The 142693-nt window shown below is 42.6% G+C and overlaps 8 protein-coding genes across 13 annotated transcripts in view; 1 reads left to right on the forward strand and 7 right to left on the reverse strand.

Moving 5' to 3' along the window:
- Positions 1 to 19816: 19816 nt before the first annotated feature.
- On the reverse strand, positions 19817 to 20849 carry LOC142368400 (C-C motif chemokine 4 homolog). The gene is made up of 3 exons (XM_075450533.1): positions 20700 to 20849; positions 20516 to 20627; positions 19817 to 20255 (listed from the first exon to the last, which is right to left on the reverse strand). Exons 1-3 carry the CDS (start codon positions 20767 to 20769, stop codon positions 20159 to 20161), a joined length of 279 nt encoding a protein of 92 aa, XP_075306648.1. The 5' UTR covers positions 20770 to 20849; the 3' UTR covers positions 19817 to 20158.
- Positions 20850 to 22452: 1603 nt separating this feature from the next.
- tbc1d14 (TBC1 domain family, member 14) lies at positions 22453 to 60845 on the reverse strand. Of its 3 annotated transcripts, XM_075450530.1 has the most exons (15): positions 60752 to 60845; positions 60276 to 60436; positions 56298 to 57069; positions 48376 to 48499; positions 36981 to 37105; positions 35334 to 35416; positions 35135 to 35252; positions 34175 to 34281; positions 31925 to 32005; positions 31711 to 31802; positions 31383 to 31454; positions 28790 to 28918; positions 27914 to 28023; positions 26775 to 27033; positions 22453 to 25799 (listed from the first exon to the last, which is right to left on the reverse strand). In XM_075450530.1, the coding sequence occupies exons 2-15, from the start codon at positions 60322 to 60324 to the stop codon at positions 25731 to 25733; spliced, it is 2190 nt and encodes a 729-aa protein (XP_075306645.1). In that variant the 5' UTR covers positions 60325 to 60436; positions 60752 to 60845; the 3' UTR covers positions 22453 to 25730. The 3 variants fall into 3 exon arrangements, with proteins under 3 accessions (XP_075306645.1, XP_075306646.1, XP_075306647.1); XM_075450531.1 differs by having other exon boundaries at positions 31711 to 31799; positions 60276 to 60844; XM_075450532.1 differs by lacking the exons at positions 56298 to 57069; positions 60276 to 60436; positions 60752 to 60845 and adding an exon at positions 52269 to 52597 and having other exon boundaries at positions 31711 to 31799.
- Positions 60846 to 61466: 621 nt separating this feature from the next.
- kiaa0232 (KIAA0232 ortholog) lies at positions 61467 to 75787 on the reverse strand. 2 transcript variants are annotated; one of them, XM_075450528.1, is made up of 8 exons: positions 75521 to 75787; positions 73171 to 73753; positions 72757 to 72897; positions 71015 to 71084; positions 70836 to 70920; positions 67334 to 70724; positions 67080 to 67188; positions 61467 to 64645 (listed from the first exon to the last, which is right to left on the reverse strand). In XM_075450528.1, the coding sequence occupies exons 2-8, from the start codon at positions 73405 to 73407 to the stop codon at positions 64629 to 64631; spliced, it is 4050 nt and encodes a 1349-aa protein (XP_075306643.1). In that variant the 5' UTR covers positions 73408 to 73753; positions 75521 to 75787; the 3' UTR covers positions 61467 to 64628. The 2 variants fall into 2 exon arrangements, with proteins under 2 accessions (XP_075306643.1, XP_075306644.1); XM_075450529.1 differs by lacking the exons at positions 72757 to 72897; positions 73171 to 73753; positions 75521 to 75787 and adding an exon at positions 71878 to 71992.
- A 16070-nt stretch (positions 75788 to 91857) lies between these two features.
- On the reverse strand, positions 91858 to 92729 carry LOC142368817 (protein S100-P-like). The gene is made up of 2 exons (XM_075451006.1): positions 92482 to 92729; positions 91858 to 92104 (listed from the first exon to the last, which is right to left on the reverse strand). The coding sequence occupies exons 1-2, from the start codon at positions 92617 to 92619 to the stop codon at positions 91964 to 91966; spliced, it is 279 nt and encodes a 92-aa protein (XP_075307121.1). The 5' UTR covers positions 92620 to 92729; the 3' UTR covers positions 91858 to 91963.
- Positions 92730 to 96372: 3643 nt separating this feature from the next.
- Positions 96373 to 101216, reverse strand: LOC142368799 (uncharacterized). Of its 2 annotated transcripts, none has more exons than XM_075450979.1 (5): positions 101121 to 101216; positions 100305 to 100637; positions 99966 to 100076; positions 96829 to 96929; positions 96373 to 96574 (listed from the first exon to the last, which is right to left on the reverse strand). In XM_075450979.1, the coding sequence occupies exons 1-5, from the start codon at positions 101194 to 101196 to the stop codon at positions 96509 to 96511; spliced, it is 687 nt and encodes a 228-aa protein (XP_075307094.1). In that variant the 5' UTR covers positions 101197 to 101216; the 3' UTR covers positions 96373 to 96508. The 2 variants fall into 2 exon arrangements, with proteins under 2 accessions (XP_075307094.1, XP_075307093.1); XM_075450978.1 differs by having other exon boundaries at positions 100302 to 100637.
- Positions 101217 to 105256: 4040 nt separating this feature from the next.
- LOC142368934 (uncharacterized) lies at positions 105257 to 108958 on the reverse strand. 2 transcript variants are annotated; one of them, XR_012767460.1, is made up of 5 exons: positions 108733 to 108958; positions 107018 to 107371; positions 106506 to 106622; positions 105604 to 106417; positions 105257 to 105492 (listed from the first exon to the last, which is right to left on the reverse strand). XR_012767460.1 is itself a non-coding variant. In XM_075451146.1 (4 exons), the coding sequence occupies exons 1-4, from the start codon at positions 108788 to 108790 to the stop codon at positions 106308 to 106310; spliced, it is 639 nt and encodes a 212-aa protein (XP_075307261.1). In that variant the 5' UTR covers positions 108791 to 108958; the 3' UTR covers positions 105257 to 106307. The 2 variants fall into 2 exon arrangements, 1 of the variants encoding a protein (XP_075307261.1); XM_075451146.1 differs by having other exon boundaries at positions 105257 to 106417.
- A 15800-nt stretch (positions 108959 to 124758) lies between these two features.
- Positions 124759 to 141572, forward strand: LOC142369291 (equilibrative nucleoside transporter 2-like). The gene is made up of 13 exons (XM_075451629.1): positions 124759 to 125059; positions 131108 to 131164; positions 131381 to 131462; positions 133399 to 133544; positions 133659 to 133798; positions 133904 to 134038; positions 134278 to 134375; positions 134651 to 134720; positions 135175 to 135365; positions 135504 to 135606; positions 135720 to 135805; positions 136803 to 137002; positions 137822 to 141572. Exons 2-13 carry the CDS (start codon positions 131133 to 131135, stop codon positions 137931 to 137933), a joined length of 1395 nt encoding a protein of 464 aa, XP_075307744.1. The 5' UTR covers positions 124759 to 125059; positions 131108 to 131132; the 3' UTR covers positions 137934 to 141572.
- The window catches only part of LOC142369292 (serine/threonine-protein phosphatase PP1-beta catalytic subunit), a 14735-nt gene continuing 13296 nt past the window's right edge, over positions 141255 to 142693 (reverse strand). Inside the window, exons 7-8 of the mRNA XM_075451630.1 lie at positions 142604 to 142693; positions 141255 to 141794 (exon numbers count right to left, since the gene is read on the reverse strand). The exon at positions 142604 to 142693 is cut by the window's right edge and continues 45 nt beyond it. Coding sequence (XP_075307745.1) covers positions 141690 to 141794; positions 142604 to 142693 — 195 coding nt within the window. The 3' untranslated portion in view covers positions 141255 to 141689. The remainder of the gene's footprint in view (positions 141795 to 142603) is intronic.

Raw genomic sequence — 142693 nt, forward strand, 5'->3', positions numbered from 1 at the left:
TGGATGAGAAACATCCATCTGCGTGAGAACCAGGTTACTGTTTTCCGGGATCACATCGAGATATCAGTAGGAAAAGAAACGAGCAAACTCTCTACAACATAAGCCGAATCCTGGCGCAGCAGCTAAAGCTAACCCCATCGGGCACTTTGCTTTAGCTTTAGTGATGTGCCTGGGCGAACGAACGAGACGGCTCTTCGAAGTGAACGATCAGAGCCAGCTCCTGATTGTGCCGGGGCCATTTCCAGCCTTAAAGGCTCGTGTATACTTCGCAGCAGTGTGTCGCAGTGAGCTTGTCGCAGACACGACGCAGTTATTTTTGATTTATGCCTTGAAGCGCTGTCTGCGCTATGTTAATCCCACGCCACAACGCAAGAGGGACAATCACGAACAAGCTAGGATTGTGGGTGTTATGGTTACGGAGGTCATTCAACAACAATGGCGACTGGACGAATGCGCACTTTGATTGAGATGCAGCTGATCGATCTAGAAATAGAAGAAATATTGCTACTACTGGAGCTGGCAGAGAGGCGAAAGAATCGTCACGGTTAGCACGGTTAGCGTCAGCCGGTTAGCAAACCGGAAATACGCATAGTGTAGAGCGGATGTAGAGTTGACCAATCAGAGGCCTCCTTTCTCTCCTCCCTGCGGCGATGTCTGCGGTGAGTTAAGGCTCTAGCATGGTTGCCGCGTCTGCTCGCGCGAGCGGTGTTGATGACGTCACGAGTTCGTGCCCGCCATAGGACCCTATATAGTGGCGCAAGTCGTTGCGCGCCAGTAGTTGCAATTTTCTCCGTCACAGAGGTGGCGCTGCTACGTGAAGGTTACCTCTACTCTACAACCAGGAAAGTGGAGAAGAAAACAATGCCGCTGTCAAGAGCAAGAATACTGTAATTAATGATACTGCTGCAGTTTTCGGATCATTTTAATTTTTTAATTCAGTTAAAAGAGGTGAAGGTTTGAAGCCCCCGGCATCAACAGAGTCTCTGCCCTCTTCTTTGCCTTCACGTATCTGTCCCGTAGCTTCTTCCACACATTCTTACAGAACTCTCCCTCTTTCCCCACAGTTCTGCCAATCTCTGTGCAGCAGTTTGGGGAGTTTACGTGGTCCCTGTGCTGTTTCACTGCAGTTTCGTACAGCTGCCTGTACAAACGCACCTCCTCACTGAGCCTGGTCTCACATCGGTCCATCCGGTTCGTTGTGCTCGGCGCCGCCAAGTTACAAAAATCGACTGGTGCACGACAACGCGCTGCGCCGTCTTTTCAAGGGAAGCGCCATGCCTGATACGTCATTTTGACGTCACGGTGCGACACCGCCGTGACAGACGCGGCAACCATGCTACCGCCTTTACAATTTTGAGGAGGTGCACCAGAGTGTCTGCGTAGTGTCTGCGTAGGGGGCGGGGGCATGTCTGCGTTAACTGCGACACACACGCAGACGACCTGGTTTCCGACCATAAATCAGGCTTAACTGCGACACACACGCAGACGACCTGGTTTCCGACCATAAATCAGGCTTTAAAGCCTCTCTCTTTCTCTCATTGTTGTGCAGTTTGTCCAGCGCTGTATTATTATACTATCGCTTGATGTGGGTTTCCTATAATATAATAATAAATACGCACAGACGCAAGGATGTGGTAACAATTGTTTACTCAATCACTAGGCAACAACATCAGACAGGAATAATCGATCATGGAACTCAATTATCGCAACAGTCAAACATATTCGAGCAGCGAGTGCTGGCTAGAATACAAACTGTGGCAGCGAGCGTAGAGGTCCAGTCCAGGTAGACAGTTGGTAAGGGCAAGGGTATTATACCAACTATACTTATTATATATCACCTACTACCCCTCTGTTTTTCCTTTGTGTGTACATAAGTAATGTAGTCTTGTACTTCAGTTGTAATTATTATGTCTGTCTTGACAGATTGATGCCACAGTCATTGATTGTATGGATGACAACACTCTGGCTGGCTACATTCCAACTTATGGAGATCGGATTGCAGCAAGACGCTTCTGTTTGCAACATAATGGTGCAAGTGCAAAAGAATCAACAAAACATTCAATGCTTGAAAAACTGAAAAAAAAGATGGGCATTGGTGGGAATGATGATGACACTAATAACCAGGAGACTTCTACTGCAAAACGGAAAAGAAGTTATGCGAAAAACAACAAATGGGCAGAAAAAACGACAAGAAAAATTGAGTTGGGGTGGATCCACGAAGGTAAACAAGTCCGAAAACGCAGAGGGGGGGGGGGCAAGGACCCTTGATATCCCCAAAGAATCAAAAAAAGAAAACATATTACAGTATGCCAAAGATATTTTCTTCCCAAAAGGACAAAATAAATTTGGAAAATTTGAAACATTTAGTCATGACATATTAGACTATCAGGAAGAAGCTATTTTTGTTGAAGCTATTACTGTTGGAGAACTGTACAGCATACTAAAAATGGGAGTGTTGAGATTTTACCTGTGCACTAAGGCCCCAAAAGATGAGGATGATGAAGACTGTGATGGGGGACAATCAAATGTGAACATGGATGTACAACTGAATGGCATGCATGAAGAAGATGAGCAACTTATTCTAACTGTTGATACAGAGGCATTCCTAGACACGTCTGAGGTGATGCTTGGCCCCTATCTTGGAGAACCCATGGCTGGCCAAATGGATGACACATTGATATATCAGCCTGTACTGCAGGTCGATGAGGATCTTAACATCACATCAGTCCTCTTTCCCAGAACAAGCTCAGCACTCATCACTCAAGACACAGCATCTACAGGTGACAATACATCCAGCACATCTCTCCCAACAAGCACCGCAAACTTTACTCCAGAGTCAGCATCTGTAGGTGATGTAGCAAGTAGTTCCGCAGCTTCATATGATGTTGTGCATATCACCATAAAACTTCATAGAGTCAATCTTCTGGAGGAGATGATAGACCAATTCAAAGATTCAGCACTTCTCAAACACCAACTGAAATACACCTATATAGATGAAAAAGGACCTGATGTAGATGGTGTCTCAAGGGATGTGTACGCTGCATTTTGGACAGAGCTACTGGACCACACAGCTGAAGGGGAGGACCTGAGGGTTCCATCTCTGTGTCCTAAGTGGCAAGAAGAAGAGTGGAAATCAATTGGCCAAATTCTTTTAAAGGGATTTCAAGACCATGGCTATTTTCCCTACCGCCTTTCCCCTGCGTTCACAGTGGCACTTATTTTTGGTGAGAGTGAAGTCTCAGATGATGTGCTTTTTGAAAGTCTTCTTCTGTATGTAAGTCAGTCAGACAGGAATCTGATCACCACTTCCTTAAAAGAAGATATTTCAGAGGAGGACAGGAATGAGCTGATTGACCTTTTGGACCGTTTGGATGTAATAGCACTTCCAACCCAACAGAATTTAAAAGGCATCCTCCTAAAAGTGGCACACAAGCAATTGATCCAAAAGCCAAGATATGCATCAGAAAAGATGTCCTTAATAGCTGGTTCCTGCCTAAAAGAAGCTTTTGTGAGCCCACAAGATGTCTTGCACATGTATGAAGACAAAAAGCCAACAACTAAAAAGCTTTTGAAGTTACTAGATGCCTCTCCTTCAACTCAAGCAGAGAACCAGAGCTTTCGTTATCTGCAACAGTACATAAGAGGACTGGATGATGCAGGTCTCAGAAGGATGTTAAGATTTGTCACAGGGTCAGATGTTATCTGTGTTAATAAGATTGAGATCATGTTCACGGCAGTAGATGGACTGGCACGACGACCTGTAGCGCATACCTGTGGTCCAGTTTTGGAACTGCCATGGACATATGTTTCCTATCCCGAACTACGCACTGAATTTGACAGTATACTGATTGCTAAAAGCTCCTATAAATTCAGCATAGCATAGGTTTATTATGGTGTGCTCATCTCATCCAAAGACAAAAACTGAGATGGTAGTAGAAGGTTGATATTTTTGAACATCTGAACAAAAATGGGGTTAAATCAACATTTATCTGTCTTTTTTTGTTTTGGGGCATACTGTTGGATGTTTTTCCTGTTAGAGCAATATTAGCACTGCAACATATAATGTGTTTCTCTGTTGGATGTGCACATAATGTTTATAGACAGAGGTGTATTTTGTCAAGTTTGAACAAAACAAGCCTGTTACTTTTAACATGTTGATGAGTTCCCAGAGACAGCAATGTGATACTGCAATGGTTGATCTACATGTTACTACAAAATAAATTGAGACTGGCACTCATATCCCTCATTTTTTCATTGATTATAGATTTTACCTTCATGTTGGGAAACAACAGTTTATTTTGTGTCAGGTTTAAATCTGTTTTATTTGGTAAAAGCACAAATTAAAAGGTATCAGGAAGAAAGCACAAGAAAGAGCCCTGGAGTTATGGTGTGCCCCCTCCCCTGAAGCACAAATCACATGGTACTGAGAAACAACAACACTGAATTCGACATTCTGACATAACTTGGTAAATGTCTTATTCTTACATAACTTATGGAAACAAATTTGAATTATTTGTTGCTATATTCAGATGAGCAGGACGCAGCATTGCATAAACACTCCACTGTGTGGGACTGTAATGTTGATCTCAAGAGACCTGATCCTATTTTGATAGTTTTAACTGTTCAGATGTACAGTGAAGATCAAGAAATTAAAACAAAAACATCATGGTTGTGATCTTGCTATTCCTCATAAATGTTCAAACCTAACCAAAATCAACAGTTGACTATATAGTCCTGCCTTAATACTCCAGAGATTGTGGGGTAATTTCTAAGTCTTTTAGGATGCATGCTCTCAGGAAAAGATAGAGCTCTATAGCTTCATCTGCTGTGGTGGGTGAGTGTAAGAAGTTCTCTGCCATTATAAGGCAACACATGCTGAATACTGTTTCATCACACGGGTAAGGTCCTCTCTGTTGGCATTCTTGTTTACAAGCCTCCACTGCTTCCCGAGAGACCCCTTTCAGGTGATCTTGTCCTCCAAATAGATGAGGGATGGTGTATATGAGAATCGGACGTCCACTTGGAGCTACTGCATTTCTGCTCATGCGGATGACATGGGTATTCCACAGATGTGCAACTCGCTGCAGTTCTTCCTGTATAGTAAGAAAAAATATCAAGGCTAACGTTGTTACTTACAGGCATGGGATTTTTAACAGCTGCACTCTAAGGCCTACTGGCTGCAATATTGTGTAACCGTGGTGAAAACAAACAATAGCCCAAATGAGCTGGTATTGGCTCTTTATTAAAGCCAAACTTCAGGACTGAAGGTATTTATAGCTATCCTACCATGGATACTGCTGTCTATATATTTTATATAAATGTTTGCATATTCATGACATTTTACATTATAACCTGGTTACATATGTATAACTATTCTACTTGACCACAAGCACCCTATCTGACACAGTCACTTTTATTCAACACTTTATTTAGTCACTTGACACTTTCAAATTGTGTTGTTGTTTATGTTTTTTTTTGTGCCACCGAAATTTCTTTGTAGTAATACATTGACAAATAAACTTCCATAAATCATGCGCGGGCTCTCTGTCTCGCTCTCGCTCTCTCTCTCCCTCTCACACACACACGAGATGAAACATGCATCTGTAGCCTTACCTGGATGATGGCCAGGCAGCCAAACAATATAAGCTGCTTGTCCAAGAAGTCTCCAGAGAAAAAGTATTTGTCTTTCAGTTCCTGGAATCGATTCATCCAGTATTGGGCATGATGTCTTCTCAAAAAGGCCCACCAGCTTTCGATCCGCTGATTGTGATTACTTGACCCAGAGATATAACAATTACTGACGAGGCGATGATCCGTACTCCATCGTAAGAATCTCTGCATTTCTGCCATTGTGACATTTTCTGTTCCAAAATCTGCGCGTATTCTCGAAGGTGTCCCCATCCTCCTCTCAACTTCTCTGATGAAATAACCAGCGATGATCTTGGGATTGTTGTTTGTTGAATAGCTATGAAGCCATATCATGAGTCTTGAAAAGCCATCAATTGCTCCATTTATACATACACCAAATGGTTTTAGTTTGTCATAAGAGTCAACATGCCACATAAAATTAGGCCCAGGGTTAAAGTACGTGCGCCGCATCAAGCTATTTCTCCGTCTTTGTTCAACACCACGGGGGTCGAGAAACTTCAACAAATGCCTCACCGTACTTTGGGTGACAACATATCCAGCTTGGATGCAGTTGAGATGGTGGAGCTTATATCCATGGAGCCTCCCGTGCCCATCCAGCTGATCAATGAGGAACGACGCTACCTCAAGAGGATCAGATTCATTCTTTCTTCGATACAAACCCATGCGTTTCAAAATCCTTCTTAGAGTACGCATACTAATAACAATATTATCCACTGTGTTCAATAACTGTGAAATCTCTCCATGTCTCAAACCAAGATTAAAGTATAATTCAATTGAATCGTGTAAATGAGCCATAGCCTACTCTTGCCTCTCTGTTTCTGTCTTATCTTGAAATAACGTAAAACCATACTTTCTTTTGACATGAGATATTTTCACGTTATAACGTGAACATATCTTATCTTGAAATAACGTGATAATATCACGTTATAACGTGAACTTTTGTATCTTGAAATAACGTGATAGTTTCACGTTATAACGTGATAAATATATTGTTAAAACGTGAAAAAGATATTGTTATAACAATAAACTTTTCACGTAATAACGTGATACTGAGCCTCCTTTTTTTTTCCGTAGAGTGGCAGCAATACGCTTCCGTAGAACTCAGCAGTCAGTCACTGTTAAAAAGCCTTATGGCTGTGGGAACAAAGGACCTCCTGAACCTCTCAGTCCCGCAGAGAGATGAGCCTCTCACTGCAGCTGCTCCTCTGTCCTGCCAGGATGCTGTGGAGAGGATGTTTATTGTTCTCCAAAACAGAATACAATTTCCTCCTCATCCGTTACTCCATCACAGCACTTTGAGGGTCCAGCCTTCTGCCTACAACAGAACCAGCCTTTTTAACCAGTTTGTCCAGGCGCCTACAGTTTGTGTCTGTCGTGCCACTCCCCCAGCAAACAACAGCATAGAACAGTGCACTCTCAATGACAGTGTGATAAAACATGCACATCAAATCACTACAGACATTGAAGGACCTGAGCCGTCTCAGGAAGAAGAGACGGCTCTGGCCCCTCCTGTACACTGCTTCTATGTTGGCAGACCACTCCAGTTTATTATCCAGCACCACCCCAGGTATTTGCAGGTCTGAACAGTCTCTATCCCTCCTCCATCAATGCAGACTGACTGGTATGGAGTTTTAGATCTCCTGAAGTCCACCACCAGCTCTTTGGTCTTGGTGGTATTCTGGAGCAAACAGTTCTTTTTGGTCCAGTCAGTAAAGGCCTCCACAAGGTCCCTGTACTCCTTCTCCTGTCGACCATGCACACATGCCACAACAGCCGTATCATCAGAATACTTCTGTATGTGGCAGGACTCTGAGTTGTACCTGAAGTCCGATGTGTAGAGGGTGAAAAGAAAAGGAGCCAAAACAGTACCCTGTGGAGCCCCAGTACTGCATTCCAGTGTTCCAGAAACACATTTCCCCATCCTCACATACTGTGGTCTGGCAGACAAATAGTCCAAAATCCATGATGTCAGGGAGGGGGCCACACCCATACCTAGAAGCTTGTCTTTCAGTATGAAAAGCGGTATGGTGTTGGTCACAGAACATGATTCTCACATATGAACCAGGCACATCCAGATAAGCATATGCCCGATGTAGCATTTACAGAATCGCGTCTTCCACTCCTATGTGTTTCTGGTAGGCAAACTGGAGGGGATCAAGAGCCTCAGCAACCTGCAATATCATGCGACGAACAAGGAGTCTCTCCAAGGTCTTCATGATATGAGATGTCAAAGCCACCGGTCTGTAGTCATTCAGCTCCACCGGATGCCCCAATTTGGAGTTCCTCAGTCTGTATCCAGTGATGGTCCTCAAGCCCCTTCACACCTCCTTGGTGTTATTGTTCTCCAGCTGTCTCTCCACCTTTTTCTTGTACTCCACCTTAGCTCGACGTAATGTCTTTTTCAGCTCCTGTTGTACACTCCTCCGTCTTTCTCCATCCCCATTCTGGAACGCCCTCTTTTTCTGGTTCAGGAGGTCTTTGATGTCACTGGTGATCCATGGTTTGTTATCTGGATAGCACCTTACAGTCCTCACTGGAATCCCAGTGTCCCTACAGAAGTTAATGTAGTCTGTGATGGTGCTGACCCTCCTGTCCATGTCAATGTCCGTTTCTTCTTCCTCCAGCAGTACAGCCCAGTCTGCGACATCAAAGCAGTCTCTCAGTGCATCACTCGCCTCTGGTGACCACTTCCTGAAAGATCTGGTAGTAACAGGAAGTCTTTGTACACAAGGTCTGTATGTGGGTTGTAGATAGACCATGCTGTGATCAGATCTACCCAGTGGTGGAAGAGACACTGTCCTGTAAGCCTCCTTCACGTTAGCTTAGAACAGATCTAATGTCCTTTCTCCACGCGTTGGACAGTCCACATACTGTACAAAGCCAGTCAGGCAGGAGGAAAGAGAGACGTGGTTGAAATCCCCTGTGATTGCAATGAATGCCTCAGGATGCTGGGTCTGTATCCTAGCAACGGCGTCATGGATGACGTCACACGCCGTTGTAGGTGCCGCCCTCGGTGGAATGTAAACAACGATGATGACTGTATTTGGGAACTCTCTGGGCGCATAGAGTACACGGAAACCAACTGACAGCAGTTCAATGTCTGGACAACAAACCCTCTCCTTAACGGTCACATTGTGGGGGTTTACCCATCTCTGATTAAAGAATAGTATAACACCTTTTATATGCAAATAGTAGCCACGACTATGGGATGTGTACAGGTTTAAGGATTAAGATCAGGAGTTCACGTTACCCCTTTTTTTTCCCCTAAATAACAAATCTTCCTTCTCTCCGGGTACTCCGGCTTCCTCCCACTGTCCAAAAACATACACGTTAGGTTAATTGGTGTCTCTAAATTTTCCCAAGGAGCGTGTGTGTGGTTGTTTGTCTCGTTTGTCTCTGTGTGGCCCTGTGATGGACTGGCGACCCGTCCAGGGTGTACCCCGCCTCTCGTCCAGTGACAGCTGGGAAAGGCTCCCGCCCCCCCCCCGCAGCCCGACAGTTGGATTAAGCAGGTGTAGTCACGCCATGGGACTCATGTTTTAAGTTTTATGTTTTAGGTCACGTCTTGGTTTTCAGTCAATGTTCAGTTTTTAGTTTTGCCATGTTTTAGTTTCCCTGCACTCTGTTCGTTAGTTCATTCACTGCACCTGTTCATTCCCCTCCAGCTGCACCCAGTCACTAATCACTCAGTCCCTATTTAGTTTCCAGTCTCCCCTCTCAGTTGGGTATGCAACCGGCATTCCGACATCCCGTCACTCAGACATGACGCCACTGCGACATCCCGCCATTCCGACACTTTGATACCTCCATTCCGACCAGGGGTGGAAAGTAACGAATTACATTTACTCACGTTACTGTAATTGAGTACTTTTTATGAGTAATTTGTAATTTTCTGAGTAGTTTTTGAAATGTGTAATTTTTACTTTTACTCCAGTACATTTTGACCCAAGTACTTTTACTTCGCTACATTTGAAACCCCTCACGTTAATGAGTAAAACAAATATTTATGGTGAAAAATTAAATGCGGGCGGAAATTTAAACAGCTGGGTTTCACTTGACGTCACTTCTGTATTTTCTAAGCGCGCGAACCTAAGTGGTGGGCAACTGGAGCTGGGTCCCATTGAAAACACTGTGTTTTGTCTGCCACTTTTTTTGCCCAAAATGCCTCAGTTTTGTGCCGTTTTTGGATGTTGCAATCGGTCTAACCGAGAGAAGGGAAAGGGTTACTATCGAGTACCTAAGGTAATCGCCCATAGAGGTGAGAAATGGAAAAAACTCACAGAACAACGCCGTAAAAAGTGGATAGCTAACTAGACGTTTGGAGCTGAATCTGCAAATGCTCGTGTCTGCGGTGACCACTTCGTCAAAGGTATGCGCGAAATCTAACTGTTTTGTAGTAGTGCAGTAAAGTATTATGTTGTTAAATGCCAATCAACAGTAATGTAATACGGGCTACGTTTAGGCTTTGTTTTGAAGGCTGCCCCAGCGCGTTGTTAGCTACTGAGTCAGTGGACTGGGCTCCGACGTCAGTATTTGGATATTTGGATCTCGGCATTTTATCAAAACATAAACATTTTTTATTGTTATTCCACAATGAAGTCCCGCAGGTCAGAGGGTTCTGGGGAATTGGAGGGGTACCTTGCCTGTGTGTCGGAGAACATGGACCTGCTGAACTCCTTCCCAAACATTAAGAAGCTGTCTCTGAAACTCAACACAGGCCTTCCAGCCTCAGCTGCCTGTGAGAGGCTTTTTAGTTCAGCCGGGTTGCTCTTCACAGCAAAGAGAGCAAGACTTACAGCAAAAAAACTTCGAAAATCAGCTGCTGCTGAAATTGAACAAGAGCTTTTCCGGTCTAAAGTTGTAGATTATTGGCAGATTTGTGGGATCCTGTGGGCACTGTATTTTGTATAGTGGGATCCTGTGAGCATTTAGTTTTATTTTGAGATGTGGGATCCTGTGGCATTTTATTGTGAATAGTGGGATCCTGTTAGCCTAGCAAGCCAGACCCGTACAGCAAAAAGCTGTACAGGGTCTGGAGCAAATTCCATTTCCATTTCCATTCCATTTGCTCCAGACGGAACTTCCATTCCGGAGCAAATTCCATTTGCGGCCGCTAGGGGCGTCTAGATTTCTAGGCTAGGATCCTGTGGCATTTTAGTTTGATTTGTGGTATCCTGTGGGCACTTAATTTTGTGTGCATTTTGTTTTTTTTAATACTTTGATTGTAGTTTAAATTTCTTTATTCTTATCATAGTGTTGTCCATTGGACAATAGGACTGAAAATTGTTTGCACTTTATTCAATTCAGTTCAATTCAAAAATACTTTATTTATCCCAGAGGGAAATTAAATGTTGATGTAACTCAATTAAATCAAGGAGTTATTATAGATGCTGATGGCTGTGGGCAGGAAAGATTTCCTGTAGCGGTCCGTTTTGCATCCAAACTGAAGAAGCCTTTGACTGAAGAGACTCTGTTTTCCGATAACAGTCTCATGGAGAGGATGTTCAGGGTTGTCCATAATTATGGTACAAGTTGTGACTGTCCTTGTGAGGAAGTATGTTCCTGAGCCCAGTTGATCTTTTGCAAGTGTGGATGTGCACTTTAATACACCTCGAAATAGATTAAAACAACTTGTACTGAATTTGATTCATGACTCATCCTTTTTTGCATTAAGAAAGTAATTAAGTAACTTTTACTCAAATTACATTTTAAATGAAGTAATTTTGTACTTTTACTCAAGTTAATTTTGAGATGGGTAATTTTACTTTTACTCTGAGTAGAATTTAGGCAAAGTAAAGATACTTTTACTTAATTACAATTTTTCAGTACTCTTTCCACCTCTGATTCCGACACTTTGATACCGCCATTCCGACACTTGTTGGTAGCTGTCAGGGTCGGACTGGGGAAAAAAATCGCGCCCCCCCCCCCCCCCCCCCCCCAGTATTAATTAGTATCTCCAATCTAATTAAATTAATTAATTAAATAAAAATAAAACACGGCTATGGGTTTTCATCCGCCGCCTTAAAGACGAACAGCGGCTGGTGGAGTCCCAGTGCCACAGGGCGGCCGGTGGGGACCCACCTCCACCACAGCGGCGCAAGTGGAGGCAGCTGGAGGAGCGCCAGCGGCTGCGCAGACAGTACAGGCGGGGAGGCAGGACGCTGGAGCAGTACTGGAGCGCTGCCCAGCGCTGCATCGTAAATTTTGAATAGTAGGCCTTGTTTTAAAATCGTTGGGTTTTGTTTTTTGTTGCTAATTTTAGTTGTATTTACCTCATTTTGAATGAAAAGTTAATAAAATGCTGTTGTTGATGTGGATCTTGTTGTTGTGTTGTTTGTTTGCATAGTGATTATGAGGATTGCACTTTAAGGTGCCCACTGGTTTCTTTAACCGTGGCTCTTTTTACGAGCAGGGAGGAAGTTCTGTGTGAGATCTCCTTCCTTTGTGGAGATGTCGACGGGCAATATTTTTAACAACAGCAGGTTGCGTGTCTTCCGACAGTTGTCACAGCCTTGAATGCGCGATGAAGATTGTAACTCTGCGCACCCCAATTGAAAACTAAAACCAACATTTAAATTTGGTATTCCTTTTGCAGCCACGTGCATTTATCTAACCTGCTGTCCCCTCCACAAGCACAAGGCATGCATGAATTAATTGAAGTCATCTCCGATTCTGTGTGGGCCGCGATCTTGTTAATGACTGAAATACGTCATGAAGCTTTTCGTTGAATTCCATTTGATTTGTATAGGCCTAATATCGAAAAACTTGCACAAGATTTGATCTTTTTTTGCATCTTAACTCCCACGGTAACATAGGCTACACATTGCATTTGCTGGTTTTCTGGTGCTGTGCTGTGCTGTCTTTGCGATGCGCATCTCCGCTTCACTTTGACAGCATTCGCAGTGGTTTAAGGTAAAACAAATTGAGGCAATTGTCACAAAAACAAATAGCATCCGTTTTACACTGCCAAATGAAATATTGGCTACACAACGAGCCCCTCGTCAGCCCTCATCATCAGTAAATTTCTGAGTGGGTGCGATCAGTCTTGCTTGACTTGCGTGTTGGAATGTCTCTCTCTCGGGCATTTGTAGCTGGTGCAGCCCTATTATTGCATGGCGAGCTGTCCACGCGTGTGGTGCTGAAATCGCGTGTCGGAATGGTGGTATGTTGAAAAGAAAAAATCATACCGCCATTCCGACAAAAGAAAAAAATGAAATTCGGAATGACGGGACGTTTCATTTCTTAAAAAAATGTCACCATTCCGACAATTGAACGTCAATGTCGGAATGTCGGTATGTCGGAATGGCAGCATGTAACCCTCAGTTGGCCGGATCTTTGCCCTACATGCCTTTATTCCCTGATACCTGTTTGTTCCATGTTTGCCTAAGCTAAGTATTTATTTATTTATTTATTTATTACCATGCCAAGTCCTTTTGTTTGTTCCACAGTCACGTTTTCTGAATCCGGCTTAGCCGCGCCTTTTGTTTGTACTTTGTTTTTTTGTTAAATAAACCAAGTTTTCCTTTTTGAAGTCCGCATCCGTGTCCTCCCTTCCCCACACCAACCTGACATGTAGAAAATGGATGGATGGATGGATGGACTAATCTTCCACTCAACAACTTGTCAGTGTAGAACTATTTTCTTGATGAATGAACCCCTTTCTTTGAAGATTAAGCTCATAGACAAATACCCTATTTTTCCCCGAGTGTACATTATTTCATCAATAATACCAAGTCGTCTGAGCCCACATGCAGCAAGGTGGTACAAACCATGATACTGCCACCACCGTGCTTCACTGATTAAACAAGACTCTTATGCTGACAGTGTGGTGTTTTCCTTTCTCAAAACATAATGTTTCTAATTTAAACCAAAAAGTTCTTTCTTTGGTCTGTCTGCAAAACACTTTTCCAACAGACTTCTGGCTCGTAATGTGACCTTTGGCAAAAACAGATGAGCAGCAATGTTTCTTTTGGAGAGCACCCGCAGCAGTGTCATGCACGCCATTGTTTTCCAACAACATGCACATATTTGTTTATTTTCCTGAAAAAAAAAATATTGTGTAACACCTGTAATATCCCTCCTTTCGTTTCATCCAGTTCTCTTTGTGTCCTTTTATACCGTATGTGGTTCCCATTTAAGCAAAATTCAAGCACCATTTACATGGAGGAAAACAACATCCATTTTCGTTAATATCACTAATTTGCTCAGGCTTATCCTGATGCTGAGAGGCCAAAGACCACAATCAACCAGACACGACAATTACGCAGTTTTTAAGAAATACACACAAAGCAGCTCCTGGTGGAATATGTACATCTTTTTATTATAATAAAATATTTATATGTGCCAGTCGTGGCGGCAACCCCCGAACCCGCTGGTGGACCCCAGTGGTGAGGGAAGCCGTCAAGCTGAAGAAGGAGTCCTATCGGGCCTTTTTGGCCAGTGGGACTCTGGAAGCAGCTGATGGGTACCGACAGGCCAAGCGGAACGCGCCCTCGGCGGTTGCTGAGGCAAAAACTCGGGCTTGGGAGGAGTTCGGGGAGGCCATGGAGAACGACTTCCGGACGGCCTCGAAGAGATTCTGGTCCACCATCCGGCGGCTCAGGGGGGGGGGGAAGTGGTGCACCGTCAACACCGTGTATGGTGAGGGCGGGGCTCTACTGACCTCAACTGGGGACGTCGTGAGTCGGTGGGGGGAGTACTTCGAAGGCCTCCTCAATCCTACCGACACGCCTTCCGATGAGGAAGCAGAGTTGGGGAGCTCAGACGTGGGGCCTCCCATTTCTGGGGCTGAGGTTGCCGAGGTGGTTAAAAAACTCCTCGGTGGCAAGGCCCCGGGGGTGGATGAGGTCCGTCCTGAGTTCCTCAAGGCTCTGGATGTTGTAGGGCTGTCTTGGTTGACACGCCTCTGCAGCATCGCGTGGACATCGGGGGCAGTGCCTCTGGACTGGCAGATTGGGGTGGTGGTCCCCCTTTTTAAAAAGGGGAGCCGGAGGGTGTGTTCCAACTATAGGGGGATCACACTCCTCAGCCTCCCTGGTAAGGTCTATTCGGGGGTACTGGAGAGGAGGATCCGCCGGATAGTCGAATCTCGGATTCAGGAGGTGCAGTGTGGTTTTCGTCCTGGCCGTGGAACAGTGGACCAGCTCTATACCCTCGGCAGGATCCTGGAGGGTGCATGGGAGTTCGCCCAACCGGTCTACATGTGTTTTGTGGACTTGGAGAAGGCGTTCGACCGTGTCCCTCGGGGACTCTTGTGGGGGGTGCTCCGGGAGTATGGAGTGCCGGACTCCTTGATATGGGCTGTTCGGTCTCTGTATGACCGGTGTCAGAGTTTGGTCCGCATTGCCGGCAGTAAGTCGGACATGTTTCCTGTGAGGGTTGGACTCCGTCAGGGTTCTGCTCATAATTTTTATGGACAGAATTTCTAGGCGCAACCAGGGCGTTGAGGGGGTCCGTTTTGGCGACCTCAGAATCGGGTCTCTGCTTTTTGTGGACGATGCGGTTCTGTTGGCGTCGTCGGGCCGTGACCTTCAGCTCTCACTGGAGCGGTTCGCAGCCGAGTGTGAAGCGGCTGGGATGAGAATCAGCACCTCCAAATCTGAGACCATGGTCCTCAGCCGGAAAAGGGTGGAATGCTCTCTCCGGGTCGGGAATGAGATCCTTCCCCAAGTGGAGGAGTTCAAGTATCTCGGGGTCTTGTTCACGAGTGAGGGACGAATGGAGCAGGAGATTGACAGGCGGATCGGTGCGGCGTCTGCAGTGATGCGGGCTCTGCACCGGCCCGTCGTGGTGAAGAAGGAGCTGAGCCAGAAGGCGAAGCTCTCGATTTACCGGTCAATCTATGTTCCTACCCTCACCTATGGTCACGAGCTGTGGGTAGGGACCGAAAGAACGAGATCGCAAATACAAGCGGCCGAAATGAGTTTCCTGCGCAGGGTGTCTGGGCTCTCCCTTAGAGATAGGGTGAGAAGCTCGGTCATCCGGGAGGGGCTCGGAGTAGAACCGCTGCTCCTCCGCATCGAGAGGAGTCAGATGAGGTGGCTCGGGCATCTGGTTAGGATGCCTCCTGGACGCCTCCCCGGTGAGGTGTTCCGGGCCCGTCCCACTGGGAGGAGGCCCCGGGGGAGACCCAGGACACGTTGGAGAGACTATGTTTCTCGGCTGGCCTGGGAACGCCTCGGGGTCCCCCCAGAAGAGCTGGAGGAAGTGGCCGGGGACAGGGACGTCTGGGTTTCTCTGCTTAGGCTGCTGCCCCCGCGACCCGATCCCCGGACAAGCGGCAGATAATGGATGGATGGATGGCATTTATATACATTTCAAGTGACATACAGTTGCATGATGACCCTCTGCTGTATCCACGTATAGACGTCTCCGAGTCTATCAGTCCTCTACAGTACACGGGTCTCTTAAGAAAATATAATAGTCAGACAATGCAAAATAAAAACAAGACATCCAGCAAATCAACCTGACATCTAAGCGAGTTTATGTTATATTTCACTTCCGAATTTAGTTTCAACTTTACTTTTGAATTGCTGTGGATTAAGGACAAAGCAGGTAGTGTTGATAGAGCCAGCAGCTGACGATTAATACCCAGGCTTCACCTTTGGACGTAACAAACAGATTTCTTTATGAAAATGCCATTTTACCACAGACACACAAAGACACAGAACACAAAGAACATTAATGTAAGCATTCTCAAATGGCGCTGCCCTAGAGGCAATAGAGAAAGTGCATTTTTCTCTGCATGAGGTTATCAGTGTCTCACATCATCGTGGTGGAATTTTGGTCCTCTCTTCTTTGCAATGTTGCTTCAGTTCATTAAGATTTGCACCATCTGTTTATGCACAGCTGCAGGATTTGTTGTTGTCATACGTAAAGTCGTAATTTTTGGCATTTTAAGAGTTTACATGATCTATCAGAACGCTTGAAGTTGAAAACGGTGACCTCCGTAGTCGCAAAATGCAAGAAATGCTTATTTTTTAACCGAAAAATAAAAAGTTATTCAACTTCCTGTCCCGCCCCATCAAAACACATGAGAACTCGTGCACGTCTACGTGCATGCCAGATGCGCGTACACGACTCCTCATTCATCAACTCACCTGTCATTTGCGATCATGGAAGACACAGTAAGTAGCCTGTAATGAAGTTCAATAGTCTAGAGATAAATAAGCGTGGGGACGAGCCTACCTTGTATCGCGCGTGCACAATCGGTGATTGACAGGCAGCAGAGCCCAGCTCGTAACCTGATTGGTTACCTTTTACCGGTCCGGTCTGCAATTTTGTAAACAAACCTGCTGGCTTTGGAGGGACCTAGCGAACTCATTTTTTTTTGTATTGGGGTATTTAATGTACTACTTTCAGAATCCCCGGACAGTTCCAGGCATTATGCTTGAAAAAGAGTTGCAGACTGCAGCTTTAAGGTCCCACCACAGCATTTCAATCAGGTTGAGGTCTGGACTTTGACTGGACCATTGCAACACCTTGATTTTTTTCCTTTTTCAGTCGTTCTGTTGTAGATTTGCTGCTGTGATTGGGATCATTGTCCTGTTACAGCTTTAGCTGACAGACAGATGGCCTCACATTTCACTTTAGAATACTTTGGCATACAGAGGAGTTCATTGTAGACTCAATGACTGCAAGGTGCCCAGGTCCTGTGTCTGCAGAACAAGCCCAAAGCATCAGCCCTCCTCCACTGTGTTAAGCCCTCAGCTTTGACTTTAAGCGTATTCTGATATCAAAATGTCCAAAAAAGATTTTTGATTGTTTTAGTGAAAGAGTGTGCAAGAATTGGTGCAGAATATGATAAATGAAGGGTTGTTGTGGAAACTGAATGCTGGATAAAATACTCATTTTGTAATGACTAGTTTGACTCAATGGTGGCAGTGTTGTGTTACCATTGCAGAGCTCAGACTCAGATGCAAAAAACGTCAGAGATGATTCAGGTGTTCGGCAGCTGGCTGCAGTGATGAAGGCTTTATTGATGACCAAACCACAGGTGCTGCCAAGGCAGAAACAAACTCACACAAAAAAAACTATAAACTAAACTTAAACAGATCAAAGGAAGAACAAGCTGACTGCTTTACAAAACAACAAGGAAGTCGTCAGAGGGACGAGTACAAAACCAACAGCTACAAACAACACAGTGATCTGACACTGAACAAAGGGCCATGTGGAGGATTTGTACCCAGGGTGGGGATAACAAACAAGGATCAGGTGTGGCAATCAGTGACTGAGGACCAGGTGTGAACAAGATGGAACTTCAACAGAACACACATGGGGGGTGTCTACTACAAAGTAAAACAGGAAGTGCAGGAGGAATACTGATGACCAAAAGGGAATCAAGACACCAAAAGACATGAGCAAATACTCCGAACATGACAGTTAGGCAATTACTTTTTCAGTTCTTTATAATTTCAATATGAAGGATCGCCCCAACCATTTTAACGGGAAAAAAAAAAACATTTTAATGTTTTAAATAAAACATGAAATTTCTAACAAAGATAGAAAGACCATGATCAACGTGGTCCTGATGTGAAATGACAGAAAAAACCTAAATTTGCATTTCCATGTAACATTTTGATCGGCCTTTTAATGTCATATGTCTAAAATCGTAATTTGTTCTTGAATTTTTTTTCCAACTGAATAAAACTTTCAGAGGGTGGTCAGGATTAAAATTTTACTGAGTTGCTACGACTGGGCTCAACAATGACTCCAGAGAGACAGACAGAGGTGGCAGGCAGTGTGATGTTGCTCATTGGATGATGAACAAGCCAGTGGTTAGAGAGAACAGACGCAGAGTTTGATCTCGGTGGCTCTCTCTGCATAGATAAAGGCTATGAATGAACGTTTATTTCTAATCGGCAATATATCTGGACTTTAGAGGAAGGCTGAAGCATCCAGGAAGTAGAAACACAAAACTAATTAACATCAAGAGGAGTCAGCCTCTGCAATCTTTCTGTGAGGCCACAACACTAACCCCTGCACTGCTGTGACACCCACCTCTTTCAATTAATTGAATTCAATTTAGTTTACCAGAGGAGTCAGTTAGTGACTCTCCATATGGTTTTCCAAAGTGGCGTAAGAATGTATTGAAAACAAGGTACAGTATTGTACAAACTCTCCTGAACCACCTCTCATTTCTTTATATTTTTATATTTTGCTTCCTTGGTGCTAGACTTTCTTATAATCTGTAAAAGTGGTCTGGAGCAATTCTTCAGGATATCTGACAGTCTTTCAAAGTTTTTCTTTGAACACTGGCTGCTTTTTCACTCATTTTCAGTCCAGCCCTTGTACCTTATCGTTTTTAGATTGTTGTTTGTTAAGTCTCAAGGGATGGGCTTGTGTTGTGTCTACATATACCAGACAAGCGTCAGGCCTAAAAGCCTATCTACAGCAGATTACAAGTATCTGAAAGTGATGACCTTGAGAAAGAGGAAAATATCCAGCAAAGAAAGAGGAAAATATCCAGCAAAGACCTGACACAGGACCTGAGAGATGCATCTGGACCTTCAGTTGATCCATCTACTGTTCACTGAAGCCTCGTCAGAAATGGTCTCCATGGAAGGGTGGCTGTCAGGAAGCCATTTATAAGGAAGGTAAACAGGGAGAAAAGGCTGAGCTGTGCCAAATGACACAAGAAGTGGACTGAAAATCAGTGGCAGCAGGTCTGATGGAGGGATGAATCCTCCCCAGAACCCGGACCTCAACATTACTGAAGCAGTGTGGGATCATCCTGACAGAACGGAACAAAAGCAGCCAACATCCAAAGAAGAGCTTTGGGATGTCCTTCAAGAAGCCTGGAGAACTATTCCTGAAGACTCCTTAAAGAAAGGACAGAAAGCTTGTCTGAAAGGGTTCAGATTATGATGCAGAATAAAGGTGCTCAGACCAAATATTGATTTTCAAGCTAGTTAGAATTGCATAAATCTAGTTTTGCCTTTTATACTGTATTTACATGTATGTTTGCACATGTTTTAATAATTTGCTTCAGTTAATTTCCATTTTCATGGCAATATATAAAGAAATTACTTTTGCAGGGTCATTGATTTAATTTCAACTTCAATTAGGATCTTTTATTTTAAGAAATATGTTTGGAATTTGTTCAAATCATGTTTTTAAAGGAAAAGTTTTAGAAAACTTGTAAGAAATCCTGACAGAAAAACAGAGCCCCAATAAAAACTTTTTTATTCAAGGTTTCAAGAATATTCAGCAAACTGTCTTTGATGTTAGCAGGAATTAAGAAGGAAAAAGTAAAAAAAATAATGTAAAAAAATAGAAATATTGACTGTAATCTTATGAATTTTACAGTGCAGGATAATACGGATCATACTATGGATCATACAAAGCATCTAAAAAACACGGCACAAACTAATGACTCCACGCCAAAGCAAAATCTTTGATTACTTATTACAGCGTAGCACACTGATAAGAACATCGCGATCCTGGTTTCAAAGTTGTGAGCGAGGTCTGATGAGGCAGAAGAGGCTGTCAGCATGAACAGGGTGTCCGCTTAAAAGGATTTCTCGTCCAGACTTTTCATGACTCCCTCGACCCAGGACAGACTCGGATCCACGCAGATGTGGCGACCTTTGTCTCCTGTGACAAAACTGAGACAAAGAAGTGGAACTGTTGATGTCATTTTCAGAGTAAAATGCTTCATTTTCCAGTAAAAGCATAGCTACAAACACTAAGATGAGAGGAAACTTGACGGCCAATAAAGAGTGAGAAAAAACATTTAGGTGATTTAGATGGGTTTTATTAAATGTTTAATTTACTGACTGATTATTATTGTAGTTCTCGTTAGACTTTTCAAATTCTTTGTAGATAACATATTCAGACTGAGGTAAACTCAGTTTGGAGCACTTACATGGCTGCAGCCCTGGGGCATCGGTAATCAGTCATGTAATACGATTTGATTAAATCCTTTCTTATCCTTCTTGGATAGTATTTGAAGCAGCAGTCATCAGGACCAGTTGAACCTGAAGAGAAGATAATTTAGCAATGTGTCGGCAGGGTGTCTTTCTAAGTGACATAGTTGAAGGTGACCTTACTGTTGCAGACAGCTGTAGAAAACAGCGCAGCTCCCAGGATGCAGAGCAGAAGGATGTAAGTGGTCTTCATGGTGATTCAATATTCCTCTGGTGACGACGACGGAGGGTAACACCACAGCTGCTCCTCAAAGCAAGTGAATTGGCAGGTGATACGGTCTGACCTATATCGAAATCAAAAAAAAAAAAGACCTGTCCGTGGTGTAAAAGAAGGAGGGCGTTGTGGTTACAAAGTTGCCTGAATCTATGAATATGCCTGTGACAAACTTTCCACTCGGTTAGATTGAACAGGAAATGCACATGTGGTTAGCCCAGAGGTGTTGCAGCAAAAAGTTCTCCTGCCCTCAGATAAAAGTTTTAAAGCTCACATCACAAAGGCTGATGTTCACATCTGACTTTTTCTCTGAGTTGTGGATGGCGCGATGAGCTGTGTTCACAGACAATGATTTCTGGAAGTTTTCCTGAGCCCATGGCGCGATTTCCACTACAGAATCATGTTTTTAATGCAGTGCTGCCTTGGGACCCCAGTATCAAAAATATTTGATTTTCAGACGTGTCCCCTGCCCACAGAGATGTCTCCAGATTTTCTAAATCTCTTGAAGATATCATGAAGTGTAGAAGATGTCAATGTTTTTGTAATTTTGTGTTGGAGATCATTATTCTGAATGCAAATGAAAATTTTGCAGATGGCTGAACCTCTTTCCAGCTTTACTTCTGAGAGACTCTGCTTCACTAAGGTGCTGTTTGTTTCTCCAACTAGCTTTCTAAGTCTTTCGTTGCCCCTGTCCCAACTTTTCTGAGACATGTTGCCGCCATTAAGTTCAAGATAAGCTAATATTTTTCCGGACAGAGTAAAGCGTCTCACTTTCAACATTTGATAGGTTTTCCATGTTCTACTGGGAATAAAAAAATTCCGTTTTTGTTTACATTTTACACAGTGCCCAGCTTTTTGGGATCTGTCGTTGTCCTACTTTCATTCAGTCTCATGTTCACTGGAACATCAAATCTTTATTTACTTTTTGATGTCACACTGCAATTGTATTCAGCTCTTCACCAGCATCACAATGTCAACCCGAGTTAATGTCGATTTCATCTCCATCTTCCATTGATGTAGCTGGCTATCCCACAGATCTCTGTTTAGCGGGCCTCTCTGGTAACTGTTGGAGTTGCAACATGGGGCTCATTCCTCTGAACAGAGTAGCCACAACTATGGGATGTGTGCGGGTCTAAGGATGAAGATCAGGAGTTCACGTTACCCCCCCTTAAATAACTAATCTTCTACTAAACAACTCGTCAGTGTAGAACTATTGTCTTGTTTTAGATTAATTTCAGACAAATACCATTTTTCCCAACCGAGTGTACATTATTTCATCATTACCAAGTCGTCTGAGCCCACATGCAGCAAGGTGGGACAAACCATGATGCTGCCACCACCGTGCTTCACTGATTAAAAGAGACTTATGCTGACAGTGTGGTGTTCTCTCTTTGGTCTGACTGCAATCACTTTTCCAACAGCCTTCTGGCTCGTAATGTGACCTTTAGCAAAAACAGATGAGCAGCAATGTTTCTTTTGGAGAGCGCCCGCAGCAGTGTCACGCATGCAAAATTCAAAACACCGCTTACATGGAGGAAAACAACATCCATTTTCTTTAGTATCACTAATTTGCTCAGGCTTATCCTGATGCTGAGAGGCCAAAGACCAAAGTCAACCAGACATAACAATTACACGGTGTTTACGAAATACACACAAAGAAGCTCCTATGTACATCTTTTTATTATAATAAAACATTTATATACATTTCAAGTGACATACAGTTGCATGATGACCCTCTGCTGTCTCCACGTATAGACGTCTCCGAGTCTATCAGTCCTCTACAGTACACGGGTCTCTTAAGAAAATATAATTGTCAGACAATGCAAAATAAAAACAAGACATCCAGCAAATCAACCTGACAGCTAAGCAAGTTTATGTTATATTTCACTTCCAAATTTAGTTTCAACTTAATTTTTTGAAGTGCTGTTGATTAAAGACAGAGCAGGTAGTGTTGATAGAGCCAGCAGCTGACGATTAATGCCCAGGCTTCACCTTTGGACGAAACAAACAGATTTCTTTGTGGAAATGCCATTTTACCACACACACACACACACACACACACACACACACACACACACAAACCAAGACCCACACAGTAACATCAGCACAATAAAATGGAAATTTTAAAAAAAAAAGGAAAAACCCGACAACCCGTTTAAACCATGACTGATGACAGAGAGTGATGATGCGAGGCACAGCTCAACTCAAAGGCTTACATGTTTGTGCAAAAAGCTTTATTGCAGTCCTGCGGTGTGTGACCACAGTGGAGGAGTTGGGGGGGGGGGGGGGGGTGCACATCAAGAAGAGTGATCAGAAAGTCTGCTGCACACACTGAACACAAAAAAACAAAAACTGTCAACTAGCAGCCATGGAGCGGCAGAGATGATGATGATGAGGAATTCAAAAGCGCTTCATGTTTTTAAACCTAAAACACGTCTCGGGCTTCATCACTTGTGCCAAAAAAACGAACCTGGGAGCAGCCTCGCCTCAGAGGGGGGGCAAGAGTCATCGCTTATGTTACAGAGAAGTCACACATATTCCAGGACGGAAAAAGGAGGTTCCGCTCCATCTCACACAGAATCAGCAGAGAGAAAAAAAACAAAAAAAACACAACATTCCCACCGAGAAACGGCTCATTTTCCGGCTCTTTAAAGCGCCACATCTGGACCCTCCTCAGACCTCGACAGTTTCTAAACTATCGAATTTTTCATTCGTCTGATAAACTTGACTGGATAAAAAAAAAAAAATAAAAAAAAAAAAATAAAAAAAAAAAAAAGGGCTTTAAAGAAAGAAACTGCACTAAAGTGTTTTTTTTTGTTTTTTTTTTTAAGTGATTTAAGTGAAACACTTTGGTACAGCTCAGATCAAAACAATGCAGATAATGCAGCTTCTGCAGGATGGAAATGACACATTTACCAAAGTGTGAATACACCGCCATGGCCACAAAACCCTGACCAACGCCAGGTGCGATCAACCCCAAAGGGCCCGGCGGCACCTGACAGGTGTTTCCAAAACTATATATATATATATATATATATATATATATATATATATATATATATATAAATAAATAAATAAATATTCCAGACTGAAAAAGCAGCAAATACTCCAGCTGGTGAAAGGAAATGTTTTCCATTCTAGTTTCCTCTCAATCGGACCAATCTGACGCATCCTGCGCTGCCACAGAGGAGCAGGTTTTTTTTATTTTTCTTGCACTGTGAGGAGCACCGCTGCAGAACACATCATGTTACTGGAACCGGCGCGCGGTGGTGTACTAAAAAAAAGAAATCAGGGTAGTTGTTATTTGCAGCTTAGCCTGACACAGCCAGCAGCGACCTGCGGCCGTGACACGAAGCTTGTATTAAAGTGCTTTAAAACCCCTTTGCATCAGCACGTGATTGCTCTAGTTTGCATTGTGAAAAAAAAAAAAAAAAAAAACAAACAACTGCGTATATCTAAACTTATGCTTTGGGAAAATTCTTCTTTTTAATTTATCCACCGATGGCTTTCTTTACATCTGTGGGCTCCAATAAAACAGAAACCGCTTTATAAAGGAATCGGGCCTCATTACTGGCCCAATGTGGTAAAGCACTGGAGCATTAGCTACATTCAACTTGGTGAACAAAAATGTGTCGATAATGTGCAATCGAGCATATGAACATCGGAGGCCGTACGTAAAGGTGCGACGCAGGCTGCAATGTTGGAAAGCAGCTTTTTCCGGTCTTAATCTCATCCCTTAACATAGTCGCGTTTGTACCGTGGAAACGTGAAGACAACGCGGAAGGATATTCTCTTGTCAGGCAGAGGTGAGTCGGCTCCAACGTGCCTTCTCGTGGACATTCCTTTTTAACCAGCAAGCGAAGGGAGACCGTCTCCACCACGTTTACACGCTCTGCAGCTACTCTTCATCTGACTGGAGCGAGTCCTGTTTTAAGTCTAAATCTTTTTGATAAATATTAAATAACTTCATAAATCACACACACAAAAAAAATTAAATAAAAAAAAGAAAGAAAGAAAAGAAAAATCAAGCTGAAATGTACCTCAAATATACCAAGCAGAAGAGAACTCTTTCGTGGAGGTGAAACACAGTTTACAGGCAGCTTATGAGACCTATGGTCTCATACCGTGTGGTTGCGTTGCTACCGGACACAACAAGCGTGTCGTCAGGTTTGCAAACTAGTGCGAAGCACGCGTTGCATCGTTGTGGGTTTTCATCGAAAAACAAACAAACAAAGAAAAAGCTTTTTCAGAAGCGCCGACTTCATGGAACGATTGAGAACTGATTAGAGACAAATGAAACCAACGCTGACACCGAAGAAGACAAAGGAATGATGAAAGTGATGAGTGAACAAAAAGGTGCTGAAACAGAGACAGAGATTTGAGCCAATATTCCGCTTGACACGGCTATTATCAAGAGGATTGGGGAAAGATGAATTCACCAAAAGACGAGGGGAATTCTATTTAGAGGCGACGCTGACAGCAGCTTAAAACACTGAGCGGAGGAGTTGGCGTAGTAACTGGTATCTCTGTGGTTTCCTTCGGTCTGTGGAGATCTGAGTCAGCCTGGTCCCTCCATGAATGTGGGAGTGTGTGGTACATTCTTCACCTTTTCCCAGCTACAGTTTCCAGTTCACTGCTGGGCAGAGGGGGGTGAGGGGTTGAGGAGGGGTGGGGGTGCTGGGAGTTAAATAAGGCCTCAGATTCCTTTCACACGCCCCTGCTTTTCCGCTGGCGGACCCTCCTCCGGGGTGCTGGTTCGAGTCAGAGCCGTGACCCGGCTCTACAGAGGAGCGTGATCACAGCAGCTACAACTTGAGATGTCCCACAGCTGATGGAAGGTCCCTCTCTTTTCGGGCCCGTCCGGTCCGGTAAGAAGAGGAGGCTGTGGGGGGGGGGGGGTCTGGTTGAGCGGGTTCATGTGCGATGGTTTCCCTCTGATCTCAGCTCAGTGCTTCAGCACCGGACTGCCTCGCTCCTAATTTCTTCTGCTCCGTCAAAGCCTGCAGGACCTGAGAGGATAGAAAGATGTTACAAACTCTAACCGCCATCTGGACCATTCAACAACTGCCGATGAGTGTGAAAAATGAAGAAAAAGATTTGAAACGTATAAAATGAAATAAAACTAGGAAGAGCTGTTCCTGCGAAACAGCAGTGAGAATGCTTATGAGCTGAATGGGGATAGCTGACCAATGATCAATTTTAGCAGTAAAAACTGTTGCTGAGGTATTGGTTGAAGGAATTTTGTGATTTTTGTGTACTACCAAACTTAACATTGGAGTTAGTCAGAGAATTTGAGAGGTTGATCTCGGTTCAAGGCTCACGGCTGAAATTCTGTACGTGTGAGCTCTTTAGTAGTTACATTGGCTGAAAGAGGACAATTCTTCCTACATTTTAAGGTATAATTTGTTTCTCTCAGTTAAACTGTATGAAAGTTGAGAGGAATTTGTTTGAAAAAACTGAGAAATTTGAAACTTGTCGGCACGCACTCAACTGTGTGCTCATTCATAAAAATCAAGAAGGAGCAAAATGTTCATGTTTTTGAAACTGTCATATATCAAAATTGGCTGAAGATTTGAAAAAGCTGAAAGAATTGGTAATAGCTGGATGTCTTGTGACCCATTTAAAGTTTGAATGGTGTCTCTCGCTGAAAGCATGCAGAAATAGTTAGGTTGGAAAGAGGAAGATGATTTGGAAGAGCTGAAAGCAGTTTCCATTCATTTGAATGACGGGGAAATTTGAATAAAAGTTGAATATCTTAAAAAGTGTAAAAGTTAAAAACACCAAAAATGATAGCACGAATCTGCTGAAAGAGCTGAACGTTTTGATACCAAAATTGTAGAAATAGCTGAAAGTGTGCAGGAGTAGTTAGGTGCCGAAAACTGGCGGAATAATAACAATAAAAGAGAAACAGGAACTTCTCACAATGAGAATTAATTTATCAATTCCTCCTCTCGATGCATGGGAGACGGGCAGTTTGAACCCACCTGTGCCCACTTCCTGTTGCGGCTCGTCATGTGAACAGCAGCGATGTGCTGGAAGAGCTGCTCAGCGGGGATGAGGTCCGGCAGGCGGGTGAGGAACTGAGCCATGTGGATGAAGTCCATGCAGGTCAGGACGTCCTGGTAGAGGCGCAGCAGGCCCAGCCCGGTGCGGAACAGGAACTCCTCGCCGTCCCTGCAGAACACGTCCCACACCCGACATGCCAGGTCCAGCGGCAGCGACTTACTGTACAGGGTGAAGATCCTGGAGGAATCGAAGAGGAGACGGGGGGAGGAAGGACACTTTTAGTGTATGAGCACGCAAATACAAGCTAGCAAAAGGTTTGTCCCAGCAGTCGTAACAACATCTGCGACTTATTTCTACACCCAGGAGCTGCGGGTCAACATCACTCTTTTGGAGTCGTGTTAATGTTAAAGAAGTCCAGGACTTTGGTCCGATTTAGGGAACTATCGAGCTCCGCAGTTGCTCGTGTGCTGGTCTCTGTATCAGACTATTATTTGCTTCCATACAGTTTGTTGGTTGAAACTTTTTTTTCCCCTCTGAAAACAGCAAAGCTGTTGATCACATAAGCGCTCGTTAAAGCGAAATGTGAGCTGCGGTCTGAACTAAACAACCACCTCCATTGTTGTCATTGAGTTCCATCAAATCAATTCCCTTTAAGCCACTTTTAAGAGTTACCTTTACTTTTAAGGGGTAACTTTGATCCTTAAAAGCACAAAGATCTCAGTCCCCCATCTTCTGTAAACAGCTGGAAATGGGTAACGTGTATTTGTGGTGTGTTAGGGACACAGGTGGGTCAGTCCTGCTTTTTTAGAAGAACCTGGGTGTTGTGAAAAAGGACAACACCTATACCATTTCCTGACCACTGACACAGACCTCCGTCTGCACAATCAGCCCATCCTGTTTTCTCAGAAACTTAACATATGTGACACAACTGTGATGCAGCACGCTTTCAACAGGATGGAGCACAAAGTGCACTCTGCTTATAGGCGAGGAGCAAACGCATCTTCACTGCTACGGGTGTCAAATGACACAATGGCAAATAACTCAAACGAGCGGCGCTGGCTCAGTAATGTGGAGCGTGGTGTTGGTGTGGACGTGTCACACAAACAGAGCCACTCACCAGTCGATCAAATAAATATCAGGAGTCAAGCTGTTCTTCTTGAAATGTGCAAAGAGCTTTGGTAGATTTTCTTCAAAGAACACTTCGAACGCTGCAAAATACGTCAACATCTGTGGAGAGGAGAGGAGAGGAAGGTGGTCTTAAAGAGAGAAACCCGCACGCAGAAAACCAGGCAAACCACCCTGAGTCATGTGTAGAAATGTGCTGAATGTAAACAGGCAGCAGAGAGGATGCTGGGAGGTTTGGATGGTCAAGATTACAGCAGGCGTGTGTGTGTGTGTGTGTGTGTGTGTGTGTGTGTGTGTGTGTGTGGTTAAAATGTCAGAGGCTGGAGCTCAAGCACTGCTTCATTAATTATTCTGAGAAATCTAAGAGAGTGAGTCAAAACTACTTAAACCCACTTTCTTTTTTCTTTTTTTTTTTAACCCTGCCTGTTACTCAGACTTTGTAACAAGAGACTCAAAATGTGAACAGCGATCGATTCCTAAACATAACCTTTGGGACTTGTGAGGTAATGAAAGAGACCTCTTAAAGCGGCCTCTTAAATACGAATGTTAGCTCTCTGGAGGTCTTTGGGTTTTGGACGCATAGATGGTACGAGTGTGCTCTTCACATCGTTTGTTTTAGCTTTTGCGATGCTGTGTTCTATGACGCTCCTCTTTTTCTAACACGCTATGCTAATTCTCTCAGTGTTTGGATACTCCAAACACTGGAACAAAGGTCAAATGACAAACGAGAAACAACGCAGACGAAAAAGTGTAAGGTCGTGTCCGTATAGATTCTAGTCAGGTGATGCAAGGTGGGTGGATGTGTTTTGTTGCGGTTGTAGAAGTGTGTGTGTGTGTGTGTGTGTGTGTGTGTGTGTGTGGCACTGACAAGGCTGTGGTCAACTCTGAAGAAGGCCATCTGACAGGGCTTGTTGAGCAGGTTGGCAAAAGCTATGAAGGCATCGGCTGTGTCCAGATTCAGAATCAGCACTGCTGCGATAAAGGACATTCCCTGCACCTGAACACACCAGCAAAACACACAGTTAGAGCAAGCAAATGACTCCGAACGGGTGGTAATATGAGTGCGTACGAGTGGAAAAGTCAGACTTCTGAGTCTGAAACTGAGAAAGTGACAGCGGGTGTGCACTGACACATTTCCAATAAGTAATAGTAGCACTTTGAGCTGGAAATTGTTTAGATGCAAACCTGCACGAGAGGTGAATGCACGACTGTGTGTGTGTGTGTGTGTGTGTGTGTGTGTGTGTGTGTGTATATAGGGGTTGGGGTCAGTGCAGGAAGTCACAGTCATTTCTCCCCACAGTTAAACAGCAGTGTGGGGCTGCGGTGAGGAGGCACGGCTCAGGCTGTGCAGCACAAACTCAATCGAAGAGTGCAACGTGATATTGAAAACGTTCATGTGCACAAATCGCTACTCAATTCTGTGAAAAGGTTTTGTTTTGAAAATCCCATTTACCCTACCTTCTGAGACCGTTAGTCAGAAAAAAAAAAAAAACGCCTAAACTTCAACGTCTCAAGAATTCAATGGCAGACAGATAAGCACCAAGAGGAAGGTCTGAACACTGGGTCAAAGCATGCGAGTCACTCAGGATCAGGGTCAGGGTTAGGAAAGCGTCCTTGGAAGGAAGGAAAAGCATGGATGAGATCATTCTGAAACGTCCCTCCCAGCACGCGAAACGCAAACCGACGGATAATGTTGAGCATTTAGTCCTCGAGAGATCGGAATCTGTAACAAAACGGAGAATCGATCCCGTGCCTGTGCAATGCTGGAGTCGCCAAAATGTCAATAAGCAACATCTTACTTTTCTGTTTAATCGATGCGAGCAGAAGGATGAGGATCGTGTCAGATTTGAGTTTTCCACCTCGGACGATCGCAGCGTTGGAGAGGAGTTGAGCTCACCGCCGGCTCGGGCTACATCACACTGTACAGCTAGTGTTGCCATCTTCCTCAAGAAGAAATCATTTCTTCAGTCAGCTGCCAGAACGGTTTTGTTGACACGCTGGCAGACGCCGTGCATCTGCTCTTCAGAATCAGATTAGTCAAAATACTACATGTACTCGTATTTGCAACTCATTCAGTTGATTCTAAGCTTTTAATGACGATTGGCTGCTTTTTGTCAAGCCCTAAAACAGCTCGCAGGAATTATACGGAGCTGTAACTCGTACTGAAAATATTGACCTCTCACACAGAAATTGCAGCCTCCTCCGCTCCTCCCGTCGGGCCCACTTCTCCCACTCAGCTGAAATCAAACTCGCGACGCCGTGAGTCAGGCCGACGGCAAAGAAACTTTGCTCATTTAAGATAAGAATAGAACGCGGGGGTGTTATGTTGGAAACCGGGGGCGTGTGCTGTGCCATGTTTGATGATAAACATTTATTAGCACAACACAAAATAATAAAGCTGCTGTTCACCCGTCAGAGGCTACGGAGTCGACCGCGTGAGGCTGCACGGCAGCTTTCTGAAAACAACAACTTACAGACTGAGAACCCGGAGGACTAAACCTGCCACGATCAGAAATAAACACAAAAATATATATAAAAGGCTCAGTAAAGAGAAAACAAATCCCAAAAATGATATTTTCCCCATTTCAAACGTAGGAATTCAATGTTTTCTTTAAACTGACACCGATTTATTTTGCCTTTTAAAATGTTTGTTATCATGATTCATCGTCATTTCACTTTCTTTTTTATTCACATAACGCCTCTTTTATTTGAAGATATATTCTTATTTCTCGCCCCCTGTTCGTTTCCCAAGCCCATTTATTTATGCACTTCTTTTTGACATTTCTCTGTGTTTTTACATCCTTCTACGCATTTCTGCTGCATGCAAATGAGGGGGTGCAGTGACTTTCAAACTCAGGCAGCTCTAATGCAAATTGCTGCTCTACCTAATGGACTGTGAGAGTTTTCTCTGTGACTAGCTGATCTGCTAAAAGTTTTTAAGAGTTTTTAAACACAAAGCGACTATTTTTAGGCCATTGCTCAGAGCCTCGTGGCCGTTAGCTTTCCCCACTTCTGGTCTCTGTGTTGAGAAAACAAACCTTCCGTGACACACTCTGAAAGACAGTTTGCATCATGAAGCAGAAACGCGTGAAGGAATATAAGATACAGATTTATAATACAAAGATAAATACATCTATGAATCAAAATAATTAAAAGCTACAATGAAATGTGGTATATCTACTTATATATCTGCGTATTTATCATTTATATGTGTGATGGTAGCAGTTTCAGTCCACCATAACAGATGTATAATACAGGATCAACAACAGAAACTCAATTTCATAAAACTACAAAGACTTGTTGATACTTTATGCTGATCAGAAATGCACGGTCCAGCTTAGAGCGTGGTCACTATATTCAGCTTTTCACATTTATAAAAATCATGGACCGTGCACTACCACTGATGAAATATGCCGCGGTGTCACACCAAAGTGTAATGTGGTGTTTGAAGAGTGACTTACGTAGCCAACATCTGGCCGGTAACAAGTGTACGCTCCCAGAATGCTGTGCAGCACGTCATGATAGGGCCCGCCCTGATGATCAGCAAAGAAATAATGAAGACAATGGGGAAAAAACACTCGTGCACACACACACACACACACACACACACACACACACACCCTTTTCTTTGTCTTCCAGGCTCAGCTTTACTCTGCCGGAATGTTCTTACTGGGCGAAATGTGACATGTTTGCCTTTAGGCCTCGTACTCCGATGTACAAATGTGACTTTTTTTTCCCCTTTGGCGTAAAAACTGGAAAAATAAAGTGATGTCTGAGTGTCTCTCTGACCTGCTGGAAGATGCACAGTTGGGGGAAGGTTCTCGAGATGTCCAGCTTTATCAGCTCCAGGCTCGACTCCCGGTCTGAAGAACCTGAAACTTCTGGGAGAGGGTGGCGGCGTCACATGACGCATAGAAAAAAAAAAAAAAAAAAAAAAAAAAAACACGCTTCGGTCTAAAATCAAGGTGAAAAGCAACGAGAAGAGCTTGCGGCTCGTTTCTACCTTCAGTTTCAGTGTCTGCGGTGGGTGCTGCTGAGTTCTTCCACTTCTCTTTTGCTCGGGCCAGACAGATGCTATAGAGCTCTGCAGGGAACACGGAACAGCAACACAGAGGAATCAATATGAAAGACAGGAAGAGGAGGAGGAGGAGGGGGGAGAACATGATGACTGGACAGAAACCACTTCAGGTGATGAAACTACTCTGCAGCAGCAACACTAAAAGGTGATTGAAGGGAACATCTCGCTCCATTTCAGAAGACATTTATTCTATTGCAGAGCAGTGAACGGGCCAGCCTCTGATTTAACCTGCGGCTGCCCCCTCCTGATGACACGCTGCATCAAAGTAATGAGCTTTCGGAGGTGGCCTTCATCCTGAGCGGCACTTATTCAACAGTTACGAGCCCCTCGCAGAATGAGAACTGAAGATAGATATGATGGGGAATTTTATTGATCACACATACTGTACACAGTACAATGTTCTCATATCCTCAGACTCGGGATCAGCTCACGGATTCTAAAGAATTTCATTGGTGCTTCTTGAGCTCTTTCATCGTTTACATGAAGCCTAATTAGTTCCAAGTTAACCGCATAGACATTTATTAGAGAACGAGCACTCATCAGGAGGAATCTGACTGTTGAACGAATACGCTGCTCTCAGTGTGTCCAAAACGCAACTGAACCTCAAACCTGAAGGTGTGACCAAGAAAAAGTGAGCTTTGTCTGTTTGAATGGTCATATCTAAATAGATAGATACTTTATTGATCCCGAAGGAAATTCAAGCATCCAGTAGCAAGACATAATAAAGCAATAAAAATGTTGATATAATTATAAACAATTTAAAAAACAATTAAAAAAAAAAAAAAACTGTTTAAAAATATAAAGTGACCATTGAATGTGCATGATTATTAAGTAACTCACAGTGTAGATAAGTGGTGGACAACTGCAGTGCAGAAGCTGCCTGCTTTATTTTATTTTCATTTGCACACTTTACCGACAGGAATCAACCACTTAAGCCACACCTGCCCTCACGGCACAGACGCGTATCACTCTGCAGAGTCTTTTGGAGACTGAAATAATGCTAAGCTCGCACGCTTTTTAACTGTGCATTCGGCGTAATCCCCGCAGTGGGGCCATCGTGATGAGTCTTTGGCCATTTATGGGGTCGTCATCCCCGCAGTTGGGTTTCTGAGCTACTTAATGGAGGATTTCTTACAGCTGGAGATCCCGTACTATTTTCTTTGCGGGGGTGAAAGCCGTAACTGTTCTGCAAATGAGCCGTTAAAAAGTCTTTGTATTAAAATGCAACTTTGCTGCAGGTTGTGGAAGAAGTGAGGATTTTACAAATTAGAGCACCTGCGCGGGAGGCAGTGTAATGGCCTTTATGAGCTGCACCTCCCAGCAGGGGATCGGTCCTCCAACGGCTAATAAACGAGCACATTAAGCATCATCTTGTTTGGCGAACAACCCCTCCTTTCACCTTCCAGAGTTTCTTTGCCTTAAATCTCTAAAGACATTTATCCAGTCAAGCTGGAAATAAGAAAGTTACATTTTTCCTTTCATGCTTCTATATGAATGAGGCATTGGGCCAGTTGGCAGCACTGCATCAGCGATATTAGCCGATATGCTGGTTGTAGCATTTCCTGCACTGATGAAACAGTTCGACTTCTGGTTCCTGAGCTGCAAATTCTAAAAGGATGGAAAACCTTTAAAAGGGTTCAACACTGAATAGAGCCACAGTTCTGTATGTCAGGACACACTCGCACTCAAAGGGATGAGCAGAACAAAGCACTGAGAGACGGCTCAGCAGACAGCCAGAGAGAGCTTATCTGCAAGTGGTCTGATGCTTTTTTTAGCAAGAGAAGAATGACCCCTCAGAGTGTTTGCGCGTGTGTGTATAATCTCAGAACTGATTGAAATGTCGCCCGCTGCCTCCTGTACAGCGGGAATCATTGGACCATGCCACTTATTAATAGACACATCCATCCTTCCTCTTCTATCCATTTCACTTACTCAATTACAAACATTGAGCCAAATTGCTACACTCGTTTCTGTGTCTTTGTGTGCGAGGGTAGAACATTTCCTGTGGGGGAAATAGATCCGTAACTTTTGGAGGTCGAAAAGCAGGTATTTGATATTTAAAATCTAGAAACCACAAAAATCGCAGGCCTGTTATGGGCTTTAGTGACGGACCTTCTGAAACTTCAACTCCTACGTGAATGACACACACTCAGATGCGCACCCAGTCCCACGTACCGTGGGTGATGTTGAGGTCGTTGCCCACTGCCAGGCTCCATACTTTGCCTCTGACGCTGGGGGGGATGCCCTGCCACCAGAGGTCCCTCACCCGTCGAGATGTACACCTGCAGCAGGGGGCGACATGTGGGTGGAAAGTTCAGAGAAAGCTGAGCACATCAGGGGCCGCAGAGAAGTCTGTTCAAAGGAGACGCCGTCGTTTATCAACCAGGGCCACACGGGGGCAGTCATCGACCCCACATGAAGTTCAGGAAGTGTCTCCGACCAATTCTCACATCAACAAAAACTCTGTGTCACAACTCTCTGACAACACTGAGAATGTAGAACAATGCAGAGTACGTGACGCTAAAGGGAACATCTAACAGAGGAGAACAGGACGATCGGGTGGAGTGACAGCTTAACAACTCATCTGGTTCAAGGGCGTTTTTGGCAGCATTGTAGAAAGACTTAGTGCTTAGTGGCGCAATCTAAACAAGTGCTCCGTAAGATTAGACGGAAAGAAGCAGAAAGATTAGTGAACACCAAGGCGTCCTATGATAAGTAGTTCTGGCATCGAGTTCAAATCAAATGTGAGAAGAACTGATATGTTATGCGAAACGCTCCAAATGATCGGGTACCGGTGGCATTTCCTTTAAAAGTGCATGTGCTTTATATGCTACGATGCCCACAGCAACTCATTTCCTTTATAAAACAACAGAAACATTGTCGACTTCGGCTCTGACGTTAGTTATCAGCCTTGAACCCATTTGGCGGCCGGTCTACGTGAATATCATTCCATCTGATAGCATGAGCTTCCAGAAGGGTGAGTCTCGCTGCCTCTCTATCCACAACAGATCCGAGGCCCTCCCAATACTTTCCCTGCACAATGGTTTAAAGTGGTTTGTTTCCTGCTGAAACACTTTGAAAACCAGAAAATATTCCCTCCCCTCTCAACTGAGCCAGTGTGGCTGCTGTACTCACATTGTACTCCAGTTAGGCAAGATCTCCTGGATCCAGGTCTGGGCTGCTGTGCCAATGCTCTCCTCGAGCTTGCATCGATCCTCCAGCTGCTTCTTCCTCCTCTGAGCTTCCTTCAACTCTGCAGAAAAACGAGGCGGTTAGATGCACAAACTGGAGGAAAGCAGAATGGAGACCTAAGAAAGAGAACCGGTAACCTCACCTCTCTTCTTGGCCTGGGCCACCATCTCTTCATACTGCTGTCGGTGCTTCTGTGCCTCCTCTGCAGGCTTAGCAGGCAGATTACTGTAAAACGCATACGTGCATGGAAGGAAAATGGGTTAGCATCCGTGTGTTCTCTGACCTGCATTATTCATGCTGCCTGCGAGAGGAAAATGAAGACGGAAAGCCTTTATGTGTTTGGTGCGGTCAATGCGCTTAAAAAAAAAAAAAAAAAAAAAAAAAAAAAAAAGTCCCAACAGGAGCATACAGACTGGATTTCTGCCCCAAAGTTCTACTTTAAAAGCATCTCAAGTTCAGATGACGAATAACGCAACATCTGATTAAAGTTAATCCTAAAAACAGCGGCACACTGCGATCATACTGCATCACCAACAGTCACGAAATAAAAGATCTACCAACTGAAAATGAAAAGTTTCCATTCAGAAACTGTGCTGATGAACACAGACAGGTCTGACACAAGGGGGGGAAATATACTAAGATGCAGATTCCCCAGATCCTGAAGAATGTGGTTAAAAGCTCCGATCGTCACTAAAGTCGGATTCCTTTCCTCTTCTACCTCATCAGCATGCTGTAACTCTACAGTACTGGATGGAAGTCTCGAGCCAGCCTCATTTGTTTACATTTAGCCTCCAAGGAAATAGACGTTCCTGTGATCTCTAAATGTGGTCTTAGGCAGTAGTTCCCCAGGCTTTTCCAAAGGTCTTTCAAAGTTTTTCTTCAGACTTCAGCTACTTCTTCCCCCCCCACTCCCCCCCCCCCCACTTTTATTTATTTATTTATTTTTTTTTAGTCCGGTCCTTGTATCCGACATTTTTCAGAGGAATCTGTTCGTTTATTGAACCACTTCAAACTGACCTCGCAGTAAATAAATAAAAAAAGAAAAAGAAAAAAGAAAATTGAGCATAAAAAGATATCGGACTAAACGGAAAAACTAGTGTTGCCTCTACACATATCAGACAACTTAGCAAAGAACCCATTTTATTTCAAGCTGTATCTTTAGACACTTTGTTACTAACAGCCTGTCAAAAAGACACACCATTTGTTCCCATTTTGTTCCCAGCTGGATCCATGAAAAACAGTCTGACAGCCCTAAAAGCTGATTCCAAAAGAGCTATTAGCTTAAAATCTCAGCGTGGTGTGCTGCCTGTTCTTAAAATGTTTGGAGGAAACCTGCCATGTGGAAAATAAAGTTTAGCTAAATTAGTTTTCATTCAAGTTGAGCTGTGCAGTAATGACAAATGAAACCCAGCGTATGTCTGTCTGTCTGCTAATAGAATTTGGGGGGGGGGGGGGGGGGGGGGGGGCAGAGTGATGGAGCCAGGCTCAGGGAGGGTCATTAATCTTTCAACAGAGCTTCTCTCTTACCAACTGTGATACAAACCGGAACTGAGTGAGCCGGAAAAATACTGGATGAAGTCTAATGATCCGACAGCGAAGGAACGAAAGAGGGATGGAAAGAAAAAAGCTAAAGCGCCTAAATTGTCTCAAAAGAAAACTAAACTGAGTGAAATGAGTGAGTAAAAAAAAGTGAAAAAAAAAAGTGAGTAAGAATGACAATGTGGGATAACCAAAACTGTGTGTGTGTGTGTGTGTGTGTGTGTGTGTGTGTGTGTGTGTGTTTACATACGCAGGTCGGTCCTCCAGTATCAGTGCGGTGGTGGAGAGGGGCTCAAAGTCCAGGTTTTTCCTCACACCCTGCCTGGGAGATGTCGGGTTGCCAGGTCCAGCTCTGCCACTCTTTGTTTCATATTCCTGTAAACAAAGAAAATGAATAAATTAAATTTAGATAAGGAACCATAAAAACTCCAATCGTAACAGGAAGCATTTCAGGGCCAAACCGGCTTCCGTTTGAGGTCAGCCCCGACGGCATTCGGCCTTTATCTGCCGTCACTGCAGTGACGTGGGCACGAAATGTAGACTGACATGAAGGACGGAGTGAGCAAAATGTGCAGATCGGGGGCTCTATGCTGCTCGAAAAATTACTGACAGACAAGCGGCCAAGTAACTAATACTGTGGCCGGACAAAGTAGTGGAAAGAGAAAGAGAATGTAGGTTAAAAATAAAATAAAAAGGAGAAAAAAAAAGCAAATACTAAGAGAAAAGACTTGGTAATGGGCTGTAAGTCAAAGAGAAACACCAGGAAATGGCCTGACAACCTTGTGATAACAGTCTTATGAGCATTTGTCAGCTGGTGTCGAATGAGTGCACCGTTTTTTTTTTTTTGCTTCAACATTAAGAGTGCGATGCACTCCCGTAGGGAAGCGGGGCCACGTGACGGAGTGGTACAGCTAAGGGCATCGAGCGGTTTAACACAAGGCCGACCATCAGCTGACTTACAGGCTGTTTGTGTGCGCAGAATTACAGAGCACAATGAGTTCAGGAGGGTCTCCGGGAAAAAAAAAAAAAAAATCTCACACAGTCTCGCTAATGAACCAGGAGCCTACAATAAAGAGAGCAAATCTAATATGAATGAGCACACGCGGTGCTGAGAGTCAGAAATAGCCTCGTGTGGCCGTTGAGCAGGTTTAATGAAAACAGGCTGCGGTCCGCAAACACTGCGCTGCCGTGGGACCATTGGCATTGATCTGCACACGCCACAACACGGGCAGAAAAAAATAAAAATCCATTCCTACAGCAGAGAGCGTGTGTCCATGCAGAACCGTTAGAGCTCGCACTAATAATCTGTTTTTGTGTTGCTTTCTGCTGAGCCCGTTTCACTGGCCTTGGGGAACAAATAAACGGAATTCAATTACCTTTCTTTCCTCGCAGAGAAGGACATCAAACAGCTTTCAAACTAAAGGACTCGGCGGAGGTAGCCATGGCGACAAATGCTCAAATGCTAGTAGCTAATGGTAACAATAAAAAAAATAAAAAAGGTCAGTTTTATGGAAGATGCACTCATTTTCTGTTCTTTCAGCCCAAAGAAGGAAAGGCAGGTTCATTTGTAAGGCAATTCAAAGCACAGAAAGATAAAGAAGTAGTGTTATTTAGGTGGGGTAGTCTAGTCTCCAGTCAACAACGGCTTATCCTCTGGGAAACATACATTTACAAACCAACCTTCACAGCAAATCTGTCCAGCAGCTGCTGAGGGGCTTCAGCCTGGAAGTAAAGAGGTGGACCAAACAACCTGTAGCTCCATCCAGCTGCCTCGACTCAAGCTCATAGGACTGTCGTGGCCGGGAAGCCTGAGAATCTCCACCAACATCGTGGTTGAAAGCTCAGACACATGGCAGCTAGTAGCAAGTTAGCATAAACTCGATCAAAGCAAAGCTAAAATGGACCAAATAAGCTCTGAGATTTAATGAAGGGGATTGGGTGTTTTCTCACAAAACAACTCTCCCCTAAGGCTGAAAATACCTTTTCGCCTCATGTTAACATGAGCAAACGTCTCCATTCTCATTGTAACAGCTCACATACTTCCCTTTGTTGGACGCTCGTTACCTGAGATTTCTAAGGGGGGCACACCCGATCACTCAGACCGGAAGGCTGCTGCCGGATCTACAGGATGAAAACAGAAGGAGTCCGATACTCTGACACGGTAAATATGGGGTGAATAGAACAGGTTAGCACTTTTTTTTTTTTCTATCATAAGATCGTGACAGAAAAAGTGACAGCGGGGGTATCGTCGATGGTATGCGAGGCCCCTAAACCAAGCGAGGTGCGAGAAATTGACGATACCGAACATCGAAACATCAAAAGCACGCTTGCACACCCCCTGCAGGTCACCTATATGTTGCAGCTTCCCAGCCATCCCACCTGCAATCAGACGAGAGGCAGGGTACACCCTAAATAGGGCCAACACAGAAACAACCGTGCACTCTCACACTGAATTTAGAACCAACAATTAACCGAATATGCAGGCTTTCTGATTGTGAACGTCCCACAGACAGACCCCAACCCAGATCTAACCCGGGGAACCTTCTCGTTTCCATCCTGTCCCTTAAACCATTTTCTATTTGCTGCTAAAATCAAGGATCTGACCGAGTACCTTGCACTTTTTTTCCCATTGATGGCTCCTCCTGGGAGGAAGGGGATACTTCCTGTCATAGTTCTGAGAACTATAAATAAGGTCTCCTGGCTTGAAAGCACTGAGTGACTGCGGTGATGGATAAAAGAACTTCTCAAGAGACACTTGTGGAGCTTCTGAAGAGCGATAAACGCAAAAGCAGCAGCCCTCTGCGCTTTTCTTTTTAGTGCGTTTACCGTCTAGCAGAAGGAAAAAAAGAAAAAGAAAAGAAAGAAGATCCTGATGCAGCAGGGATCCCGCTTCAATGTAGGACGACAGAGGAAATAAGAGTTGATGCAACAGCGGTAAAGGGAGGAGAAACAGAATACTTCAAATGAAGAGTGCTAAAAGCTTTGAGGTCTGAGCATCAGAGAGAAGGGGATGCAAAAGACAGGAAGAAGCGTGGGCAAAGGTCGTGGAAGAAAAGAAAATGGTTGTAAGAGAGCTACTGGGGGACTGCTCCTCAACTGCTGGATCTGACTCAAGGGTAAACTTCTACGCTGACAGCATCTTTATCTCTCTGCCTCACTTATCTCGCATTCGTCCAAATCTGTGTCAAAGTGACGACGAAATTAAAAAAAAAAAAAAAAAAGATTCACCTGCTGCCAGTCGCCATTAACAGAGGAGGCCCGCAAATCTCAGCCCGATTTCCCAGAGAATGAAAAACTCTCAAACTAAAAACTTTGTTGGATTCTGATCCAACAGCAAAGTGAAGGCTGGAGATCAGAATTTTAAAGAGCTTTAAATCAAAAGGAAATGTTCATAGAACAGAGTGGGTGAAACTGCTTTGACACTGAAGAATTTCCACTACCGACTCTGTCGGTTAAAACGTCAGAAATATCGATAATATTGAGGTGGTACGGTAAAACAATTCTCCTTCATGTGAGCAGTTTCCATCAGTCAGTATTTAACGGTTGTGTGTTTTAATAAAGATGGAGAAAAAGAAGCAAGTGATGTGCTCCCGTTTGTCGTTATTCATTAAAGACGGTGTGAGCCGTCAGGAAAACGGATTAACCAGTCTGCATGGTGACTGAAAATGGATACTGCAGAGAGGGGGGAAGAAAAGCACGGTTAAGGCAGAATCACGAGGAGAGGAGGGCAGCCTGGCAGGCATGATGATGAAAACTACCTAATGATTCTGGTCATGCTATTAAAGCAAAGACAAAAGCCGCCACCTCACTGTACATTCCTCTGATACTACGAGTGAGACGCACATCACTGCCCTCCTGACTTCCTCCATAACCTTTACGAACTCTCCGCTTTTCATCTGTCATTTCATTTAACAGAATGCCACATTTCTGTCAGAACTAAGAAAGCATGCCATGACCAGGTGAACCAGGTAAACAAATTTTTTGATTAGATCTCAAGACAAAACCGAGATAAATAACCATCATTGATTTCGGCCATGTTTTTGTTTAGATTTCATCCAGTCTGCCGACACGTACAGTTCATCGAAGCCGACACACCTTCGGGTTTCATGCAGGAGGATACGGTTACGCTTTCTTTCCGTCTTTACTTTTCCACGGAAAAGCCTCCCTGTCCAGCAGCAGAAACAAAGACGGAAATGACAGCCACTGTATTCAGAGACTGAAAGGCAGAAACCTGTTCTCTCAGTCAGGGTCCCCTGAGGGTTAGCTTTTAGCAGGAACAGCTATTGTATCCCATGTTAACCTGGCGCTGGGGCAACATGCCTCGTCATGCTGGCCTTCGGTACAGTTCTACGGTGTCCTGGGAGTGATGTAAGAGTTCTCTGGGTGCCTGGCTGCACTGACTGCTGCCTTTACAGCTGAAAACTACTGACTACTGTGAAGAAGCGCTCTAAAGAGGACACCAAGCAGAAGATTTCCATCTCGTCTGTAAGCAGCTTCACAACATGAAGCAACATCATCCATGCATTCATCTCCAGTAGACTCCATTACTGTAACGCTCTTTTAACTGGACTTCCCAAAAAGAGCATTAAACATCTGCAGCTCATCCAGAACGCTGCTGGTAGAGTTTTAACCCGGACTAAGAGATCTGAGCACATCACAGAAGCTTTAAAATCTTTACACTGGCTTCCAGTCAGTCACAGAATAGATTTTAAAAGCCTGCTGATGGTTTACAAATCCCAGAACGGTTTAGGGCCAAAATACATCTGTGATATGTTCAGAGAATATAAACCCAGCAGAGCTCTTAGATCCAAGGACTCAGGCCAGCTGGTCCAGTCCAGAGTCCAGACTAAACATGGAGAAGCAGCATTTAGCTGTTATGCTGCAAACAAGTGGAACAAACTGCCAGTGGAGATTAAACTTTCACCAAATGGAGACATTTTTAAATCCAGGTTAAAAACATTTCTGTTCTCATGTGTCTATGCATGAAATCTGCACGATATCTTTGAACTTATCTGGACTGTTGCTTGTTTTTAAATGAATTTAAATTATTTTATTTGTTCTTTTATGTATTTTTAATGCTTCTTCCACTCCCTGCTGCAATGCTTTTATTTTATGTGAAGCACTTTGAATTGTTTGTACATGAAATGTGCTATATAAATAAATTTGATTTGAACATGTGCAGTAAAGAAGTCAAAGTAAAAGTGCATGAAACATCACGTTCCCAATCCTCATGGAAACAGGCTTTGTGAATAATGGAAGACGGGTGGTGGAAGAACACAGCAGGTTGCTTCACCTCGTTTCACATGAAACTGCTCCAACTCGCCGCCTTTTACAAGAAGCTGCCCGAGGCCAAGCGAAGCGAGCGGAGAACAGTGAGGGAGTGAGTCAGGTGTGTGTACGTGGGAGCAACCGCAGGACAGTTTACTGATCAGAACAGGCACCCACGACATATCAAATGCTGAAACTCTAGGAAACGGAGCCGTTCAACAAACATTATAGAGACATTATAGAGATTTCATGCGAGAGTCACGTTTTCATTTCACGTCAAACGAAACAAATCTACCTGACAGTTAGCAGCCAGAACAGTACTGGTGTTGCTGCAAAGGAGCCCCACCTCTGAAACCACGTCAGTCGCATTCTGTCTCATTATTGCACTCAGAAATGCGGGACGACGTCCGCGTGTGGCAGGAGTCGGGCTCCTTTCCCTCGACCGCATCAGTCACCCCTCCACTGACATTTCAAATCTCGTTTCAACAACATTTACTGAACGGGCTGAACCCAGCAGGGCTTTTTTTTTTTTTTTTTGGGGGGGGGGGGGAGACTTGTACAAATCACTGCAGGGACCAGACTCGACCTGTGAGCGCGCCGTTTGCCATCTCAGTTTGGCGCATCTACACATGTTGACGGAACACATCGTCAAAGTCAGGAAATACTCATTGCCTCATTAGAATGCTTCTGACTCAAGCTAAAATATAAAAAAAAAAAAAAAGGTTCTTCCACAGAGGGTTTATCTTAGAAAGATGTGAAGCAAGCACTCACACGTGTGTGTGTGTGTGTGTGTGTGTGTGTGTGTGTGTGTGTGTGTGTGTGTGTGTGTGTGTGTGTGTGTGTGTGTGTGCAACGCTGCATGATGCATGCAGCAGCCCTTTTGAAGGACTACAGGAAGGAAGAATAAGGAGGATACCAGTGCTCAGGGACAGCAAACATTTCCTGGTCTATAAACTCCTCCGCTTATGGCAGAAAAGCCTTTTAGCTGCTCTCTTCCCCTCCTTTGTTGCCATTGCTCCAGTGCAAAGAGCGACCGATCCGCAGATGCGCCGACTTTTAAATGTGGGCATTTAGAGGGCAAATTTCCCAGTGGACTATGATTCTACTAAATGTACCTATTAAGTGCATTATGATGATACGATACAATGACAGCTAAATAGCTTGTGGCAATGGGGGGACGAGTTTGAGAAAAGGAGGATTACTACACACAATAAAAAGGAGATTTTCTCATCTTCATCCATTTAGAGCCATTGTCCTGTCTGCTTATGTATAATTTAACAGCTCCTCACACAGCGGCTGACACTAACATTTGACCTCCAGCTACCACAGCGGGGCTGACGAGGAGTCCGATCAGGGCTGTATCGATCTGGTAGACGAATAGGAGAAAATGTACAGCTTCCAGACAAACAAATGGATCTACAAACACTGGCATCAAACATCCACATATAAACCAGTGCGTTTCATCTCAGCATGCTTCACTGGAAAGTGTAAAGAAACGTGAGACAAAGTGATTCAGCAGCGAGCTGTCTAACTGCATCAGTGTAAACAGCACGAGGAAATCCTTGGTATCCTCAAAAAACTAACGCTGCTACACATGGTTTAGTGTTACAGGACAGGATCTGTGCAGTAAAGACGGATCATCTCCTGGCTGAACATTAGCCAATCAACACATCCCAAAATAATTAAAAACATTTTTTTTTTTAAAAAGACTTTTTTTTTCTTCTTATCTTTCTAGAGATATAATCACCCTGCTTCCCACGCAAAGCACCGAGCTACAATGAGCTGAAAGAGGCTATTATGTGAAACTCGAGCCATCCTCTTCTCCTCTTCTGCCTCCCTTTCAAGCTCGAGCTACCGGTGCCCTCCGATTCTGCCAGACAAGGAGAGAGACAGCGGGTCACCGAGATCGGCCGCTTGTCCTCAGAATGCTGCCGTTTCACTCACCATGAACGCTGCGGTTCCTTACAGGCGGCCAGTCCGGTGGGGGTTCGCTTTTTTTCAAAACCCTAGCGTAGCATCACGGCTGCTCCAGCGGTCTCACTCCTGGTAACAGGACACCCAGGAGGTGACAGGCAGGCTGCCGATGGAGGGACACACCCCGCATTGGAAAGGATGCGGCAGCAGCATGATACCCCGTTTTCCTCCCCCCTCTCTCTGAGCAGTGACGCTACACTGATCCGCTCTGCATCAGGTCTATGGCTGCTGCGTGTGTGTGTCAGCAAATCAGCGCTGCCGTGCGCTGTTAGTCACCATGGCTGCAACTGAAGGCTCTGCGCTCTGCCGTTCCCTGACAGTCTCTCTAATCAACCCCAGAGTAATGGATCAGGTTTCAGCCACTAAGTCCTCTGCTCTTCTAATCCCGTCGGGCCTGAATGAGCAGGCTTCAGTGTGAAAGCTCTTGAGGCTCTTACATCTTCTTCTCTGCCTTCACATGTCCAGACTTTACATCAGCATGCACTTGTCTCTCCATGACACAAATCTCGAGCCAGTTTGCTTCTGTTGACTACCAGATAACCGTTTCAAATGATGCTGCCGGCTGACAGGGCTGTACTGTGCAAAGAAACTTGGTAACCATTTCTAAGTTTAAACATGTTTGTCAAATAAAAATAAAAAAAAAAAAGACCTTTTTATAGTCACGTTGGTTTTTTTAAAGATCAGATATGAATGTTTTATTAGGATTAAGATTAAGATTATTATTATTATTTCTCCAGTTTTAGCTTCTCTTCATTGGCTCCCTGTTAAATTCAGAATAGAATTTAAGATTCTTCTCCTCACATATAAAGCTCTTAATGACCGAGCTCCATCATATCTTAAAGATCTCATTGTAAGATATTTTCCTAACAGAGCACTTCGTTCCCAAACTGCAGGTTTACTTGAGGTTCCCAGAGTTTCTAAAAGTAGAATGGGAGGCAGAGCCTTCAGTTATCAGGCCCCTCAATTGTGGAATAAGCTGCCAGTAAATGTCCGGGAAGCAGACACCCTTTCCACTTTTAAGACCAGGCTTAAAACTTTCCTTTTTGATAAAGCTTATAGTTAGGGATGGCTCAGGTGATCCTGAAACATCCCATAGTTAAGCTGCTATAGGCCTAGACTGCTGGGGGGCCTCATCTGACACACCTTTCCTCACTTTACTCTCTTTATGTATATGTGATATTATTGTGGTCATTAACTCGTGTTTCCCTGTTCCAACAGATATCCTTTGAATGGTGTTACAGTGCCGCCGTCGCGGTGGCCCCCTGCCCCCCTCCCCCCCCCTTTTTCTGTCTTCTCAAACCCCAGCTGGTCGAGGCGGATGGCCACCCTTCCTGAGTCTGGTTCTGCCAGAGGTTTCTTCCTGTTAAAAGGGAGTCGTTTCTCTCCACAGTCGCCTCAGGCACGCCGCTCAGGCCGGGAGATTGGACCGAAAAACAAAAAGTTTTCAGTGCAATCTGTTGGTTTTCTTAGCTAGGAAATTGTTTTTGAATTGGCTCTATATGAACGAATTGGATTATTTTATGAATTATGATTATTATTAATTAATTGAATTCCAATTGGCTTGAATTGGACTTACTATCTAAGTGCCTTGAGATGACATTTGTTGTATTTGGCGCTATATAAATAAAAATGAATTGAATTGAATTGAAGATCAGATTTATTTGTCATGCATACACACGAAATTTGTCCTCCGCTTTTAATACATCCAGGTTGACACACACATGCACACGGTCACACACTCAGAGACAGATGCCAACCTGGAGCGGGGGGCAGCCGTTTGCAGCGCCCGGGGAATATGGGGGTACGGTGCCTTGCTCAAGGGCACCTCGGCCGTGACAAGGAGGTGGACGGACACCCCTCCAGCTGTCAGTTCCACCAATTTATGAGTGGCGAACCTTCCAACCTTCCGGTTATTGGACGACCGACTCTAACCACTGAGCCATGGCCGCTCTGAAGAAGTACAACCCCCCTACCAGGGCCCTTTTATGGGAGGACCTTTCTCTTTTTAACACCTTTCTTCTGCTTGTGGGTGAAACAGAAGGGGCCAAGTAAAGGAGCCCCTAATAGACCCTGGTTCCTGTAGTGGAAATGCACCTAAAAGCACATCCACATCGTGTCCTCTTCAGAAAGCTTATCATTAACTCCTGTAGTGAATGTTTCCATTCGGCTTCAGTTCACAGCAGCAGTTCACTGACATCAGACTTTCTACTGAGGCCCCGAGTTATATCAAAGGGGCAGAAAGCCTAGAGTCAGACCAACTCACAGCACTACATTTTTCACAGCTTTTTTTTTTTTTCTTTTTACTCAAAGGCAGAAATGAGCAAGCACCGTCTGTTATAGCAGCTTAATAACAAATACTGGGAAATAAAACATTCATTCCCACCTTGGAACAGCAACAACGGCGGGATAAAAGCTTGAAATCCAAGCCTTGTTAACCCGACGCCACAGGTGGAGGATAGAGTTACAACCACAGATAAGATGGACCGGAGACACGTGCGGTTGTTTTCGCACACGTACCTCATTTCAAAACCAATATAAAGGGGCAGCCATTTAAAACCACTGGATGACATGTTAAAGGGCCGATAGGTAAACTGTACAAACCGCACACAGACAGGCTTTTCAACCAGGCTTCAAACTCACAAAGAGAACACAGAATGGAACACTCCTCCCCCGATGTCAGACAGAGCAAATGGACGCACAATTACAGGCTTTAAGAAAGCTCTAATCACACCCTGCTTCCTTGTTCTCTGGGTTTACTTTACGAGTTAACAGCTACCCTGCTCTTTAATTGCGCCCGAGACACTTCTCTGTGGGCTGTCTGAACAGGAAAGGACATTTTAAAGCAAGTGTTCCGTCGCCAGCTGGCTATCTTGGGAGGACTCAGACCTTGAGGTTTTCAACAATGTCTCACTGTCTCTTCTTCCAAGCTTACGATCGAGCGTGAGAGTAGCAGAACGCTGGTGGACAGAAAAAGGCACATGGTGCGAAATCCTAACCTGTAAACACAGACCTGATTATTTTTTTGTGCAGGGCTGTCACAGTGAGAACGTTTATTCGGGAGCGATTCTGTGTGGAATATACGGTATTCATGCCTTGTTTTCTTCATTAGGGGTGGAGCTTATTCCTCCATAAGACTGGCCTCACTAATGTTTCTAATGGATCTTGATGGTAGGGGGCTCTCTGTACCATTCTCCTCCAGGGCCCTCAACGTTGAACGCAGGAGAGGGATTAGAAGGGTTCAGTCCGCCGTGCAGGTGGACTGGGGGTCAAAGGACAGGAATCCCCACCGTGCCTCTACACACACCCCAACGTCATCTTTCATCATATGTTGAACTGCCGAAACCACATAGTGAGTGGTTGTTTCCTGTTCCACAAGTGGTGCCCTAAATATCGCCGTCATCACTCAGTCAACACTGATTGGGAGTGTTTCTGCTTGGGGCAAATTCTGCTCCCGGTGCCGACTATCAACCGATTATCCTCAGTTACGACATGTCCTTGATTACTTTCCACATCTTTCAAAGTGTTAGCCCATAAAGTTAGTGCATATCAGTGACTTATCCCTCAGTCCTTATCTATTACAAGAGGGAGTCCATGTTAAATCCTTTCAGCTGCTCAGCCAATGTTAGAGCCAACCACACACAAGGAAAAACAACTTCAAGCTGAAACATTTAACCTGTGGCGTTTTAGAGGGTTTATTTTGAATTTAAAGACAATAATAACCAGATAGGTTTCATTAAAAAAAAAAAAGCACAGGATATTCAAGTCAGAGCCTGCACCATAGAAGGTTTCTGACCTTTCTTAATTCCGGTTTGAGCTGTATGTTCTACCTGAGCCTGTAGTCGTCCCGAGGCCTTCCGCTGCAACATAAACCACGGCCGGCGGGCAGCTCAAAGGAATCAGCTTCTGATGAGACAAACTCCTGCGTTCTACTAAAGTCAGGAAGCCCGTGCTCTCTGTGACCGGCTCAAACTAAACACGCAGAGAGCCAAACCAAATCATCTGCAAAACAAACAAATGCATTGTTGCTTCGTGGGAGTGATATCCTATCTGGGATAGGACTCTGGGCAATTCTTTGGGTGACTTTCTAAAAATCAATATTATTTCTTAAAATCACTGATAGGAGGCGCCCATTTCTTTTTCTTAGTGTAAATAATTCCACTTAACATCTTTGTGAGCTTGACTTTTGCCAAAGAGTTCTGATTGTTGGGTCACGTATACACTGGGAAGACGTCACTGTCACGGCCTGTCATCTACTTTCTGAACCGTGTCCCACGTTTACACAGTTGTCAGCAACAGAAACAGCCGGCACGTTATGGACACGGTGGGAGATATATTCAGCCCGTTGTTTCACCGAGGCAGCTGTGAGCATGTGATTTATGAACGTGGGAAAATGTAGACTTTACCTTCTGTATTTTCTTAGGATCCTTGATGGGACCTTCCCGCGGTGGGACTTTCCCAAACAGCTTCCAGCCGGGATCCCTCTGCTCCACAGGCCGGCTGTCCTTCACCCTCCTGGCAAACAGACTCCTGGGGGGAATGCAGGGATGGACACAGGGAATCAGATTGGAGGACAGATAATCAGGCCATTATAGCACAGAGGGGAAAGCTGAGCCACAGCAGTGAGTGTCGTGTTCACCGTGTCTCTGGATAAGTGTGTGTCCTCAAAAGTACATGGGTGCAGAGCTGACTTCTGCATGAACAGAGTTAATGGGCTTTAGGAACAGAGGGCATTCAGGCCTCCCAGAGAACATTTCAACAACCTGTGAGATGACGTGAGCGGGTTACGGTCCGAGCACTCACAAAACCAGGAAGCAAAACAAACGAACCATAAAACAAGCAGCAATAAGCACCTGCTGCAGAAGTGAAGAAAAGTTACGTTTCCTGACCCAATTGAAAAGTAGGCTTTTTGCTCGGCGCGTGTTGCGTTTTCCCACATCAAAACCCCTCCAGACCCTCTTTGTCTTCACAAACGCGGACAAAAGAGAAAGCAACTCGGGATTGTAACACCACATGCAACGCTGCTGGGAAGCCTTCCTCTTTCCAGCAGCGTTCCCCGCGCCATTTAGCCAGCTAATCCTGTCATTTATTTCAGATGAGGAGCTGTCGCAGAGCCGTTAGCCGGGTTTCAATTAGAAGCCTGAATAGATCCTCGCTGTTAAAAGACGTTAGAAAATGGCCAAATGAAAAGGTTCCTCTCAACACGCATCGGGCACAATAAAGGGCTGCCACATCAAAGGATCCACATGTTCAATCTCGTCAAAAACCTACTCAGCCAGGCAGCTGCTTTATGGAATTCTCTTGACTCAGAAACCAAGAAGAAATCTAGAGTGGACGAGTGGCATTGACAGATTTTTAGCTGACATAAGTTACCCTTTGCACCAAACACACACCAAAGTGTGTGTGCAGAAATCCTGAGGTTCAAGTCCTCAGCATGTGGGGAGGGTGGAAAAGGTTTAAATACATAAACCATCTCTGACCAGCTGACCGCTTCCTGACTCCAGCATTATGAGTTTGTCTCCAGAGTGGTGACGACAGGAAACATGCAGCCAAACACGGAGCGCACACTATTCGCTGCCTGCTGCAAGCGTCCGACTGTCATCTACGCCATGACCCTTATCCCATTTCCCAATCTGCACACACTCAATCCCATCCACTCCACTTGCATCGTGGTCCCTCCCACCAAAATGAGATGTCCTTACTTCAAACTGACCTCATATATGACGTGTGAAACAGCTAATAAGTTCATAGCAAAGATCCCCAAAAGATATCTGCGCTTATAGCTCCTCTAACAAACCTCCTTTCACCACCAGAATAGAGAAGAAGTAACAGTGACAGTCGAGAGAGATGCAGATAAGAGTCACGGGGTGAGAGGGAGGGCAGGAATTGTAGCAAAGATCACTAAAAGTGTCGAGGCTGCGTGCTACATGTTTATTACATTGTATAAATCTTAACTATCAGACCAGCATTTGCATCATAAAAAGGCCTTATCATGGCAAACACAATCAAAATACACTGAAGCGGCTTCGGAAATATTTTTCTTGTACAGAATGTAACAGAAACACTGCAGCAACCACCACGCACCACTACTGAGTTATCTAACAGGCCACAGATAACAGGGAAAAATTTAATAATTGATGCTTCTTTTCAGCATCAAATTAACATCGGAATTGGAGATAACGTATCTGTTAATGTTTCTTTTTGTTAGGTCTAAGATGCGTGAATCACATTTGTACTATTTAGTTGGAAGGCAATAACCTTTGCTGTGTGGTGTCTCCAGCGAGCGGCTTCACATAGGTAGGTTACATCGATGGTGGTGGTAATTCAGTAAAAGAAGCAGTCGTCCTAATTAGAAACAAACCTTGAGGGGGAAAAAAAAAAAAAAAAAAAAAAAAAAAAAAACTACTGTGGTAGACATCCAGAGCCCTTTTTCAGGAATTACTTTAAACTCTGGGGATATTTAGGAAGATAAACTTTATTTGAGAAGATGCTGAGTTTATAGTTTGCACACTGACCAAAAATCAGCTGGGGAGTCACGTCATTTCAATCCTCGTCGTTTCCGCTCCCCCTAATATGCATCAAGTCTTCTTCGAAACAGGAAAAAAAAACAATAGAAGCACGCAAGGAAAAGTCAAACGAAGTCCCTCATTGGAAAGAAAAGTAAAACACTCAATAAGCCAGCTGTAAACATACTACTTCTTGACCAACAGAAGCTAATTTAGTGTTTTTAAGTGGCAGCCTGCCTTGAAAGCTTCTAAAACTAACCACACACACCCCCCGTTTCCATGACAACCTGTAGACTGTAGTCTTTTTTTAATCTCAAACCATTAAATAAGTAACGATTGACAGGCCATAATTCACATCCGATGATTCTATGCCCGAGGCCAGTCGAGATAGCAGATCTCCTTCAACAGCGTTTACTGTTCAGTGCAAACAACTCATCCACGCCTCCGTCATATTTTCACACCATTTCTGTGTATTTTCCATTCTGCTTCCCGATACTGAAGTGCACGTAGACAATGAAAGCAGCTGAAGGCCTTTAAAAATAACTCAGGTTACAGCCAGCACATACAATCTCTTATCATTTGCAAATAATAAACCAGTGTTCTAATAATCTCTCCCCTTGAGTCATTTTCAGACCAGGAATGTGGAAATATTGGCCTGGAGACATTCGAGTAGTGTTTTTCCTCCCAATTTCCTCGACTCACTTAAAGTCATTAAAAGTCAGAAAGTTGTAGAGGCGCATTTTACAGCTGGAGGAAGCTGCCATTGGTATGCAAGACTATCTATTGTAATCGAAGCCATCGAGTTCCACTTGCACAAAATGGAAACGTCAGCTCCGAGTTTACGAGGAGCAAAGGTGAAATCTTATTAAATAAAACCCGAGATCACGAGCAAAAAACGCTTTGCCCGCTGACTGAAACCAGAATATTAGTAAAACTATGGTATTAAGGGGGGGTAAACTGTAACCAGGGAGTGCTGAACCTGAGTAACCTCCTGAAAAACCACCATAACTATGCAACACGGAGCGAAGGGCAAGGGCCAACGTAATACCACCTTTAGAAGGCAAACGTCGACTTTAGCTCTTCAGTGACACAACACTGAGTTTTTACGAGCAGCTCAACAGAACGTCGAGTCTTTTACAGCTTTTACACATGCCGACAAACATCAACAAAGCAGAGGCACGATTTGCATTCAGCATCCGGGCCTAACGCGCTCCAACGTGACAGCTGAATGGCTGCGGCTACGGTTAAGCGCCCAAGTGGAACAGCTAGAAAGTCCAACAGGACTGGCAGAGGTGCTTGTTTGTATGCTCAGTCTGAGCCGAGGGCTTTGTGCTGCTCCGATTTGAGGTCAAGTCTCCCAAGAATTTTAGGATTTCACACACAAAAAAACAAAAAACTGCTGTTCAGTCTTTATATCTGCAAAGCGGGTGATAAGGTGTCCCGGTAGCTCGGAAGCCTGAACCAACAATGAGGACAGCTGGCGCCGAAATACCAAACAAGCCAGAACAAGAAGAAGGAACACACAGATTTTCCCATCATAAAAAACAGTGAGCGGGGTGCAGAACAGCTCCAGGCTGTCTCCGACACAACTAATCAATAGAACAGCGCGCATTCAGTTCCGAATGAATAAAAGTTGGCAGGCACAACAGTTGCATCATTAAAATGTTGATCACATAACTTTTACTTTGTTCACAAACAAAGGCCTCAGTCACAAAGAAGCTTAGATTTTTAGATAAAATTGTGTGAAAAAAAAAAAAAAAAAAAAAAAAAAAAAAGTCTATCCATTATCTTACCTGTCAATGTAGAGAAGAGATGGAGTTGCCATCCTGCTCTAGTCACCAAAAAACAGTAAAATCAAAAGCCCCAACGACACAGACACTTTGGATGCTGAGCTGCCAAAGACGAGAACGCAGAAGAAAAGCAAACAAAAAGCTCTCCCTCATACAACGTTCAGGCCCCGAGTGTTCATAGTTTTAATTACAAAGAGTCTGAAGTAGTCCTACACAGCCACCCTGTTCAGGCAGAGTGAGAGTAAGTAGGCACAGACTCCTCCTAAGCGTCCCCGCCTCCTCAACGAGAAGCCTGACTGAACAGATTGGAGGAGAGGAACAGCAGTCTGAAGGGCAATGGAGGGAATGAGTAACTTCTCAATGCAGGGAAAGAGATAACAGGACAGAAAAAAAGAGGAGGAGACCAAGTGAAGGACTGTCATCATGTCACACACAATATTTCATATACACATAATCCATTTAAAGATAAAAAATAAAGTCCTGTTAGAGGTTTGCATCTATACAGCCAGCGATCATTTCTCCAATGCCTTTCTTAAACCATAAAGCAGCATGTTTAGACAACTTTTTTTAAATGCATATATGCCTGAAGCAAGCTGATTAAATCCCTTCCAACCGTCTGTAGTAGCATGCCAATACCCAGTGAGCTAAAATGTATTCAGAACCCGTTCAGACACCACTAGGCTGGAAAGTAAAGCCTAGGACAACAAAACAACCTCCGAGGAGCACGACTTTCAGAGGTTATAAGAAAGCAGCAGATCAATGTACCAGAATTTTTCTTTTTTTTTTAAAAAACAATATAATCAACACCACCATTTAAAGGCTTAAACTGACGTCATTTCAAATTGACAGTGGTCTGTCAGTGTTTATTTCCTCACTCACATGAGTACACCTGAGAACCGTGCCAAGGAGAAAAGACATCAACAATGATCTTTGATGAGCAGTTGTTGTTGCTCATCAATCTGGGAAGGGTTATAAGGACATTTCCGAAGTATTTAGTGGAATAGTGGAAAACACTTGTTAAAGTTCCCAGGAGTGGACGTCTCGAGACATTTACCCCAAGGTTAGACAGTGCAATGCTGTCAAATAAAACTGTAAAAAAATAAATAAATCCAAGAGCTACATCTCAGACTCCACAGGCCTCAGTTAGCATGTTAAATATCAAAGCTCATGACAGTACAATTAGAAAATGGCTGAACAAGTAAGGCTTGTTTAGAAGGTTTGCAGAAGAAAGCCTCTTCTCTCTAAAAAGAACATGGCAGCACAGCTTAGGTTGGCAAAGCGACACCTGAACAAACCACAAGACTTCTGGAACAATGGTAGAACAATCGGAGAAAACCAAACAGCACATCAGCACAAACACCTCACACCAACTGCCAAGCACGGTGGTGGAGGGCTGATGATTCGGGCTTTTTTATGCAACCACAGGACCTGCAACCATGGTTACACGTGGTTACATTATCACATGACCACATGTAGCCTTTCGCAGAGCTCCCCAGTTCTAATACCCCCCAGCTAGTCCCTACAACAGCTTGGTCTGAAACTGTCTTTTGAAGCCAAACTTTAACCTGTTGTCAACACCAATACATTTAGGGAGCTTTAGGGATCAGCTTCCTGATACTAAAGATACCTATTCACATAACATAATCAAAATTTATTGATGTCATACTTTATTACCATCAATAACAGATAACACACAGTTCCTATCAGCAACCCTTCAGTCACATGACTTCACTACATCCAATTCATTATGACATTCATTTTTTAACATTTAAACTATGCATTTAACCGTAATATGCCAAAATCATTAAATCAATCCGTGTTTTTAAAATCAATTGCAGGCTTTAATAACAAAATTTAAAGCCCTCTGCCCACCATGCGACCTCGAAGAATAACTCGCTCAGTCACACGCCTCCACACCAGCGTGTCACAAAACAACACAGCAGGTGTTAGATTACAGAAATTTCCACTAACAGCTTGGTCCAAAAAAAAAAAAAAAAAAAAAAGTTCTAACAAGGTGCTGCGAAATCTCCTCCCCTGTGAGTTCAAGGAAATTTCAGGGCCCCAATAGAATGTGTAATGTGGCAACCCTGTGAGAGGAAACGGAAGGCTTCTCTGATAAAATGGCGACATGTGACCAAAGTCAGTAAGTGAGAAACAAACTACAGATCAACTTTGATTGATGTGCAGTAATTTCCCCCACTATAAAACTCTATAAAAAGTTTTATAACACTATAAAAAGTCTATATCAAGAACAGAAGATAAGTCCTTCTTGGTAGTAGTTTCTACCGAATGACTACTTTGCTCTGCATGTTTTTTTGCATGAGCACGACATTGTTTATTAGCTTACTTATTTTCTACACTTAATGCCTGTTCAGTGTGCTTAACACGTCCCTTTAATTTCTTATTAAATCTATTATTTAACTCTACCTGCCTCTCGCCCAGTGACAGCTGGGATGGACTCCAACCCCTCCTTAATTGGATTGAGCGGGTACAGAAAAATGGATGGATTGAGGTCGATTTAAGATTAAGAACGTGCACTGGTGAAATTTATTGTTTAATTTGTAGTTAATCTTTTTAGAAAAAAAAAAAAATTAAAAAAAACTGTGCAAAACACCTTCATACATGTAAAGAAATCGGAAACAAAGAAATCTCTTTCCAGAGTGGCAGCGTGATCCTGTTGAATGGTGAGGTCAGCTTTTGGGCAGTCAATCACATCTGAAGAAATTCAGCAAGATACACACAGAAGTGCTAGAGCGCTTCAACAAGTTATTTTCTAGAAAGCAAAAACTGTATTAGTTCCATTAACCGAGCCTTGTTGTGCTCATAGGTTTGTCTGTGTGGTGAAAAAAAACAAGAAACAAAACCCTCCTCGTTCCTGACTGAGGATGATTTGATAGTGAAAGCCGGCTCGCTGAAGCGACACTGTAGCACGCCTTAAAACTTGTCTTAACTAATGTTTTTGCCGTGTTAAGAGCTGCGAAGTAAAGGCCACGTTCCGGGTGAGCTGCAGTACGCAGAACTGGTGGGGGGGGGGGGGGGTCACGTGCACGTCTCAGCTGAGCAAGGTTTGTAAAGTAGCCTTGAGCAACACCCACTTCTGCAAGGCCCTGCATGCTGACAATGTGTCACTGCCTCACTAACATAAAGTACGGAAATTCCTTTTTCGTTTTAATTAAATGCCATAATGTTTGTTACTGATCTATAGCTTTATTCAACGAACAAATAAATAAATTTTCCAAAAGTTTTTTCTTTTCCTTTTTCTACATCCAGATGGTAAAACACGAACAGACAAAATGATCCTACCGTCATATTTCTGTCTACATAACATGCAGCACTAATGGGCAGTTAAATTAACCGGCGACATCGTGACACAAGCCACCCATTTCATGTTTACATCATTTCTAATTACAAGGGTTTAAATTAAAGTGTCAGGACATTAACGGTGGCGGGAATTTGAGGCCCACTGCAGCTGCTGTCATGATGTAGAGGAGAAAATGGCAAATGCAGCTGGAAATTAAATGCATTGGCCTAAATTTCATGACTAAAATAAATCTTTCTTAAATAGATGCATTTGTAATATTTAGACACTAGGGGTCGACTCAATCTCTCATTTGTTATTCATCTTTTCTCTGTTCTTTTTTTCCCCCTGATTTCCCCCTGATTTAAACTACAAAGATAAACTTACTTTTAACTCTCGCCTCGAACGAGACGCTTTCCTTTGAACGCGTCTCGTTTGATCCGGAATCCCTGATTGTGTTGATACCGATGGATCATCTGTGCATGGAAGTGCGTGTGATGGATGGTATCTGATCGAGAAAAGCTCCCTTATTCTGCGTTTTAAGGAGCAAGTGCGGCTTCGAGAGCTTTCAGTTGATGATAAGAATAAAAAGCTTGAAATGAACACACAGTCCATTTAGCATTTCACAGCATCACAGAATAAGTGGAGACAGGACTGGGCCTCATCAAACCCCTTCTAACAAGCTTTGTCCTCATAAGAAGAAACATTGTGATCTAAAAGAAGTCTGAACTTGCCTGCTGAATAAGCTTGCAAGAGGTCCCAGTTTCTTCTCCCTTCCATCCTCCTGTTGCATGACACCTGACCCCAGATGCAGCCGTGCAGGACTCCACATGTCTCTGTGGTTGCCTGGTGATGACGACAGCGTCACATCTGAGAAGTGAGCCGTGCCGCTGTCATCCGTTTCCAAGGTGACAATGGCGCTAGACTCAGAAGTGACTGTAAAATCCAAGATGTCCTCATTGGAGACCGATAGCTCTGTGCTCAGGCTGGACACGCTGCACACAGAAATGTCATCGCTGCGGTTTAAGGCTCCACCGCCGACCACCAACCCCGCAGTGGTGGACAATCTGAGGGTGGGGCTGAAGAGGCGGATGGAGTCATAGCCACTGCGGGGGAAGGTGGAGGATTTTCGGATGGCATTGCTGTCAGATGGATCATCATCCAGAGCTAAAGTGGCAGGAGAGTCCTGACTGGAGTCCAGGATGAGGCCTTTGTGTCCCGGTCGTTGGTGGCTGTGAAGGATGGGGTCTGGAGGGTTGATCTCCAGCGTGGGGATTCCTGAGTCCTGGGAAGTCAAGCTGTGGCTGTCCGGGTCCAAGTCCGAGTAACTTTTTTGGGGGCTATTGTAGTAGATGGGGGTGGAGGAGCAGCACGGCTTGTAACTGGGCAGGACGAGCTCACTGTGCGAGGCCAAGCTGGGTTCACGGTTGGTGGGATCGTCAAGGTTAGGAGCGGCCGGTTCTTTGCCCACAGAGCCATTCTCCACTATTGCTCCACCAGGGACACCTTTAAAGAACAGAACATTTGTTTTTCTTAAAAACTTCGACAAAAGCTTTTTATTTCACGAGAAGAAGTTAAGTCGACGCAACTAAAACGCTCTGTTGTCAGTAATATGATGGTATCTGGAAGCTAAAATGGGAAACTACAGCCATCTGAACAACCCCACTCACCGCTAAACTACAGGGAGCAGAAAAACTGGGAGGCACTCACTCTGCAACCAGTGTAGGTGGTACAACAATGAAAATTCTACATAAATGAAAACACGATTAAGAATATTAGATTAGTAAATTGGCCCAAATGGTACACACACTCAACATAATGGACAATGCTAAACACCCTCGACATAACAGCGATAAAACAACAGAGTGTCTTGAGTCAGAGGCCTCCTCAGCTTTGCTGCAGTTAGGATGTTTTAATGCAACAATACAAATTTTTAGAACAGATACTATAAGGCCTTTCAACCAATCAACCCCTACGCATCAATGCTTTCTTAGCGTGACCCTGGTTTTATGACGTCTCCTGCGTAAAAGCACGAGAATGTCGACAAAAGCATCGAAGTGGACGATGGCTGGTATGTAAACACGATTTCAAAATGTAGATCAAATTGTCTAACCTTTTCCACCCTACTTTTAAAAATGTACCATGGCAAAAAAAATAAAATAATAATAATAATAATAATAATAATAAATAAAATAAATCTAAACATTTTTGCCTGAGTTTGCCTCATTTTGCCTTTTGTTTCACCAAGATTCACATCCATGCGAGCAGCATATTTGGGACCTTTTTTGTTGTCACATCTTTAGAAATTGCTGCACAAGATAATTCTGCAACAATTTAGATACCCAAGAAGTCAGAATTCATTAGCTCACATTCAAACGGAAGCAGTGAACAGTCTTGTCAAAGGGAGGATATGATGCTTTTCCCCCCACACTGTCACTGAATCTTGCCGGCTGTGGCTGTCTGACAATTACTGCATCACAGTCCACGCCAACCTGCTAACACTTTTTTTGGTATTTCCACTGCGTATACGTTTTTTTAACCCCATGTTATTTTCAATACTACTTTTATTTATTTTATTTTTCTCAAATGTGCCTACAGATATTTAGGAAAGTGTGTCTATGCATGAAATCTGCACGATATCTTTTAATTTATCTGGACTGTTGCTTGTTTTTAAATTCATTTAAATTATTTTATTTGTTTTTCTTTGTATGTATTTTTACATATAATAAATTTTTGCTTCTTCCACTCCCTGCTGCAATGATTTTATTTTATGTAAAGAACTTTGAATTGTTTTGAACATGAAATGTGCTATACAAAAAAATAAATAAATTTGATTTAAAATTTTTGATTTGATAACATTAATGCAAACACCCTTGGAACTATGTGTGTGTGTGTGTGTATGTATATATATATATATATATGTACATATATATAAAAAATACTCTTTACTTTGATTCCAGATTCATCTCGTCACCTCCAGATTGCCCTCTGGACATTACTCCGTGGCCATTTGATTTACATCCATTCTTTCTCGGTAATAATGTATGAGCCAAAATAAAAATGGGAAACCTGCTTTATTATGCGACATTAAGGCCTCTGAATTACAACTTTGCTATAGTTCTCGGAATAACGATTTTGGCTACTCATCGGCCTTTTGTTTTTTTTAACTATAAAAGAAGAATAAAACAATACAAATAATAATAGCGTGGACTCGGACAGCACTACTGAATACAAGATCCTTCAAGATTTTTTTTTAATTTAACAGGACATTGGATACGTGGGTGTAGAGGTGTGGATGCTTTGATGGGGGAAATTGAATCCCACAGTAACCAGGCTGTAACAGGAGTCTGGAATGTAATGTGAACAGGGCCCCCTGAGGACTATATCATGCTTTCAACACCAGCTGGGAAGCTAAGCTACAAGTTAGTGTGTCTGAGCACACAACTGCACTAACAGAAGACGTTTATTTATGTATTTTTTTAACGGGGGGGGGGGGGGGGGGGGGGGGGGGGGGGTGGAACTCTGAGCATTAAGAGGATAAAAAGTTTAAATTCAGAGAATCAAAAGCTTACCCATTATAAATCTAAACCCCCCTCCCGTCCCACGCCAAACTGAGCTAAGCTTTTTTCCAAAATCATTGACACACAAAGCCAGATTCCTACCCAGCTCTAAAACCTGACCTGCAGGATATCATGTGAGCCTGGCAGACTTTGACCCAAAACACAGCAACTGGTGTCCGTGCGCTACAGTGGAAATAATCCACAATCAGAGGGCACCAATGAACTGGTTGCTCTGCATGTATGACTTGCAAATTACTCACAACGCTGTGCGTTAGAGTATAGAGAAAGTAGAATTAAGGGCAGACAAAAGGAGACAGGTGTTGTCGCCCTTTCGAAGTTCTGAAACAACAACAACAACTAGTATTGACTGACTGAGCCACCCATCAGGAAGCATGCACAAGTCTTGCTCTACGAGTCATAAAATGAATATCAACAGGTAACACAAGGAAATGCCTCGTCACATTAATCTTCATAACAACATGACAAAAGCTGAAATGTGGGAACACCATTTTAGGTGGTCTACATATTTGAGGTAAGAAACAAAGCAGAGGATCAGTGGCAAAGTTCATTTAGATGTTTTAATGTATGAAGGATCTGTAAAGGTTACTTTATGGCACGTTCAAAGTTAAGAACCACTTTCTTCATACAGTAAAAAATACATCTTTCAGAATGATGGAAAGTGGCGAGGAAGTCTTATCCTGGTTAGCAATAGCCATAAAACCCACAGTTCAGATGAGGCAGCATGCGTTCAGTTTATTCAAAACATCAGACAACAATCAAGCCTTGGTGTCTAATGCCAAAGTACATAAAGAAATGCTGCTTCTCACACAGACTGTGCTGAACTGAGAATCAACTTCAGCCATTCGTAAAGTGGTGAGAGTCAAACTGTATGGTTACAAGTTATCAATGTTCTATGTACGCCGAATTCAAGACCGGCTTTAATAACAAACATTTTTTTTAATTCCACGTTTTATTAAGTATTTAAATTTACAATATATGAGAATACGTCCAAATTCCTATTTTTTTTAAGTGGGTCTTGGTGACCTATAATGCCACCAATGATGCAAGCAGATATAGTATCAAAGTGAACGTGTAATGCGACTTAAATACGATAAGTACAGAGAACTGAGACTGCGGGTCACAGCAACCTACCACAGTGGTCGTTCCTCCGGTCCTGGGTGCCGTGGGCCGTGTTCGCCATGCCGCCGGTTGAGGCTACAGGTGGGTGACAGGTAGCCGCCGGTCGCAGTGGTCCATGATGATGCTGTGGCTACTGCTGCATCACCATCGCCTCCCTTGACTCTTCAACTCAGCTTAATGCACACAAACAGCACCAAAAGTCAAGTCATATGCCGTCACACATATTCATCGCAGGGCAACAGAGCTGCCAAACACGAGCACCACGTCACACTACTCCTACACGCGAAGTGCACTTGCTGCCGACGCCAACTCACTAATTTCCCCAGCGCTTCCTCAAGTAGGACAAAATTTTAAGTTACAGTGCGGGAGACGCCTTATTTTGCTTTCTCGGCATCACAGCGGGAGAGGAAGCTCTTCTCCGTCTTCTCGCGAACCACCACCACAAGCACAATTAACACGTTTGACCGAAATAATCCAACATTTCATACCTATTTCGTCGCATCCGCCGCCATTTTAAACAAACTTGTGTCGAGAGTGCCGCGTAATCGAGTCAAGAACGGTGAGCCTCGCCTCGATGGATTCACCTGTCAGGACCTGAAGGCATTAATAATCAACCTGACCGTCGACATGATCATTATTCAGAAGACTGATAAGGAAACTGATATTTTAAATGTGCTGTAAATGTGAGTAATGTTTAAAAAAATAAAAATAAAAGATTTATTCTGTAATAGGCCTACCGAGTTTCCAACCTACCTAAAGATATTCTTGCCTTGTTGTAGCCCGAGATGGGCAAAGAAAAGTCGCTCACCTGAACTGACGTGCTCGTCAAAATTCAAACAATTGAATGAAAAACGTTTAAGGAAGAAAAAATAAAATAAAAAGTTTAAATATCTTAAAGTTTTCCCAATATACAATATGTTCACTCAATGTGTTACACAAAATGTAGCTTAAAACTGTATAGAGGTTGTTAAAGTACTGAATTGTGGGAGCATTATATCTTTATAGTACCTAGAAAGTCATAATAGCTAAAGGCTTTCTAAAATATAAAAGTCTGTATATTCAGTTACAGCTATAAAACAGTATATTTGGGTCGTCTGCTTCTCGCAGCAACCTTACACTACTCTCTAGTGTCACCATGAGGTCAAGGAGCTAAATTCCTCTCTCAACTGTCACCACTTTATCAAGGAAACGCTGACACTAGTATTGAGGTTTGGTTTTACTCCTTTATTAGATGTTAAGAAAATCCACAATGAAACAAAATAATTTATTCAGGGTGTACATGAAATTAGAACACAGCTACTCAGGGCAGATGGATATAGGGAGGGTGGAGGAGCGTCATCCGGGTGGGGATGAGAAGACGAGGAAAACTCAAGTTTTCAGTGCTGGATATGTTCTTTAGACCACAGTGCAACCAAAACTCAGCAACCCCGCCAACGTCATGCCAAACACATATACCCTCACTGAATGCATTTTCCCGTCATTAATGTTTAGTTTAAAACATGGCCGATCAAAAGTGGAAGAGGTGAGTGGAGGAAGATGTGATGCAATCCATTCCATTCAACTGCTTTCGCTTCTTGCTCACATTCACTGACAGATGCACACGGTCGAAACATTCTTTCACAGATTTAACCTCAAATCTTTTTTTTTTTTTTTCCTTTTTAAATCAAAATGTGTCGTTTAAGCCAACTTAAAAAGATGGAGTGTGATGTTTGCATGCTTTATTTCTCAGAGACATTCCACGGTTTGTTTTCTCAGGTGTCCCTCGCTCAAAATTATTCCACATGCAAAGTTAACTGCATGACTTTTATCCTAGTGCTGTTGAATGTTTACATGCGCCAAGGTATTGCATAGAACTCGGGGCTTCTTGAGCCCCTTCCGCATTGCTTATGCAACCTACAATGGCTTAGTTCTTCTGTTCCCTAAAACTAAAAGCTCCAAGTCGATGACAGTTATCTCAGCCGTTTGCTTGGATGGAACTGCTGTCAACTGCTTCTTTTCTACAATCAAAGTAAAGTTTAACATTAATGCATCAATGCACTGTCACAGGTCTGAGTGTAGACTATGCTTCTATTAAAAAGTTTCCTGAGTGTCTGACGACTGTCAAAGTAAGGGGGGGGGGGGGGGGGGAATGGGGACAAGACCCTGAAGTTTGAATACGGTTCACTCCATTACTCGAGGGGGTCCTTTTTCGATTAAAGTGGCGTCGGACTGAACAAACCCTGGGCCTTCCACCACCTTTGCATTCGCTAAAGCAGAAGCCATTTCCAAAGCCATGCCCAAAGTAGACGCCTTTCCCCTGCGACAGTGCATTACAACACACAAGCATTTTTAATTCACTGTTAAAGGGAGGGGGTGATTTTAGTTTTCTGTGCTTCGCTTTTCTGGTGGGACACAACAATGTAGTCATACTCCTACTAGCCTCTAAACCTGTTTTTGTTTGTTTTTTTTTTTAAAGAAAAAAGAACAAAGAAATCTTAAGAAATGCACAGTGCACGTATGCTTGGAGTCTATTTTCAAACTGAAGGTCCTGAGGAGGGCTGCTGAAGCACACCGTTTAAAGTTTTTATAGCCAATTTATACAAAGGGGGGGGTGTTTCAGATTTACCACACTGATGCATTTGGATTCTTGTGAATGAACCTCAGGACTCCGCAGGCATTCATGTTTCTCTGAGATAAAAGTTCTACTACACCCAATCTGAACCAGTGCCTTCACAAGTTCTATGCCACCACACACAAACAGTGAGACAATCAATATTTCAACAAGCTATATTGTAAACCAAAAACTAAAAACACACCTCATACGGGAAAAGAAAGCATTCGTCTCTCAAGTGTAATTATTACAGCTTTGTTTTTGGTGTGATATTCGCCGCGCTCCTTTCATTACACGTTGGTTTAGTTGCATTTCTTGACAGTCGACGCCAATTTGGAGCTTGGAAACCGAGAGGATGCGCTGAAACGAGAGATTTGAATACCTCCGAGTGTTTCTGCTTCAGTCGTTTTAAGGGCTGACAATTAAGAGATGACCTTGAAATAAAAAAAATAAAAGAAAAAGAAGAGCCAAACCACATGAAGAAAAAAGTGTGATCAGGCAAAACTCATCTTCACAATTTTTTTTTTTTTTGTGGGGAGGGGGGGGGAATCACGGAGTCTGTCTGGACTATAAACAAAACTATGCCATCAGCTTATCGCAGCCATATGATGGAACTGCAACTTCAAAAGAGTTTTGAACATATTTATAGCACCAATAGTCTTCTGTACCATTAGATTTACAAAAAAAAAAAAGATAAAACAAAGTTTAATTCTGTGTCTGCATAAATGGCTGTGGTCATGTCTTTTCACGGTGGGTTTTTAACCCAAAAACGCATTTTTTCCTTTGTTTTTTGTTTGTTTTTTATTTTGTTTTCTCCTCCCCCCAAGTTTCTTGTACAGCATTGCATGTTCAAGTAGATTATTTGTATTTTTTGCCAACCAAAGTCCTTTTTTTTTTTTCGATTTGCGGTTATTTTCGTGTTTAAACTTTTTTTTTTATTATTATTATTATTTTAGCCTCACAAACCACACTATGTCTACTGCTAGCTTTTGAAAGACTATCACCATTCAAAACTCAGACTTAGAACTTCAAACACGGGGAATTTAAGGATATTTAGAAGAAAGCTGCACACATTCTCTACTTCACATTCAGAAAGTCATCCAAACAAACTATATAAATTAAACTCCCAAATTCTTACGCAACTCAAAAGAATCTCAACATCCTTGTTTTTATCTTTCTGAACTCGAGATGGAAAAAGTAGAGGATGCAATAGCAGTCGATTCACACATTAGGTTCAACTAGAAAAGAGGAGTGAGACTGGCTGGACGAACATACATGCACAACCATTCAGACACCACCAACCACCAGAATTCTTAGTTCAAACTCAAAATGTTGGGAACAAAAAACGGACGAGGATAGAACAAAACACTTGTCCCTACGAGCTAACTGTGAGACTTGAATGAGGACCAGTGTACACAGAATCAACTGAAACAAATTATAAAATGCATGTCTGCTTGTGGCATCACTCAAAGACATGGTTTTTTTTGTTGTTTTTTTTTTCTTTTTTTGAGTTTTCCTATTTTCACTCTGTCGATCTGATTGTTGATTACACAAGGTTTTTTTTTTTGTTGTTTTTTGTTTTTTAAAGTTAGTAAATGAAAACCAACAGGGTTATGCGTCGGGGGTTTTCAAGAGGTGTCTCAGAAAATTAGCCTACATTAGGTTTTTTCCAGCTCTGAGATGACCCTGAATCTTTGCTGGTAAAAGAGGTCCAGTCACAAGAGCGGAGGAACTTTTCCTCTCGGCAACAGGCGTCCTCTGCCAAACTGGAGAATTCAAATGTTGCTGCTCCCTAGAAAAAGACGAAAGAACAAAAATGGTTAGATTGTTGCACACCAATATTCTTCTTTTTTATTTATTTTTTTTTTTTTAAACCTTGCATCGAGCAGATGCTGCAGGTCTGCTGGACTCAGATGCTAACCATCACCGTTTGTTGTGCAAATTTAGCTTTAATTCCGATTTAATAAATTTGAATCCAACAAGACAATGTTTGAAAAAAAAAAAAAAAAAAAAAAAAAGACAATGTTGTGAAGAAGCACAACATCCCTGTAGTTTAACCCATTGAGGCCGGGAAAGCATTGCCGCATTTCTACCTTTAAAGCCGGGGGCGCTGTTGCGTTATTCTACCTTTAAGGCCGGGAAAGCGTGCACGTCTTTTTTCATGTATAAGGTTGTTTTGCACCAATTATTGACCTCTGCGCCAATTAAATGCATTATAATCGACACGCGTGAGTGTCGTCATGTTCCTCGTGTCATTGTTTTGAAGTTAAGTTACATCGAACAAGCGTGGAGGACTTTCAGTGGGAAGACATTTCAGACGGGAGCGATTGTGAGGAGTTTTCTTGGCTTTGATGATGCTGATGAACGTGCTGACCCAATCCATGGAGATTTATGGCTAGCACATATGTTTGAAGATGACGATAACGACGAGGATGACTTTGAAGGGTTTGAATGTGAGTGGAAGACTGACAATTACCACCGTAATCGACGGAGAGATTTCAACCGCACACCAGGGGTGAAAGTCGATTTCCCTGCAGATGCCACACCATTGCAGGCATTTAATCATATTTTTACTGAGGAGCTTTGGGCGCATCTCGTTTCCGAGACGAATAGATACAGTGAGCAGGTACATCAGACTCCAGCAAAGATGGCAAGGTGGTCACACGTAACTGTGCCGGAGATGAAAACGTTTATTGGAATGTGTATGGGCATGGGACTCCTTGTGCTGCCAGTACGAAGAGATTACTGGCGATAAAATAAATATATAAATAAATAATTTAAATATAAAATTAAATTTTATTTTATTACTGTTTTCTAATTGAAAATAGGGCTGTTCCTGCACTTTACTTTTTACATGTTCCATTTTCGTGAAGGTGTATGTAAATAAACTCAATTTCCAAAGAAAGCCACAAATACTTTTTGAATTTTGTTTCTATCTGCTACAGAGGCTGAGAAATCAATCATTTAGTAGGCGTTGACACAATTGCTGAATTTCCAGAAAAACTTCAGGTTTTAGGGGATCTTTCTGAAATCGCCGATAGGTTTTACAGGCATTCTTTTCCAGGCGTTTTAGGCCTAAATGGGTTAAAAGACTGGGAGATAAACAAGCCTGTTCTCTGACCAGACCCATCACCTATTTGACAAACATTTGGCCATTTGAGGGGATTTCCCTAATGCTATGAACCCGCTATGAACTTCATTCCTCCAGAGTGTTTTCCCTTGTTCAAATGGCCAAAAGGAATGCTGAAGTGTGTCCTTCTTCCACCAAAACTATTGTGCTTAAACTTTTTCTAAGAAAAATGGGTACACCAGCATTGTCAATCCTTTCCACATTGCCAGTTGTAGCATTTTTTTTTTTAACTTTTTTCACCACCCTCATTGCTCAGGGCAACAATGTATTCAGAACCGGTTTAGTAAATGAACAAACTGCCAGGGGGAATGAGCTGCCAACTGTCTCGCAGTCAGGTAAAAATCCATCAGTCGTCTCTCATCTGCGAGTTGTTCCCATTTGACTCGGGTCAGGGCCAGAGCCAATAAATAACCGTGACTACTGCAGAATCATTTGACACGGGACTGAACGCTGAATAAACTTTTTTTTTTTTTTTTTTTGGTTTGTTTTGTTCCTTGTAAAGAGGGCTGTGATGTAATAGTGATGCGTTTCGGCTGTCGCACACCTACTCAAAAAAAAGTCTATAGAAGCTGCTGTCGTGACCAATCACCATACAGACATCATATTGTAGATATGCATGGAGTAAAGGGCTGAACATAGATTTCTGTACGCTCTCTGTTGGTGCCTCACAAACACACGTCTACATGTTATAGCATTTTGCTGCCACTTTGCCACAAATACTGTTTGCTCAAATAAAAAAAAAAGATCAATCACAGTACGGTCTGTTGCAAGTTTTTCACATCATGGTACATCACGCCACGTAAAATGCTGGGACATTTTTTTTTTTTTTTTACCTTGCAGCCAACATTTGGTTAAGAGGAGTAGAAGTAGAACAAAGTGATACATCAACTTCACATTCTCTAAAGGGCCCGACAGGTTTGGTTCTAGTACGTAGCGTTAACTAAGGTGTAGGGTACGTGGTAACCTGGAGCCGAAGGGGATAAAAAACACCTCACACATTTAAAGACATTTTCAAAACGAGCCTTTTTGATGTGTTGCAGAAAAAAACGATTGTGTCGATTACAGGGTAAATAAGTGTTTTGAAACATGAGGTTACCTGTACACTGAGATCCAGGGAAAAGAGGGGAACAAATTGTGTTTTGCCACCAGCACTCATCTTGCTGGTTGCCAGTTCCTCCCTGTCCACTCGTATTTAATAGTGGAAACTAGACAAAACAAATGAGACGTGGTTAGTGTATTACAGGAAACAGTCACCTGAGATATCATGGCTGGGACCCAGCTAAAGATCAATGTTTTGGTCAAACTTGCTAAATAAAAGATACTGATAATCATTAAAGATTAGACCCTTACCTCTGGCACATCGCCAACAAAGTCGTAAGCAATCCCATACTTGGGGATCTGACCTGCTGGTGAACATGAACAGGACCGTTTTTCTCCTGAAGATTCCTCTTTTTGAATCTCGCCAACCGATACGTCCATCTGTTCACCTGCACTTGATGCCGATGCTGCCGTTTTGCAGTCTAAGCAAATCTCTTGCTCAGCGATTGGCAGGAGGGCACTAGAACCCTCCTGTGAATCCAGAGAGGTCTGGGCACTCTTCTCCATGCCAGACTTCTTTAATCTGGGTAAAAATTTACCAGATTCCAGTTCTGACTTCCCATAATAAGGGCCCTCACATTCTGCATCCTCTTCCAGAGGTTTAAGGTCTGCCTGAGGATCGTCAAAGACGTCCACTGGAGCCAGGACGGGAAAACTCATCTCCTCTTTGTCAGTCTCAGTCTCTGAATCACTCACTCCTCCAGGAGACAGCTCTGAGGCAGATATTGGTCGGAAATGAGTCCTGGGGGAAATGCGAATGGCCCTATACTGTGTCCGGTTGATGCCGTATATTCGAGACTGGAAGGCTTCGTTCTCAGAGTCCGAGCAAAGAATAGATTTGGGCTTGAACCCTGGACTGAAAGAGGCCATATCCTCAGGCTCAAAAGAACACTCAACATGGAGGACTTGAGAGAAGGGACTGTTCAGGTTAAAGGATGAAAACGGGTATTCTAAACCTTGCTCCTCACTATGCAAGCCTCCGTAAGATCCAAGCAAATCTTCATGGAAGATCAAAGAAAATCCCTTATTCAATCCATCTCCACTTCCTCTGATGGCCTGGTCACTCTGCCCAAAGGACACAAGAGGCCTCCACAGGGGCCTGTGCCCGGGAGCAAAGCAGCTGCCCGTGTTCATGAACACATCTGTGCCAGTGATGGTAAGCATGTCTGAGCTAGAAGCAGATGCGGATGCAGATGCAGCTGCAGCAGCACACTGAAGCAGGCTGTCATGGCCGTCACCTGGTGGCACAACAGCCCAGTTTTTATCACCGCTTAGTGTTTTCAACTCTCCATATACCCCTCCAAGGATGAATGATGTACTCTCCTTGTCAGAGTTCAAGTCCCAGGGCTTGGACGGAGTCATGTAATCCCCAGCACCATCTACCTTAGAGAGTTTGTCTTTGACCAAGTCCTGCTCTTCTTTCTTGCCTTCCCAGAGGTGATACTCTGACCGCTGCACTGCTTTTTTCTGAGGTCCCGGGACCGGAACTCCTTTCGCCTGGACCTCCAGACAGCTGCAACAGTAAGCGCCTGGCTCATCTGAGAAGAGCCCCTTGCCTAGCTTTTCTGCTCCGTGCCTCGACACTGCAGATTTGCCATCTCCGATCGCAGTCCAAATGTCTTTTATTATCCCTGAGCTGTAATCATCACTCTGTTGGTTTGTGTTGTTCAAAAACATGCCAGTGCTGTACTGTTTACTTTCATCCTTTTCCAATGCTATTCCACAAATGGATTCTAATTTAGACTTTTTGGCGAAGGTCTGATTGGATGCTGTACTAACGCCGACCTCCTTGCACTTTTTACCAGAGTCATCTTGCAAAAAATCTAATATTTCATCTTCTAGATATGTACCAGAAAGAGGGATAACACACTCCGTCTCTTCGTTGCCAATTTGAGCAGCGTCCTCTGCCGGAGCATTTCCCTGCTCATTGTCTGAGCGAGTCTCCTCTGAATGTGACCACGGACTGCAAGTTCGCGTTGATAGGTTAGAACAGTGTTCAGTTTCATCAAAGGCACTATTTTTGGTCCATATTAGCAAACGAGACTGTTTATTAGGGTGTGGGTCGAGACAGCTACTAGAATCTGTGTTGTTTTCGTGACCAACGGCGAGGGAGTCGTGGGGAAAGGGAAAAGTGGGGCTCTCATACTGCAGCTCAAAGAGAGAGAAGCAGGAGGAGTTCAAACCAGACGGTTCACTGGTCGCTTCAGGAACAGGCGGCTCCTCCGGATTTCTTGACAATTTGTTCAAGGTGAACGACACGCTATCAAGAAGAGGGGAGAGCCGAATGGGAGAGTCTCCTATGAAGCTCTCTCCATCTATGTCCTCTGAAGTGGACGGTGAATAACACCCCCACACTTGAACCATGTTTTCAAGATCCTCCATCAAGAATCCAACAGATCCCGAAGCTTCCTGTGAGTCTGCCCGTATTGCACTTTTCCCTTGCTGCTCAAGGCCATCTAACACTAAACAACATTCTGCCTCAACGTCTCTTTGCTCTTTGCTTTTTTGCCGAATCATGCTTAAGATCCGACTCTCTTGGATCGAGTCCGAGGCACTGGTATCCAATATGGATTGATAAATGTCAACTTCATAGAAGTGAGTGAATTCAGACAGATGCTCGTCATCTAAATCTCTACTATCCTCTGGCTGAGGGCAGCTTGAAGTCCCGGTGAGTTCAGCGGTTTCATCTTCGGCTTCGCCAGGCCCTTCCACAAAGTGCCCGTCCACAAATGAGCCTGCTGCCAAGTATGCTCTCTGGTAGTTCTCATTGGCAATGCATATTCCCTGGATTTTCTCCGGTAGCCTCTCCATGTCAGTCGACAAGTCAAAGCCATCCAGAGAGTCAACCTTGCTTCGATATTTTGTCTCCAGCTTGCTTTGTCGGCTGCTGAAAGGTATAAAATACTCTGCAATGGGCTCAGTGTACCAAAGTGGCTCCTCCATGTATTCCTTTTTGTGTCTGCCCTCAACTCCGGACTCCTTTGCTTCCATCCAGCCTGGATCTTTACGAATCTCCTTCAGCAGTCTCTTCCCCTTTCTGTAAAGCTGTGGTTGTTTGGCAGTGCCACCAGTTGCGCTGCTGCTGCTCCCTCCTGCGTGTCTTCGCTCCTCTTTTTCAATAACCTTCATCTGCAACTTCACCTGCCCAGCGTTGCGTGTTCTCTTATTCTTTGCAGCCTCCCTGGATTTGTGCCTTATTCTAACTGTCTTGCTTCTGGATGACTTTGAGTCACCCTGGTTCCCACTTGAGCTCGAGCCTGCCTCACTGGAGCCAGAAGACCAAGACCTGGGCCGGTATTTGCCCTCAGATCTGTGTCTAATCTGTCTCTTTGAGTGGACAGTAGATTTCTCCTCTGCTGCTGCACCGCCATGGTTTCGGTTTTCTTTCTCCTTCTTGCTTCGTCGTTGCTGGCCTCTCTCATTGGTTATAGCAGTGATGGTACAGCATGCCTCGGTATTTCGCTCCTTCGTAGCTTCACCTTCACTGTTGCAATCTTTGGGGGAAGAGGTGTCGGTGCTGGTTTGTGGGGCTGCAGAGGAGGATGAACTTGAATATGCACAGGCTTTAGCCTTGTTCCACACCGTCATGATCTCTTGGAGACAAACAGGTTTCTCTGACAAGGGAGGAAATGCTTCGTAATACCTGCAAGAGAAAGAAGAAGGGGATTTACATGGCACGAAAGCAGTACAGCTCTAATAATAACTAATCAACAGGGGGTGCAGTCACAATTTTTACACAAACGGTAAAGCTTACATTTCCACCTGGTCCTTGGAAGAGGGAGACTCGGCTCGCTCTGGAGACTGAGAGCCATCAGATTTCTTTTTAATGCGTTTTTCCTCTGAAAAAGAAATTGAACAACAAAATCTTGAATTAGAAACAGTTACTGTTCAACCGATTTCATTTTCTAAATGTAATTCTATGAGGTATCAAACCTTTCTGCTTGTTTTGAATGTCCTTTAGTTTAGAGCAAAGCTCTTCAACCAGGCTTTCAATTCCTGAGTTCTGTACAGGTGACAGAGACGGGAGAAAGATTTTAGATTATTTTCATTATTCACAAATTCTAGTTGTAGAAAGCACAATACTACCAACTGTCAATATGACTTTGATTACATAATGCACATACATGGTAACGAATATGTTTTGTGAAGTTTAGCACCTTTCAATATTCAAAGTTGCATTCCAAACAATAAAATGCATAACACTGACACTTCAAGCGGCCCAGTTGATCTAACAAAGCTGCGTCCAGGTTTTTCTTAAGCAGGACACGCTGCCAGTTATATAGGCTCTTACATCAACACAGAAGGATAACTTGTTTTTTCAACATAACAAGCAGCCATGACAGATGTTGAAAGCTCCGGTAGCCTTAGGTGAGAACGTTCCCAGCGACATGACCCAAAAGAATAAATGAAAGGCACGCGATTGACAACTCAAGCCAGCTGACTTGTGAGAGTTGAGGCATGCTCAGCCATGACTGTGCTATATTTAGCAGTGGTTCACAAATGCTTTAAATAAATAAATAAATGGCTAAGCAGCTGAACAGATATTTCCTCACACCGTTTTCAACAGCACACATTTACTACAAGTCTTGATATTTTACTGTCTTCTTAAATTGAGCAGCACAACAAGTGATACTTTTTGGTAAACAACAACCACATTAAAACAGTCGCTCACTCTATGTTACTGTCAGTAAATACTCTCATATCACAACATATCTCTTCCAGAGTACGAGTTCCTGCGAGACTGAAGGACACCCATTTCCTGACAATGCCTGCTACCAGAAAATAAGATTCATTACCATTCCACTTCATGAAAAACAAAGTTTTCTCCGGCCCGTGTTTCCTCTTGCATCATTGTGCTAATGCTGGTCAGCTGACAGGCGACCGGCTCTGCTGCTCAATGCTGCATTCCTGTGCAGCGTGTGCTGGTTAAAAAAAAACATACTGTGCCGAGTCCAGTACCCAGAGAGGTGTCCCAACACTCCTCCTCTTGCCTTACAGACACCCGCCCTCCTCCAGTTTGTTCACACTGTGTCAACTAAAGCACACCCCTTTACTACTGGCCACAGATAAAAAATAATAAAAAAAGGCCAACAAAATTCTCTGTTGCTTCCTCAAACAGAAACACAGACAGAGAAAATCATTTTTACTTCTGAGTTACATTAAATTCTTATATTTCTTCGGACAATGTGCTCTAACGTTTAAGAAGAACTTTGGTGCTGACCCCGATATAACCCTTCTGATGACGACTAATGGCGTTGCGACCCAGCCAAACGATGGCGGTGCATTTTCAATACAGATCTTCCCTGATTTTATGCTTTGGCTTCACACGATGGCCCACATTTATTCACTGTCCATCCACTGTGATTCACGCCATTAGGCTCTACATGACTGCACCTCACCAGGCAACAAGAAATACTACAGCAACAAATTCCTAACATAGTTATATCATTACCATGCCAAATATATTCGGGATGTTTTTCATTCAGATGTCTCATAAAAGGCAAGTCAATGCCTGAATAAGAGCTGGTTCACAGGCTTCTGCAGCAAAAGTACTGATTATTTCATAGACCAAAAAAAAGAAAGAAAAAAAAGACTAAACACAACTTGACAAACACCACTCCTCACAAAGCTTTTCAGAACCAAAGGATTTCAACAGTCGGCAGAGCAATACTTACCTCATCGGATGCAGAGCGGAGGCATTGCACTGCGGCTTGCTTCTTCATTTCCTCCAGACTCAGGTCGGTCCCTCCTTTCTTCTTGCTCTTGCCCCATTTCTTCCCGGTTCCCTTCTCCCATCCCAGGAAGATGTCATTTTCCTTTCAGACAAAAGACAGATACACAAGAAAAAACGGGTGTTGAATGTTAGGCGTTTTTAAACAACGCAGAATATTAACTGCATAGATTACAGACTGTTACACTCCATTTAAAGGATTTCATTTGAAGATCCTGTACCGTAATCTACACATACTGTAGATTACAGGATTTCAAAAACTAAATTGGGCAAACTGTCTTCAAGACCATTACATTTATACACAAACGCGCCCCATTTAAAACACTGGATGATTTTTTGTAAGGTTATGGCAGCTCACCTGGTCCTGCAGGTCATAGTCATAACTGTCATGCAGGAGAAGACTGAGAACGTAGCGGGTGTAAATCATGGCATCAATCCCGCACTTCTCAAGCTCCTGGCCAAGCCAGCTTTGTACTGGACCCAACGACTGGAGGAGGGACATCTCTGAGGCAGACAGGGGGCCCACAAGGGGATAGGGGCAAGAGAGGTTCTCGGGAGGAGCAGGACCGTCTGAATCGGTGCTCACTGGACGCATGGGACCTCAGGTGTTGGCCATTTTCAGACAGAGCAGCATTGTGATGGGTAGTTACTGTAGGGTGGTATGTGAAGAAAGGAAGGGCAAACAGGACGAGGCAGAACCTATCTGGAAGAGGGATCTGTCACTCCAGCAGGACGCAACGAAGGGGCTCTACATTGGGAGGCATGTAGGATGTTTTCTTTTTTTTCTTCTTTTATTGCTTTGAGCAAAAAAGGTGATTTTACTCGTGAGGCATGGCTTTACGCTGCTGACAGATCTCAGCTGCAGAGAACAACACAAGACGTGTTTACGTCTCAGTCAGAGGGATCCATTTTGGGACTAGATCTTACTTCACCGGCACAACCTGAAACAGAGCAAAGAAGCACACATCAGGGTTTTTTTTTTTTTTTTTTTTTTAGTATTCTTTCATGAATAGAAGCACAGACAAACCTCAAGAAACAAAGCAGTTTTGATACCTATTACAGTGCATTAAAGGACCAGTCCCCACTCCCTTCCTTGAGGAAAGGAAATTATATTTTCAATTTTACAGGGCCAAGAAAGACTATGACAAGAAAAGGTTGCAACAGTTAATCAAGTCTGCATGTGCACACAAGAACGAAGTCTTTTTTTCAATCAAGGCTTTGTAATTCTCAATAACTTTTGCTTTTAATTATTCCATTGCCGATACAAAACATGAAATATATAATAAATCTGCATGTTTTAATGATAAGTAAACAAACAAAATGTGTCTTGGGTCAGCGTCTCCAGCCAAACGAACATGTTCTGGCCGTTGAGTATAAGTGTGGGGCAGCAGGCAGAGGAACCCATGTGTTTCTCATGGTAACAGTGGACTCGGACACCGACGTGAAGAGCAAATGGAGGCTGCACCAATTTGATTGGTTGGCCCGGTCGTCACTCAGCAGCGGCATTTTAAGAGTTGCCCGTTGGAAACGCCAAAAGGGCAAGATAAGAAGCTTTGCAGTGAAGTACTGCAACATTTCAGCAATCCACACCCTTACGTTGAATAATATTGTGCCACTTGCATAAAGATGGGCAACTGCTGATAGGTTAGCAAGCTCGATGCGATAGTTGCTAAATATGGCTGACCAGTGTCTACAAGCCAGCTGTTATCTCGTATCCACATTAGCTCCGGTAGCTATTTTATGGCTGCACTGTCAACATAAGTTCATCCAGTGATCCGATACTTAAGGAAATATTTCTAATACCTAAGGGCGAATTTGTTACAGCGGTGTAACGTCAACGTACGAGTTGTCTGTTCTACAACGGGTGCATTATAACTGTTTGCAGATAGTGATGGTTTGTTCGCAGTAACTTCACCGTACTGAGCCATCGAGTGCGGCAACTGAACTACATAACAGTCTATAATAATATCTTAGCTTCAATATCAACGTCACTGTCATTTGTATACAATATACTATTGAATTATTAGTCAACTAAAGTGTAACCCTACGTTGGACCGACTCGTAGTATTTGCGTCACTTTGCAGTCAAACGGCAAGGTTAGCTGGACCACCGACCTTTAGCTGATGAGCTACGTTAGCCAAGTTAGCTTCCCAGATCTGTACATTTTGTCACAGACATTCGTGCTTTGTTTTATTATTACTTTGCATTTAGCATTCACATTAAGATACATTTGGTTAATGGGTTTATTTGCGGTGTTCCCCGGTTGTTGCCAAGACTAACGCTAAATTGTTTTGTGACGGGCAGGTTGATATGAGGTTCTATTCGGTAACATTAGAGCTCTGACGGTTCTCCATTAAAACACACGGCAGAACGTAAACGTTTGGCTAACTCTAAACTTGCAATCGGGAACATAGCACATAGAAGTGTCAAAACGTCAATACAATACAGCAGAAGAGTCAAATACAAATTGAAACTAACGATAGCTAATGTTAGCTTTCACGTAGCTACGCTTGTTGTTGTGACCAAGGAGGAGGAGCGGCTGCCCGGTAGGCTACTAGAGGACTGTCAAGACGCTTTTCCTTCAAAATTGTGCGCCATATCGTCATACAGCAAAGAAGTAATCCAACTAAACATTACACATCAAACATTAGACTAGGGCAAAACAAAGCGAAAATAAATCTCCCAAGTCGGTTCGCTGCTTTACTTACCTGCCGTGAGCTGAAGTAGAGAGAAGGAGCGAAAGGGGAGCGGCTATTTCTCTCCCGCTGCCGTTCCGAGCTCGAGCTCTGGAATCCGCTGCGGTAGCATAGCGTATCATGGACGCCGACAGAAATGGCGCTGTTTTCACAGTTGGTGCTTCTTCAACAGTATCAACGAAACTGGCGACATTCGGGCTCAAGCTTAAGGAAGTTCATTCCTCGCTGAGATAAAATACATTGAGCCACAATGTCCGCGGCAAAAATCCAGTTTCATTATTAAGAGACGGACTACCGAATGCGGCACCCTCCGCGTTCGTATCTAGGCAACAAGGCAAACTTCTGCTGTCCTGCCGGTATAGGTTTGATTCCTCCGCTGCAGTATTGCATCAGAAGTCCAACTAGTACTCTTATAATCTGTCCTTACACTGAAGAAATAAATAATGACACGGAGCAAAACAAACACACGTTTTTTAAAATGAGATTATTGTTTTTTTTGTTTTTATTGAAATTTTGCAATGAAAAAAAAAAGTTTTGTTTGATGTTCACATACAAGTGTTATACACAATGAAAATCCATTTAGCATCTACTTAGAGATTATTACAACTCCAAATGAAATGTTAATGCTGTTTATATTTGAGATATTTGATCTGATTAATTTTTTTTTCAAAAGGAAAACTGAATTTAATTTAAGATTACCATCATTGTATCTCAACTGAAATACTGTAATCTGTCTCTGAGGTGATAAAATGTTGAATAATTACTAGTAGACATGCAAATCAGACATGTTTGACAACAAAGTTTCTTTGAAATATTCCACACAGATGCCACAACGCTGAGTTCGTAGAAGCAGGGCAGACAGCTTTTGGTCACCTGTTCTCATTATAATCATGTCATAAGGGCGATGCATCTTTTCAGGTACATGCACAAATATAAGCACCTGTCCAGCATCGGACTATGGTTTTTCCAAGGTATTGGTTGGTTTTTAGTTACTTTTGGATCTGCTCTTTTTTATTCACCCTCTTGCAAACCTGTGTGTTTAAAGCCTTTAGTGCTTTATCTCATATTGCCTCGACTTTTTTGTCAAGACAAAATGTCATCACTATCGGTACTACTTTTTGTTACTGTACCAGTATGAAAGTTCCTTCTTACTGTAGTTTGTTCGTGTTACATTAGACCCTGTGCTATTTATAGAGCCACTACACGTCAAGAGCAAAAGTTGTACAGTGAGATCGTGTAACTTGAACCGGCAACATTTTCTTTGTAACCAAAGCCATTAGATTAGCATCAAATACTATGTGTGTGTCTGTGTGACTATTTTTTTTTTTTTTAAAGAGACTGACCAATTACGGGTTTATAGTGAGACACACTTTAGCTCCGCCATGATCCCAAAGGTTATGACTTGTTCACTTTCTGTCCAGCTGTTTGCACCACCACACACACACACACACACACACACACAGATACACGTAAAAATGATTGTGTTAGCAGTGTTATCTTTAAGTCCATAGAAAGTGGAAAGCGGGTCTGGACAGGGGTGTATGAAGTCTGTGCACATGTTTAAGTATTTGAGACACAGTTAAAGTATATGGGACACAGTTGCTGGAGCAGCACACAATAGAACAGAATAGAATAGAATAGAATAGAATAGAATAGAAAAATATTTTATTCATCCCCCAATGAGGGAAATTCAAAAATATATATACTGCCCTCTCCACCTCATAGGCACAAGGAAATTGTGTCTGATTTTATCAACAACCTATATACTCAATAAAACATCCCCATCATTAATTATGATGGTTCTGCTCTGTGTTTATATCCATCTTGCTATCGATAAGCTCTTGTCTGAGACTCAACCGCAGGCACAGCAACATGCCACGGCTTAACATTTGCAGAGCAGCATCTCAATCTGCTCTGCTCTTTGATTTGACAGCTTTCTCATTTGCCAGTGTTAATTGAAAGTCAATTTGCAGCAGATGGCACAGTCAAAAGATGCCCCGTAATCCCCTCCCAGGAAAGGGGGGGTTAAAGAAAGTGGGGGGCGGAGTGATTTCCCTCCAACACTGTGAAAGGCAAACGATTCGAAGCAGCTGCATTTTTCTCCCACCTTAAAAGCAGGTTCACACTGCTGTGTGAGTTTTTTCGTTGTCCACTCAGTGGGTTATTTCAGTAAATTCCATGTTAATACACTTCTGCATATTGTCTTTGTGTCTTAACACAATGTTGTTAGCTTTGTTTTAGACTGTCAAACAGCCGACTCCGTGTTGGTTTTAATCAGTGCACATCCACTGGATGAGTTTTACCATCTGCTCTCACTGTTCTTCCAAACTAGCCAGATTCAAAATGGTGTTCTTCGGCATCTGGTTGCACCACTTAGATTCTATATTTTAAGTGTAGGATTCCACTTTTCAAAATTCACAGCGCCTAAAAGGAGCTTTTTTCTTCTAATACTCTGTGATGCAGGTCATCGGGTGGGCCTGAAAGAGGCATTATTGGCAGCACTTGCCTCTGATTGGGCAGCCAGTGCTTATAAGCACCGCCTCATCCTGTCAAGGTTCCAAAAGCAAACTCGAAACCCGCTGTTGCTGAACCATCCATTTTCTCCTGCCTGTCTGGGGCCGAGGCACGTTGGCAGAGAGCAGAGATCCCCAGACCTCCCCTTTCCCAAGTCATCAAAGAGATGCAATATCTCTCGCAAATCCCGGATCTGCACCAATACCACCTCCAGGTAGGACCCCTCCTCTGGGGGGCATCCAGAAAGCATCCTGCTCAGACACTTGAACCCCTTCAACAGTTCCTCTGGATGCAGAAGAGCAGCAGCTGTACTCTGAGTGGCATTCCATGTTCCTGTAGCTCATGTTAGCAGCCAGGGAATGGACCACCTCTGCCTCTGACCTCCACCCAATGCATTCATCACCAGACACAGTGCCTCCATCAGGTGGCAGGTCCATAGAAGGGCAGTCCAATACAGTTTATAATGGCTGTGCCTGGCCAGACTCAACAGGCTAAAAGCAATACCAACCATCCTAAGCTGAATGCAATATATTTTTATATACTGTAAATATCTATAAATTGGTAGTTGGCACACCTCTCACAACATTATTTGAGAATCTGATACTTTGTAGATAATTGGCACTATCCATCCATCCATGCTCTCAACCCATTTAATCCAACTCAGGCAGGGTACACCCTGGACAGGTCGCCAGTCTATCACAGGGACTCACTCCTTGGCTAAATTGTTAGAGTCACCAATTAAGCTGACGTGCATTACTTTTGGGCAGCAGGAGGAAGCCGGAGAGAACCCACACATACACAGGGAGAACATGCAAACTCCACACAGAAAGACCCCGGCTGGAATTTGAACCAGGAACTCTCCTGCTGTGAGGCGACGCTGCAGCCCTAATTGGCAAATAAAACAGAACTGATCTCAATTGATCTAAACTGGACTGAACTGATGTGACTTGAGTCGTAAGTCAGGTGGGTAACTGTATGCTGACCACATACCTACCATTTTTACTTGTCTACCTAAATAAGACCTTTCAGCAAGTAAACTTGGTGGCTACTCTGGTCGCCGAGCAATTATTCCTCTTAACACACACTTGTATAACACACTTATAACACTTGGTATAACTAGGCTAAGTCAGTATTAGCATAGCTTAGTAACAAAGAGTGAGCACAACCAGCTCCTTATCTTCTATCAAACTAAGTACAACTCCTAGTAACCGTTTTTTAAATTTCAGATGAGTGTTATCGCATGTTTTAATTTACATTTTGTATTTTTGTCAGATACAGTAAAATGCAATATTTGATGATTCTTGAGTATACGGCTGTTTTTCAGAAACGTCTTTTACACACGCTGCTGGAGCGCACTTTGTCCGGTATGCCCATGGTCTCACCAGAGAGTGGTGCAGCAACCACCAGATCTGACCGGATCTGACTGGCATCTTGCCGTGCACTCATGGTTTATTTCAGACAATTAAAGTGAATCATATGTTATCCTGATGTTGTGACCCATTCGATGAAACATTTGTGTCCAGTCACATGCCGGCAGTCACAATCAGAGGGAGTGAGGTCACATGAGATGCAGACCTCAAGGGATTTTTGCCCTTTGGTACGCTGATATACTACTCACAACACTAATTATTTTAGAGAACTTAAATGTTTGTCTATGAGGAGACCACTCCCAGCTTGATGCATTGATTAAGTAGGCTAATCAGCATCTATGGGGAAGATACAAATCCCACTCTCGCATCAAAGCCATTTGACTTAGGTTCCTCTTTCTTGTCTGCAGACTTGGTACCACCGTCTGCTTTCTGTCTGGACGACGTGTACATGCCTGACTGCTTACATGCATTTCATAAACACTCAACCGTGAGCTGTGAGGTTGAGCAATGTTTTTTGTTTGTCTGCAATCGCAGTTGTGCAGCCTCACTGCTGGCACTCAGCCTGTGTACCATCCGTACCTTTCAGGCATTCAGAAAGATAAGAATAAAAACCAACTTTGGAACAAAAACCTTTGAATGCACAAACACCTGTATTCTAATTTTGGTGCGGGCAGTCTCCATGTCTCCCCTTTCTAATTATTATCACTTTTTACTGTAGTCATGCTGCGACTTGCAGAGGTAACTAGTATGCAATCTTTTTTTTTAATCAATGAACCAAAACAGAGTAAACAGAAGTGTTGCGTTCTCTGTTTGACCGAAGATTCAGTTTGATGCAATGAAGTTTGTTGCCTGAGTGGTTTAGGGGTATTGTGTTTTTTTTGTCTTCCCTTTTTTCACAAGCCTGTCAACTTCAGGTTGTGGTGGTCTTAATTTGCATTTTTAACTGGACATAATAAAGCTGTTTCTATTCAAAGGTGTCAGAGGTGAAAACAGAATTTCTGCAAGTTCGGTGGATAACAAATAGAGCAAATTAATATTTTCTTCCACCAATGAGTCCTCTGCACCCATAGTTTTTTCTTTCTTAAACAGTAAAAATGGCAATGCCACTAATATCAAGGTAACTGACATGCAACTAATGCAAAGTGGTATGAAACAGAAAAAATGAGAAACTACATGGTGGAATCAGATGGAAATACATTAATCTTGTTCACGAATGCCAGATCAAGAAAAGTTGGGAAGTCCAACAAACAACTTTGTCTTTAAATACCAATTTATTTGTGTTTAGAAAACATATCAAAATCTAGAAATTGTTGCCAGCAACACACTAAAAAAAAACATGTCGGGACTGAGGCTGTGAATCACACTTTTTTTATATATATATATTTTTTGGGGCTTTTTATGCCTTTAATGGACAGGGCAGTTGGAGAGAGACAGGAAGCAGGGGGCAGAGAGAGGGGGAAGACATGCAGCAAAGGGCCGTACGGTGCGGGACTCAAACCGGGGCCAGCTGCAGCGAGGACTGTAGCCTCTGTACATGGAGTTGCTGCTGCTTAACCCACTACACCACCTACCGCCCCGTGAGTCACACTTTTAATGATTTGGGAACTGATTTGACTAATTCTGCAGAGAATCTGTTGCCATTCTTCTGGAATTCAAGTTTCCACAAGTTGTTGCTCAAAAAACTTGTGGTCGTGGTTGTTTGATTCAGCTCTCCGTGGTGCTTCGTACATTTTCAGTTGGAGACGAATCTGGAGCCCGCACACGTCTGCGTCTGTGAAGACATTTACTATTCCTCGTTGTGCAGAACAAGGTCTGGCGTTTTTTTTTTGTTGAAATGACCACCTGATTCTGAGGAGAAAATGTTTCCCTTCAAAATTCCAAGTACACGCATGTGTATCAATAGTACAAGTCACCCATGCAATGGACACGGATGCACGCCCATACCATCACAGACTCTGGCTTTTGCATCTTTTGCGGATAGGGGTCTGGATGGTCTCCCTCATCTTTTTTGCACAAAATCCGAAGTTACTTTTTTCAGCAAGAGGATGATGATACGTGCACCCGTCTCTTTTTTTTTCTATGGATTTTTTCAGCACCAGTTGCCTTTATTGGAAAGTTGCTCGACCGGAAAGGAGGGCAGAGAGAGAGGGGGAGGACATGCGGCAAAGCACCCCAAGCCGGGACTCGCATTGAGGAACTTCAGCCTCTGCATATGGGACGCCTGCTCAACCAGCTGAGCTAACCAGTGTTAATCAATTTGCTGATTGCAGAATGTTCCAGAATTGTGTTACTTGTATATTCTACCAATCATAGATATATGATGGTTTCAGAAAACAATCTATGGATGTGCTCTTGTGGCACCAATTGCAAAGAGATGAAAGCATTGCCGTTTTGAGCACAGATAGCACCCTATTTTGCATGTCTTTCTCCATCTCTCTTCTCCTTCCACATGTCTGTCTGATAAAAGCATCCATCCATCCATCTTCCATACGTGCGTCATCAAAATTACGGATGAGCAGGGGCTGGAGCCCATCCCAGCTGCCATTAGGCGAGAGGTAGGATACACTTATCTAATTCTATCACACAGAGATAGCTTTCCAGGTAAAGTATAAGACACACCCAATAACGCAGCATTTGTTTATCAAAAGATCCTTGCCTGACCTTGTGTTTTTCAATGCAAATTAAAAGCGTTACATCATCACATTCCCGGGTAACTAAAAAGATGCACTCAGCAACTATTTTCAGACTCAAGCAACTTTTCTTATGGTTTTTGACAAAGATCCAGTTTTGATCTGGCACACATAAAGGGAGACTCTTCCCTTAATGTCATTTCAAAGCTCATTACGTTAGGTTGACAGTTATTCTGTTTAACGAAATTATGCCAATGCTATTTCAGTCATTATCTGTTCCCCTATGAGTAAAATTTTCAATGTGATTACAACACCTTCAAAGTTTTTCTGTGGACATTAAGTTTAATCTCCTGTGGGGTGCATTTAGTCTCTTTCAGTGACTACAGGGCTTACTCTTGGGGTGGGGTGTGGTTAGTCTATGTCATTTGACACTAATGGGATTAAGAACTTTAAAATTCTGCCTGTGAATTATTTTAAATACCATTCAATTTATTTCACTGTCACAGCTTTGCAAAAGCTTTCCATTTATTAGTATGAACGACAAGGTACAACAATGGAAACTGATCTCATTAAAAATCCAAAATGTGATAATTCTGGCTTGATGCAGGCAAGAAGGCAGCCATCCATCCATTTATCAATTTTATATACATTTATAGAAAATTTCTTTCTATACATTTCTATATAATTTTATAAAAAAAAAAATTCTATCAGTCACTTTACCAAGAGTTAAGATTTTACCACCACCAGCTGCAAATACTTTTGAAGGTCACTGAGTTCGTTCTATAGTAGGTCTCGGACTATTTGCAGCCTGGCACATACACTGTCTACTGACAACACTCACGTAAAAGGTCAGCGTGAGTGGCAAATGGGTGATCTGTTCAAATTGTATTCAAAGGAAGTCATTAGCACATACAGGTCTCCCTGTATTCAAATGCTTTTGGATAGATTCACATATGCGCTGGCTAATGGTGCAGCAACGCTCTGAGACCGTGTGTAAATGTGTCGACACCGAGGGACGCTTCAGGAGCTGCTGACGATAAAGAACAAAGTCTCCTTGTCATGTGTTGTGACTGCATGTGTGTGTGTGGCTGGTGTGTGTTTGTGAGTGAGACAGAGAGTGGGCCTGTTCGCATGAGGACACAGCACAACCCATGCTAGTTTTAATTACATCACAGGCAAGTGGCTGTAATTGCAGGAAAATGTGGATTACACCACGGGGTCACAGTCTGTCCACAGAGAGTCAGTTATCAGCACACTGCAGGCATGAATGTGCACTCAATGCAAACAGCACGTCCTCACAACCCTCCGTCAACCTGTCTGCTGTTTGCAGACGATGAAATTTTACTGATAGTTGGTCCAACAGGTTTACAGTGGACACCCAGTCACGCATTCCTTTTCTCCCTGGGCTCTCTTTGATCAGCCAGCCTGAGAGACACGAAGCTTCCAAGAATGTAGATTCTAGGTTTCAAAGGTGATGCAGCAAATCTATAATCTATCCACATTTTAATGGAAACTGCAGCATTTCAAGGCAACATGTCAGCGTCACACTCCTCATTGAGACTGCATTCAAACTCGGTCTCAAAGCAAAACATAAAAATGGCAAGAAAGAAAAATCCCTGCATAAACAGAAAGTATGTCATTTTGGAGGTTTCTTTAATGTTTCAACCACATTTTGTCTTTTTGAGAGAAGGCCTGAATTGTTACTCCATAAGACAATAAAAAAAGCCACCCTTTGTCTTTTCAAAAGCCAGCTGGGATGTTTTCCTAACCATAACCATTTCATCTGCAATGCCTAAATAGTAGTGGTGGGTCAACATGGACTTTTCTGGCCTATAAAATTGATAATCATTACTTTGGTGACACTTCCACGTAATTCATATACACACCACATGAGTGAGAAGAAATAAATCATGTCCCTTAATGTGAATCAGCTGATGTTCCACGTGTGGGAGTGTAATGGCATTTCCATACTCTCTTTGTTCATTGCCCTTAAACTTGCTTGAGCGAGTCTGTCGCTCCATAAACTGGCTCATTGTGAGTGGGTCAAAGGTGAGACCATTGGCTTTATTGACTGGTATGAATGAGGGCTGTTTTGTGCTTCCTTGCCCTCATTTTTCAGACATTCAAGTTACGTCAACAAAGATTACAGAACTCGTCCGCAAGAGGAGACGGACATTGTTCCGCAGCTGACTTTGTAAATCATAATGCAGCATGACAGATAAGACTTTTGTCTTCAAAGTGCATAGATACAACCAGCCTGTTTGACAGAAATGTCCTCTGTGACACTAAGTTGAAAGGAATGTGTGGTATGGGAGGAATTCAGCGGTATGCTCTTTAAAGTGATACTCCGGAGTAGATTCAACCTGGGGTCATTTGAACCGTGATATCCAGCCAAGTAGCCCACCCGCGGTTTTTTCGATATTGGCTGAACATCAGCTGAGTTACTGAGTTATCCCGAATAGCTTAGTACAAGGGTTAATGGATCCTGGCAGTATCTCCAAAATTACCACACTAAAATCACATGCCATGACACCAAACTTCTACAGTAGTACAAATGTGGTCTGTACTCACCAAACAATGCATTTGGAAGTTTGAAAATAGTCCAGGAGTTTATTATTATCAACACAATCCTGATAGCTTCTCTGAAGCTAATGCTGCGTCGACGTCACTTCAGGGAGCTGGGAGCTTGGAAGGGTTGATCTACTACTGTAGACAACAAAGCAAGGCTGCTCAATTTCTCCATTGAGAAAATAATTTCACAACTCTACAACATAAAAATTCATAAAAAAAAACATGTAGAATATAGCATATACTTTGTTGTCTACAGTAGTAGATCAACCCTCATCTTACTTTGAAGCTCCCAGCTCTCTGAAGTGACGTCGACGCAGCTTTAGCTGCAGAAAAGCTATCAGGCTTGTGTTGATAATAATAAACTCCTGGACTATTTTCAAACTTCCAAATGCATCGTTTGGTGAGTACAGACCACATTTGTACTACTGTAGAAGTTTGGTGTCATGGCATGTGATTTTAGTGTGGTAATTTTGAAGATACTGCCAGGATCCATTAGCGCTTGTACTAAGCTATTCGGGATAACTCAGTAACTCAGCTGATGTTCAGCCAATATCGAAAAAACCGCGGGTGGGCTACTTGTCTGGATATCACGGTTCAAATGACCCCAGGTTGAATCTACTCCGGAGTATCACTTTAAGCCCTGGCAACTGTTTGTCAGCCAGTACAGAAACCTAAGTCCATTCTCACAGTCAACAGGTCTGTCTAGGGAGACAGGTTTCTACGTAAAGGATAAGACACGCCCAATAACAGATCCTTTGTCAAACAAAAGATCCTTACACGGCATTCTCCTATTTTACAATGTAAATTGAAGGCATTAGTAATCACATTCATGGACAACTAAAAAACTCTATCTGAGCATCTATATTCAGACTTAAAAAAAAAAACTTTCATATGATTTTGACCGAGATCCGGTTCATCTGGCACAAAACTCAATTCGGTTGATCATTTGTTGTTTTTAACTAAATTAAATCAATCCTACTTTAGTTATTATCTGTGCTCCTTTAAGTAAACATTTTAATTGCGATTACAACATCGTCAAAGTTTTTATTTTTTCTGTCTCCAGTCTATAAAATTTGATGTGTAAATGATTTAAAAACACACACAGTTTACTTAATTGATCATAGCTTTGCTTAGGACCTCCATACGGGTTCCATTAGCATGACAGGCAAAGTAAAATATCGGAAATTGATCTCATTAAATCCAACATTTGATCATTTATATGATCTATGTTACATACAAGCCACTATTGTGCGATAAAATATGATTGGATACATAAAAACCTTAACAACTTTACACTCAAATTTGATATACAGTTAGCAGAAAGAGAAGGAACTATTTATATTTGATATCCCAGAAAGTTAGGATTGAATACTCAGTTTAACAAGATTAAGAATTCCTCTCAGTTGAAGATTACTAACACTGCAATTGAAATTCAAAGAAATATAGCTATTGTAAATGTGTTAATTAAACAGTTTTGAGAAGAACTGGAAGAACAACATTGTGACGATACAAGTGGAACCATCATGCACGATATCAAGCGCTTTGTTCCCTTCTACAGTGTTAACGAACAGGATTTCCAACTTGCTCCCAAGCTCATTCTGTTGGTCACCCAATCACCTGATGCATCTGCTACTGCTGCTGTAGTCATTTTTTAACAAAAGCTAACATTAACTCTTGGGATGTGTTTGAATTGACCACAAGTTCACAATATAGTCCACTAGTAAGTCAGCCATTTTGTTGCGCGGTTCAAAATATTTCAGCTGAGGGTTTTTATTCACTATATAGTGTACTGCCAGCCTGTCACATAGTTTATCAGATGTAGCGTGACGTGTGCTTTTTTTGGTCGACATGGATCGTCATGCACTGTGGCCTGGAGTTGGCAGCTATGAAACTGATGAAGCATGCTAACTTCATGCTAACTCTAGCTACCAATATCCAGCGCAGCCTATTGTTGACGTTCACTACTTGTTATTCAGATTTCCTTAACTATTGAGGATAACTGCCAGGTAAACAATCTCAACCATGAAGTAGTTGGTCTCTTTTGCAGCTTGGACTGCAGGCTGAAAAGTTTTGTTTAAAAAAAAGCACAGTGACCACATTTGAAACCTAAGCTGTCCAGTCTAAACAGTAAGTTACCAGCAAGTTGTAATGTAGCTCGCTTTTTAAACATTTCCATGTGACCTACAACAGTATGGGGCCACCCTGGTTCTAACACTTGTTTCCCAACAGTTATTTTCTTCTGACATTTCATTTCTCTTCATGGATAACATTTATGTATCATTTGGATCATTGTATAATTAGAGCAACTGTCAGTGCTCTTGTAAGTGGATATAGTAGCCAACAATAATAAAAGTGGAATGAAAATGGGGAAAAATACTTTCCTTATGCCAAAGGGAAATTGAAATGTTGCAGTGATCATATTCTTTTAAATCAGTTTTTATAAGCTGTCATTTTGCGTGGTTACTGCTGCTGGCAGGAATGACCTGTACCATTCTGTGTTGAAGCAGAATTGAAGAAGCCTCTGACTGAACACACTCCATTGTTTCACCACTATGTTATGAAGAGGGTGTTCAATATCAGCATGAAAATAATGAACACAATGGACTTATTAACCTCTTGCAGATAATTTTTTCCTTGCTGATTAGAGTAGCTTTAAGACATCAATTAAAGAAAATTAAAATAGAAATAAAAATCCACTATCTGGATGTCAGTTCTTCAATTTGTCAACTAATGACATAAATTATAAATTGATATAATCCAGATAAAATCTATTAAAAAACCAACAAGGCAAACCAGTCTTGTGTCAAAAAGCTTCTCAAAAGTTACTGAAGTATTGTTGTCCATCAATAAAACCAAGTGACGCTCAAACATTACTATCAGGACATATAAACAAGCATGGTTAAAGTATCTTGACAAAGAGCTGCAGTGTGTTCACCGTGTTCCTACAGCTCAATGTGAAGCCACGGGATGAGCCAGGCACCCTGACGGCTCATATGACCAGAGATGAGTCTTCAAAACAGAATGACTTATTCATATCTGCTCTACCTACCCACAAGGACTGTGCTGAGCGGTGGAAGTGTGTGTGTTTGGTATGAACATCTGTCCACAAACATCTTCTGCCGACATTCAGTTTGAGATTGAAGTTCGTGGGAAGACGTTTTCTCCAGAATGAAATTGGCTGCATTTACGTGCGCGGCAATGTTTTTATTTCCAGGATTTTATGACCTTCTTCTGTGTACAAAACACAGTATTTACAAGGTCACATTATGAGTAAACAATAATCAAATTGAGCTTGCGCGTTTCTGTCACAAAATCTGCCAACACCTGCTCCGGCAGAGTTTTTAAGGATATGGGTACAATTAAGACTTTGGATGGAGGGAATACATTGCAATTGCATAAGGAAGGAATGTGAGCTTTGTAACACATAAACAGGAATATGAATGGAATATCCTATCTACACCTCTTGTAATCAACAGAAAAAGAATATTGCCTTTTTTAGATTAATGTCTATCGTTGTAAATAAGGCGCTAATGTGTCATCGGTTTGGAGGCCTGTAGCGGCAAAACGTTGTGCTCAAAGTAACATATTACAATGCCTGCAATAGTATAATGTGCTCATCTTGGGGGAAACATGGACTTGGGAAAGGATGATACGTTAGTGCTTTGTAATGAGATAATCTTAATGATGTTTTCATTGTGCCTTATTTATGGCTAATAAATGATTTACTAATAATGACTTATACAAAATGCAAGGAAGGCCACAAGACTGGAAGCATACAATACATCTTTGGATGGATCTGATCAGAACTCTGTCGTATGAGGTTTGTTCTTTGAGTCATAGAATCCAAGAAAAGAGAGTGTCAGTGACAAAAACACTTGAAGATTTGATTCATGAAACTAATCTTCAAACTTACCGAATTTTCAAAAAGTAGGTGTGAAAAGTAGTAACAAATGCGAGCTATGACAAACAGATGTTGATACATTTGAGGCTAATCTATTGCCGTTTTTTTATAATAAAGCACACTTGAAACTCCACTAAGCACAATAAACCTGCCTCCCCACCTCACTGCTCCTTCCCACCTGTATCTCCTGACTCGAGGGCCGCGTCCTCCCCTTTCTCTTGACACCTAATCCCCGTAAGCCTCCATAATGCTACTGGACAGGGAAAGGAAGTGTAGAGGGGAGAGTTTGTGCTTAATGACCTCGCAAGCCGATTACGCACCATCCGTATTTCACAAACAGTGCCGCAAGGCCTCAAACTCACCCCGGGAAGACAGATCAGGCCATCAGATAAGACACACGAAGCAGTGGGAAAACAGGATGAGACTGTGCTAATGTTTGTCATACATTTGCTTCAGGGGAATAAGAGTTAAACTACCCCTAGAGGGCAGCACAATCATTAGGTAATTACACAACTGCCCTGGCTGGAAGAAATGTGTTACTTGGCCAGTGCTCCCTGGTGGGGTGATTGAACCATGACCTGACTTAAAGACACAAAGTATCCCAGAAGTGGATTAAGAGGCCGCATTAGAGAAGATTAACAAAGAAGCTCGTTCAACAGTGTCCCCCTCCGTGTCTTCTGGTCTCCAAATCCCTCTGTTGTTTAGTGACGCTTGGCACCAGGCTCCAAATAAGCACGTGCAAACATGTCAAAATATCCCCTCCGCTTCTGCGGAGCATCAGTTTACGCTACAGAGCTGTTAGTGCAATTACATTGTAATTGGTGGGATCTATATAAAGATCATCAGCTTTTCGTGTGCTGGCTTTTAACTCCCACTAAGGTTCAACATAGTCCTGCCTGTGACTTACAAGAAAGCATGTTTGATGAAGCAACAGTCTTTGACTGCAGCTGACAGGGTTGCCTCAGACACAAAGCCACAGCTCTGACCACTCGCACAAAATTGTGCAATTGTCCTCTTCCGCTGCATGTATGTGGTGGGGCAAAACTGTTTCCACGATAAAGGTAGGCCCGCCCATGTGTTGAAAGCTTTTTTGTCTCTGAAGCGACATCGTTTCAGGGGAACATGACAGCTTGAAAAAATTGTGTATAGTCAAGAGACAACAGAACAGACTTTGTTGTCAGCTTACACTGAAATTCAGTTTGTATCCTCAAGGCCAACTTTGTCACAATGTAAATTACACTCTAATTATGCTTACAGCCTCCCTCTCCATCTTACCTTGCACATTACATGCTCTATTTCATGTCCACAGTTAAGAGATTTACAAAGTTGTGTGACATGGTACACATTTTTACTCATTCTTCTTCATCGCTGCAGCAGTTTTTCAGAGGAATCTGCATCCATTCGTGCTAATCACACGATTTCAGCTGCTCCGCATTCTGTGAGTGTTGTTGGCTGATGCTCCTCTTCACGACGCTCTTTACATTTTCAAAGGGCTTAAAGGTCATGTACGTCCAACATTGTTTTCCATGTTTAACCTTCACACACTGAGATTTCCCATAGTAGTGCTGTGCGATATGGACAAAATTTTATATCCCGATAACGATATATATCCCGGAATAGTATTTTTTCTTAAAGCTATAATGTGTAATATTTCACGGACAATGAATGTCTCCATGTCGCTCCGCCATTTTTAAACTACGGGATTTGTAGAAGGACATGTCATCAGCTTCGCATTTTCCGTTTCCAATGTGTAAACGGAAAATGCGAAGCTGATGACATGTCCTTCTACAAATCCCGTAGTTTAAAAATGGCGGAGAAACATGGCGACATCCATTGGGGTGTAACACTCTTATGTACATTCGCATGCTGAATATAAAGAATATAAGAACACTGCACTTTTGTGATGGAGGTAATTAATAACGATTGAGGTAATACTTGTGAATGATAAGACTCAAATTTGTTAATAGACAACGTGAAATATTACACATTATGGCTTTAAAATGATATATATATATACATATATATATATATATATGAAATGAATGGCAATATTTGAATAGCAATGGCGTCTGTGATTTTGTGGTGTCTGCAGGACTGCTTGTCATAGTGACCAGCAGTCAATAGTCAATAGGCAATGCCTTTGCTCAACGATTCGTTTGGTGTTTTTTTTTCTTCGTTTGTGGTTTTGAGGTAGTTTGTCGCAGCTTAACGCTGTTTCTGTACTGTTCTTCATGTCATTTAAGTGATAGAACAGATTAGACGTGTTCGAATCGCTGGTAACGACTTGTTGGCGACTTGTTTTGCAAATTACTGTTGTCTGGTCTGTTTTCAGAACCGATTGGAGGAATCAGCGCTGGGTTCTGTTTCCATTGTGTTTTCCATCGTACTCTCCGCCAAACTCCCCGCCAAGCTCTCCGCCTCCGCCATGTTGTTGTTTGTATCCATGCATGCTCCCTTAGCACTGCAGTAAATTAGTCTTTGCGGGTTACTTAAAAATTCTACCGCAAAGAGGTAGTGTTGTTGCAGTTACATTTAGCCTTCATTCATTGTTGATACAACGTGTAACAATGTGTAATTTTAATTTAAAAAAAAAAAAAACGATATAAACAATAGAGAGCTATATCGCACTACAACATATATCGTAATATCGCACAGCACTATTCCATAGTTCCCATAATTATTTCACAACATTATGTTGTGTACATGCTGAAAGGCCGATGTAAGTTTTAATTATTTTTTTTTAAATAATTTTAACTCAAAATGTTTAGCCATTCTTGCATGAAAAGACAAAGCCTTTAGCAGATACTCATTTTGGACCCAATCCTGACATCTGTCGATCTGCTTATTGTAGAATCTATTGTAGAAGTTGTTACACTCCATGAACTGTTCTTTCTTTTTCCTCTTAGCTTTTTTGAGTGTTGCTGGCATCAGATTCTAGATTATTTTAGATTCCCTAAATACAGTGATTGCTTATCAATGAAGAGACACTAAAATAATTATTTCCAAGTATTTTTTTTAATTAAATAAAGGTCAAACAAACTGAAAATTATAGTTCTGTTGCATTGTGGAAAACTTCCCATGTTTTCTAGAAATAGGGTTTGACTGTATGAGTGTTTATGGGAAGGACCTTAAGAAATTCTCTCATCATTTTAAGGAACTGCATTTTAAGGAACGAAAACCATCAGTTTATATTTCGTCTCAGTAAAGTTATCCGTCTCCACGGTTAGTTTCATCATCCCAAGTAGATGTAAATGTGTTAATCATCCATAGCAGAGTATGTACTACTGAAGCTTCCCTCCAGTTCTTTCCTCCACTATCTTCATACTAAAATATTGATTTTATACTCAAGACATGACAACCATGCAAGTTAGACAAAACATTTTATTCGGTCGTCACAAAATGAAATAACTACAGGGATTTCATGCTGTTGTTGGCAGCATTAGGTGCCGATTCGTTGCAGTGGCCATGTTCACTTCTTGCAGCAGCGGTCGTGGGCTGCACAGGTCAGAGCAGCTACCATCACCACAAACTCACTGAAGTCGACTTCAGAGTCTCCGTTAAAATCCAGACCTTTCAGCAGCTTGTCCACCTCGTCTTGGTTCTTTGCTGCCTGTGCAGACGTGTAAAAACCCAGTCAGTATTAGAGCTCACTGATTTGCTGAAAAATGTGCCTTCATCAAGATATTTACATGCTTAAGATATTTCTTTGTCAGAAGTGGCATTACATTGAGACTCATTGTTGATGATCTTTATCAAAAACCCACCGTAGACACAGAATCATAGAAGAGCATCCAAAAATGCACACTTTCAAGTTTCAATGTTCTAGTTCTTATTCATATGGCCTCAAGTGATCACAAAAAACAAGATTATGATCCATAACATGCCTTGAAATTGGATAGTGGATAAATCACATGAGCCTGATAATTATTAACATGGAACCTAACTTCAGTGGCCAGCACACCTATCCCTCTCAGGGGTGTACAGTACCTTGAGCAGTCCAGGCAACTCCTTCTCCAGCATAGTCTTCATCTCCGCTTTGCTGAGCGTGTCCTTCCTCCCTTCGCTACCTGCATATGTATCAAAGGTCTTCATGAGGATGCCCATAGCTGTCTCTAGTTGAGTCATGGCTGTGCTTGACAGGTGGTCGATTCAGTATCAAGGAAAAATCCACACGAGTCGGCAGAGCTGTGGATGTGCAGGGAGTGAACGAAAAGAGAGGAGGCTCTTTTTATACCCTATGAAAAATGGGATTGGGACCAGTGACAAGGCTTTATTTCAAAGGTTAGGCTATTCTGTGTGTTTACAATAGGTGTTGGCTCCAACTGTCCCAACAAAACCTCAGTCCGACAACGCCCAATGTACACACTCTCCAAAAGGCGGTTTTAGTTTTTTACCTGTTGATTTAAAGGGAGGCCTATTCAGTAAATAAAAAGCAAAGGGAATTGACAAATTTTTTTATAAAACTAGAGGTAAACATACACAATCGCTTATTTAATTGTGCAAAGTGTCATTTTCACATAGATATGATAGTGAAAATTTAAACCCACTATCACAACTTCATTGTGGTTGGTGGTTGTCTATACTTCTCCATAGGGGTGGACATGAATCACTTTCAAGTACACATCGTGTTTAGACTTTCCTTTTCTCTTTTGCACCTGCTTTCCTGTAAACAGTTCTACAATACGTTTGGAAAAAAAAAAAAAAAGCATTCTATGCTCACATGACCTACAAGTCAGGCACAGCAATTCTCTGGTTAGATAAGGTAATCATAAAGAGGAATGAACATCACAATCAACCTCAAACAACCTTTGTATTGACCTTACAGTATAGAGTATTACTGCAGGATGCATTTACCGTGTTATATTTTATGATATAATAGGTGCATGGTTTTACAGTATCCCTCATATGTGGTGAATGTGTTTGCACGGGGGCATATGCTTGCGAGCACAGAAGTTCAAGCCACGGAGTAGGAAAGTCCTGCAAAGCGGTTAACACATATTGCAAGACAGTGAGTATACAGCCAACATGCTAGTAGTTTACTGTCAGTTTTATTTGCCTCCATGACTGTCTCTTTGTAGCCATTCACCTCTTACTCAACCTGAAACAGGTTGACTCATTGGGTCAAGAGTCTCTGTGATAACAAACGTCTTGATAAATAGGCAATGCATCTATTTTTGCGCTTAATTTAGGAGTCAACAATTTAATTTTATGACAGCAATTAGTTGTTAGTCATGCCCCTAGAGAAACAGTGTTAGCATGCTCAGAATTTAGCATGCTATATACACACATGTATGATAACTGTAAGCGAAACAGTTAGGAAGAAAGCTAAAGTTTTTAACTTCATTTTAATCCGAGAGACAAACAAACATTCACGCTCCATTTCTGTGCCCCAAGTCAATTTCTGACGAAGGGTCTGAACACCTGAGGGCATTTTTCACTGTCTTGTCAACTAGCTAAAATGCAGCTACAACATCAGGGTGCCCCTAAACACCAATTAGCTTTATCATTTAGAAAAGAGAGACAATGGTGTCATTGTCTTCACCAGTGCTCCACCGTGTAATTCCATCTTGCTCTGTCTCTCCCTTTTAATCTGTATTTGTGATTTGTGTCCCTGTGGGTGAGGCCACTCCTGAGTTTTTGCAGCTGGCTCACCTGCACTTTATCACCTCATTAGCTACAGCTCAACAGCCACAGCCCTCCTCCCAGACTCTTTCCTTCAAGTCATGCTAATGAATGTTATTTGTAGTGCTTTAAGGACAACTTAGTTTCTGTTTGGTCCTAACCTTTTTTCTTTTCTGTTGTACTTCACATTAATCCATACCTGCCAGCTGCCGTGCTCTACTCAAGTGCCACCTACTCACACCCATTGCTACTTTCTTCAGTTCAGCCTAACTGATCACAATGGACCCGGTTTTAATTTTTTTAATGGACTCCAACAACCAAGAGGGCAATCTGGGCTTATTTAGTCAATATCTTCACATTAAATAGTAGAATGCTCATTGGGATGATTTGGTCCTGTAAACCATATACTGTATCTACTCTTATTTATTGCTTTTCTGGAGGAAGTTTACCCAAAAATGTTCAACATCCCCAACAAGTCTCCTTTCAGATGTAACCAAGTACACAAAAACACATCCAAGCACTTCAAATGATGGATTTAAACTCTCTCCTCTCAAGCAAATCTTTTGACTGTAATGTTCTACTTACCACGTTGAACAGTTGTAGTTGTTCGCTAGCTTGGAGCAGCTTCATGTAGCAGCATATAAGCTTTTAAATTCTGATGACGACCTTAAGTGAACACCTGTGGTAGCCATTTAATGCAGGTGGGACTGTCTATAAATGGGCCAGTTCGCCTTCCACATCTCTCTCTTTGCGCTCCTTGCTAACACGTTGCTTCCAGTTGGAAGACGTTAAAGGGGAAGTTAATTTTTTTTAAACCTGGACCTTATTTCTAGCATAAAATACGTTCATCTACTCACTGATAACAGTTTGGTGAACCTGGGTGACGGGTTCCCCTTTTTTCTCCTGTGTACAGTGTTCCCTTGGAACCTGGGTATTTACGGTGTGTATGTGCCTGTCACATACCTGGGTGGCTTGTGTTATTTAGTTTAGACACCCTCTCCCCTCACTAGCATCATCCCACCAACACGCCTCAGCCCAGCATAAGTTTCCCCTTTACTTTTATACTTGATTCTTTTTAAGAAAATTATTTAATAAACGTGCACAACTTTTTAAACTGTGAACCACGTCTCATGCCTCCTGAGTAGGACTTACTTGCGTGATTCTAAACTGATTCTTTGGGTAAAAGTCCCAAGGTGGTACCTAGCACACAGAACCGGTTCCAGGCTATGCTCTCCGTTGTTGGTGAGGAGGCTGTGCAGCGGGAGCTCGATGGCGCTGTGCGAAACGAAAAAGTTTTCCAGCTGATTGCCGCAAAAATGGCAGAGAGTGGTTTCAACCGGACCATGAGCCAGTGTCGTATTAAGCTGAAGAAGCTTGGAGGTGGTTCCAAATTATGGATGTTATTTTTTATTTGCAGTTATTTGCTATTTACGCTTCGGCACGCACTCCGCCCACCCCTGAGGGTCCCCCTTGTACAGTGGGAACGCAAGCTGACCCCAAAGCTATCCGACCCGTACCGTACCGGACTGCATAGTGGAAACGAGGCTTTACTCTTTTCTCCACAACATTAACACTGTGTACACAGACGATATTATATATTGTTTGTGTGGTTCCTCCACTCGCTCACCCCCCCCCCCTGCCACATTCATGATTTCGGGCTCTTGCATGAGAGTTTAACCTACAGTTAGCTAACATGCTAACAGAACAGTCTATTCACATGAATCTTTACTAATAGGCCTACTGCTGTTTTTCAGAGAAACAACATACTGTGCAGCAGTTCTGCTACAGCACTTGACACGTGTACCAAAGCATGTGAGCATTTTCTAAGCCTGTTGGTATATAAAAAAAAAAAACTCCCTACTAACTTTAAATGCAATTCTGCTTTCAGTAATGCTAGCAATGTTTTACTATGAGGGTCTGTGGAAATTCCAGAAAGTGAAGACGCAACTTGAAATTCAGATCACATGTACTCGTACATGGTCTGACTACATGCACACAGCAACTTTGTCCGTCACAAGCGTTCTTTCCACTTCCTGCCATTGACCTATTATACAGCAGCAGTAACACCACACTTTCCACTTGGGGTCCTGATTGTGATCTTTCATTGTGAAAACTGTGACTGTAGAATTGGTATCTCACACCGGTGTAGTGTTGGCAACACAGAACAGAACAAAATTACATATCTCAATTTTAGGCCTATCCAAGCGCCTTGAATACACATTCACCTTTACACAACAAGGATAAACTTAGACCACAAAGATGTAAAATATATATTTATTTTAATAAAAAAAAAGAAAATATTTACACATTTAAAATCATTGATATATTTCGGATAAATGAATACAGATTATATACATGATGAACAGAAGGGAAATGATTCTGGAGCAGATCCTCAGTCACTTCCTTTGGTCACCACTTGCTCAAAGTAGTCAAAGGATTCATACACGGGTACCTGGCACTAAAAGAACCAGAGAGGTACGAGCTGTTATTACAAGCATACTTTCATAGGTGCATCACAGTTTGTGTTGCTCAACAGGCAATTTTTTCTTATCTTAGACACAATTAGGCATAAACAGGATGTCAGTGAGAGTTTTCAGTGACGTTTCAACGCGGGAAGTCCCACAAAATAAATTGAAATGGACAAACAATGTCGCCCATAAGCTGCAGCACTCTGGAAGTGAATGTCCCCCACCGAAGGCTGCTCACACTCACCCACTGTGAAGAGCCTCTGGAGGAACTGGTGCTGTGTTTGTCCATCTCTGCCACCTCAGAGTCGGTGTGGGGAACCTCATAGATCACCCTGGCCTCTTGTGCTGAGTCACACACATAACAGACGCAAGGATTTGCGTTCAGATCAAAATATCATCCAGAACGCTGCTGCTATGTTTTAACCCGGACTAAGAGATCTGAACGCATCACACCAGTTTTAAAATCTTTACACTGGCTTCCAGTCAGTCACAGAATAGATTTCAAAAGCCTGCTGATGATTTACAAATCCCAGAACGGTTTAGGCCCAAAATACATCTGTGATCTGTTCAGAGAATATAAACCCAGCAGAGCTCTTAGATCCAAGGACTCAGGTCAGCTGGTCCAGTCCAGAGTCCAGACTAAACATGGAGAAGCAGCATTTAGCTGTTATGCTGCAAACAAGTGGAACAAACTGCCAGTGGAGATTAAACTTTCACCAAATGGAGACATTTTTAAATCCAGGTTAAAAACATTTCTTTTCTCATGTGTCTATGCATGAAATCTGCACGATATCTTTGAACTTATCTGGACTGTTGCTTGTTTTTAATTAATTTTAATTATTTTATTTGTTTCTCTTTATATTCTTTTATGTATTTGTAATGCTTCTTACATTTCCTGCTGCAATGCTTTTATTTCATGTAAAGCACTTTGAATTGTTTTGTACATGAAATGTGCAATACAAATACATTTGACTTTGACTTTATATCACTGTTTACTTCTTTCTCAAATTTTACCACAACAACAAAGCTATTGTTAATACCGCTTTGTTAATGGCACTTTTTCTCGCATTCCCTCTTTGGCCACAGCTGCAGGAGGTCTGGAGCATCAGCGTCAGAGGGGCATCACGGTTGACTTCCAGTATTTCTACTGTAAAACTGCTGTGACTAAACCCCTTTGACTAATCTGTTCTCATTACTGTCAGCAATTTGCTCACGATGTACCACAAGGTCAAGTTTTTTTGTCCCACACGTTTCCCGCTAAAACGATACCCTGTCGTGACCAGCGATACAACGCCATCTTTGTAGCGATGACCTGAAATTGACTTGAAACTGGAAAAGTCCAAATGCTCTTTTTTGGCTGCCATATGTACAGATAACTAAATGATAACAGGCTGCTATGAATAATCAGAATTTAAATCATACCTTAAAAAAAAACTACCATGACATTCATTACCAAAACCAGAATACATCAGCGCGACCCAAATTATGATATCATGTCCTTGTCTAGAAGTAATTATCCCTATTATGGTTTGATGCCTTTTGTCTCGTGCAGAGCTAAACACTGGGCTCCAGACTGGAAGGAATTCCCTGAAAACTCTTTCTCCACATATTTAGCTCCAATACGTTAAGTTTAAAGCTGCTCGGGTTCGATATTGAATTTGAACAAAGTGTCGACGGAGAGTTGGAATCCTGTCGCAGCCCCCTCAGCTCTCCGGAGCCTTTAAGCGTTTAGAAATTAAATGAAAAAATACTTTATTTATCCGAAGAGGAAATTAGATTTTATACCAAAAGGAAATTGTATAAATACAAAGATTTCCCAACCCACGACTTTTACTGTTCAGTGTAAATTACTTTACTGTTTATCTATCATATGTGTGCCACACCATAGATTTTTCCAAACACAAATAATATGAATATCATCAAAATAATAAACAGTAATAATGAACAGCAGGGCGGAACATTTATCAGCTTCTGATAGGTTCAGTCTAATTCTGCCTGCTCACCAGTGAAAACTTATTACCTTCGTTTAAAGAAAAATGTGTTGTCTGTGGTGTATCGCACGCATGTGATACTTGTTCAGTCAGAGGGGCATTTTAACTCTGTATTCTACAGCTAACAGTCTACAGGGATACTGTGAAAGCTGCAGTCATGTGTTACTGATAAATATGTTTTGAGTTTAAATCATCTGGCTAGCAGAGTGTCATTGAAAATGCATTGAATAAACATTTAAATTAGGGCTGGGCGCTTTAACTCGTTATTATCACGTTAACTCGTTAATTATTTAACGCCGATTGGAAAAAAAATGTATCACGCATTAACGCAGGTTTTATTTTAAAAAAATGTATTTAAAAATAATGCTTTTAACGGATAGGAAAGTTCAGAAAGACAGGAAGGAGGGGGCAGAGAGAGGGGGAACAACACGCAGCACAGGGTTGTCTGATACGGGACTTGAACCGGGGCCAGCTGCAGTGAGGACTAATAGCTGCTTGACCATGGGGCGCCTGCTCAACCCACTACGCCACGGACCACCCCTGTTTTGTGTTTTGATAATAATTTATTATTATTGTAAAAGTCTCTTGCTGTCTGCTGCGGAACCGGAAAAGAAAGTAATCGGCGGATCCACCAAACATGGAGAAGGATACGGAACTTTTAATCGACCATTTTCATTTTAAAGTTCTTCCAGACGGCGGAGTCGACAGAACCAAAGTCATCTGTAAACACTGCCAAGTTGAATTGTCTTCTCAGCGTAGTAGTTCCAGTCTAAAAAAATCACTTAAAGGCAAAACACACAACTGATAGCAACAAGTCATTCAAGGAAACAGACAGTGGAGCGAGGCTTCTACATAAAAACTACAGAAAGATGCTGATGTTAAAAGTGTGTTTGCACAACAAATGTTATGGCACTTTCATTCATATGGCAGCACATTTAAAATAAAACTAAATGCTAAAAGCTATACACTACTTTTGAATTCATTTTTGGATTTTGCGTACAAGTGCAATTAATCGTGATTAATCAGGGAAATCATGTGATTGATTAGATTAAGAATTTTAATCGTTGCCCAGCCCTAATTTAAATGCATTCAGTAGTAATGTCTCTTTTAATGGCCCAGTGAGTCTCACTGTGAAGGGACAGCTTTCTGCCAAAGAAAACCTCCCGTGAAGCTTTTTACAGCATCTTTTAACAGACATAAACATTATTTTAAAACACCCTGAATCCCGCTCAATTTGGTCTGAGGCTAAATGGTGCAATTTTTTTGCCAAAAACTGGCAAAACAAGAGAAAGGGTAAGTGAGAAAATATGGGTTTTGTGAGGGTTTATCTGAGGGAATAAGTCTACTGAGTTTCCGATGCATTATATGTTAGAATATTTCTTTTTTTTACCTTGGTTCCTTCGCACAGCGCAGAAACAGATGAGAGCAATGAGGAACACTGGCACCACTACACCCAGGCCGATTATCACTGGGAATTGGAGACTGCTTCTCAGATCTTGATCTGGATGTGAGAAAAACAATGAGCACAAATTCTCACTGACAACACATTTTTTGGTGCCAAAATAATGATTTGTGGGAAAGGAAAAAAACAAAACATGCCACTTTTCAATGTTAAATTAACAGTAAAATTAATTCTATTCATGGTGATTCCAACACAGATCAAGTCCCGTACAAATGTCTATCCATAAATACAGCACGGTTGGCCTCTTAGTGTTCTGTCTCTTACCTCCTGTTGTGTTCTGATCTGGTCTGACTGTAACGGTGATGACTGTACCGCTACCTTCAACTGTAGTTAAACGTGGTATGTCTACAGTAACGCTGCAGATGTATCTCCCTGAAGCCTCAAGTTTGATTTTTGGTAAAGTCAGAGTTGAACAAGAATTTTGAGATTCTTGAGAGTTATTCCTGAAGGTCATCTCCTTAATTTCTGTTTGATTTTTCATCCATTTCACTCTCCCGCTTATAAATTCCTTCGTCCAGCAGCAGTCAATGGTTGCTGTCTGCCCCTCTGTGACAGTGACATCGGGTTTCTGGCTCACAGCAAATGTGTCTGATGAAGCACCTGTAAAGAGACACAGTGGAAATGAATAAGGCAAGTCACCAAAAGACACTAATGTTATCAGATTTCCGAGGCAAAACCATTAGCTTGAAATAGCAGGTTTCAGTCAAAAACGTTTAAACAACCCTAAAGGGCACGTTGTTTTAAACACATCTTAGTTATTGAACCATAAACCCAATAAAGTGGTGAATCTATGAAAACATTTTTTTTTAAATTAGCCATCACACTTGTGTCAGTTTGATTTTACCTTTTCAATTTTATCGCTTGAAAAGATTTAAACTCCATATCTGAGATAGAAGAAGGAGCTCAAAACGTTACATTTCCTAAACACTGACTTCACCGTCTAGTCTCGGCACAAACATAACAGGGTGACCACACATTTATGCTTTACATGTCCATAAGTTTTTACCCCAGATCTGAACCTTGTTTTTGCCTCTACGGGACAAATCGGACGTTAAATAATGAATATGTTGTGTTCCTACTTACTCCACGATGAGGGAGCACAGAGAGAGCCAAGAAGCAGAACGCTCAGTGAAAGCTTCATCTTTCCACACTGATTCATCACTGAACACTGACAGTCATCTCATATCGCGCTTAGAGTCCCACCCACCTCACACTCACACTTACACGTCCTCTTTCAAAGTCAGTAAAACCACACTGCTGTGTTCCTTCCTTCTTCAGACAGAAGGCGGCTGCAGATCGGCTTTAGAAACTTTGGCTGAGATTCTCTCTTCTTCTCACGATGGTGTTCGATAACACAAGTGGTGTGGACGAGTAGCTTTACCTGCATTCACAGCTCAGCTCCGTGAATGATGTGCATTGCTGTGAGTTTTCGTCAGTACGACCGGTAGTAGAGGATCAATTGTTACGTTTGGCCTGTGTTTCTTCACAACAACAATCCCTCAAACCATAGTCAACGTTTTTATAACCTTCCACTTGAAAAAAGATTCCTTATCAGCAGGTCAGAGTAGGTTTGGAATTTTAAAAACATGACATTTCTACTCATGATGAACCAAAAAATGTGGAAGAAAGACTGCGGCCTAATAAAATCAATAATTTTCTCAAGGGGTAATCCCCTCCTCTCATAAGACAAAGTCTCAACCACTGCATTAACTGTTCAGTGCCTCAGAATAACCCCTCTATAACAGCAGAATGCAAACCTTTTGAATGAGTTGATTTTCGGAATCTTTTCCCTCACGGATAATTATGGGGTTGTAAAAAATAGATTTGTCAACCACATCAGCGACTCGTTGCTTTCTATAGCGTGTTTTTCCATATAGAACGCAGGGAAAGCTCCCACATCTGTTTCAGCTTTGTCGTCACTTTCCATTCACTTCTTTTCCACACGTCCCACGTGCTACCAGAATACGACGTGTGACGATCCCGTTGAATGTTCTGGTCATTGAAGGCACGAGTCTCTGTAGTCCCACGAGTGGATGTCATACAGTTTTTGATTTGGGAGCTAATTCCCAAAAATTGTTGTTCACCACTAAGAGTGAAACAAGTTCCCATCTTCACACAGATCTCTGTTGTATGTAGCTACGTCATTTCCAATACATGGATGTTTTTCCAAAATAAATTGCTGCACTTTGCCACAGCGAAGCATATGTCGTGAACACGACGTGAAAAATAATGCATTGGGTGTAAACTGGTCCATGCAGTAACAAAGAACGGGTTTGTTGTCTTGCCTTTCCTTCAGATTCAGCGATGAGCTTAATTTCTGACAATCCTGTCTCATGTTAGTGTCAATCTGTAACTATTTTAGTCATTTTGAATGATAAACCATCCAGCATTGTATCTGGTAAGCCTAGAACTCTCTTTCCCTTTAAACAAACTGTGATTCCATCAGTTCTCACTGCAGCCTTGTGGCCTTTAAAACTACTGAGAATCAAACTCATGGTGTGATAAATAGTTGATTACACAGGCCCTCGTAGCACCTAAAGAGTTGGCTCGGTTTTTGTATTGTTTCGACCACATTACAGCAAGTGTTTTGAAAGACAAAAAAAAAAAAAAAAGAAGCTCAGTAGGATGTGGTGTCAGCATTAAGCCAACACATTCATATTCTACAGTCCAGATTATTTAGTCTGCGATTGCACGAAGCTGTTTTAGTTCCATTTGTACAGTTGGTAAATCTGCAGCTTGAAATAAAACAGGAAGTCAAGTTAATGCTAAAGGAACATAAATTAGTAACGTGCATCTTGGCATTTCCAATGGGCATGGCTTTGTGCGTGAGACTGACTCAAACTAATAGAAAGACTCCACCGGTGCCACAGTGTGACTCATCGATGTGTTTTAACAGCGAACGAACAAAATGTGTCGGCCTATGGACACAAAACTCGTGCTCATAGGATGCATTCATGGCCTTTGTCTTTTCAAACACTTGTTGAAAAGTGGTCTGTTTCAGCCCCCATGCTGACACATCAGTATATGTAAAGTTGGCTAACAGCATGTCGTTCTGCTTTTATATCAAACATGACCTTCCAAACGCTTCTGATGCTGCAATCAAGGTGACTTAAAAACTGCAGCTGAGTGTACATATTCATGTTTGTCTTCACCCCACCCTTTCCTTTTGTCTTGTTGGGTTGCCTCTTTCTCATCATCTGTTTTGAACCCTGTTTTCGAGTAACGCAGAGTGGAAGGAAGTCAAAAGGGTGCCGTCGCACAACTCTGCTGAGGAAGTCACACCTTTGCAGTGAGGGACACTTTAGTCACAGCAGATAAAGGCTAAAGGGGGATCAGACGCACAATAAAGCCTGTCATTAGTTCCCAGGGTTCATTTTAGAGCTACTTTAAGGAAACCAACACGTGCAGAAATTAATATGGGGATTATAAAGATAATCCATAAGAATAATAACAAAAACACAGGTCGATTGAAGATTTAATTTGCAGTTAAAAAAGAGAACAAACAGAAAGTGAAACAGTCTCACAAGCTAAAGGTTTACTGAAACAGACGCTCTAAAAACAGGAAGATTTACGGTGCGAGTCGACATAACTGTGAGGTGTTTCGGTGTCTCTTTGTGGGAGAGTGTGTGTGTAGAAGGAAAGTGGAAGCCCGGTCTCTATTTGACCAAACAAAGGTAGGTGAGAGTCCAGTTTTCTTGGTTCAACACGGGCATAAACTATTTTGAGTCACTGTGGTAGGAAGAGCAGAGTGTCCCACTAGCTCTTCCGCCTCTCTGCTTCACCTTTGTTCTCCATTTCACACACCCTCTCTTCTGTCAACCGTGCCTCCCTCTCCCCTGCAGTAAAGGACCGGCCTGTTGTTTAATCTCTAACTGCCACAGCGTGTATTAAATACAAATCCATGACATGAATATATAAATAAACCAAAATCTTCCGACTTGTCCTCCTTCTAAAACAGCCAACTTGAAAAATGAATGCTCCACCTATAAATCTAACATAAAAAACCATCCCAGTATTCATATTCCTAAACCTGACCGTGTTTGGAATATTTGGACATACTGATATGAAATAAAGACATTTATTTTAAAAGAGCCCCTTGGAGGTTTTTTACATTTAAGTCTATACCTCATAAAGATCCACAGGGAATCCAGAAGCACTCCTACACGAGCAACATTTCGAAGTAAAGAGCATCAGGTCAAGCAGATTTCATGTTGTGGTTGCAAAACTTTGCTAGACACTAAGTTACCTCCCCTAATTCGAGATGTAGATGTAGACTCCAAAACATATACTGTTGTGGGAAAGTCATGATGGTGCGGTGTGGAAAGAATGAAAGAGACCCCAGTCCAAACCCTCAGTGGACTCATTGGTGAATTTTGCCATCCTTTAGTGGTTTTAGGAGTATCATAACTTCAGTTTTCAGGCAGTTTTTATCAGATTTAGACACCAGAAATACTCAGTCAGGATTAGGAAAAAATACATAAAGTTTGGGAAGTCCAATATTATCTAAAAAATGCCAAAATAACTTGATTTGCTCCTTAAAGGAGCAACCGTCCTCGGCAGGGGGACGCGTCATCAACCGTCCCCCTGCCGACTAAACAAGTTGGATTAACTAAAAGACGTTAATTGAACGGAACTTCTTTAGCTTTATGCGGTATGCTTCAAAACATCTGTCTTTCCTCAGCTCTAAGATAAAACAGATATACTGAATGCTGACTAGCTGACTAGACTTCCTGAAAAACGACATACAATGTTCTGAATTGTGTTCATAAAGTAACTGAAACACCCTGAGATCACCTTATGAGTGTCACTGTGTGGGATGTAGTGGCATCTAGTGGCTCAAATTGCAAATTTCAACCAACTGAACACGCCACATGAATACCAAAACCACTTCAGCTGCAAAAAATGTGCAAGGCCTTCTGTAGAGACAGCGTTTTGGCTGTCCATTCTTGACAGCTGGGAAAATAAATGGCTTGCTCTGAGGCAATGAAAATGCTGCATGTTTTCCTCTTCACCGAAAAAAAAAAGACACTCTTAGGTGAACCCAAGAGTCTGCGTCTGCTGTTGGTTTTCTTCCTCTGCTATGTTTAATCCGTGCCCCAATGTGTCTGTGTTTAAATACATGCTTGAATGAATGATTGCTCAACTGGTCGTTTTGTGAATTATTTATTAACCACAGCTGTAAAACTGAAATACTGTACAGGTTACACAGATGACTCTGCACAAACATTTCTGCACCATAATACTAGTTTATACAGTTTTACACTTTTTTTCGGTTTAAGTGTATTTTGAACAATATCTGTAGAGGAGCCCTGATCCAGCTCTCAATTTTTATATTTTGCTTACAAGTTGCCAGACTTTCTTGTAATCTTTTAAAGGGGGCCTGAGCAACAGTTCTCCAGGCTTTCTGAAGGTCTTCACGAGCTTTTTCCACTGATTTTCAGTCCAGTCCTTGTACCTGACCATTTACAGAGGAATGTGTGCCATTGGAATGTGTTTGTTAAGCCACAAACAAATCATTTAAGCATTAAAAAAGGCACCCCATTAAAGGGATGAACCATCTGCTGACCTCAACTAGGGATGTAGTGAGTCGTGGCGGGAATACTTCGAGGGCCTCCTCAATCCTACCGACACGCCTTCCGATGAAGAGGTAGAGTCGGGGAGCTCGGACGTGGGGCCTCCCATTTCTGGGGCTGAGGTTGCAGAGATGGTCAAAAAGCTCCCCGGTGGCAAGGGTGGATGAGGTCCGTCCCGAGTCCCTCAAGGCTCTGAATGCTGTAGGGCTGTCTTGGTTAACACACCTCTGCAGCATCTCGTGGACATCGGGGACAGTGCCTCTGGACTGGCAGATCGGGGTGGTGGTCCCAGAGGGCCGATACTCTCCCCACCATCCAGCTTAGAACTGAAGAAGTCTTTCAGATGAGAGATGAAACGTCTTCAAGATCGAAGAAGAAGTCCAGTTGCCCTCATTCGAGCTCTTATGATTACCATGACCTGGATGACTGAGAGTCTTCATCAACAAAAGAAGAAGAAGTCTGTATCATTTCATGACTTATTGTTGTGCTTTAACTTTTCATGTTGCCGTTTTGGCCCAGGTCTCCCTATGGGACTAACCTGGATAAATATGGGTTCAATTTAAAAAAAAAAAACAAAGAGTACATCAAAAAACGAACGCTTTAAATGCATAAATGAACTGATTTCACCAGAACAGGGCTGCATAGTTGGCCTCCTTTTTTTAGATTTTTTTTTAGACTTTATTAGACATGTCCTCTTTCATTCTCTTGCAGCTTCAGTCACTCTCTCGTCTTCTTCCTCTTCTACTTGGTCTTCCTCCTGGTCTTCCTCTCTGCTCTGTGGTGCAGTGGGTTTATTTCTTGAAGCAGCTGAAACATAGCAACACACAGCTTGACCATTGCTAATGTAGTGGGGAATCCATACTGCTAATGCGTGTTCTAACAACGTATCCAGTACCTTGTGCGTTCTGCTGAGCTTTAGTCCCTGAATAATAGAGCCAGAGGAAGGCTAGGACGAGGGCCAGGATTGGCAGGCACCTCAGGACATAGATGAGCACTTCTTCATTGGAAGCATCTGAAATTCCACCACATTTTAAAATGTTAGTGTCGGTATGTATCTCGGTGTAGGATTAGGACTGTCGTCATCACATATCAGCTTTGATCAAAAAGCGATCAAGACAGAAAAATAAAAGCAAAACTGTCAATAAACACGAGCTGGACCGACAAAGTTGTACGGGTCTTAGCAATTCTTGGACAAAACAATTTCCTTCAGAAAGTAAGACCTGCTTCAACCGTGCAACACGTTCGCTGAAGGGCTCGATTTCTCCAAACATAAGACAGATATGGGGACAGAAGCCGTAAAAATGTTCACCAAGAGAAGTTTTTATATTAATATCAAATATAGATATCAAACCAATAAGACAGTTCACAGCTGAGACTGCATGAGGCTGCTGTTGTTTTGTCACTTACCATCAGCAACGTGGTGATCTGTGTTGACGTCCGTGTTTTCTCTGGCTGTAACGGTGATGACTGTACCGCTACCCTCAACTGTAGTTAAACGTGGTATGTCTACAGTAACGCTACAGATGTATCTCCCTGAAGCCTCAAGTTTGATATTTGGTAAAGTCAAAGTTGAACAAGAATTTTGAGACTCTTGAGAGTTATTCCTGAAGGTCGTCTCCTTAATTTCTATTTGATTTTTCATCCATTTCACTTTGACCCTTATAAACTCCTTCGTCCAGCAGCAGTCGATGGTTGCTGTCTGCCCCTCTGTGACAGTGACATCAGGACTCTGGCTCACAACAAATGTGTCTGATGAAGCACCTGTAAAGAGACACAGAGGAAACGAATAAGGCAGGTCACCGAAACATATTGATGTTATCAGATTTCCGAGGCTAAACCAGAAGCTTTAAATAGCAGGTTTACACACAGACATTGTTTTAAACATATCATAGTGATACAAATGCAGTGTGTCGTGCGGTAGCTACTATGGTAGATGGTAGCTACTATGGTGGATCATACACAAGACTCTAATTTAGCATGATTTCACAAAAAAGTAAACCAGGAACTCAAAGCAGACAGCAAATGTGCCTTATGATGAGACACTGATACATCACGAGTTAGATTTGCATATCCATCAAATATCCTGCGTTACTTAAACACCAAACACACACAGGTGTGGCTGAGCTATATATGACAATATCTAACAATTTGATGGAATGTGGCGTTGTATATTCACATTAATTCCAAGGGCTTCAGCAGCAGTTCATTTGACCTTTCGGGTAAAACCGACCACAAAGATTTTCTTTTTTTTCTTTTTTTTAATTCCTCATCTTCTGGGAGGAATGACCATGAAAGCTATAAGAGTTACATTTCTAAAATATATCTAAAAACAGCATCAACATTAACAGCTGTTTTGCAGCTTGATCTTCTACGCTGATAGAAGCAGTTTAAAGTTCCATCAATCGCAAAAGAGTTTGAATGTTTTTGTCACAGTTGTGTGGCTGAAAGTTCTTTGGAAACTGATATTAAGACTTCAGATCTTTTTTTTCTCAGCTCGTAGTAACCTTTGCCTCCCTTTATGTTCAACATAGGTTCTCAGCATGAGATTAACAGCTTCCCGTGTGCTTTTGGTTGATGAAGGCAGTGTAGCTGAAGTACATCATCTACTCATTATTTGTTCCTTTGTTCCTCCCGTCAGAACCAAAAATATTAACAAGTAATACGAACTTAATTAATTTCGATTTCCAAAAAGCAAAGTATCTGGCATCAGGATGATGTAGAACCTGAAAACCAGGTTTTACTAAATTGAAATAAATACTTCATAATATTAGATATTCCATTGTTGCTTTTATTTGTATCGGCAGTTTTGTCATTTTTTTGCTCTCTCTTGTGAAATCTTTGCACAAAATTTGACAATATTGCCCCCAAAAAACGTGACAATACAACATTACACGAGCTGGAAATGAGTTCTTCAGTCCCGTAAAACTTTTCACTGTTTCTCCCTTTATGCTAGATGGCATTTTTTTTAAAAGCTGACAATTATTTATCAAAACCAAAAAGGGGATTTTCTACCCTTTGACCTGTTTCTATTATTGTAAGACGAACATCCCCTTTTTGATCCCTCAGAAATCTAGATGTTGCATGAACGTGAAATATCTGAAATTCATTCCGTCTTTACTCACCCTGAGATGAACAGACCCAGAGAAGCACGAGAAGCAGCCTGCTCAGTGGAAGCTTCATCCTTTTCTCTCTGTCGCAAATACCGATGCCTGTGCCTTTGGCTTAACTGACATCTCACACATGTTGTACATACAAAGGGTTTTCAAAGATTTTTGAAGAGAAATATATAAAACCACTGCGCTGCTTCTGTTCCTTCCTGCAGATGAGTTGCTGGCGGCTAAAGCTTCGCTCGTGAGGTGGCACGCAACTAATGTCCTTCCCTCTCTGAATTCATTATGATGACTGAAAGGATACTTCTTGTTGCTCGCTGAGGAACTCATTTCCCTTTGTTAAGATGAAAAATCGGAACAACATTTGTTATGGCAGATAGCGATTAAATAGAGGTTTATATTTACTTACTTTTAGGTGATTTAGTGCTTTTGTACCTTTGAACAGTCTAGTGTTAGGCCAGACCACGCGCTCACGCAGCTAACCAGCAAAGGCTTATCAAAAGCAAGTAGGTAACAACCCCCATTCCAAAGAAGTTGGGAGGCTGTGTAAAATATAAATAAAAACAGAATGAAGGGATATGACAATGTCATGAACCAAAATTTTATTCGCGATAAAAGGTGAGATATATTTGCGATGGCAGCAACACCTCTCCAAAAGTTTGGGACAAAGACTAAAAAAGAAACAGCGAGAGGAACGTGCTGCAGCTAATTAGGCTACAGGTCAGTAACGTGAATGGGTCGCGAGAGAGCACCTTAGATCGGAAGTGAAGATGGGCATTGGTTGAGGGATCTGCAAAAAAACTGCATCTACAATTGTGGAAGAGTTTTCAGAATAATGTTCCTCGTCTAAAATTGTGTCTTCTTTGGGACAAAGTGTTAGACAAATATCATGAGGTTATACTGTAAGAAAAGAAGTACTGTGTGGAAGAATGTTTTACGGTGTTGGAAGATTAAGGGGCACTGTGTGCTGGGGGAGGCCTTCTCCTATCTGGATAGTTTAACCTTGGATGCTGAAGAAAGCCTCCTAGTTCTATCCTCTGTTCTATCTTCGTCTTATATGACGCTGGGATCTTTACTACACTGTACTCGTCTAACATAGAATTTCTCATAACTTTGTGCGGCTCATGTTTTTGTAGTAGAAAGCATAAATGGCAGAAGTGTCATTTTAGAATCCAGACAACCCTGCGTCAGCTCTGCGATACGTTGCGCAGACTCGTCTCCTTGCTGCAAGATTAAACCTTTGTGTTCACTGACTCCAGCGACTCTGAGCCTCATTTGGGAGAATTTTCTTAACAACTTGGTCCTTCGAGCCGGATCTCAACATCCTTTCTGTCGTCCAAGATTGGACAAATAAAACTGTATTTAATTAACTAAGACCTGTAAAGCCAGTGAAGTTAAATAAAACTGTATTTAACTAAGACCTGTAAAGCCAGTGAAGTTAAATAAAACTGTATTTAATTAACTAAGACCTGTAAAGCCAGTGAAGTTAAATAAAACTGTATTTAACTAAGACCTGTAAAGCCAGTGAAGTTAAATAAAACTGTATTTAATTAACTAAGACCTGTAAAGCCAGTGAAGTTAAATAAAACTGTATTTAACTAAGACCTGTAAAGCCAGTGAAGTTAAATAAAACTGTATTTAACTAAGACCTGTAAAGCCAGTGAAGTTAAATAAAACTGTATTTAATTAACTAAGACCTGTAAAGCCAGTGAAGTTAAATAAAACTGTATTTAACTAAGACCTGTAAAGCCAGTGAAGTTAAATAAAACTGTATTTAACTAAGACCTGTAAAGCCAGTGAAGTTAAATAAAACTGTATTTAACTAAGACCTATTGTGAGGGACCGAGCTGGTCAAACATGAGGACACAGAAATAATTTAAGGAAAATGGGTTTATTCCCAAAAATAACAAAACCACAAACAATAGTTTACAGGGCCCTTAAAAGAGGTCAAATAAGGAAACTAAATTCAAAGACAAAAATCAAGATTTTAACATAACCTTAAGCTAACAGTTCAAAAACAAACAAAACTGACCTCACACACAACAAACAAAGGGGACTTAAATGTTGGCTGATCAGACCATGACACACTGAGGAAGAGGGAAGGGTAACATCAACACAAATTTAACTAACGAAAGTAAATAAACACAGTTAGCTCAAGAATCAACTTAAATGCCTAATAACTAAACCAAGTTAACAAAAATAAACAAATCACAAAAGCAAAAAGAACTAATGCAGAAATTAAAAGACTCCATAGTCTTCCCCTCTAGTTGGTATCACCCAATCAATCTGGGAGCCCAGTCCAGGCAACTGTGTGGCTGCAGGTGTGGCCATCACACCTATAAAGCCAGAAGTTAAATAAAACTGTATTTAACTAAGACCTATAAAGCCAGTGAAGTTAAAACTGTGTTTAATTAAGCCAGTGAAGTGAAATATTAATGTGTAATATTCGACCAAGACCTGCAGGACCAGTGAAGTTAGTAATATAAATGTGTAATACTTGCCTAAGACCTATAAAGCCAGTGCAGTTAAATAAAACTGTATTTAACTAAGACCTATAAAGCCAGTGAAGTTAAATAAAACTGTATTTAACTAAGACCTATAAAGCCAGTGCAGTTAAATAAAACTGTATTTAACTAAGACCTATATAGCCAGTGCAGTTAAATAAAACTGTATTTAACTAAGACCTATAAAGCCAGTGCAGTTAAATAAAACTGTATTTAACTAAGACCTATATAGCCAGTGCAGTTAAATAAAACTGTATTTAACTAAGACCTGTAAAGCCAGTGAAGTTAAATAAAACTGTATTTTAGTAAGACCTATAAAGCCAGTGCAGTTAAATAAAACTGTATTTAACTAAGACCTGTAAAGCCAGTGCAGTTAAATAAAACTGTATTTAACTAAGACCTGTAAAGCCAGTGAAGTTAAATAAAACTGTATTTAACTAAGACCTATAAAGCCAGTGAAGTTAAATAAAACTGTATTTAACTAAGACCTATAAAGCCAGTGCAGTTAAATAAAACTGTATTACTCTACTGTATCAGTAGAAAGTGATCTCCTACAAATAGTTAACAGCTCACTGGCATCAGGCATTTTTCCCAAGTCACTAAAGACAGCGGCCATTAAGCCACTCCTAAAGAAGAGAACTCTAGACGCCTCTATGATGAGCACTAACAGACCTGTCTCTAATCTCTCTTTTATATCTAAGATTATTGAGAAAGTTGTATTTAGCTCAACGACTTTCTGAATGAAAGTGGAAGTCTTGATAACTTTCAATCAGCCTTCAGACGTCATCACAGCACTGAAACAGCTCTGGTCAAAGTGTTAAACGACAACAGGTTGAATACTGATTCTGGTAATGTTTCAGTCCTGGTTCTGTTGGACCTCAGCGCTGCGTTTGATGCTGTAGATCACAGAATCCTGTTGCACAGGCTGGAAAACTGGGTTGGACTTTCTGGAGCGAGACTTATCTTAACACAAAGCTTATTTAAAGGTGTCATATTGTGCTCTTTTGAAGAATTTGACACAATTTTCGGAGGTCTTTTTGAGATGTCAGATGAGACAGGCTTTGTGGATTTAAGCTCAGTGGCCTGACCAAACCATAGAAGTACATCAGTTTGAAGTGGACTCAAGCAACTGCTGGAGAGGTATCTGAGAGAGATATCAGTGAAGGGTTACTTTCTGCATGTTTCTACATACAGGACACAGTCTATCAGTGTTCCTGAGGACATACTGTGTTAACATTTCTCTCATCTGAAGTTCAGGCACTGAGAGTTGGAACTGATTCCTCTTTGTGGCTCTGTTTCTTAAGTCCAGTATTAAACTGGTTCAAGTTGTTAAAACAGTCTTTAGCTAACCCTTGCTGAAACATTACTCTCATTTTGTAAAGTTTATCCGTTGGGCTCTTATAGCGTCTGAAGCTGGTGGTAGATGGATGCATGCTCCTCAGTACAGCTGACAACAGAACATTTCCACCAGAAGCTGGCTTCATCGGTCTAGCGGGGTGGATGTGAGGTCGAGGCTTTGCAGAAGAGGCGGAGTAAATTTCAGGCATGATGTACTTTTGAAAGAGAAAATCTAAGTGGCTCGTTAAATGAGAAAAAAACAAAGAGGAGCTAAAAGAAATGCCAGGGTTGTATATTTGAGAAGTTTTACACTTGCTGGCGACTTCAGACACCCTAATATATGCTCCCCCAGAAGAGAAAAATGGGATTTTTCCTAGTATGTCCCCTTTAAAATGGACAAAGGCATCGTGGAGGTGGAAAACTGTTCTGTGTCAAAGTCAAAATTTGAAATTCTCTTTGAAAAACATAGATGCCACGTCCTCCGGACCAGAGGAGAGGGAACATGCAACCCTTTATCGACGCTCAGTTCAAACGCCTTCATCTCTGATGGTATGGAGGTGCATTAGTGCCTGTGGAACTGCCTCCGGAAAGGTAAAACTTTGGCCAATTGGACATTAAGGTCAAATGGAAACTTGTTTGACCTCAACAAACTCTAAGGCTACCTTAACACGGAAACGATCTGAAACCAAAACGCAAAATTGGCATTTCGTTTTCACTTTTAAATCTGCATTTAGACGAGCGTTTTAGGGTGAAAATCTGCGTGCATAAGTAAACGCAAAAGTGTGTGACGTTTCATATTTATCGCTGCAGTAAACACGCCAGATGGCTAGGTGGCAACACTACCAAGACCAAGTCTTTCTAGCCTACTTTCTATGTGACGAGAAACGCAGTTTTGCGTTTTCATCTTTTACACAGTGGCGCGACCGTGGAGCGTTTTCAAGAATTCCACTCTGGAGGGCGGTTTCACTTTGTTGCGTTTTCATGCCCCCAAAACGCCGTTACCATCTAAACGATATAGTGCATCCGCAAAAAGGTTTTGCGTTTTTAACCCGTTTTCGTTTCCGTGTAAAGTGCCCCTAAAAATAAAGTGACTTCACACCAAAGCTTACAGTTCAGGGGAGCCAAGAACCTACAGTGGCCCAGAGGGGTCAACACAACACAAAAACTGCAACACAAATTCAAAAGTTGCAACACAACACATAAGCCACAATGGAAGTTAGGCTACAACGGAAGTGAGCAGCATATGGGACATCATATGGTGTTGTGGCTTTTGTGTTGCAAAAGGAAACAGTTTGGACACACTCACACAGTCGAGGTTGCCACCCGTCCCTTGAAATACGGAATCGTCCCTTATTTGGCAACAAATTAATTAATAAATAAATAAATATATATATATATATATATATATATATATATATATATATATATATATATATATATATATATAGATATATATATATATATATATATATATATATATATATATATATTTATACACGTATGGTCATAGCCCGGGCCAGACGGGCCATGGTGGGCGTCCCTTATTTTCATTTCTGAAAGGTGGAAACCCTAGAAGAGGCGCAAGCCAGTATCACAAGACACAACCAATTCAGAAATTCAGTGGAGCCTTTTAGCATGTTGTAACTCGCTTATTTTTTAATCCTGCTCCTTTCGGGTTGCCACCACATTGTGAAGCACCCACATTATTCCAATGGCCAATACCAAGCAACAGACAAAGTTCACAACATGTGAACATATATGGAGAAGAGAGCTGACGGCAGGAGCTGTCGGATCGCTAGCTAGCTCTCTAAGCTAGCTCTCTAAGCTAGTTAGCAAAAACTAATTGCAGGCTCGCTCTTGGACGGTTCACCTTTTTTTTTTTTTTAATACCCCTGAGAGACACTCCACGAGCCTGAAAAAGCCCTTTAATTAAAAAAAAAAAAGCTGTATTTATTTTTGATAGAATTTTCTTTCTCCCACCGACTAACTCTTTGTTCCCTCATGTAGCCTATAGTTAACAGCTAAAAATAAAAAATAAATCATCTGTATTTCAACGTAATCTAAAGAGATTCTTGAGAAAATTTAACTGATAGATTCTATACACAAATACAGTGTTAGAAAAAGAGAATCGATGTACCCCACTGTGCCCCGAGGCGGTTTAGTGCTACAGGGAACTGTCAGGGATGCTGAAGGAGTGCACTTCAAGCTCACTTTTTTGGGATAAAGAGGAATGGAAGTATTGCACTTACACATGCAAAGCAGATTCTCTCACACAGTACTTTACATTGTGGGTAAAATCAGCCTATCTAACGGGGCTATTTAACGGAAATGGCCTCATGCTCTGCTTTGGACTGTCAAAAAACAGGAAGACCCTCAACCACAAAACTTTAAACTCATAGCTGACGTGGTTTGTGGCATCTAAACAGACAAAAAGAACATCTGCTAATTCACAGACTATTCTATGACTGCGCTTCACTCCTGTCGATCAGTTTATCTTAAATGCATTGCCCGTTTGGGTTCTCAGTTGTTTTCAAAAGCCGTGTTAAAAAACGAGGCCGCTCTCTTGTACACAATCAGGCTTTGAACATCTTCCTACAGTGTCTTTTTGTTTTTAGTGCAGTAACAGTCATACTGTTTTATTTCTGAGTCATATGAGACCCTGTTTAGCATACTCAGTACCATTCACATATCTATGTTTGAAAAATTCTTAGTTTCCGGCACACAGCTGTTTGCTTGATTAAGCATTCCTGCAGAAAACTTTTCCTCGTGCAATTTTCACAAATTGATGAGAAATTGTGTTATTATAAATGTGACTTTTTTTTTAACTTTTTCTGTTCACAAATGTTAAGCAGCTTATGCTTTGTTATGAATACGTGCACTGTTTTTGTTCGCCTAAATACAAGGAAGAGATTACGGTCTCAGCACGTCCATATGGCCCAATCACATTGTATTATATGCTAATTATGACTCAGCAAGCATTTTCAATTCAAACACCTATTGATTTTCCAAATTCAAGAGCATGGATTTTCACATGGTATATATTTAACTGGATCGCAGCTCGTTTTAGTCATGTAGACGTTTTTTTTGAGCTAGTACGAGTTGCATTACGCTGTGAACAGAAGTTGGTATGTGTTTATAGTGCAAGATTTACAATATTCTTATTTCAAAATGCTTTAAAACGCATATTGACAGACTGTACTCAAGTTCACTTTGATGAAATTAACATTTTTCGAGTTACAGTGAAATGCACAACAGTATATGGCACGTTCTGCAGTGTCTGCAGTGTTCCTGTGTTGTTATGTGCGAGGTCTGTGTACATCAAAGTTTTTAACCACAATGTTTTTGATCGACTCTTCTTCGGGATTAAATACAGAGCTTGGGGGTGGTCTGTGGTGTAGTGGGTTAAGCAGACACCCCATGTACGTAGGCTATAGTCCTCACTGCAGCTGGCCCCAGTTCAAATCCTACATCGGACGGCCCTTTGCTGCATGTCTTTCCCCCTCTCTCTGCCCCCTGCTTCCTGTCTCTCTTGAACTGTCCTGTCCATTAAAGGCTTAAAAGGCCAAAAAAATAAAAATTGAAAAAAAATACAGAGTTTGTGATTTGATAGAAGTTGTGAAACATGTTACGCTCATCTGGTTTTCTTTCTCTTCGGTCCTAGATTTTGAATCAGCGTGAAGTGAATGTTGGATTTATATTTCAAAATGACCCATGCTACACTGTAATAAACTGCCCTTAAGTTCTCTACATTTGATAAAATGTGCACTGTGTCCAGCTGTATATACATATATATCTATATCTGTCAAATGTTGGTTTGATTTAGCTGGAAACTGCCAAAGAAGACATGACATTTACACCTACTTTTCTCAGGAAACATTAGTTGGGGTAAAACTGGCACAGGAAATGATCACTTACTAATATTAATTACTGGTGAATGAGTCACACCTTGGGATAAGACTTTCACCCACCACTTCCCCCTGCACTCTTAGTGAGTTATTAACTCAGATATTGGCTCTGGTGAGAAAAAGTGTCGAGGAGAATAAAAACTGCTTGCATTTTCAAATGTTCACATCACTGTCTGAGATGACACAACGGTGTCAGCCCATGTCTGTTAGCTTCAATCCGAAAGAGTGTAAACATCCTGCAATACATCTGTGAATAATACAAGTTAAACTGTGTACATAACAGAGGAGCTGCAGGCTGCAATCACAACGTGTTAAAGTAACCCAGACCATCTTTGCAATAGCCGGGGGAGGTTTAGAATTAAGAAATTCTGAGAGATCCAGCCTTTACTGCCATCTAGTGACTGATTTTTTAACTTTGTAATGCTCAAAAAACAAGATTTAAAAAAAAAAATTTTATTACCCTTTTGAAACCCTAAGGCATTATCCCTTATTATAGGGTAAGCCATTCGCTCAAGTCACGTGCGGCTAACGGGATTTCCTCACATAATGAACCCGTAGACCTGCAAGGTGAAACAAAATACCATTTTAATTATTTGATGAGGGGTCGACTCTTTTGTACGAGGGGGTCAGCACCGATTGCCTAAAACGCAGCTCCTCTCTGGCTGCAGGCATTCGTTTCAGATTGATTTCACTGTAAATGCAACGGCGCCGTTGATTAATCACCGCCACACTCGTCAGACTCTGCAGCGACAGCACACTGTAACCGCTGTTGTTTGTCTGGTCAGCTCCTGTCTTTGTGCAACATCTGTTCCTTTTCAGTGTCCTTATCATCTCACACGCCGTGTGTGTAACCCACTCACTGACCACACCTGGTTGTAAATACTACGCCTTGTTGATATCTCTGTATATAGTGTCTCTATGTATCTATGTATCAAGTGTATTTTAAATGTTGTATTCAGTGTTTATTACTATACATTTCTTTGCACATTTGAAATCTGTATTTATATACCGCTTCAGTTTTCCCACAGGGGTAGATAAAGTCCTGTCTTACATAATGCGCATTCCAGTGTTATTCTCTTCCACAAACCAGGACAAAGACCAAGAAAGCAGAAACAAGCATTTATCGGTGTGGATTTCCCCTGAAATTTCCATCTTTACCACATCATACTGGACAAACACTACTCTGGTATGTTCATTTGTATCTGCGTTACTACAGTCCTGGCTGCTATGTTCTGTAGAAGTAAGAGAAATTCTCCTATACTTGAATTCCAGTCGCCCCAGTTGCCATACACAGTTAATGATTGATCGTCGAAACGGTAATAATTTCGATTATTATAGGAGGTTTTCCGGAAAGCTTAGTGCCCCTTATTGCTGGCATCTTAGTTTTTTATTTCCATCAGTAGATGCTAAGTTTATAGTCTATTGTCTACTGTTAATATGAGCAATAATACTGTGAATTTGTTCTGATTTAAAGTAAAGTAAAGTAAAGGAAATGTTTTTTTACTCACTCCAAGATGAACAGACACAGTAAGACGAGAGAATCAAATCTCAGCAGAAGCTTCATCATTTCACAATGATTCACCACTGAGTACTCGAGTACTGGTCCTTTTAGTGACAGGCAATAACCACACGCAATAGAATTTCAAACGGGCGTCATATTCATAAGGGTTTCAAACATTTTTAAAGGACAATGTGTTATAAACCTTATCCTGTTTGTTCCACGACTGATGAGCTGAATGCAGCTATGGGCTCTCTTCGGCAGTCAGAAATTCTTCACTGTCACTGTGTCACATTACCTGTCAGGGTGACGCTCGGCCTCCCCATCAGTTTCCATTCGTCACTGATCCAGGGGATAAACAACCGAATGATACAGTTTTTTTCTGGCCTTCACCTCAGTGATCAGCACTTCATTCTCACTCTCTGTGAACGTACTCTGCATGTGCGCCCAAGTTTCACATTCGCTGGGATTTATAAAAGGAAATGTGCGCAGGATCAAGCACGCCTACTCAGTTTAGTGATAACTGTCATAGCAATAAAACCAGCATCTATTAATTATCCTTTGAAAGGAAGTTTTTATTTGAATTCTCCGTCATGCAAAGCAGATTATCTCGTCGAGACTCTGCCGTTTACAGAGTGGCCGCTGCAGTCAACGTGCTTCGTGTTCTATTTTTCTGCCAGTTCTACTAAACGGAAGTTGCCTCATGTTCAGTTTGGACGACGAGTGTGATATTAGAAAAAAAAAACAAAAAAAAACAGGAAGACCCTCAGCCACAGACCTTTACCCTCTTAGCTGACATGCAGGCCCACATTAGTCCTCCTTGCTGTAGGCACACGGTGTCTCATCAGGCAAATAAAAACAGCTGCTGAGCCACAGGTTAATCCATGAACGCTGCTTACTCCTTTTGGTAACTGCCACCACTTTTGGGGTTCTGAATCATGGATTAAAAATTGATGTTCTGTTTTACTTAATCAGTCTGGGAAGATCTAGCAGAGCTCTTTCATACACTGTATCCATGTGTACCAAATGCTGCATCGGTTCCTGTATAAAATTGTGAATTCAAACAGCCACTCTATGAATTTCCTGATGACACGCACAGTTTTTGCGTTGTATTAGAAACAGTGAGACATATAAGTCCACGTCCCTCCATATAGCTCAGCCCAACTGTATTTATAACTCGTTGTCACTCTAAGCGCAACTTGGAACCTTTACTTGCCGTATAACATGCGTTTATGTTTTAAAGAAGCACTTGAGAGTTTGGCAAGTCTCATATAACTGTACTTACTTCAATGCCGCTGCTTTGCTTGTGAATTATGGCCACTGCGTGTGTTTGACGTGACTTTGATACCTATGGCTGGCTTTGGCACCTTGTCTTCAAAGCTTAGTTCAACTGTCAGAAATCTGGGAGTGACCTTTGAAAGTCATCTGAGGTTGGACAAACAAATTAACAATGTCGTCAGGACTAGTGTTTTCCAGTTGCGTCTCCTGGCCAAAGTTAAAATGTTTTTAAGTTGTCATGACGTTGAGAAAGCCATCCATGCCCTAATAAGTCCAAGGTCAGACTATTGCAATGCACTTTATGTCGGCGTCTCCCAGTCTTCTCTCAGCCGCCTTCAGCTGGTGCAGAACGCTGCTGCCCGTCTTTTAACCAACACTAAAACATCACTCCTGTTCTTAACTCCCTCCATTGGCTTCCTGTCCTTTATAGAATTGATTTGAAACTTTTAATGTTTGTTTTTAAAGCTCTTAACGGCCTCGCCCCATCATATTTATCTGAGCTTTTAACAGTCCGCAATCCTGGTAGAGCTCTGAGGTCAACAAATCAGTTTTTGCTGGAAGTGCCCAGGTCAGAATACAAACCCTGGGGTGACCGAGCCTTTTCTGTCGCTGCCCCCAGGCTCTGGAATAAGCTCCCCGTTAAGCTACGTCTTATTTCTGACCTGGGCCTCTTCAAATCTAGGCTAAAAACCTACTTATTTAGGATTGCTTTTAATACCCAGTAGTATGATGACACTTTAATCTTATTTGATTTTGTTGTATTTTATTGCTTTAACTGTTCTTTTATTGTTTTTATTTGTTTTTAACTTATTCTTCTCTTTATTTATTACCTGCTGTAAAGCACTTTGGTACACTGTAACGATTGTCTGTAAAGGGCTGTATAAATAAAATACATTTACTTCTCTGAGGAAGCATTAATTGGAGTAAAAAACTGCATAGGAAACGATCAGTCACTCACATTCATGACTCGGGATATGTGTTAACATCCTTACATCAACCACTTTGCCCCTGTGCTCCTCACAGTGACTCACGGCTGTCACGCACACGCTGGCTCCGCCTCGGAAAAGCATTTCACAGAATGCATCCTGCATTTGCCCTTTTGACCAAATTAGTCCATTTCAACGCATTCTCGAATTAAACTGCTCTTTTCCGTGGTTCGAGAAATCCTCGCTTAGATTTTGATGGTCAATATTTTCATGTGGGTGAGGAATGATTTATGTTAGAGCAAGGAGGAACACAGGAAACAGCGTGACGTCACCTTTCACAAAAAACATCTGCAGCACACCGCAGTCCGTCCAAAGACTGTGGAGTGATATCTGTAACTTTATCGCTAACAATATTGATAATGAGTTTCATTTATTTTTGGAGGAGTGTATTGTTTGGGCTCCCTGACTTTAACAGAACCACAGAAAAAGCCAACATAACTTTTATTATCAACCTCATCATTTTAATGGCTAAATTTCATATCCATAAATGTAAATTTATGTGACAAATACCACCTTTTCTTGCCTTTCTCGGTGAGCTCAGGCAGTACATGACCTCCATTAAATTCTCAAACAACCAGAAAGCGATTAAGACTGTTGATTTCTGTGAATAGTTGAATATTTTCATGTGGCCTCTTTTATTCCCTGGCGTATGATGTAGAAATGTTTTTTAGTGTAATGCAAATAAATGAATAAAATTTAAAAAAATTAAAAAAGTACACTGCAGTCCAATTGGACTGTCTTAAAGGGATAGTTTGCCTCTTTTGACATGAATCTGTATGACATCCCGTATTAGCAATACCATTTATTAAATTTGACTTACCCCCTGCTGCCCCCTGTGAGCTGAGTTCCAGCCGCGTTGACGAAGGTAGTCCGGCTAGTTGGCTGGGGCCACAAAAATAAAGCGTTTTGCTTCTCAAAACAATATGCGTTCAAAAGAGTAATACATTTGCATCACAAAATTGTTGATCCAGAAAAAGTCAGACCTCACAATCGCTTGGCGCTATTTTCTCTCTACCTTCATATCAATGCGTGCAGCCACCTGCCGATAGCTGCACCTGTTACGGTGTTTACTGCTCGTAAGCAGGGGACTGCTCAGTCTGCACTTCGGTCTGCACGGTCTACACAGCCCGTAGTGATACGAAGGTAGAGAGAAAATAGGGCCAAGCGATTGTGAGGTCTGACTTTTTCCGGATGAACGATTTTGTGATGCAAATGTATTACTCTTTTGAACGCATATTGTTTTGAGAAGCAAAACGCTTTATTTTTGTGGCCCTAGCAAACTAGCCGGACTACCTTTGTCAACGCCAAAACGAGGCTGGAACTCGGCTCACAGGACGCAGCAGGGGGTAAGTCAATGTTCATAAATGATATAGCTAGTATGGGATGTCATACAGCTTCATGTCAAAAGAGGCGAACTATCCCTTTAAGACAGTTCCACTTGCAAGTTTCATTTTGCCTGATTGTTGGCGCAACTCGACCCACCTCCGAGCTCCGCAAAGGTCCTCATCAGGGTCGGTGCTAAAGCCAAACGAGATGGTTTTACGATACATTTGCTCTTCATATCACAGAGTGGGGCCGGGGTTTGATAGTGAGCACTCACAGTTTGAAAATACAACTTTTGCTGCCATCTAGCGAATGATGTTCTTCTGCCTTACAGGACAACAGCAGAATGAAGCTGAAACAGAGGCACAATCACACACACCGCTCGCCACGGTCTGTTTGTTGTAACAGCTTCGGATTCAGCTGTGTGCACAGTGGCTGTCTCTGTGGTCAGGGTGGGTTTCCAGAGACCACTCGACACAACACTTCAGATAACACGGCGGTTGTGAAATTTCGCAGTGTCCAGAAGAAGAGCTTGAACTTTCTTATTAACACAGAATAGATTCTAAAAGCCTGCTGACGGTTTACAAATCCCAGAACGGTTTAGGGCCAAAATACATCTGTGAAATGTTCAGAGAATATAATCCCAGCAGAGCTCTTAGATCCAAGGACTCAGGTCAGCTGGTCCAGTCCAGAGTCCAGACTAAAGATGGAGAAGCAGCATTTAGCTGTTATGCTGCAAACAAGTGGAACAAACTGCCAGTAGAGATTAACCTTTCACCAAATGTAGACATTTTTAAATCCAGGTTAAAAACATTTCTTTTCTCATGTGCATGAAATCTGCACAGTATCTTTTAATTTATCTGGACAGTTGCTTGTTTTTAAATTTATTTAAATTATCATATTTGTTTCTCTTTATATTCTTGTATGTATCTTTAATGCTTCTTACACTTCCTGCTGCAATGCTTTTATTTTATGTGAAGCACTTTGAATTGTTTTGTACATGAAATGTGCTATACAAATAAATTTGATTTGATTTGATTTCCAATAAACGAGACACATTGTTTTTGTCATAAATGCGTAACACTGAGCGTGCATGAGGCGACTTATGGAGAGAATGCGTAACTGTCGCAACTCATGACGTGTGTCAGGGTGGTAAAGCTGTGGCAGCGTTGCTAGAGACTCTTATCTGGGTCGACATAACCAAAATCGTCTCATTTTACGTGTTCGGTTCACACTGTGGTTACTGTTCATCGAAAATATGTGCGATCACACAAAAAAACTGAATTAGAATCAAAGATTTACATTGAGCTTTTTTTCTATTAATCCTATCATTCAGGAATCATTGATTAAATCTCACAATCCCCGAGATTTATTCTATAACCTCTCAAAGTGTGCTCACCCTTAAGTTTTAAATACCCAACGAACTGTTTGTTTGTTTGTTTGTTTTATTCAGTCACACAGTATACAACAAATGTGTTCAGTACAGTCATAGCATTTTTTAAGTGACTGAAAAGGCACAGGCTGAAGCGTAATGCTTATATTTAAGCCTGTGGATTGACAGTGTCACCAACATTTAGACTTTTTTTGTGTCCACAGACCATGTGCCCGTGGCCTGTGGACACCTTCTGTCTGGTGAAAGAAACCACAAAAGAACGGCCAACTTTGGCAACTTGTGATGCCTTATAACAACAACATGAACCCTTCGGGCGGAATGTGAGCCTCGCCACAGCACCATCAAGGACTTAACATTCACAACGTGGTCTGTTTGTCTACATGAGAAGCAGAGGACAGAGAGCCAACCACGAACTAAAACTAAAAGCCTCCAACCTGTCGCTGCTGCCTTTCACGCTGTTAGTCTGTCACACCAGCAGAGGGCGCTGCACTCCAAGTTTGTTCCACTGTGTCCAAAAGAAAAAAGGAAAAAGAACTCTGCTGCAACACACAAAACTGATGTGTCTCATTTGCTCTTTTCAGGCTGAATTTTTAGATGCTTTCCACCACTCTAACTGCTATTTTAACACCAAGGTCTAGTACTACAGCACAGCAGGTGGATTCCATATCTCTATTTACCAGTTGTCATCAGTTATTTTCTTATCAGATGGAACAGTGACACTGTCACCCAATTTGCTGTGGGTGCCTCTCCCTTCTGGCCCTCTTCTTCTATTTTTTTGTATAGAAATGGTGATACGACAGCTTCTAGGAGAATATTTAAGGGACAACAATTTTTTTAACTTGTGTGTTGATTGTAGCAACAAAGGGGGACCATGTATAGGGATAACATTAAAATAAAATGTAAAAAAACAGGCCAATTGTTTTGTGATTTTTCAGATTTGACAAATTAGTGGTTTGTAGAGGTGTGAAATACTAGTGGTAGACATGGTTTGACATTCACTCCTACGAGTCTGTCTCTGCCTGCATAACTAAATGCCCCGCGGGGAAGTCTTTGGAATGAGGACAGTCCACATTAGGATCCCACACAATTACAAAGGCCGCAGCGGCCCTGATAGTAATTTATGCTTTCTGATTTATGCAAATCTAACTTTAAGAGAAAGATATTTGCACAAGAAAATAAACCGACATGCTAAAAGCCTCCCTGAGGGTCTTGTCTGAGGGTCCTTGATTAATGAATTGATTAATAAATCTTGTAAATGGACCACCTAAGAATTAAGTCCAACCCTGACTCATTGCAGTGTTGGCATTTAAATGACATCGTATTATTTCATTCATAGAGAAATCATAGTGAGGACTCAAGGGATTTGGAAAGTTAGGCATATTGTGTTCCTCAGATGCTAAGATTCCTTCAGTTTGAGATTAAATGTCTGATGCTTCATCAGGTACCTTTGCTTTAGGCAGCAAGTTAGTCAAAAGACACTTAATTTCCCGATGTAAACCCCAAAATTGATTAAAAACTGTAATTTGAGCAGGTTTGAGCTACAAAGCTGGACGACATCGGTTCGTTCAACTACTCAAAAACTAAACGTACGGCGTTTCATGCGCGCGCAGCAGGTGGTGAACGGTTATTTTACCCCGCGTGCCCACTTTAAAATTCCCGCCACGGTCGTGATCCCACGTCGAGATATGTATGGGCGTTCAAAACTCCCTCAAACAGTCCTAAATACCAGATGTGCATGCACCGCTGCATTTCTTTTTATTCAGGGGGGGGGGCTTTAGACATACTGCCCATGTCACTCTCAAGCTGGAACGTACGCCCCCCACAGGGGGGTACAGGCAGGTCTCAGGCTGCCGTCACAATTGGGCTGAACAGCGGAAGTGGCATACTTTTGGGAGCGGATAGGGTGAGCTTTACAGCTAGTAAGCCTCTGTACCAGGTTTGGCGGAGGCTGGCTGATGAGCTACCGGAGCATCCCGCCACGTGTATGGACTACAGATACATCAAACTAAGTGTTCCGTTTGCCACTGAGGCGTCTTGCCTCACTTGGATAACAAAACAGCCCCTCTGTACAGCGGAGACGATGATGAAGGTTAAAGTGACAACGGTTTTATAAGGTGAGTCCTCCCGAAAGTCATGTCAAGCATCACGTTAGCTAGCACCGTGTCAACTAACGGCAGGGCTATGTTACTATGGCGACTTCCAAAAGAAATATAACATGGGTCGTTTCCAAATACAGCAGTTTATTTCACTGTCCACGCGGCGGTGAAACGTTTTTTTTTTTCAATCGCGAGCGCGCTTTCTGTTGAACTGGACGTAGATACGGGGGTCAGACGTAGTTAAATGGCTGTCCTCTATGGATTCACACCAGCAGCCGTGCGTTTTCCATTAGCTTAATGTACTCTGCCTCCTCACCGAGCCGAGCAGGTGCATTGTTCTGTCCCCGTGAAGCATGGCATTCTTCCTCTTTCAAAGACGGTAGCACACTGAATTTACCTTGTAGTCGGCCATAATTCAGAACTGGTGTTCTTTGTCGGCTCCCTGTATTACTCAGTAGGTCTGTAAGTACAGATAGTTATTGAGGGACACGGTAAAACGACTCTTTGTTCCTCAGTACGCATGTTAGTCGGACCTACACTGGACGTAGGACTCGTATGGGAGACAAGAACAGTGTTTATTCAACGGCATGCCTACGCAGTATTACATGGTATTAATGGATAGTATTAATAGCTACGTAGCCATGATGGCTCTCGCCAGACGAACACATGTCCTGTGTGAGGCATGAAACCTGTGAGTCAGACTTTTAAAGAAACACGAGCCTTGTAGGTTTTGACTAAACCTGAAAATCACCTTTTAGTCACGTTTAAAACTGTCACGCATTTGGCAGGTGGCACGTTCCGCTGTTTCTCACGTTTTCTACGCTCACTGGCATTCAGATGAACGAATAATTGGAGTGGCAGGTCGTGTCTTTGCTGGGAAGAACACTGCGTGGGGAGTAGAGCTTAAACAGGCGTGCCTCTGAACTGCCACAGGCCACGTGGTTGCCAAACGTCCCTGAGCATCCTTCACACATACAGACCTCACAGCTGACTCCGAATCTGGTGTGAACTTTTCATTTAATTCAATTCAAATACAACAAATGTCATTTCAAGGCACTTAAATAGTATAGTCCAATTCAAGCCAATTGGAATTCAATTCATTGTAATCATAATTCATTTAAAAATAATCCAATTAATTCATTCATATAGAGCCAATTCAAAAACCATTTCCTAGCTAAGGAAACCAACAGATTGCACTGAAACTTGTCTTCAGTCCAATCTCCCGTCCTGAGCGTGCCTGAGGTGACTGTTGAGAGGAACGACTCCCTTTTAACAGGAAGAAACCTCTGGCAGAACCAGACTCACCCTTCCGGTGGCCATCCGCCTCGACCAGCTGGGGTTTGAGAAGACAGAAAAGAGGGGGAAAAAAACACTGTAACACCATTCAAAGGATATCTGTTGGAACAGGGAAACACGAGTTAATGACCACAATAATGTCACATGTACATAATATCATTTGAGGAATTAAAGAGTGGAAAAAGAGAGTAAAGTGAGGAAAGGTGTGACAGATGAGCTCCCCCAGCAGTCTGGGCCTATAGCAGCTTAACTATGGGATGTTTCAGGATCACCTGAGCCATCCCTAACTATAAGCTTTATCAAAAAGGAAAGTTTTAAGCCTGGTCTTAAAAGTGGAAAGGGTGTCTGCTTCCCGGACATTTACTGGCAGCTTATTCCACATGAGAGGGGCCTGCTAACTGAAGGCTCTGCCTCCCATTCTACTTTTAGAAACTCTGGGAACCTCAAGTAAACCTGCAGTTTGGGAGCAAAGTGCTCTGTTAGGAAAATATCTTATGATGAGATAGCAAAGATATGATGGAGCTCGGTCATTAAGAGCTTTATATATGAGGAGAAGAATATTCTATTCTGAATTTAACAGGGAGCCAATGAAGAGAAGCTAAAACTGGAGAAATATGATCTCTCCTGTTAGTTCTCATCAGAACTCTGGCTGCAGCATTTTGGATCAGCTGAAGGCTTTTCAGAGAATATGTGGGACAGCCCAATAATAAAGAATTACAGTAGTCCAATCTTGAAGTAACAAATGCATGGACTAGTTTTTCTGCATCACTCTGAGACAAGACGTTTCTGATTTTTAACAATATTACAAAGTTATATATTATATTTAGATCCCGCAGGAGAAAGGCACAGACCTGAAAGGGACTGTACAAGAAAATATCCCGCCAGAGAGATTCAAATGAGTTGCTTTGCAGGCAGTCAGAGGAGGGGAGGTACTGTGGAGGGAAGAAAAATAATTTAGGAAAATCCTGTGGCAACACACTGCCCTTCCCCAGGGGAACTGTCTCATTTTGCATTCGCACATGAGTCGGTACCTTGATGGGGACGGATGTGACGCAACCGTCTGCGACAGTGACGTGTTACTTTAGCGCCACATTCAACAACAAAACAAAACAAAACCCGCGAAAAGTAAGGAGAGAAGTGTTGGGAGACGAAGAATCGAGCAGCAGGCGATACTTCTTCGTTTCATGAAGGAAGGAGAGCAGAGCGCCGCAGACAAAGGAGACGACGTGCAAGTTTAATTTATCACACACGTGCCGGTTGTGTCTGTGTCGTAGGAGTAAACATTTCAGCCGTTACTACTGTTTGCGTTGATCAGATTAGGAACATAAAGAAGCGGAAATCTGACAAGGGGCGTAGCTGCCAACCACCAAACGCCTATGTCATATGTGTTGCTATGGAACCCAGAAAAGACCCAGCCTCGGAGAAGGAGCTAAAGTGGTTATAGGAACTGAGGGCCGTGGTCCTGAGTTCCTGTATAGCCGCTTTCGGACAGAGCCGTTCTAAGAACGCAGTTATCTGTCCTACTCGAATTCCGTTCTGATAACTGTCCTTCCCCAGCGGAACTGTTTCAGTCTGCATTAGCACATGAGTCGGGACCAGGTCGGGACTGATGTGCCGCGCGCAGCTGTCTGCATCAGTGAAGTGTTACGTTAGCCGTTTAGCGCCACATTCAACAACAAAACAAAACCCGGTAAAAGTAAGGAGAGAAGAAAAAACACCACAAAGAAGCTAATATGGAGAGCTAGGAGGCCACTGTGTTTATGATCTGCATGATGGTGATATTAATCATGGACAATCACATCAGGCGTCTAATATCGAGGCTGGAAGAGCTCACACAGAGAGAGTCAGGAGACGATACTTTTTCATTTCATGAAGGAAGGAAGGAAGGAGAGCAGAGCGCCGCAGACAAAGGAGACCAGTGTAAGTTTAACTTATTAAACACGCGCCGGTTGTGTCCGTGTTGTATGAGTAAACATTTCAGCCGTGACAGCATGACATGGGGCGTAGCTACCGACCACCAGACACCTCCGTCAGATGTGTTCTATAGAACCATGAAAAGACCCGACCTCGGAGAAGGAGCTAAAGGGTTATAGGAACTAAGGGAGATAGCCCCGAGTTCCTGTATGTCCGAACACGGGAGAAAACGGCCCCGCGGATTAAAAGGTTATTAGAACTGCCAAAGGTTCCTACATTCCGAAAGCGGCTTATGTCTGAACACGGGGAAAAAACGGTCCCGTTCCTAAAAAGGTTATAGGAACTGCAAAAGGTTCCTACAGTGGGAATGCGCCATTAATAAACAGCTCTTTGCTTGAAGAGATTAGTTGTGCTCGAACTTGCTTGTCGACTGTGCTTTGAGTTTGTGTAACCGTGTTACTGTTTTCTTCTTCCTGTGTTGTTCACTTACATGACAACATGGCTGGAATCAATCAGAAGAGGTTTTCCTCTAAATGAAGGGGCTCGCGCTCTGAAAGTCTTTTCTTGTTTCCAAGAGCACAGCGAGTCGTTTCGAGCCTGTCATCCTTCCACCCTTTTATCACTCGCTTTAAGGCCTTTCTGCACATTGGAGTCGTTCTCACGCCCACCAGATAACCTGACGGAACCCTCACATGGGGACTTGTTTACCTCGGGAGGGATCATCCCCCGTGTGACGTGAGGAGCAGCTGGATTTAAGGTTCGGCGTTCGTTCAAAGTGACATTTTCTGCCGTTTGCATTTTCATCTCGTAGGCACTGGAGCTGCGTCTCGCATCACATATAGAAGCCGCTCCGTCCATCCGTCCTGTGTATTTTTGAGGCTGAAAGTGGGGGGCGGAAAGGCTCCGGTAATAAAGAAGACGGAGAGCCGTGTTGTTGAATTCCTCCTTTTTAAACGTATACGTGCTCATTGTTACTTTGTGGGGATGTTTTAAGCTGGATTTAACGACTAAAGGCTGGTTTGACATTCCTCTGCTGGGTTAGGGTTCGTATGTGCTCGTCTCCAAATCTCGGTTTGCACTCAGGACATGCACTCACATGCAGGGTTTCTGTGACATAACAGCCAGCAGCAGACGTTCACAGAGGCTGGAGTCCGGGAGGACGCTTGTTTTGTCTGGGAGTAAACTTCTGCACAAACTTTTCATATGGAGTCAGTTGGGATTGTTCACCTCTGAATAAGGTACTTGGAACTTTATTGCTTTACTTTATTATTTTTAATTTCTTTTGTAAGTTTTGGTGGAAACATGACCTTGAACATTTTAGCTCTTTTTGTTTTATTTATTTATTTATTTATTTATTTTTGGCTATCTCTCCAATAGCCTGTGATGGCACGGCTTTAAGACAGCAGATTTGCTGTTTTCTGCTCATACGTGACATAGCGGAGCGGATTTGTTGGCAGTGGTGCCAACTGAACATACGATCTGAAGAATTCCATACATGAAATAGTCTGTCTGCCTGCAAGTAGCTTATGTCAGCTGACATTCCTGTTGATGCAGGAAGGCTTTCTTTAACATTTGTCGGCTTCGAGCCCCGACCTACACGACTTATACGTGCTTTCGGCACGTCAGTGATGAAGACACAAGGAACGGCCGAACCACTGCCTCGACGCAAAGAACGGTGTAATATTAATCCTCCGTGTGCACCTGGTGTACCTGCTTTCCTCTCATTAATTTAAGAGGAATAAAGCCATATTGGGAGAACTTTGATGCGGCAGGCGGACGCTCGTTATCAGATTGTAACCATGCGCCGTGTCCGCTCCAATCTTTAATAATGCGTCAGATGACGTAAAAGGTGCAGGCAGTTTTTATGACCTTTATGTCCACATCCTTTTAGCTTCGTCTATGATTTACCAGCACATTCTAATTAGTGCTGCTCGGCTGCCTTGAACATGCCTTGAAGTTAGAGTGTAATGGCTTTTAACCAAACTGATTCCCAGTCACTGAGACGGCGAGCAGCGGCCACGATGGAAATGAACACAGTGTACAGACTTTGGGATTTCTGGGAAAGGCCATTCATAACTGACTTGATTTTGTGTGTGTGTGTGTGTGTGTGTGTGTGTGTGTGTGTGTGCTGCTTGAGGACGCTCTGAGAATGACGCAGATGTGTGTATTCGGTTACCGGCCGTGACTCGCCTGCTTTTGTCAGCAGGAGAGTTCGGGAAAGTGACCCAAATGGCAACTAAAGAACTGGAAGCAAGAGGACAAAAACAGATGAGTTGGTGGAAGAAAAAACAAAACAGGGGGCGGGGGTCACGTCCTCCTCCTTATCCGCTGCATAACACACAGATTTGTTGGAGGTTAATGAGGAACTAGTGCAGACTACAGAAGTGGTATAAATGTAAGCCTTGCTCTGTCATGTGATTGTTTGACAAACAGAGCTCCCTTTAGAACAGGGACAGCTTTTCTGTCCTGTCGGTGAGTATCCGTGTTGGGTTTCGGGTGTGTGGACTCGCAAATTCTTGACTAATGTACACAATGAATTTGCCCTCAGCCTTGTGGGTGGGAGGGGGACTGGATCCAGTGCCAAAATCTAAATGGAAAATCATTAAAACTCCGCTCAGTCAGGCCATTGAACTGGACACTGTTGGCTAACGGGAGTTCATTGTATACTCTGGTTCAGACAGCATCGTGGAATAAGGGTTGCCCGTGTCGCATCCGGCCCGCACCACTGTGCTCCGCAGCATCTCTGTGGGCGGCTGCGGTCGGTCCGCTTTCCACAGCTTCTCGCCAGAATGTGAATGTAACCCTGCCAATGTAAATAGTGCCGCTGACCTATTTTCTCTCCTGTTGGTGTTACAGTTTCAGCAGAATCTCCTACATCAGGATGACGGGACGAACGGGCACTCCTCAGGACCGGTGAGTTCAAACAGGGGAAACCGCGAATCCCACAAGTTTTAGTGTGTTTCTTTTTTTTTTTTTATTGTCCTCAGCCACTGTCTCTTTCCTATAAGGGACACAGGGACTGATGTGACGGTTTTTAAAGTTCCTGATTTCTCTGCAGCAGAAAGCATTGTGACAACCTTTCACTCTTGTTCATTCACCTTCTTCCTCCTCTCTTCCTCCCACCCACAGGGGCTGTATGGTGGGAATCATTTTCTTCATTCTGGGCCTGGGAACGCTGCTGCCATGGAACTTCTTTATGACAGCTTCACTGGTAAAAACGCGACTCGAAACATGAACTGAAACGACGTAGTTCCTCAGGGATGGCAGATTTGTCACGCATGTTCACTCTCAGCTTATTTTTTTACACACAAGGTGTACACATGTCAGAATATTTACAGGCACTTTAGTTCTCGGACAGTAGTGACTCTTCAGCCTTACTGACAGAGGATGCAGCTGTGTGAGAGCGATCAGACTCTCTGGAGCTCGGGTTTAAATATCCATCCTTTGATCATAAATGTTGTAGTTTGGATTATTTCATCATTGCCGTTATTATGTAGAACTTTATATCTGAAAGCCAGAGCCGGTATCTGCTGGAATTTAGGTCGACGAGAGTTTTGAGAATGAGTTGAAACCAGCCAACGGCGGGTCAGAGTTTGTGCGGACGTCAACTCGGCCAGCCTCCAAAGCTTCACATCTGAAAATGTTTCAAATGACGTGTGAATGCGGAGGGCAGGGCTTCGAAGTGTGTGTGCAGTTATATATATTTTTCTTTCTGTCGTCCTGTTTGTTAATTTCCTCTCTTTTGAGGATAAACATGCATGTATGTATAGCACCGTGCAAAAGTCTTGTTTCTTTATATTTTGCCTTTACATTTAGCTCATCTAGACTCAACAAATGCTCCAAAGTTCAGTCTTTATGCAAAAACAGTCCCCTGTGAAGCCGCTCCTGTTCACTTATTGGTCTGTTTCTATGGTCAGACGGCTGAACGAGTCAGACATTTATGGCTGAAAGTCGGCCCACTGGGACTGTAGCTCTGCTCTACAATCCCGATTTCATATCCACGGCATCTTCTAACAGAATCATTAACGATTTCCCTCCCTTGCATGTGTAGTGGAAGGAATCATTCAAGAACGAACAGGCACTCAACTCAAAGGAAAAAAGTGTTGTGTCAACACATCACTGGCAAATTGGCAAAGAACCAGTTTTAAAGTGTTTTCTTAGGAACTTTGTCACGAGCAGCCGGTCACAAAGTCACATCATTTGTTCCTATTTCTTACAGTTGCATCTATGAAAAACACCAAAGATAACACAGTTTGACAGACAGAAAATAGTATTTTTGCACCAACAAGGGGATTATGAAAAAGCTACTGGCTGAAAACTGTCTCAAAAACTATCTACCGCAGATGAACAGTATCTGAAAGGGATGTCCTTAAGAAAGAGGAAAAAAATCCAGCAAAGACCTGACACAGGACCTGAGAGATGCATCTGGACCATCAGTTGATCCATCTACTGTTCACTGAAGCCTCATCAGAAATGGTCTCCATGGAAGGGTGGCTGTCAGGAAGCCATTTATAAAGAAGGGAAACAGGGAGAAAAGGCTGAGCTGTGCCAAAAGGACACAAGAAGTGGGCTGAAAATCAGTGGCGACAGGTCTGATGGAGGGATGAATCCTCCCCAGAGCCCGGAGCTCAACATTACTGAAGCAGTGTGGGGTCATCCTGACAGAGAACAGGACAAAAGGCAGCCCACATCCAAAGAAGAGCTTTGGGATGTCCTTCAACAAGCCTGGAGAACTATTCCTGAAGACTGATTAGAGAAATGACACAAAGCTTGTCTCAGAGGGTTCAGGCTGTGTTGGAGAATAAAGGTTCTCAGAGCATATATTCACTTTCAAGCTAGTTAGAATTGTACAACCCTAAGCTTCTGTTTTTGTCTTGTGGAGACATGTCTTGTGTGCCCATGTACGTTTGCAAAGAAAACATTGGTGGCTCAAGACTTTTGCACAGTATTGTGTAGGTATCGATACAAGATCAGTCATTACAGATCAGTAGGGAACCATATTGTTCCCTTTTTGTTTCCCGTGCTCCCTGCTGTGGGCTCTGCCTGGGCATCACAGTAGTGCCTGCATGTAGAAGTACAGTTTGTCTATCCTTACTAATTAGACTGTGATGAACTAACTTCTGTCTCGTGTCCCCGTGGCTCTGCAGTACTTCCAAGGTCGCCTCAACAAAACCGAGTTCACCAACGGCACGGTGGCGGTTCGGAAGGAGTACTACTTCAACAACTGGATGACCCTGCTGTCCCAGCTGCCCCTGCTGCTCTTCACCCTGCTCAACTCCTTCCTCTACCAGAGGTCGGTGACTAAGCTCCCTTTTAGTCTGAGACGTCTGCCACAGAAGGTGTCCAATAAAAGCACGACTTCTAATACGAGCATGAATGTGGGCTTTTGTCCGGTTGTGTTTTTCAGGATATCGGAGGCGGTGCGGGTCGCGGGAAGCCTCGTTTTCATCCTGCTGCTCTTCATCCTCACTGCAGTGCTGGTTAAAGTGCCCATGGAGGAAGACCGCTTCTTCTCAGTCACCATGGCTACTATCTGGTTCATCAACTGTAAGTCAGCGTAAACTTTGTGTTTGAGAGAGAGAGAGAGAGAGAGAGAGAGAGAGACACTGAAACCAGCAGAGGGATCTAATCTAATCTGCTCCTTTTCTGCAGCGTTCGGCGCCGTGCTGCAGGGCAGTCTCTTCGGCCTGGTGGGTCTGCTGCCGCTGAAGTACAGCGCCGTCTTCATGAGCGGCCAGGGGCTGGCGGGGACCTTCGCTGCTGTCGCCATGCTGCTCGCCATAGCCAGTGAGCCTCCCACACGCACACGAAACGCCACCGGCTGCCTAATTCTCAGTTGCCTGGTAACGCAGGACATGAGACGAATGTAGAGCTCGTTGAGTCAGCACGACGCCTCTTGGCACTCTTGTTCTGTTTGAAAAGACGCAGCTGAAGCTGTTGAACGGTGTTGTTCTGAGGCTCCTCCAGCAGAATTCTTAAGCATGTGTGTGTTTTTTTGTTTGTTTGTTTGTTTGTTTGTCACGAAGGTGAAGCCGACTCCGAGACTGCAGCTCTGGGTTACTTCATCACACCATGTGTGGGGACGCTGGTCACACTCTTCAGCTACCTGCTGCTGCCACGCCTGGTCAGTGAGCGCCGCCCCCCCCCCAAGCATGACTACATCACCCACAATCCCTTTAGCCTCAGCTAAAGCCTTATCTGGCTATAAACGGGCAACGAACTGACCTGAATTTGGATTAGATGTGGATTAAATCACCTTTGTCCTGTTCTGTATTAAACAAAAAAAAAAAATTGTTTGTTATCCTGCTTAAATCCATTTGAGTTAAAATCATGCAAACTGAGGTCAGAATAGTCTTTAGTTTGGACTTGACCCCTCCATTCCCTGGTGTTCCCACGCAGGAGTTCGCCCAGCATTTCCTGAAAAGAAGCGGCAAATATGAAGAGGGCACCACGGATGAGCTGCTCAAAGGTGAGACACCCCCCCCCCCCCCCTCCAGGCTCCGACTGACTCATCGGTCTCCATCCACACGTGCACTTTTCACCAGGCAGTCTAATTTGGCCGTGTGCGCTCTGTTTACATTAGCAGAATTAAAACTGCCAATCACACGTCTGACAGCGAGTAAACGTCCCTTTGCTTTTCCACTGAGTCCACAGCTCTTTGCTTCACAGTTGGGCTGAATCAAATCAGTTCAGTGGAACATTATCTCATTAAATCAGTTGACCCTCTGTTTATCCAATTATAGACAGTTCCCAGACAAAGACTGGGTCTGTTTGACACACACACACTCTGTCTTTTTCCACTATGCTGAGAAGCCCTGAGGTCCATCTACTCACATAAATCACGTTTGAAACGTTTTTCTTTGAGCAGATTTAAACAGTTACAGCGTGTACGCATATTATATAGCAATATATTACTGTTTCAGAGGGCGGCAGGGTGGAAAACGGCAAGCTGAACGGTCACGCTAACGGAACAGTGAGCAGTAATGCGAATAAGAGCAGCAGTCAGGCCGAGGCCGAGGAGGACGGTAGTCCGAAGACCCGGCAGCCTTTCCTGTCCCTGGAGCAGATCGAGAAGGAACAAGCCAAGTCTTCTGTCGTAGAGGTCTTTAAAAAGGTAAATCCACCGGTTCTGTAAACGGATAACAGGACCTGACGCTCCTAGAGGTACCGGTGGTTACTCAGTTGCTAAACGTGACTAATTTGGTGTGTGAAATGTTTTAAAGTGGGACCGTGTTTTTTTTTTTTTTTTCAGATTTGGGTGATGGCGTTCTGCGTGACGTTCGTGTTCACGGTCACTCTGTCGGTTTTCCCCGCCGTCACCGTAGACGTCAAAACATCATTCCCAGGAAAGTGGGGTATGACTGAGCCTCATTTCAACTGGGAGGAAATCTCTGCCGCATTACATATCAACAAGAAGTTAAATGTCCTCAAATTCCTCTGTTTATTTTCATTTCCGCTCTTCCCTCAGAGCGCTTCTTCATCTCTGTGTGCTGCTTTCTGATTTTCAACGTCAACGACTGGCTCGGCCGGACCATCACCACGCTGATCCAATGGGTGAGCATCCTGTTATTACCGACCTTCGTTCATTGGAGGGCAGTGATGCCGCTGAACCTGCTGGGTTCAGATTTTTTTTAGAAAGAACACGGTTTTTCTTTGTTTGAATTAAATCTACAATGGGATAAAGTTGACAGAACCCAAGAGAGTGAATACTTTCAGGGGCATTCCGTTTTATGTGTGTGCATCCCGTCACATTTAATTACCCGTTGACTCGGACATTATTCTCAGATAATCGCCCTGGAGGATCATCTTTGTCCGTTCTATCTGACTCGCGTGCCTCCCAGCTCGATGAGTCACGGTCACTCCTGAAAACTTTTTCCTGAAGTTTCTTTGCGATGGATTAGAAGCCGAACAATTTAATTGCCCAAACTTTAGCACGGAAAAGTAAAAGGATCCCGTGCTTTGTGGGCGACCGCACCAGAATAGCTGAATTATCGCTGGCTAAACTGTATCTTTAACCTTTGCTGCTGATGCTTTGGCAATCCAAACAGCCTTATCGTGACCTGTTTACAGAAGCCATCCACCTGAGAGCAGTCGCCGTCGGAAACGAGCGCAGTAAACGCTGGCGCGGGCGTGCCTCTCTTAGCTCTGTGTCCCTGACTGGATATGATCTCACGTGGCCTTCACTTGGAGGAATAACAGTGGCATTAAACTCTGACCTGAGGCCATAAAGTGATTTGGGAGCTGTCTGGTTGCTGTGCAGTTGTTACTGTCTGACGCTGGTGACACATTTTGGCTGTTTTTTTTGTGGTGCCAGATGGTCCCGTCTCTCCCACGCGACTCAATATTCTCAGCTTCCACGCCTACGCGTGCAAATCCCTCCCGCGGCCCACATGCAGAGGAATCCTCTTGTGAATATTAAACTGCAACGTAATTTTCTCTCGTGTTGGCCTTAGATAAGGTGTTGATTGGAAGCGTCCATCCAGTTTCTCTCTTTAGCTTTCATGCCCATGCTGCTTTAACTGAATCTCATTTCCTCGCCCTCCCTCCGCAGCCGCGTAAAGAGTCCCGTCTGTTCCCGGCGCTGGTCGTCTCCAGGGTGGTGTTCGTCCCTCTGCTGATGCTGTGCAACGTCCAGTCCCGCTCCTACCTCCCTGTTCTCTTCACGCACGATGTTGCGTTCACTGCCATCATGGCTCTCTTCTCCGTGTCCAGTGGCTACTTTGTCTGCCTCTCCATGTCCTACGCACCGCAGTGAGTACAGAAAGTCTGCCGCTGATGAGTCAAAGCTAATTTTCATTGCCGTTGGCTCTGTTTGAACTCATCGTGTTGTGTTCAAGGACATTCTGACAACAGGAGACTGCTAAACCTTTGTAGTTTATTTGTAAAGTATTGACAGGAATGCACACGTTAGGCGGTGAAACAAAAGTTCTGAGTTTGGAGAATCAGAAAGGCATTGTGGCCGTGAAGCTAAGCTAACGGCTACTCGGCCACAAAAGCAACTTTCACCTCTGAAACATAAACATCTTCGTAGCTTCCGAGCAGTTTAAGCAAAGAGATTTTTTTAAAATCAGTTTTGCAACCCAGTTGTTTGATATTGTCTCATGTTGGGGCCACGCCTGAGTGGCTCTCAGCCCCCACAGGGTGAAGGATTAGGTTTCCCTCCCTGTTTTGGGTCAAAAATAAAACCTCCTCACTGCTTAAAAGGCAAACTACTATGTTCCCTCACACGTTTGCATTCAACACCCTCTTACAGATTACACAGTCTGAGGTTTTAATGGCCACACTTTGCAAGTATACCTCACATGCGTCATTGCAGGCTGTAGCCACAGAATTCAGTCCTGTCACCCAAACTTCTCATTTAGTTTTGCAGCGTAATCACATAAACTTGCCAGTCAAGGACAGGCAGAAATAAATATATACATACATACACGTATATATATATATATATATATATATATATGCATTTTGGTGAACTAACCTATATAGTTGAATCTACTGGCTAGCTGACCTTTTTGGGAAAATCAAGTGCATGTTTTGTAGTTGATTACTAAATATGACCTCTGTTCACAGGATGGTGAAGCCGAAAGATGCAGAGACCGCAGGAGCCCTGATGACCTTCTTCTTGGCCCTGGGTCTGTCCATCGGAGCCGCCCTGTCCTTCCCCCTCAGAGCTCTGGTCTAAAGCCTGGTTTATAGTCGGTAACGCAAGACGCAACGCAAGCCCTTGCGCGGTTGCAAGCCCCCCCCTTGCGTGCTTGCGTGTGTCACCTCAATTTTCTAAACTTCACGCAAGACGCAAGCGCAAGCCACTGGCTGTGGTCGAAACCGCCTACTACTTGATCGATCTGACAGCATGCAGAGCGTTTACACACAGTGCACTTCACTCCTGTCCGAGCCCAAATCAGCCGGCCTGAAAAGCTGATTTCTCTTAAGCTATAAACTCTGTAAATATATAACTTTAGCAACATTTGAAACATTTTCAGGTGAGAAAGTAGTCGTTTAGACCCCCAAGGTGTTGAAAATCTGACAAATACCGGCTATTTACAAGAAGAAAAAGCATGAATCCAGTCGAAGAGATCTATGGAAGAGAGACTTGCCAAACAGCTCCTGGCGGTGAATTTCCTTTCATCGTAGTAGGCTTGTCATTGAAAAAACCCGCTACTCCACCTACTGTCCTGGCGGTGAATCGCCACGCAGCACACGCAACCGCCGACAAAGCAAAATGAAGTATAAACGTCTCAAGCCATTAACATACGCGCAAGGGCAGTTAAAAGAAGTATAACTCAGCCTTAAGTCAGTCCTGCGTTCTTACACGCAGTTCTGCGTGGACTCTGCAGACTATTCCCAACACATTCCCAAAGGAGGACAATCCGACGAGAGGCGCCCCCCGCTGAATGAATTTCTTGTTTTTCGTTTTTTTTTTCTGCCCCTCGTGCGTGTCAGGCGGCTGAGATGGCAGCGACGAGCACGGACTCTGGGCGACGCTGTTACAGGAAACGGTGCCGGTCTGAAATGACAAATTCCCCTGTGAAAGTAGGAATAAGGGAAACAGCTGCATGTCGCTTTGAAGCCGCTGCTAACGTGAAGACGCAGATTAGAAAAGCTTTCCTCCCTACGTTGGATCCGTTTTTAAAATGTATTGTTTTAGATTTATTTATGTTCAGGTTTGTTGAAAGTGATTCGAGGCATTCGTTAGCGCTCATGTAGGTAAAGGGAACACAGAAGAAGTGACGTGTAGTTTTTATAAGTTACAATCGAGGAGACGTGTACACAGATTGCGTTTTACTCTCGTTTATGAGATGCTTTTTTTTTTAATTCAATGGCTTGAATAACTATAGAGGTTTGATTACTAATATTTTTATGTTTTTTTTCTTCTTAGCGCTGTCTTTTTTTAAAATAACAAACTCCATGAAATGCTGTTACAGACGTAGAACAAAAAAAAAGTGGCATCAAGGCAGCTACTGCCACCTACTGGTCAAAAGATTTGAGTGCCAGAAGTTTCAAAGAAAAAGCAGGAAAGAATTGTGCTACAGCATGAAAAACTGGTCTGGTACCCTGTTGACTTGGTCGCATGCCAGGTATCAGCTTAACTGCTCATGAAAGTGTGTCAACATTTTTATTTTTTTAAAATCAACGTATCTAAGCCAATAAGGAGTCTGAGATTTGCTACAATTTTGCAGCACAATAACAACATTGACTCCCAAGTCACGTAAAACTACATTTTTACTGCCCATGCGTTGGCTCCCAAATGGTAAAAATACGTTTTTTTAATGGATTCTGAATCTATACATTTTAATACACATTCTGTGATGAACAGAACTGACATAGATGGCAGTCAAAAACTGGTGTCATCATCTGGACATTTTGATCACTACGCCAATGGCTTTGCGTCAACTCAAGAACAATTTTGATAACGCTGCATTGATTGTTGCGCATTTCCGCATTTTGTCCAATCGCACGTGTCGGTTTCCAGAGGGTGGCGGTAAAGTAACATAAACAAACAACAAGACGGAGAAGAAGACACGCGACAAGTCTAAGGAGGCGGTCTTATGAACAGGTTAGCTTTGCAACATGCGACACGACGCAAATCCTCTGACCCGGATATGTAAGTATCTAAAGTGCGACAGGCTGAAAGAGCGCACCTTTCACAAAAGCCCCGATATCTCAGTTTGTTGTTGATTTTGGTGGATACCCGCCTTGGTTTAGCTAAGAATAGCTCGCTAATGGCGGCACCTAGAGACACACAGTTTTGACCCACAAAGAGTTTAAAGTCTCAGCTTTCAAACGAGCCATAACATGTTTCAGTGGCCCTATCACATAATATGCTGTGACTGTACAAAAAATGGTTTAGAATGCTGGGATTCTACGACATAATTCCGTAAACACCGCCGGTATTCAATGTGTTAAGCGGGCTTTTCTTAGGAGTTTAAAATCTACAGTTGTAGTTCTGGTTTGACCAGTGAACTGACACTGGTGTTACTGAGTCCCAATCTGATCCAGGTCATTTAATTTAATACAGCTATAGTGTTGGCGTTGTTACCGTTAAATACTTTGTACCCAGATGCAGCTTTGTGATTATAGTGCTCTCTTTTACATGTACTGAAGTTTACTTATCACTCAAGACTGGAGTTTGTTTGTTTTTTTCCTCCCCATGACCATCATCTCATTTAATATCCTACTTCTTCATGGGTTTTATTATGCACTTACTGTGTGTGTGTTATTACATTAACATGTAAATGTTTGCTGCCTCAAAATGACTCGGATGGTAGCAATATTGACGAGTTGTAGCTTTTAAAGTCCAACTTGAGTTAAACTAGAAACACGAGCAACATGGTACGGAGCTGTGTGGGGCAACTCTGGACGGCCTCTCGCTCCTGACCGCCATTGTTCAGATAGGAAGCCGAAATGACCCATGCTTCCTCCCCTAACTTAGTGCTGCTTCTGTAATGGAAGAGGAAGAACTCAGGTCATGATGAAACGGCTACAGCGCCGAAAAACTGCAGCTCTCTGCTTTTTGTACAAGTGTAGAATGACTAAAGGTGACTTTTTTTTTGTATTTATTAGGCAGTTTGTAGTTAAAAGGGATATTTTAGAGGTGCCGTAATAATAAAACCCATGTATGTCGTTTTGATTTAAAATACAAGCTGCTGTCTGAATCTTTGTAATAACCAGTCTGTATGTACTGCTGGTTACTCATGAGCTGAAATCGGGGCAGTCCAAGCAATTCATTGTTAGCCAACAGTAATTTTGTGTGTCCATAGCAGCATGTGATCTTGCGGTTTTTCTTGGTAAAGTGCAGCCACGGTATTTCAAATGTGATCCACTGTGTGCACTTCACTTCTGCGCCGTTGAAACATGTTGAGATGATACAGTAAAGGGAAAAAGTCTGCATGTCCACGTTTCTGTACAGATGAGTGTCAATAAATGGACATTTCCAACAGATCGCGAGTTTTAAATGAGATAAGTTGGAGAAAAGTAGAAGAACCACACAGAACTACTAACGGACAGGTTTATTCCCTGTTTTATTTATTGAAAACCCAGCGGTCGTCATTAATACCCGTCCTGCGTGCACAGGCAGGGGTGGAGAGGGAGATGTGGTAAAGTAAACTAACCGTCATTCTGTTGTCAAGAAAAAAGACCAAAAAAAAGCGCTACAGAATGACTCCTTGTATTTTCCTCATTTAAACACTTTTTTTTTTTTTTTTTAATGTTACATGATGCAGAGAGGAACAAAAAAAAAAAAAAAAAAGCATCGAAGGAGAAGAGTATGACAGCAGTTCAGGAGATTAAATGGAAAGACTGGTTTGAGTGCGTCTTAAAATTGTCGCGTTGATCAGTTTGTTTTCCTCTGCCAAGTGTTGCTTTTGTTTTACTTATTTTGTGACGTGAAAAAACCAAACGGGAGACGATCGTCCCGTCTCTTTCCTTCCGGCAGTTTTCATCGCTTCTTTGGAGGTTGGGCTGTGCGGGGAGGAGTGATGGGCCGACCGGAGTTCATCCCTCCGTACTGGTATTTGGCCTTCTTCTCAGACGGCTTCAGGATCTGGAACAGTGAAGATGAAGTTGACCCAAAGCAAATACATTTGGTGGACTAAACAAAATTACTCGATGCTAAAATATAAACACAACAAGTCAGTTTCTGCATCTATAATGTTTTATAAATATTAGGGCTGGGTGACTTAACTCGTTAATTTTTCAACGCCGATAAATATTTTATCGCGTAGTAACGCAGGTTTTATTATTTATTTTATTGTAAAAGTCTCTTGCTGTCTGCTGCGGAACTGGAAAAGAAAGTAATGGGCGGATCCACCAAACATGGAGAAGGGTACGGAACTTTTACTCGGCTATTTTAAAGTTCTTCCAGACGGCGGAGTCGACAGAAACAAAGTCATCTGTAAACACTGCCAAGTTGAATTGTCTTCTCACCGTAGTAGTTCCAGTCTAAAATATCACTTAAAGGCAAAACACACAACTGATAGCAGCAAGTCATTCAAGGAAACAGACAGTGGAGCGAGGCTTCTACATAAAAACTACATAAAGATGCTGATGTTAAAAGTGTGTTTGCACAACAAATGTTATGGCACTTTCATTCATATGGCAGCACATTTAAAATAAAACTAAATGCTAAAAGCTATAAACTACTTTTGAATTCATTTTTGGATTTTGCGTAAAAATGCGATTAATCAGGGAAATCATGATTAATTAGATTAAAAATTTTAATCATTGGCCAGCCCTAATAAATATACAAGATGTCTGCTCATGTGGCATCAAACTTTAAAGTAAAAAAAGTTCTCTCCCTCTCCCCCTCCTGTGATGGCTGATGACTTTTACAACAATGGCACAGTATAATACCTGGAAGGAGCACATCAGGGTTTCGTCCACGCTCATCATGCCGCCAGCGTTGTCGAACTCTCCGCAGTAGTTGGGAGCTGAGAACAGAGT

This window comes from Odontesthes bonariensis, chromosome 19 (assembly GCF_027942865.1).
Source record: "Odontesthes bonariensis isolate fOdoBon6 chromosome 19, fOdoBon6.hap1, whole genome shotgun sequence".
Classification (NCBI taxonomy): Eukaryota; Metazoa; Chordata; class Actinopteri; order Atheriniformes; family Atherinopsidae; genus Odontesthes; species Odontesthes bonariensis.

Bases quoted from the DNA above. Each gene is read 5' to 3' on its own strand.
- LOC142368400 (XM_075450533.1), bottom strand. From the start codon at position 20,769: ATGAAGACCACTTACATCCTTCTGCTCTGCATCCTGGGAGCTGCGCTG. The intron at 20,628-20,699 runs GTAAGGTCACCT...TCTTCTCTTCAG, and splicing joins TTCTACAGCTGTCTGCAACA to GTTCAACTGGTCCTGATGAC. The intron at 20,256-20,515 runs GTAAGTGCTCCA...TCTTTGTCTCAG, and splicing joins TGCCCCAGGGCTGCAGCCAT to TTTTGTCACAGGAGACAAAG.
- tbc1d14 (XM_075450530.1), bottom strand. From the start codon at position 60,324: ATGGCGAACACGGCCCACGGCACCCAGGACCGGAGGAACGACCACTGT. The intron at 37,106-48,375 runs GTAAAGTCTACA...CTTTGTTTACAG, and splicing joins ATCCTAAGAAAATACAGAAG to GAATATGAAACAAAGAGTGG. The intron at 35,253-35,333 runs GTGAGGTTACCG...GTTTTTCTGCAG, and splicing joins GGCCCAGGCCAAGAAGAGAG to AGTTGAAGGAAGCTCAGAGG.
- kiaa0232 (XM_075450528.1), bottom strand. From the start codon at position 73,407: ATGCGTCCAGTGAGCACCGATTCAGACGGTCCTGCTCCTCCCGAGAAC. The intron at 72,898-73,170 runs GTGAGCTGCCAT...TTTGTCTGAAAG, and splicing joins ACTATGACCTGCAGGACCAG to GAAAATGACATCTTCCTGGG. The intron at 70,725-70,835 runs GTAAGCTTTACC...TTTCTCTTGCAG, and splicing joins TCCAAGGACCAGGTGGAAAT to GTATTACGAAGCATTTCCTC.
- LOC142368817 (XM_075451006.1), bottom strand. From the start codon at position 92,619: ATGACTCAACTAGAGACAGCTATGGGCATCCTCATGAAGACCTTTGAT. The intron at 92,105-92,481 runs GTACTGTACACC...ACGTCTGCACAG, and splicing joins AGTTGCCTGGACTGCTCAAG to GCAGCAAAGAACCAAGACGA.
- LOC142368799 (XM_075450978.1), bottom strand. From the start codon at position 101,196: ATGAATCAGTGTGGAAAGATGAAGCTTTCACTGAGCGTTCTGCTTCTT. The intron at 100,638-101,120 runs GTAAGTAGGAAC...GTCTCTTTACAG, and splicing joins CTGTGCTCCCTCATCGTGGA to GTGCTTCATCAGACACATTT. The intron at 96,930-99,965 runs GTAAAAAAAAGA...TGTGTGACTCAG, and splicing joins CGCTGTGCGAAGGAACCAAG to CACAAGAGGCCAGGGTGATC.
- LOC142368934 (XM_075451146.1), bottom strand. From the start codon at position 108,790: ATGAAGCTTCCACTGAGCAGGCTGCTTCTCGTGCTTCTCTGGGTCTGT. The intron at 107,372-108,732 runs GTGAGTAAAGAC...GTCTCTTTACAG, and splicing joins CTGGGTCTGTTCATCTCAGG to GTGCTTCATCAGACACATTT. The intron at 106,623-107,017 runs GTAAGTGACAAA...GTGGAATTTCAG, and splicing joins AGATCACCACGTTGCTGATG to ATGCTTCCAATGAAGAAGTG.
- LOC142369291 (XM_075451629.1), top strand. From the start codon at position 131,133: ATGACGGGACGAACGGGCACTCCTCAGGACCG. The intron at 135,607-135,719 runs GTATGACTGAGC...CTCTTCCCTCAG, and splicing joins ATCATTCCCAGGAAAGTGGG to AGCGCTTCTTCATCTCTGTG. The intron at 137,003-137,821 runs GTGAGTACAGAA...CTCTGTTCACAG, and splicing joins TCCATGTCCTACGCACCGCA to GATGGTGAAGCCGAAAGATG.